At 39.2% G+C, this 133,036-nt stretch overlaps 2 protein-coding genes across 5 annotated transcripts; both read left to right on the top strand.

The window, feature by feature from the left end:
• Positions 1–46,315: 46,315 nt before the first annotated feature.
• On the top strand, positions 46,316–100,136 carry CFAP99 (cilia and flagella associated protein 99). The gene is made up of 16 exons (XM_062493329.1): positions 46,316–46,344; positions 48,991–49,118; positions 59,983–60,127; positions 62,204–62,298; positions 68,895–69,007; positions 71,093–71,273; positions 75,824–75,904; positions 78,911–78,976; positions 79,936–79,995; positions 83,883–83,971; positions 86,250–86,454; positions 88,154–88,295; positions 89,079–89,230; positions 92,421–92,626; positions 99,183–99,342; positions 99,969–100,136. Exons 2-16 carry the CDS (start codon positions 48,999–49,001, stop codon positions 100,134–100,136), a joined length of 1,983 nt encoding a protein of 660 aa, XP_062349313.1. The 5' UTR covers positions 46,316–46,344; positions 48,991–48,998.
• Positions 100,137–104,688: 4,552 nt separating this feature from the next.
• RNF4 (ring finger protein 4) lies at positions 104,689–121,460 on the top strand. 4 transcript variants are annotated; one of them, XM_062492632.1, is made up of 9 exons: positions 105,481–105,687; positions 108,567–108,608; positions 111,664–111,827; positions 112,293–112,413; positions 113,115–113,194; positions 114,494–114,503; positions 115,613–115,778; positions 118,360–118,408; positions 118,748–121,460. In XM_062492632.1, exons 3-9 carry the CDS (start codon positions 111,819–111,821, stop codon positions 118,895–118,897), a joined length of 585 nt encoding a protein of 194 aa, XP_062348616.1. In that variant the 5' UTR covers positions 105,481–105,687; positions 108,567–108,608; positions 111,664–111,818; the 3' UTR covers positions 118,898–121,460. The 4 variants fall into 4 exon arrangements, with proteins under 4 accessions (XP_062348619.1, XP_062348618.1, XP_062348616.1 ...); XM_062492635.1 differs by lacking the exons at positions 105,481–105,687; positions 108,567–108,608 and adding an exon at positions 104,689–104,707; XM_062492634.1 differs by lacking the exons at positions 105,481–105,687; positions 108,567–108,608 and adding an exon at positions 104,770–104,809.
• The last annotated feature ends 11,576 nt before the right edge of the window (positions 121,461–133,036 follow it).

The following is a 133,036-nucleotide window of genomic DNA, read 5'->3' on the forward strand; positions in this document are numbered from 1 at the left end:
TTGTGAGCATCTGTTCACCAGATTTTTCTCATCATCTGGCACTTTTATTACTTGTGAGTCAAATCAAAAAAGCCCAGAAAGCTATGCTGAAATAATTTTTCATGTATACAGAAATCATTTCATACAACAGAAGAGCTATATTTCACTTCTTAAAGCCCACTACATCTGAAACTCTCCACACACACACTGTAATGGTCTCTACACTGAAAGTAAAAAGGTTTTAAGGCAGCATTGACAGCAACAATTTATTGCACAGCTACCCACATGCATATTATCTTTTGTCCTAAAAAGACACAACTCCAAAATGAGACTTGGCATTACTGAACATGGGGAGGACAGCAATAACCATAAAAATAAAAGTTACACACACCAGCTGTTGTGTAATTTGGAAGCATCAAAAGTTATCCCTTATTTGCTTTTATCATTCAAAGAAGTGTCTGGGAAAAAAGCAACTAGAGTCAGTTCACTGAAGACCTCACAGGCAAGTGAAACGGGGAAGTTGATCTTTGACACTTTTACTAGAATTACAGAGTGGTTTGGGTAGGAAGTGGCCTTTAAAGGTCATCTAGCCTAATCCCTTGCAATAAGGGAGGAATATCTTCACCTAGATCAGATCACACAGACCCCATCCAACCTGGCCGACAATATTTCCATTGTAAAATGGAATGGGATGGGGGCATCCACAACATCCCTGGACAAACTGCTCTGCTATTTCACCACACTCACAGTATCTATTTGATGCCTCACACACCACCTATATCAAAGCTCTTTTAGCTTAAAGCCATTACCCCTTGTCCTATCACAACAGGCCCTGTTAAAGTCTGTCCCAGTCATTCCTTAAGCCTCCCTTCTGTTCTGAAAAGTTACAATGAAGTGTCCCTGGAGCCTTCTCTTCTCCAGACTGAACAACCCCAGCTTTCTCAGCCTGTCACCACATCAGAGAATGCTCCAGCCCTCTGAGCATCTTTGTGGCCTCCTCTGGACTTGGTCCAACAGGTTCCTGGCCTCCCTGCGTTGGAGCCACCAGAGCTGCACACATCTCTCATCATAAGAGTAGAGCAGAAGCTCAAAGCCAGAGCAATGACTTGCAAACCTAGGAAGCAACAGCTACATGTGTCACACATTAAGTAACTCCACTGGACACCCTGTTATGAAGCATCCCTTCAACAGTGGCAAGTGTTCATAAAAACATGTTAGACAAGGGCAGTCTAGATGCCAAAAATCAGAGAATTCACCCAAGACAGAAGATGATGATTTACATCAGTTAGCTGGTAAGACTTCATTATATAAAACTGCAGCAGTTCTAACCAGCCCTTTTCCCCCCCTGCTAGTAGTGAACATCCAAAACTTGCCGAACAAGCTCCAGCTTTTACACCGTCAGGTTTTGGGCAGACAGTCTCCCTTCTCTCTTTTTTGGTTAGGCAAAACAGGAGAACTGCCTGTCTTTATAATCTCCATTGACAAGAGAAACCTACCCCGGAAAAAGCTAAAACATTCCTTCCCAATAGCCTTCTAAATGTTGCATACAACAGGCAGAGTAAGCTGTTGTTCTGAATACAGAACTAAAAAAACCCCAATCAAACCCATATATGTCTTTTACAATTACACAACATTACATTCTGTCTAAAAAAACCCCAAAAACCACAGACAACAAACAAACAAAACACTTCACATAAAAACCTGGCAGATTATACAAATATTATCTCTCTCCCTTTATTATCTAAAGAGGAAAGACAAGTAGTAAAAAACAGCAATTGTTTCAGAACATGTATAATTTTGAACATATTAACACTTGACAATCACAAAACAAGCTGGGTTAGAAGGGATCTTTAAAGGACATCTGGTCCAACCCTCCTGCCGTGGGCAGGGACATCTTTCACTGGATCCAGTTGCTCAATAGATTTCCCTATTTTAAGCATTCAATTCTCTCCTAGCCCTGATTGAGTCTCTCATGCTTTTTCAGAGCGTATTATTGCTGCCGGTGGTTGCATAAGAGAATTACTGAGATTTTCAAAAATGCCAGCAGAAGTAAAAAATATAACCTTAGGAACAAAACAGAAATTCAGTTATCTGCAACTATTCCCACATACATTATTTCTCACAAGCAGTAACCTGGAAATATTTTTAAGACCCACCCTCTAAAGCAAAACTCCTTTTAAAATAGGAATTATGTATTTGTACAACTTCAAGGGTTTTTAAATATAGAACTCACTTCCTACAACATCTGGCAGATAAAAACCAGACAAGTAAGGGGCCTGGTGCATTTTTAAAGTTCCTTGCATCTTCTGCTAAAAAAAAAAAAAAAAAAGTAATCAGTAAGGCTCCAAACAGAGTGTTCTGCTGTGAGTCTAAGGCAGGCCCTCTAGCAGCAAGATTATGTGATTATTTCTGGATGCCGCAGTCATGTGGTTGCACAGCAAAGCTTTTGTCGGAAACATGACACAATCCCATCACACTCAAACTGCTGGCAGCAGCTCCATTGCATTTCCCTAAAACACACCCACAGCTACAGGAAAGAAATAACAGCTTTTCAGTGCTATGGCCTCAACTAATCAGGGAGTTTTTATTCCCTGCTGCAATAAATCTAGAGGCTTCTCTCTTATTTTTCACTGGGTATCACTTCATGACTATCTACCCCAAAAGGCATCTACCTGGGTACTGCATTTATTCAGTGTTAGCCTTTTGCCAGGCAGGTATGTTTTCCAAACACTGTCATATAATCTCTCATTGTACTTTTCAGAAAAGCACCAGACTTGCTAAAAAAATTTCACTGGATTACGCCTCAAAGACCAACTCATTTTTTAGCTTTATTTAACTAATTCTGCCTCTCAACCTGTCCTAAATTCAGAGTACTTCCACATTCAAGTGCAACAGCTGAAGCATATACAAAATACTAGTCCCTAGGCAGGACAATCCCCATAAAAACTGAGTACAAAATTAAGTATGTTACAAGTTAAGTAGCAAAATACTATTATAATAGAACAGACTGCAGAAATTCACTTATTTGCCTCCAATCACAAGAGTCATCACTAGTCTGCTTTCACCTATAAATATAACATACTCACTGCCAGGTACATGGAGTACTGAAAACACAATGTAATTAACTGACTTCAGGCACTTGACTATAAAAAAAAAATCAAATCTTGTAACTCAATACTTGCATGGGGTATTTTTGCAGCAGTTAAGTTCTCCTTCTAAAGGCACATACGAGTAACACTCAGCAACCAAAACAAATTCCTGTCTAACAAAAATTAGCAAAATGCTATTAAAGATAAAACCTCATGTCAAAAGTAACAGAAACATACAGCCACCAGAGAAGTATTCCAAAACACCTGGGAAAGAAACTCCTATTCCTATTCCCCCAACTTTTTACAGGCTTTTTTTCCCCTGATATTTATTAAAACCACAAGGTGTGTGATTTCATCCCACTACAGACAACACCCCCAGGACATCAAGGCTTTGCTGGTGTGCCTGGCTGAACTCAGTGCTCGTTTGCATGCAGAAGCTCAGAATAGCACAGGGGTTGAAGCAGAGTTTAATGCACACTCCACTACAGCTGAACACAGGAACAGCAATTCAGTTTTTTTTTCCTTGGGAACACACTAAATGAGCCACGCTGTAACATGCAATTCATTAATGACTTCAAAAGTTAAAATCTTTCAAGATAAAAATATGCAACAAAGAGCATCTTTTTATTTTGACCTGTTCACAATAAACCACAAAGTAATAAAAATATTTTAAAAACAGACTCATGCAGTTTGGAGAAGCACTTTTTTCCCAGTAAGTTACTGAATTTCAGTAAATTACTGAAACAGTAATTGAGAGGGAAAGAGAGAAAAACAGGTAGGATGAAAACCAAGACTGCTGTGTTTTCAGAGAAATGACCACATTTATTGATGCATCGTTAAATAAAAAGGTTCCCTTAACCTTTTTAGGATGGACTGTGTTCTTAAATCTAAAATTTTTCATATGCTTTGCCACTGATTCCCACATTATCTTAATTCTTACACCTCCTAAGATTTTTCTCCCACTATAATTACTTGAGCAAACTAAAGCTTCTTTATATCACTTCCTAACTGGCTGCTAGTACCTTCCTAAGGTGTCAAAAAGAGTTTAGGTAGTTACTGGGCATTTCAAAGGCTTTCAACAAAGAGTACAACATCCAAATCCACCGACATGACATTCTGTAAAACTCATTCTGAACTGAAATACAAATCTGAAGATATGGTCTCCCAAAGCAGGTCACTATGGAGTCCCAGGCAGAACTCTTCAAGAGAGGGAGAGCCAATGCTGACTGATGGCTTAAATACCATTCTGAGTGAGAAAGACAAAGAGCAGGTGGGACAATCTACTGGACACTCTAAGCTATTTTTCAGGCCTGGTCATTAATATTCTTCTCAGCATCCTAAGGTGCTCTCATTATACACACCTTGAAAAAAAATAATTACAGCATTAATAAATCTGCCAGAGATTACAGATTGTGATTTTTTTTTTTCATCAATATGCAAAAGGTATTGATAGTAAACAGCTGAAACAGATGAAAAATGTTCACGGTGGTGTTTAGCTATTATGGACTTATCTGATGAGCAGATCAGTTCTGAGTGACTCTCAGCCCTTCCCACAGCTCATCAGAGCCTCATAACTTCCCTGTTTGCCAGCCAGTAACAGACGGTTTAAAACTAAACTAAACAAGTTTATTTCAGACTTCCTTTTCTCACTTTCAGTGATTTCTCTTGACTTTGCTTCTGCCAGATTAATTCAGCTATTTAATTCCTGGACTTCATGGCTATAGAACTGCATTTACATCTTGTTAACACACAATTTTAACATCACTAAGTATTTCTAATTATGCTGACATGTAGCAATATGATATAAGTCTCCAAGTAAAAACAGATGAAGCCGCATCTGGTTCATTTAAAGGGAATTTTAACAGAACACTAAAATGCATCAAGTATCCTATTGATCTCAGGAGTCAAGATACTGAATGAATGAACCGCATTCTGCATTAAACATTTATCTGATGACCTAGCAATTTTATTTACTGTTGAACCTGCTCACCAACTTTTAATTTTTCCCATATTAAAGGAGAAGGTCTGATACATCTGTTTATAGCTTGATGTGTTTGCTTACCCATGCAGAAAACAAGCTCTACAGTCAGATTATATCAATTTGCTCACAAGACATAGTCTGTAATTAATAATCCCCTACACTGACAAGTCAATATAGCAATCTTTCATTCTCTCTCACTCTGTAAATAGATTACAAAGACACAGCATTCAGAAGAAATGGACTCCAAATCCTCAAGCACAGTCTCTTCAATAGTTTGTTTACTCCTTCAGCTGAGCACAAAACAGTGACAGCCACCAAGAGGCATCTGCTCACTACATCCAACCTTTGAAAAAGCAACAGCAAATAGCACTAGCATCAACTTCCTCTGAAGACACCAAAACAAGCTGAACAAACAAACAAGCCTCACTTTGTTGTTTTCTTTCCAGAGGATTTAGTTTAAAGGACTGTCTTAAACCTTCCACACCACCACCACCACCAAGATGAGGGCTAGAGAGCTCTAAACAAGTGGTCACCCATACTGGTTTCTATCCCATGCATCCTAACCAGCTACACCAACCCCCTTAAGCATCCTTGAACATCCTTTATCTTGCAACTCTCCTGGTAAATCCCTGCCTCTGAGCATCAGACTACATCATCTTACTTCATAGAAAAGGTCTGGCCTCACATTCATCCTCAATTTTCAGTGCCACTTATCCAGTGAGGGAGTTTGAAATTAGCGGGTTCCAGAGAGCTGCTGAACACACCAGGCATTAACCCACTACCTTCTCCCATGGAATGAAGTGAAAAAGAGAAGGAAGGTAAAAAGACCCATGGATCAAGATGATGACAGTTCAACAACAGCATAAAGGAATTCATTCACTATGCTGAAGATATGCCCAGAGCCTTCTTGGGAAAAGGAGCCTCAGCACAGCTAACACCTGATTGTGAAGACAAGTATCAGCCAGAAACATCCTCTCCCTTGCTCCTCTTTTCCCCGAGTTTTCACTGGCATGGTATGTAACATCCCTTGGGTCAATTGAGGTCAGTTGCCCTGGCTGTGTCTTCTCACAACATTGTGGCCAGCACTGTTTTAGCCATGAGTGTGACACCCCCGCAGCTGCAATACAGACAGAAAACCCCACCCAGACCCAGCACAGCATTATTACTAGATTTCTCTGAGATTCCAACTGTAAGACCTTTTTCTTCAGTCCCAGGATCCTAGCTACAAAATGACTTCCCATTACTATCCTGAAAAACAAAAAATAGGTTGGGGACCTTTGAAAGGGTCACTCCATCTTTACAGGCATTTTCAGACACTTTTTAACATGTTCAATATGCATAACTTTCTTAGCTAAAAGTCAGAGACAGATTCTTGATGCCACTTCATGTTCCACCCACCACAGACCAGAGGACCATGAATGACATAGGCAGGCATGAGACAAAAAGGCTCACAGAAGCAACCTGTGACTTGCAACATGTAAGGTTTGCTTGGGTGGAGGAGCTGTTGCTTAAAAAACCCTACAAAACTATACAGCAAATTCATCACAAGATATATAGGTATTACTAGGCAGAAAGCAGAAGAGGAAGAGAACGCATGCCTTTTTTTTTCTATTTTCCTTTTTTCTTTTAATTTTAAGGCTGCTTCTTTGGGCAGCAAGGGTACCCTAAATTCATATTACTCTGGTTGCCCTGGTGCTTGTAGGTGCTGCACTCAAAATGCGGAAAACAGTTTGCACAATCATTTCTTGGCTGGAGGAGATAAATATTTGACAGTCTGATATACAGTCAGTCTTACTTGGTTAAGCACAGGTTACTCAAAACCATTTTGTTATTCACATTCAATTACCCTGAATGCAGTTACTGTCTCTAAGGACCTGTTGAATAGCAGATATTCTAAACCCATATTCAGTACTGAAGCTTGTGTTAATGCTCACTTCATGAGAGAAGGAATGCAGAGAATCAACCATCTGTAGCAATTCAAATTGAGTTTTGCATACATTTCAGAGAGTCACCTCATTGTGACTATCCCCATAAGTTAATATAAAAAAATTAAAACCGAAACTTGGAAGCCTTTAGGCACCATCTAAGATCAGAAATAATGAACATCTTACTACAAATCTGGGAGAGATTCAAATTTCAAATCAATCACACTGTCTATTGTTAATATTCAAGTTAAACCACTACATTTACATTCAAGATTTTGCAATCAGTTGCCATATAGCTAATTCCCAGGATTTTTAATTGAAGTGAATTTGGAAGAGAATTCTTCAATGCAACCTGACAAGTACCTGCTACATAAACTAACCAATTTTAGGCAGGTTTCACTATGATGGACACTAAAGATGATGAACAAGCAGAGGATCCTGCTATTTTATAATGTACCGTTTCATCTTTTGTTTTCTCCCACAGAACTGTGAAACCCCAAAGAAGACAAACGATAAGATGATAGGACATCATTCTAAATAAACTGTCAGAACGCTTTTTCTTGGTTAAATTCTGCTTAGCTAATGACAACCTATTCCCCACCAGTTCTTCCTTGAGCCATTACCATAATAAAACTTGGTGACATTTAGCACCAAGGAAACCCATCTGCTAACACATGGACAGCTAGTATCTTTGACAGCCTAATTTTCATCAAGGACAGGAGAAGAAATGATCTCTTGCTAACACTACATCTATCACAAATGAGATCAGCCTGTGCTTTTCATTATTCAACATGGATTACATTTGGAAAGGAAAATGTACTGCTGCATTAATACAGCTCACTGTGCAAAACATGGTTTGCAATTGTACAAGTTTGAAGGCAGAGGGAAGTACGCAAGGGAAAGGGATTTCTTTAGGGAAATCAGGAAATGACTGAAGGATGACTCAAGCTGATGAACTCAGATTTGTAACTTTCTTATGTATAAATTAGATTTGTAACTTTCTTCTTACATATAAATTAGAATAGACAATTCAAATTTCAGTTGTATATTTAAATAGCTGGAAGAGATGAAGATACACATTGTAGTCTGTAATAACTGGTCATCATCCTAGCACTGCATGTTTACAAACTCCAAATGTACTATAAAGGTCACAGTAGAAGATAAAAGTCTTCACAGAAGAGATAGCAAAGCCCCAGAGCTGAGTTGATATATACAAAGGTAAGAGCTATGTAAATTCCACATGGTTCTATAGAGAGAAAAAAAAAAAAAAACATTAAGAAGTGAAAGAAAACAGACCTATTGCACATTCTGTCATACTGCTACCAGAGGAGGCTGAGCAGCCCATTCTGCTTCACCCAGCTCTGGGGTGGGGCAGTGCCAAGCTCCCCTTCACACCCACTGAGTATCCTGTGACTCCTACAAGAACATCACATGCATAAAAAAGAAAACAAAAAACCCCAAAAGAACACAATAAAAAAAAATTTTAAATGCCCTCATAAAACACCAGCAAATCTAGCAAACACAAAAGGATGACAAATTTCATATCTCCCTCCTCAGCTCCATGTATAGATCCCTGGGCATATCTACAAGGAACATGTTAACTCAATACATTTATTCATGTTACCATAGATTTTAGAATAGTTTTGATTTAGGAAGCAAGATTCTTTCCCCTCATGCATCAATATCATTATTACCATGCTTACAAAACTAGGTATATAGCATTCAGTATTTGAGAATACTGACCAAAGTCTTGGTTATATTGAAACAGGAACAAATAACTAAGTATGGCCATACAGAAAGAGACTATTTCGGTGCAAGTCGGTGATTAACAGCTTATTTTGTTTGCAGGCTACTGTATTCTGTGGTCTCTGCATAAGGTGCTGCTGAACTTCCAGATCACCCCTTAGTAAGTTTAACCTTGCATTTCAATGCACTGTGCCAGAACTCACAATGAGGCAAGAAAAATACTGTTCTGCTTTATAGATCAGTTCTTCATGGACAACAGTAGCAATAAAAGCCCACTAAGAAAACTGATGTTAGGATAAATGCATTTTAAAAAGCCCAAACACCTTTAAATTCCCTTTTAAGGGACCACAGACAACATAAATTCATATTACTCAGTTTAGTTCTACTTCAGGATCATCCTTCATGCCTATACACAAGAAAAAGTCTAAATAAAGAATGCTTGAGATCTCTTCTATCTTCTTTTCTTATGGCCTCAGTAGACACTAAAGAACACAAAGCACATTTACACAAAAGCCCTACACCTTTTTCATGGCAAAAATATAAGAGAAAGGAATAACTGCAGAAAATATAATACATTCAAGTAGCATACAGAAGGGAAAAAACAATACCAAGCTAACTTCTGATGAAAGTATTTTCTGTTCTCTTGGAGCCGCTGCACTTACATTTGCTTAAACACTCTGGTCCATTTTCAGTCTTGAAAAGAGAACTCACTTTAGTGAGTTATAAATAATAAATAAAGGAGATGTATCAGGATGGTAAAAGTAATTAAAGTAAAATAGAAGGATGAGAGATGAAACAGGAAAATATTTCTAGCCAATTTTGGTACTAAATTGTTCAAGTGAAATTTCCCATTCTTTAAGTCACTAACTGTTTCGAATTCCTCCTCACACATCTTATCCCTTCTCTCACACAACAGTTTCTCTTGAGTAGCAAAAGGTTAAGAAAAAATTTGGTATCCTTGGCATCCTGAAAAAAAATTTGACATAAAATTTGAAAAAGAAAAAACCAAAACAAAAAACATCCTGTCCTATTTGGAATTTCCTTTGGTCCAGTAATAACCATGAGTTCTTACTACCAATTCGAAATTACCTTTATGGCAGTATGGTACAGAACAGTAGACTTCAGCAATTTAAAAAAATACACTCTAGGCTTATGTTTCCAAAGTTATAATTACATGAAGCACTGACAATTTTTATGACTGACATCACTGTCAGACTTAATTTATATTCCAAAACTCTCCTAGTAGTTATGGACATGCAAATCATTTTACTTAGTCAAGTACGTACATGAATCTGGAAATATGTGAACTAGGCACAGGGAATATATGACAACCACTTGCAGGTTCAAAACAATAATATTCAACGTTGTTGCTCTACTTTGTGATGTCTGTAAAACACATGATCCTCACTGAAGAGTTAAATATTCTCCTGACTCATATTCTTATATAATTACCAGATAGTAATTACCAGAGTTTATCACAATTTGGGTTTTTCTCAAAACGTACTTTTAAACTAGAAAATGCGGACCCTGAATTTTTTGGGCATGTTCTCACTGAATAGCATGTCAAATGTGCCATTTGAGCTTTTAAATTTTTAGCCTCACAGTTTAAATTATTGGCGTTCAAAACCCTCCATGTGGATTTATAAGTGCTGTCTGAAGAATTCACTTGAGCAGTTTTAAAATACTCAGAAGGAGACAGCACATCTGTCCCTGACAAGCTGCTGAAAACCAGGCAGGATGCCAAGCAGTCTCCAAAGTTCCAGCCCAGCAAAATCAGGCAGTCCTGAACAGCTGCAAAGCAAGAACTGCTTTTAACATTAAATCAAAGAAACCAAAGCCTGTGATAAGCATGCAGCAGTTGTTCCTTGAAGTTAACCAAAGAAATGAGAGGCACAGTTTAACTCGCCCATCTCAATGTATTACAGCTTATTACTATTTTACTGATGAAGTTGTTTGCATCTTTTAAAATTACATTAGATTTTAAACACAGGGAAGGCTTCATTGCTTTGCAAAACTAAACAAATCCCCCTCTGAGGACTTTACAATGCACATTCACAGGAGAAAATAGAGGGAACCGAACAGTAGAAGAAGAAAGAACACCACAAATTAGACTTTGGATGCTTTTGTTCATTAGGTTCATGTCCTGAGCCTTCCCAGAGATTACAAGTGTCTTCTGGGGGGTTGTTTTGCTCTTAAGGAAACGAGAATAAAAATAGTTAACAATGAGAACTCCAGAACAGATAGAGTGAAAAAGGCTTATAAGGTCAAACGGAGATAAGCAGAGATCCGAAGAGGTGAAAAAAGAAAGGTGTTGGTAATTCTGGAAGTGGAATTCTAAAAGGAAGTTCTAAAAGATGTTTAACTCGTGGTGAAAACATAAAAATGAACAAACAAGAAAACCAGTCTTATTACTTACAAGAATGTCAGAATGTTTCAAGGAGAGAACAAAACTATCAACTCTTTCAAGATCAAACAGAAAACTCAAAAGGCTTTTCCTAGCAATATGCAACAAGTAACACGGGTTTGAACACGTTGCTTTAAAAAATAATCTTAAAGCATGAATTCCTGAGCTACAAAATAAACTGAGAAAAATTTCACCTAAACACATGCAGTCCCATGTTTTGAGTCACTCAGAAGTGTTCACTTACACACTTCTTCTGTGTAATAGATTTACCTACATTTTCCCTTTTTCTGCCTTCCTCCGTAACACTACTAAATCATGCAGGACTGAAGACAAGGAAAAAAAAAATACCAAGTCACAATCTTCAACTGCCTCCCGGTTTTATGCATGGTATCATATATTAGACTGCATGACAGTCAAGGGATGATGCACAGGAAAGGCTCAGGGTCACTGGGATTCCCTGGAGCTGGCACAATCCAGCTCAGCCTGTCCTGTGCTGCAGGTCAGATGCTCAGCTGGCACCACATGGGGTCAGTGAGAGCAGTGACCACAGCCCATCCAAAGAGCAGAGCAAAGCAGAAGCCACATGAGTGACCATGATATTCAAAGTGCAGGACATGGGAAGTCTGCAAATATTCAAACCTGAGTCTGTGGAAGAAGCTCACTCTGGGAAGAGCAGAGGGAGGAACTGAAGGAGACCCCTGCGAGGCTGGGCTGTTGACAAGAGCAGCAAACAGGTCTGGCAACTTTAATTGCTAGAGCCATACAATAAAGTACTTTTCAGACACACATCCCGACTTCCTATTTACTTCCTGGTGCTCTCCAAGCACTGACACGGCCCTGCCCCATTACTTGTCTGTGCTGCAGTAATAGGGTGAAGTGAGATTTTGAAACTGGTGCTTCCAAAATGCAAATGGCCTAGTGACAGGCAGCATGCTCAGAAAGAACCTGTATGCAGTAATTACCTTCCCCATCAGTCTAAAACAAGTCAAGAATCACCCTTCAAAAATCATACAAGCCCACCAACTTCTGTTGCTCTTTTTCGTTCTTGTTACCTTTTAATTTTTTAAGATTATATAACACTTAAAAGGCTGCTCCATTGTTGTTCTGAATATACTTCCTTGGTTTTACTTTCATCATGAAAGTTTGTGATTGAAAATGTCATACCTGCTCTTGCCTGGATATTTGAGTAAATGAAAACTAACTAAATTTTACTTATATCATTTAAAATATAAAAGGAGAGTCTCGTCCAAGCTTACTGACAGATTGAAGAAAAGTAGAATTACTAGATAATCAGAGTGACACAGGAGTGATTTCACATTAAATATAAGAAGCATCTAATTTAACTTGTGTCTGCCATGCCATGGTATCCTGGAGAGTAAATCTCTGAACATCATTCACCTTCAAGTCAAATGATTTGTCTTAGAGTGCCATGGGAAACAACACAGCCTTGAAGTGCCACAGTGAAAATAAAAATAGCATCCATAGGTTTCCCTATAATATAGCAGATATTGACAAACTCATTTTTCCATTATTCTTCACAAGTTTGCACCAAATCTATTTTTTTAACTTCAGTTGCTCTAGGAACCAGGTCTATGCTAATGCTGAGAAAGAACTGAAATCACAACAGGCAGCCTTCAATCCTGCTTAGAGAAAGCACAAGCTAAAATGCTCTTTTAAAAATGGCAGAATTCATACCAGAAGCTTCTGTGGTAAAGTAAGATTTAATGGCACATATTCCTGAAATGGCAGCTACATACAACGTGATACTCCAACAGTACATACAATGTACAAGTTATTTTTTTATTTAGCTCTAAAATTACAATAAACATGATTTTATAAGATGCTTTAGAAAGTTACAACTAGATTATTCAAACACTATATTAAAGCAACATAACTAAAATATTAAACTCCACAAAACTAGTAAATTTCACAAATAATAACTTATCCAAGATTAGAAAAGGGGACTCTTTCTCCAGCCCATCTTGCTGCTGGTTTTAGAAATTCTGAATTAGATTTTCAGGGACTGGTGGAAGGAGTGGCTGAGTGAGTAAACAGAAACCAAAAAGAAATATTTGGAAGACATTTTTCATGTAAAAACCACAGGAGTGGCACCAGGGATAAAGACATTTGGGGGATCAATGGTCTGCAATGCAAACAAAGCTGCCGTGCTTTGCTACCTTTAGGTTTAAGGTTTATGAGTAAAATGCTGATGGGAACTCAAGATTTGTGCATTTATCCATCAGAAGACTCAAACTCTTGTCCATGCACTAAACACTATGATTAACTATCATCATCTTAAGCCTCCAAAACTTGGTACAAATCAACATATTGGTAGAACTGCAAAGCAGGGTGTCTGGTTCTTTTGAAACAGCATTAAACAAAATTACTTGGACTTGGAAAAGAGTGTGGCTTCTACGAACTACATTATGGTGGTATCTGAAAACCAGTATTACCAGTATGATACAAGATGCTACAGAATCTCACTGCTCCAAAGGGAAAAAAAAAAAAAACCACAAACACAAAACTTCATAAATATTTGTAGCTAGACCAGGCAAGATGAAAAGGGCTAAAATAAAGTTCCCACTCAGACAACTGGGCTCCACAAGTGTTTTATGTTTATTTGTTTAAGGAAAAGGAAATAAGCAAAATAAGCAAGGTCGGCCCTTACTCCAGAGATCTGCCAGCAGCTGCAGCATTCCCTTTGCCCTGAGCTTACTCAGGTGATGTTTCATAACTCTGGCTATGAAAACATGGAATAAAAATTCCCTCTCCCAGCCAACAGCATGTGTTCTCACCTCTCCAGGATGTCCTTTTCTCTCCCAACTTACCATCCACATCAATACTGCTGTGCATTGATCTGAACTTTCTGAATATTTGGAGGGAGAAACAGCTTTAGGATTTTCACATACAAACTGGGGAACAAAATATGCCTAGCATGCTAATTAATCCCAGAAGCAGTTTAGCTACAGCCCAGGTTTTTATGATTACACTGCAGGAGAAGAAAAACCAACAAGGAGTTCTTGTCAGGGAGCAGCAGGGAGGAAAGCAAAGAACACAAGCTGGGTATTACTGTCCAGCTGCAGAGCTGACCTTTCAATATTAAACAAAACCTCCTACATATGCTGGAATTAGGTGGGGTAGGTGGCTCAGGCAGGAAAACAAAGAAAATTAAGGAAATAACTTATGTGCCTGGTATATTAGGGAAGAGGGAGACATTGGAAAGCAGCTCCATTTAAGTATACACAGCCACAGTAAAAAATCCAGGTGCTTACACATTAATCTAAATGGAAAATGAAAAAATGTTTTAAGAAGCCAATGAAATGAATGGTAAATAAATTAAGAGACAAATATGGCAGTAGTCTGCCCAACATGTACAGGAACACTGTATCATACTGATCCTAAGTCAAAAGCATTTGGAAAAAAGGACACACAGATTAGAGTCAAAGTCTGTGCAGGGTCTGAAATGGCACAGCCAAGAGAACTGGGGGAAAATCAGGATGGATGGGGAGGTCTATCCAAAGAAAGATCACAAAACACGGCAGGCAAGAACTAAGGTAGGAAAACACTGGCATGTACTGGGCACATGTTGAACTTGAACTGAAATGCTCAAGAAGGTTTTTTTAGTGTATTGAGTTTATGCACTCATCCTCCACCCAGTACAGGGAACAAACAATGAAAGCAAGGACACCATCTTCCTTTCTAGGTCACCCCCACCATTCCCATCCAGCACGGTGTCATCATGTCACAGCTACACTTTGAGACATCTCCCAAATCTGAGCTCTAGATCTCTGAAGGTGGCACAGCTGCCCGTCGCCTCTTTGTTACTGGGACTCTCACCTGCAAAAGCTACCAGCAAATCCTGCATCCTCCCTGGGCCAGCCAGACTCTGGCATGGGCAGGGACCTCCTCTGGTATCTCTCCCAGCAGCGCAGGGCTCAGGACAAGAGTGTCAGCACCACGTTCTCCTGTAAAACAGGCTCTCTCCAGCATTTCACCTACATTTAAATATCAAGTGATTTTAACTGCATCTTTTCAGTGACTTGAACTGTTAAACAAATAGAAGAGTATAACAAAAAAAGCTGTAAGCCAGGGTTTTCTAATACAGTGAAATTTCCTCTTTATAGCTGGGTGTAGTGTGCCAAGTTTATTTTTAAAATGCCTTCAGGGGCTAAACTGCAGATAATAGAGCTTTGCAGATAAGAATACCACTAGTTCTTTAAAGCTGAATACGAGAAGCTATGTACTAGCAGGAACCACATACAGAAAAATCCAAGACAATCATTTTATCATTAGAGAAATTGTACTGTTCAAAAAGACTAACTGCCTTACACTATAGAGTACCTACCACACTATCTGCCAGCACTAAGGAAATTTCAGGAATATTTCTATTATAACAGTGATATTTCAATTTATCACAACTCTCCAGAGCAAGCTTACAAATCAACATTTTTCAAAGATTATCATTCACATAAACAATATTCCTCACCCCTGAAAAAGAAAAGGTTTAAACTGAAGTTATGTTAAAGCTAGTGGGAAAGGGAAAAAAAAAAACATTTTCTCGCAAAGAAAAAACTTGAAGTGTAACACAATTACAAGCAGCTCTAGTCAGTCATAATTCTGAACTGTGAAAGATCAAGTTTGGCATGTTAATATCTACCTCTGGGAAAGCCAAGAGACAAGCAAATTGCTCCACAAACATCTTGATCTTATTGCTGGCTATGATGATTTTATGACAACTTATTGTAATTGTGTACTTCAAAAAAGCACAGAAGATATTGTGAAGCTGTAATATTCACAGTAACAGTCACAATATTCTTGAACTTTTATAGCCACATTGCACCTGCAAGAAAAAGCCTGCCTTGGGCATTTGGACTTTACCAAATCCACCACATTTCAAGGTTCACTTTTAGGGTCTTGTTTCTGTTCAACATTTCAGTTTTCTTACAGATATTCCTATGAAATTTAAACCCTTTAAACAGTAACTAGCAGAAGATTTCTGTCACAAAATTAAAAAAAAATAGGCATATATCAGAATTAGAATGAATTCCTCAATACTTTAGAGAGCTATGTTTAATTGATTAAAAAATGAAGAAAAGTGTAAGCCTTAACACATCGAGCAAAGGTTTTCAGCAGAGATAATTCAGGAAACCTGTACTACATACAGTCAACGTCTGACATCTTTAAGAAGGCTTTATTTCATATGAAGGTTAGCACTCACATTAGAGAATATGATCTTTAAGAGAAAGTCAGACATATGACATTAATATACCAGGATTTTGACAATCCTTTTTAATCTCCTCACCTATTCACTGGACCAGCAGTTTTCTTTTCAGATCCTCTCACACTTATTTATAAACAAAAGCAAAGTCAAAAGCAAGCATTGAGAAATCTTCACATTTCCTCATAAAAGTGACCAGTACATTTTTCAGGAAAACAAGGAAGGAAAAGTACTTCCAAGCCATTCTGTATAATGTCTCAGAATAATTAAAAATGCTGTTTTATTGAATACTTGCAATGGAACCATAATTCTGTTTTTCTTTATTCCTATTGTCAAGACCTTAAAAAAATATTTTGAATCTGCCAAATTTTACCAACCTTCTTCCTAAAAGGAGGGTCAAGTTTTGGTATTAACCTCTTATCCAATGCACAAAACATTGCATTAAAAAGGTAACCATAAAAATGGGCTCACTCAGACATAACGTAAAAAGATCATATGGTATAACATTATTGCAAAGAGATTTCTAGAATAATTCCAATGTGTATGTTCCACAATAAGCCGAATGTTCTTCACAGCACTCCCCAGGAGAAAAAATTCCAAGAAAAACAGCTTTTCTTATCGAAGAGCTTTTTCTTATCAAGCAACACACAATATTTTAGCCAAACAAAATTCTTTCATCAGTCAACCCACAGAGGAGGTGAGATTTTAGTCAAGGTAGAACAGTAACTAGTGTGTCAGGCTGAGTTAAGGGATGCAGGTTACAATCTCAGCTCAGCCTCAGCAAGCTTTATCCCCCCATTTCAATTTTCCACTGGAGATTAGGTTCAGCTACACCTACAGTTATGAAAGCCTTTCAAAGGAGATACTGCCTTGGTTTTAATCAATAAGATGCAATTTAAAACTTAATTTCTCTGAAGTACATCCAGAAAGCACAAGAAAGGGGATTCAGTTCTTCAAATCTAATTGCATGCATTTGTACTCCAAACTCAAATCTCAATACACAAAATAGAATTTCCCAAAAAGATTGCAGACTTGTCTCTTACTTCAGCAGAGCCTATTAAATCAGACCACTAAGGAAGGTGAAGAATAAAAAAACTATTTCCTTCCTTCTTGAAACTTGCACAAAAACAATAAAAACAGCTGAATAATACTGAATCAGTGCTGAAAAAAATAATGGAATTTCAGGTATTTTTATTCCTCCTTATTTCTATTGCAGGTTCATCTTTTAAAATGAAGGAGTTTATATATTAATTTCTCTGGAAACATACATTTTCCTTTAAAAAAACTTACGTTTATAAGCAATGTACATGAATATTTCTTTAACTCTCTTAATCCTAAGGCAGCAAAGGCTTCAACTGGTGACATGGAAGCCAAAACCAGAACAAGACACAGAAGGTGTAAATGGCACTAAACCACACCTCACTTTCCCGAGACCTAAAATGCAAAGAAAAGCATGAGATAACACCTTGAATGATCTTCTCCCAAACATCAGAATTCAAAGAGTTCCTAAGAGTAAAGGTAGAAAGTCAGAAAAGTATTTGAACAAGCACAGGAAATAAAGTATCTGACTTCTTCAAACAGATTTAAATCATATTACAGCTACAATGAAATCCATATTTACTTCAGAGATTTCTCCTGTGAGTCCTTATAAATAATCATTTACTGTAGATGAGTGACAGTTAGGAAAAACACGGGTATAAACATTATAGGAATGCATAAATTGCCATTCAGGCAATAAAATTCCTGTCCTACACCTCCTTGAAACTGGACAAGTTTCTTTACGAACTTCCTGAACACATCCAATAGACAGCTTCAGAACTCCAAAAAGTGTTGGCTTCATTTACTCTGTTGTGTTTACTTGTCTTACAGCACAAAAGTATTAGGTATCTTCCCAAAATGATTCAGATTGGGGTGGTTTTTTTGTTGTTGTTTTTGGGTTGTTTTTTTTTTTTTTAATTTGAGGCTGGATACTTTAGATTTATTTGGTCACAGTTATATTGTTAACTAATAATAGAAAAAAATATACAAAAAGCTACATTGAGAATGAATAAAAAACCCAACCTTCTGATAATGCAGTATATGGATGATATACAAATAAACTTATTTCCAAAACAGCTCCAGGTGATCAAGTTTTATGCTATTCATGCTAAACAAAAACCTAAGGAAAATGTGATCACCATATCAGTCATGGTAAGTCCAATATAGACCCTGATATAAATAATATCACAGACCATCATTTTGTACTTAAACCAGTCCAAAATTATAATAATCATGGAAGTACAAACTGCTTATAACAGCTAAAGCTAGAATAAATACAAGAAATTCTCAGTTGCCCTGCTGTAAAGCTGCTTATTCAAGTTACTTGTGCATCACTCAAACTTCCAGCTTGGTATTTCTTCAAACATCACATTCACTATTTCTAAATGTAGTCTACTTGTCTGAAATTTTTCACCAAGATACAAAAATCAATGTTATATAAAGCACTCTTTGCTGATACTGATGATGCACAATATGAGTCACCACTTCTAAGCCTCCAACACACCACCACAAGCCATATTCTTTTAAGTCACGAATAAACCCTAAAGTGGTTTCTTCTGTCTTGCTTCTAATGAACCATCCTTGCTTCCCAACAGCAAATTGAAACTCTGACAGTCAAGAGATTATGAGCCACATAAGCAGAAATTAAAACTTCTTAGCAATACATACATCTCCTTGAACTCAATATTTGCTAGATGCTTTATTTTTCTTTTCTAAAAAGGCTAGAAAAACACAATCACCAGTGAAATGTTAATGTTGTTAATCTTTGTTCATTTCTTTTCCAGGCTCCTTAGAGTAGATTTGCAGTATGGTTCCATGATCTGTAACTGAAGGGGGTGCAGGGGAAGCCAGGGTTTGAAAGTTTAGTGTACACTGCCAGAGACAAGAGCCAGGCCAAAGGTGAGAATTCACTCAATACAAGACTAAGCTAAACTTCACTGTTACAAGAAATACTAGACATTTTTTTGATGTGCAATAACCTGTTGATATTACTTGGCCCTGAAAAATTAGACAGGAAACACTTTTATATAAACTGAAAAAAAAAAATCTGTAAATTATTCTTGCTGAGGAAATGATCATTCTGTCCTGGCTGTGATGGCTTCATCCCTAAAAAAGCTCTTATTCAAGCACTTGCACACTCTGCCCACACCTGCACATGATGTGCATGAGTGTCCATCCAGACATCTCCTTCAGCCCAGGCAACAAATGCTGCAGGTGTGGGCCACAAAGAGCCCAGCAATAAGAAGCCACTGCTGCAATGGCCCAGTTAGGTGTGAAATAACTCCCAAGTAGACAGTCCAACCTCAAGCATATACTGCAACTCCCGAGCACCACTTCATTATCATAAAACTCTAATGATACAGTCAACATATGGGTATAGATAAATATACATGTGTACATAAATGCACACAAGTTCACAAGACAGTACACCCAAGGAAGTCACAAGAGAAAGGCAGTAATGTGGGCTCTTTCCAAACAACAAACTGAAAGGATGCCCAGACGAACTGGAACAGCCCTGCCAGTGGAAAGCACACAATACCAGGGATCACCCCAAATCCGCAGAATTGGATGAGGCAGCATGATATATACTGCTCCATGAAGAAATCGCAAAAAAAAAAAAAAAAAAGAATTTCCTAGGAAACTATTTTTGTTGTCTTTTGCCATGAGAGGGGTGAGTATCCACAAAGAACATCACTACAAGCAATGACCCAGAACAGAGAAGCAGCACTAGTGAAATGCTTACAACTACTTGAATTTATTCACCACTGGGAATCATTTTAAAAGTATTCATAGCAGTTGTGCTGGTTTTACCTTGAAAGCACCTGAGGGGAGGGGATACCACTTAAGTTTCTCTCCATGAGAACTTCCTCTGTGAATTGATGGGACCAATTGGAGGCTGCTTTAGTTGTTGACAGCCTGAGAAACCAATTGGAAAAGTCGGTTCGCTCCGCATTTGAAGCAAGTAAACCCCGATAAAGCTCTCTCGTATTTCCGACCTCTCACAGGGTGACACTGACCTGGCCCGGGCCGGGCAGGGCTGGGCTCGGGAGCTGCCGGGCCCCGTTTGTAACCAGGGCCCCGATAACCCCAAAAGCAGCAGAGCCCATTGCTGGGATCCTCGCCTTGTCCCGCTGTGGCCGTGGCTCGGGGGGCCCTGCCCTGCCCCGGCTCGGAGCAGCCCTGGGGTGGCCGAGCCCGCCCGGCCGCCCTCACGGGCTGGGGGGAGGCAGCCGGGCCCGGTTCGGGAGAGCCCCCAGGGCTTTGTGTGCTGGGCAGGGCAGAGGGAGAACCCCCGGGCTGCGGCTGGAGCTGGGGGCGGGCAGCGCCGGGGGAAAGCCATGGACACACGGCCTTGGCACCCATTTCTCCTCTGCGTGGACTCTGCGGTTTTCGTCCTGCCCCTGAGATCCTGACACAGCTCCAGCATGGCCTGGCCCAGCCCCTGCGACTTCTGTGTGAGGGTTTAACTTTTCCAATGCTCAGATAAGACTTACAGACTTTCCATCCTTCCTTGGGTGAGAGGGAGAAGAACAGGAAGGATACACTAAAGTCAGTGAAGTAAAAGCTAAGTTTCTAGATGAAAGGAAAATGAGGAGATGCTATGAAGGTTGGCTGAAATATCTTTTTGTAAGTTATAGGGGTGGACTGTACTACACAAAAGAATTCCTTTAAACCATGAAGAAAGACATGGGAGGGTGGGGTGAGATGTAAAGGGTTTGGAGGATCCTTTGCCCCGAGGGAAAAAAGGGGGATCTCTGTTCCTAGAAATGGAGTATAAACAGAGAGAAGTGAGCTGAAGAAAACTTTTGCCTTTAAGTAGTTCATCCTTAAAAGTAATATCCCGTGACTTTAACATGGCCCACAAACACAGATCTAAAAAGGCTGTAAAAGTGAAAGAAGTTTCATAATAGCAAATCCCGGGCAGCTGTTACTCATAAAAAAAAGTGAAGTCAGAAGAGAAATGGTTATTTCCCCTCTTGAAAAAGATCCTTATAACTGAACAAGAAAAAACTCCTCTCCCTGAAGTGAACTGAAAAAGATTATTTAAGTAAGGAACTGACTGAAGTGTCTCTGTATCTTAAGCTGTGACAAAGGAAAAGGAGAGGGCAGTCTGAAGATCTATTCTAATATTTTTTTTTGTGTTGTTAATAAAGTTTTTCTTTATTGCCTTTTAAGTTTTGGGCCTGCTTTGCTTTTGCTCCTAATTGTATTTCACAACAAAGGGTGAATATACAGCAATTGGCAAACCCAAACTATACCAGCAGTACAACCATTCCATCAAAATACATTCTACCACATTTTCATCTTTTTCTTTCTTTAAGAGGAATACATCCAATTGGCAGAAGGTCACTATTCCTCTCATGATTCCCAAGATCCCAATCTAAAAAGGTCTTGCCTTTTATTACTGAACCGAATCTAAAAAGGTTATTGAGGTACCTCAGATCATCTCAGATAAATAGTGATGGTGCTTTACACTGTAAATGCAGCTTGATTCTTTTTTCTGCTTAGTCTGTTTTGAAAAGGAAGCAATTACATTTCCTCAGCTGTTTTCACATGATTTCTGGTAAGGCCATCATGAATGCCATGTGAAATTTTAGGCTACAGAAAAGATTGCTTTTCTAAGAATGCAATGTTTTGTGATGAAATACAGCACTGCAAACTATCATCAATAATTATATTTGTAATTCATAAGTATAATGTGGAAATGTGGTCAAATAATAGTTTTTCACATCCAAGTTTCTACTGCAATTTAGCCAGAACAGCAAGAACTAACACAGATCAGAGTTGAGCTCTGACAATATTAGCATATTTTGAATAAAGCACACTATCAGCTCTGCAAAAGTAGTTCCATCAAAAATAACAAGCTATGAATATATATAAAATTTTACAAGGAAATCCCTAGATTTCTAGTCATAGAATAGGGTTTTGGTTGGGTTTTTTTGTGTTCTGTTTAACTAAGACTTAAGCACACACTATCATCTCTTATAATTAGAGTACAGGTAAAAGCTAGCTGAGATACTTAACATGCTTCTCTAATGCATATTTGTAATTTCAAAATCAGCAACAGGTTAAGGAACATTCCTGCTCACTCTTCTTACTTGGCTTCTTTCTTAACCCTCTCCCTCCTCTTTTTGCTCTGCAGCTTCAGTTCCAGCACAGTACAATTGCAACATCACTAGAGAGATGCAAGGTACAGGGAAGATAAAAATGCAAAAAGGTTAAATAGATGTGAATAAGTTAGGATACCAAACTGCCTTAAGAACAGAAATGCTTAATTGTCTGGGAAAAAACCCTCCCAACACTTTTCCATATAGCAGAAAGCCCAACTCATGCCACTATCCTGAACAATCATGTAAGCATTAGCCAAAATCGTGCTAAAGTGGAATTTGCTGACCCAGGAGTTCAGCTTCCTTGCACTGGGACACAGGTGAACCAAGGGGCAGCTGGCTGGGATGATGTGACCCAGCTCTGGACTGCACTCAGCCAGACACGCAATTGTCGAGACAGACACAACTGGCATCATCACCAGTCCCTTATTAAAAATTTTTCATGCCTTTTGTCAGTGGACTTCTCCCAACTCCTTTCCTCACAGGCAGCTCCATACAGAACTGACTCCTTCCCTCCTTCTCTCTGCAAGTTTCCTTCTCTCTTCTGCATGACTGGCTAAGCCCAACCTGTCCCTTACCCAGCCACCTAACCCCATCTGTCCATCACACAGCATCTTACCTTGTCTGTCTCTTCCTCCTCACAGCACAGCCAGCAGACTCAGGGTCTCAAGCTCCAACTCCAATTAACTGAGGACCACCTGACCCACTCTTTTATAACACCCAACCACATTAGACAGGCAAGGCTGTCTCCACTTCTCAGCAATCAGTACAGCTGTAATTCACTGAGGCAAACTGCCTTCTGCACTACCCTTACGAACTATCTTCCCATAAGGCACTCCTCATTTCAGTGCAGCAATGCAGTAATGTCACCTCTGTTCACCTAAAATGACCAGCATCATGCACAGCACTGAATTCAAGGTCCTTGGTACACAATCAGAAATCTGAGAGGTGGCTAACTAACAGAGCTGTAACAGCATCTGCTGAAGATCAAGAGATGAAGCTCTGCAAGGGCCAGACCTCGCTCTGTAGTCCATCAGAACCTGGTAGTTCTACACATGGCTTTTTCAGTTCTCATTTAAATAAACTACAGACAGATAGCATATTATGGATTAAAAATTACATATTAAAAAAACTTCTGCAAAAGTTACACTGTATCAGAAAACCTTCAGCAGAACTGTGTTGTGCTACTAATTTAATTTATAACTTGTTAAGTATGTACTGAAATTCTCCCTGAATGCTGGCTGGCATTGGCTCTGCTGGATAGCAAAGAAGCTTCCGGCAGCTTCTCACAGAAGACACCCCTGTAGCCCCCCCCACTACCAAAACTGTGCTATGCAAACCCAAACCAAGCCCTAAAACCACCGCTGAACAAAGCTAAATATTCTCTTCACACCATGAAAATGGCAGGTGATAGTTATTGCAAATGCATGATTGCGTCTTCCTGCAAGGCTTGGGTCTAATCATTCAGTCACATTATTGCAGTGTGTCACTGGTGACAGCTCAAAGTTAGCATTAGTGCTGTTCAAAAAGGACAGAGAATACTGAAAAGAACAAAGACAAAAAAGCATAAAGAAAAATAAAAATGTGCTCACATACCTCAACAAAGCACATACATACTTTTTTCCTGTTGAAACCTATTCTATGAAAAATGTTCGTATCAGTTTTACTCAGAGGTAGGATTTTCCCCTATTCACTAGTACATATTTTGGAAAAGTAGATCATAATTTCTGGAGTTAACTTCTAAAAGTCTCTGCTCAATGTAAGCCCAAACAACTCATCCTGATTGAGGTGTTAGAAACTACCTTCCAAAGTGCCTGATCATCACCCCCATACACTAGTTAGTGACTTTATGTGACTTGTCTACAACAAGCCAAATCTGTTGTGAAACCAAACACCAGTGTTCAAGAACCTCTGGCTTTTGGACCCCTGTAAAAACTGAGTCGTTTTCAACCTCCTACAACATCAGCTTGAGCTCTTTGTTAAAGAAAACAAAAGAGCACCAAAGACTTGATGTTGAAAAACATACTCTACCCTTTAAAAAGAAGCTACAAATCCTTCCAATCCATAAACACCTTATTGTAAACTGATGTGGTGACTCTAATAGTCACATTTTATGAAGAAAAGCTGCATTGTTTCAGGTAGTTTTCAGGTGCATTGCCCACAGGTAGGTACCAACAACAAACACAGACCATTCAGTAAGCAGCATAAAACTGCATATTTCAACAGTAGATGTTCTGTCTCAACAACACAAGAGAGCCATTTTCCCAGCAAAAAGCATGGTCAATCAGTGGACAGAATCAAGTATTAGGAAGTTTTGCGCACTCCATGTACTTCACATGAACTGTGAGCAAATCACCTCCACTACATTATCTATTATCACATTTGCCCCATGTTCCACAGTGTCTGCGTGCTTGAAAATTCCCAGGAATACTGTTCCTGAAATATGAGAAAATAAGGTGCAACTGCAGTCCTTTGACATCTTGTGTATCTACCTGTAGACAGTGGCAAGATTTTTTTGGGTTTGGAGGCTGAGTCAGACCTATGACGAAGCTTTGAAGATCTTGGTTTGAAGACTCAGGAGGTATCAACAAGCTTCAAATTATTTCTTCAAAGAAAAAGAGTGAGAAAGAAAATGGATTCCAACTACAGGATTAAGGGCAATGGAGTGTTGATGTTATGGTTTCTGTAATTTAATTACAAAAGTCACCAGGCAAGATGAGAAAGTAGCACAAATATACATTTGCCATAGATTGACCTAATCAACTGGTGGCCTCTAACACTGCCCATGTATCAAGACCATGCTCCTGAACAGCTATAAAAATATGTGCTGCTTATTAAAACAGACAAAAAGAAAACTAGAAAAAAAGACACAATTTATGATTTGTGTAAAAATACTCTTTATCTCCATCTGCTGCTCAGCTAAGCATTTCAGAGAATGAAGAACTTCAGGAGAAGCTAGCAGAAATCAGTTTCATAGGAAGTTTTAGACACTGAAACCTTAAATTATCGAATTCTACTGTACACTGTTTAAGCAATGCAGTATACAGATTAAAATTTGCTAGACTATGCTGTGTATTCAGTTCTCACCCATAATATTCTGATTACCTGGAAATGAACAGTATTAAAAACATATACCAAGAAATACAAAAAACCTCTTAAAACCTCAAAGGAAACAGAAGAAACCTGTACTCAATTCCCTGCAATCTTTGCTACAGGTACCAACCACCACCAAAAACAATTTCAAGCAAAGATTCACTTATCGAGTTGTTGCAAACACTTCAAATATAACAAAACCAATAAAAAGAACAACCTACCCAACACATCTCACTGATTTTCAGTCAGAAATTATTTTAAAACACTGTTGATTTATAATGCCTAATAAGAAACTTGTGCTATTAAAATACAAACAAGACATTCAGATTTCTTTCTACCTGCTGCAATTATACTCATTTTAAAACTCATCCCTAAAGCCCACTAAAATCTGCACTTAAAATGCTAAATGGTAAGACCAAAAAAAAGTGATTCAAGATTACATTTTCAGCTATGTTTCTAAAAAGTTACCCAGTTTCCTTGCATGAGTGCATGTTTGAAGGTGTATAACAACTTTCAATACAACTATTAAGTACAAATCCATGTTAAAGCTGACATGTTGCAACTAGAAAGCAGTTTTGCAATTTATATGTCACCCAACAGAACATACAAATTATGCAGGTAAACCCTTGTTAGACATTCAAATGTTTCAGTTTTACAAGTTATAAGAGTTTCTTTATGGTGAAATTTATTCAGACAATTGGTGATGGGCAACAGCGTTTTTCAGCTCAAATTGCATAGTACAGATAATAAAAGAACAAGAATATTTGATTAAAAGTATTGTTATTTGCTGAACTAGCTCAGACCTAATTCACATTCAGTTGTCAACAGTCACCCCTGCTTAAGATGTGCATTCAGTTTTTATACTAAGTGATTTTTATGAATTAATTACTGAATCTAATTTATAATTACTAATTACCTAAGGGGATTTACACGTGCAATTATTAGAAAACAGCTCTGAGAATAACTGAAGCTATTCAATCTCACTGCCATGGTCTGAAGAAGCAGTTTCTGCACATCACAGCAACTCTACTTGATGCTATGAAATTGATAAATTGCAAAATACTTCAATTGGCTGCACCAAATCTCCTATGAGCTGCATGAGGGAGGCCACAGGGACAGAAAAGATACCAAAAGCTCAGTTGAAGGGCAGGTAGATCACACAAATTTCTATTCTTTTTTTTTTTTTTTTTAAATAAATAAAACATTAACTAGGCAGGCCTAGCCTCAAAGCCTTAACCAGGTACTTTCCAAAAGCTGGGTATGAAATTTTACCTTCAAGTGAAGTGAATGACAAGAGCCCCCTTTGACTTTGAAGTGGACCAGGATATCACTCTAAATAAATATGTATTTTTTCAATTGTTTAGCACAATTTAACATTAATCTAATGCTAAATTAGGGCAAATCTAGTCTTGTGGGAAGAAAAGAATAGGTCATGACTCCCAAGAAACTGAATTCATTAAGAAGGGCTGATCTGGTTGCTTTAAAGCAGATCAGTAGAAAATTAAACTCATAAACAAGGTAGATAAAAGACATTCCCAAAGTATAAACAGAACTATATTTACACTAAATTTGTTGAAGGGAAAACCAGAAGCAAGCAGCACCCATAAGTATTCAAATATGGGATGATTACTCTATAATCAGATTAATTCCTATCCAAGAGGCAGTTCTGCATCTTTCATATGACCAAGCTGTAATTCCATTTTAGTGTCCCATTCTCACAAGCTATCGTGCTCGAGTTAAACTATTCTTTAGAAAAAGCTGCTAGAAATATCAGTTAAAACTCAAACATTGGTGATATTCAGAAGAGTGAGACAGTGGGATATAAGCGGAGCTAATCCAGACCTTCTGCATCACCTGAATTATTCCCCAGGGTGGTGTTTACTTTACCCTCAAGGTTTACACCTTAAAAACATGAATGCAAACTACCATAGAATATTGAAATCAATACAATTTCAGGTCACTCTGTTTTTGGAAAAGATCTAAATTGTGTAGGAGTCTTGACCAGGACATTTCTAAAAACACCTTTTATGCAACATTTATGTACCCAGACAATGATCAAAAAGACAATGATCAATGATGCAGCAACACAACCTTGCTGCCTTGAGCCAAATCTCCACAGGCAATGAAAATCAAGATATTGAGGACAAGAAACCTAAGGAGATGCCAAACAAAATCCTGGTAATTCTTTTAACCCACAGCAACTCAATATTCATGCCATAATATAAGCCCTACTAGAGCAATTGCTTTTCTCTGCTGAGGGATGACGAACAAGAACATGATAAATGTGGCCTGAAAACCCTAATTATCTTTCTCAAAAAAGCTATTCTGACTAGTGCTGGTATTAAGAAGTATCTGTCACAAACATTTTCAATTGAATTTAAGATGACAAAAGGACTGGAGCATCACTCCTATGAGAAAAGTGTGAGAGAGCTGGGACTGTTCATCCTGAAGAAGAGAACAAGGACTCATCAACATCTGCAAATATGTAAAGAGAGAGGGCATAAAGGATGGAGACAGGTTTTTCCAGAGGCTCCCAGTGTCAGGAGCAGAGGCAATGGGCACAAACAAACACAGGAGGCTCCCTCTAGAACAGCTGGAAACACTTTTTTATTGTGAGGGTGACTGAGCACTGGCACAGCTTGCCCAGAGACATGGTAGAATCTCCATCTTTGGATATACTCAAAAGCCATCTGGAGATGATTCCTGGGCAACTGGCTCTAGATGTGCCTGTTTGAGTAGTGGGATTGGACCATTTGACCTCCAGAGATCCCTTTTTACCTCAGCCCTTCTGTGATTCTGTAGTTCGGGTGAGGAAAAACAGTGCATAAAACCAGAAAACAAAGATAATGATCCTTTCTCAAATTTTCTCTGTAGAGATGGCAAAATTAACAAGAAAATTACACCTACTAGTAGAATATAATTTGGCATTTAATTTTGCAATTATTATTAAAACTGTAAAATACAATATTAAAATACAATATTGTAATCCTAGAAAGTTATTTTCTTTCAGCCATCCCAACTAAACCAAAAAGTTACCTTAAAATAGATGCAATATTTTCTAGTCCCTAAACAAAAAAATCAGCCCAAGTGTGAATTTTCTGAAACAGTAACTGAATTTCACCTTGAGGCAGTTATTGCCATTAAGAGCATTCTGGCACCAACAAGGACTCCATTTACAAAACCTGTATGAAAGCACCCAAACCAAGTTTTGGTCAATCTCACTAAAAAGCTTTTCTAACAATTCTTTTCTTTTTATTCTTGGAAGTCATTTTACCTTTAAAACAACAATCCAGGGTACCTGATGTTGTTCTCATGAGACAGAAGGACAAAGAAGAGAAAAACAGACTAAAACAACATGATCACTACTGGGAACATTCTCTATTGTCAGGTTTACTTAAGTTTTTTCTTACAGAAGAACAGGACTTCAGGAAAGGTCAGAAACTGGAGGAATCCTACATAGCCTATACAAACTCTTAAGTGATTGTTATGACATTTCCATTCTCTGATATCTCTAAAATTTTAAATATTTTTAAAAATAAAAACACAAAAGTACCTCTCCTAGAGAAAACACTACTACTGATGAAAGCAGATTTGCCAGCTCACTTCAGGAATTCCAAGAGGAACATCCACAGAAGCAAGATTTGCAGGAATGTGACTTATGCTAGCAGTTAGCAGAAAGAATAAGGGACAAGCTCTTCTAGGAGAAAAGTCACACTAAAAACTAGCTACAGATGCTCCAGACTGTCTCCTGCAGAAGTGTCTTTCACTTCCTCGATGTGGGAAGCAGACAAGCCTCACTAGGCTAAAGTTAGCCTTTGAATAGCTTGGCAATACTTCTTCCCTTAGAAAACGGAGGCAGTGTTCCTCCCTCTCTTCAACTCTTGTAGGCCTACATAACTGCAAATACGCTCAGACTATTTGCAAATGGAGAAGACAGAAAAAAATCAATGTAGCTTTATTTTAAAGCGCTATGGTTGTGGAAAAGGAGGCTGTTCGAGATGTGGTCTACAACAGCAGCACACAGACATTGAACAGGAGACTGGCAGAGGCAGCAGCAGCCCTGGCCCAGGCTCTCCCCACGTGCCAACATCTCCAAAGGAACCATCTGCAAAATTACTCAATTCTTCATTCCTTCATCAACACAGAGGTACCTTCTGTAAACCTCTATCACAATAAGTTATAAGAATAAACAGCTCCACTCTGGATTTCATTCTGGTTACTTTCATTATAGAGAGGACCACATAACCCTCTCTTCAGAGAAAACCTTCTTTAGAGGCTTCTCCAAAAATAGCCTAAAGCCTACCCAACCTCTCACGAAAAGGAAACTTTTCAGGGATGCCTCAAAATGACATTTTAGAAGCCAAAGCAGACCATAAACTAAATCAGCAAATGCAGCTATATTCTGAGTATCCAGAGTAAAAGCTTCTGTGCAAAAAAAGTTCTTTTCCCAGATGAATTTTCCCTACCAAAACTGATGATTCCTTATGCTTATCATAAAAAAAAAACACCCACGCCATGCACCCACATGTAAACCTGACAAGAAGACTTAGAATGAAACAGAATAAACACTTCTTCAAGGTGTATGGTCCAATAAGTATCACAGTCATTGAACATGAGAAGTTAACTGACAAAACCCATCCTTCCTCAGAAAAAGATTGGGGGAAAAGAAAAAACAATCAGCCTTTTTATTTTCTGACTTTTTTTAAAAATGAAAAGAAAATATATTATCTTCACTGCCTCATTCAATAGCTTTAGTCACGTCACATCACATGTATTTAGGTTCTCTCTCAGATCTTTGCTCATGTTCTGCTTTTGGCCTAAAGCAATCTCATTCAATTCAATACGGTTGAAAATGTGAGGTTTTTAAACACACTTTGTAAGAAGTTCATGAATCCACAGACTTGGAAATGTTCATGTCCCCAGTATTACAAAAGATTCAATTTCACTGATGAACTTTACTGAGTTGCTGTTGCCAAGAGTAATCCCACTCCTCTCAGTCCTCCATCCCCACCACTGCATACCTGGCTGGCTACCAATCAGTTCTTGGAAGACTACAGCTCATCTGGCTTTTCACTGTCAAATTGATTTAATCAACAAATGTGGGCATAGAAGCTTTCCAAAGGGCAGAAAGAAGAGTGGGAAAGAGTTCAGTTCTCCTTACAAATGTCCAAACTGCTTTCTTCTAGGCTGAGTCAGCTCACAAAGGTGCCAACAAATGCCATGGCCAAAGCTGGAGGAGCAGTGGGAAAGAGACCAGAACCAGTCACACTGCTGTCACACTGCTTTAGATTGGTATTGCGAATTGGAAGGGAACTGGTTATGAAGGCAGAGCAATAGGTTGTCCAAAGAAATGGTGGAAACAATTTTTGCCACATTGGAAGAATAGGTCAGCAACAGACCCTTGCACAACAGTGCAGGGAGAGAAAGGTAAGCCTGCCTTTCCAGTCAGGACTAGGGAAGCATCTGGAGGGTGGGGTCCAGCTCTGGACCCCCCAGTAAAGGAACACTATGGACATACTGAAGATAGTTTATCTAAGGCTGATGATTCTGGCCTAGAAACATCTGTCATGCTAGGACAGAAGTAGAACAGTTCAGCCTAGAAAAAGCTCAGAGTGGATCTTATCAAGGTATATAAATATCTGATGGGAAGGTGGAAATACTCATACAGACTTGGGGCGATACCTAGTGAGAGCAACAGAGCCAGTAGATAAAAACTGAAATATGAGAAGTTTCATTTAAACATCAGGAAATGCGTTTTTACTCTAAAGGTGACTGAGCATTGTCACAGGCTGCTCAGAGAGGTTGTGGAGTCTCCATCTTTAGAGGAATTGGAAACCTGACTAGACATGGTCCTGAGAAGCCAAGAAGCACGGACAACCTTAACAGGTCTCTTCCAACCTCACCCTCTGCTCAGTTCTGTGATTATCATAGCTACAAAGCACCTATCATGTACAAAAAGCTACGATAGTATCACACAAAGCCAGACATAAAGAATTCCTATATGTTTCATTAGTTATCATTACAATATCCTGAATGAATCCTTTAAACATATTGAAGAAACAGAAAGAAGGTTTGACATGATCCTGGTATAAATACTCTGAGAAAAATTTAGTAAGAAATTATAGACAAAAATTAAATCACTGTTGTACATTAAGAAGAGCATTCACCTACGAAAACAACTCACATGTTCATGGTTGAGCTGTGTAGCCTCTCATGCCTAACCACACTCTTGTGCAAACTACTGCAGCTCAAACTAAGGAGGGTCAGGTGGCTGAACAGCAATTTAGAAGAAACGCAAACATTTGTAAAAAGGCCACAGCATTGGAAATACATTTGGTTACACGCTTTCCCAACCTGCCCTGAACCAATATCCCAGCATGACACCAGCAATTAGCCAGCTGCTGAACACGGAGCTGTGATCTGACTCATAGGTCACCAAATCCTGGCAACTTGAGATCACAAGGCAGTAAACTGGCAGTTCAAAAGGGAACACTTCTTAAGCTTTTCTCCTCAATTTATTAAACAGCATTATAACTCGCCTGTCACACAGATCTAATTCTCACACCATTCCCACTGGACATGCTATTCTTTACTTTTCAGTCTGAACTTCAGTGAACCTACTGGAACTGCCAAGAGTTTTCTTTTCAGGAGAGGTGCAGTAGGGTAACAGACACAAAAGGTCTACAACATGCTAATTAATTATTTTCCCTACAGATCTACTATTGTACTTTGATAGGCCTAGAGAGCAGCATAAAGCACCTGGATAATCTTTTTTCCTTTTTGAATATTCATTCCATTAATCTATTTCCAGAAGTGTTCAAAGCTCATTTAAATATTATTATGAGGCTGCAGAGGGTGCTACAACACTGCTTAACAGACAGTTTCTATTCAATCCCCAAATTCCTCAGCAAGTCACTGAAACAATTAGGATTTCAAAATAATTTTGAAGGCTGGTTAAGAATAGACTTCCCTTAACACCTTGTTTCATCCAGAGGGAAAAGTGATCTGAATCACTAAAGAAATTCTCTTCCCCCCACAAACATAGGGTGTTATCAGTGGAAATAACATCAGGAATGCAGCCCTTCTCCATCACGTTGTCTTTTTCCTGCACCTAATTGCTCCACATGGATCTAATGGACTGGGGAACAGGGAAAGCAGGCACATAAGACATGGAAACACATTATGTAACATCATCCTCCATATTGCTTTTAAATTGCTCAAGCAAATAACCTCCCTAGAAGCAGCTTCTGCTGCTTTAAGAGTTGCTCCTCAAGAAGAGCAAAATTTTCAGCTTTCTGTGATCACTCAATGCCACTATGAAGTGGTGCAGTGCTACTCAGTGTAGAGTACAGTGACTTGTGCAGGTACTGTTTGGTTTACTGGACAGGTGGGGGCAGGAATCTACAAAGTAAGAGTACCTCTACTTGTGTGTCCCTGATCTTGCTTTTTATTATTTAGCTGTGCAGAAGTTTTATTTGCTACCTTTCAAGTAAACAAAGTGCAAGGGAAAAAAAAAAAAACAAACCTGCTTTTGGTTAAAATTAACAGAGACTTGTATTTTCATCTTTCTTACAGTTTTTTAAATCTCATTACAGTAAGCACACAGTGAAAAACATTACAATATCTGACAATACTGTCATTTCAATATATTAATTCTGAGCCAGCTGATGAAAATTAAATAGAGGAAACATTTCCAAAGCATTAAAAATTTTTCATGTTTAAATAGTCTAATTAGCTAATCTTTTTACCCTACTGGTTCCAAGCCCAAAATTAACAAGTTTTAGGTTTGACAATTCATATATGGAATCTGAAACAGAGAATAGATATGCCATTCACAGTAGAGCATCTATCAAATGCCTTCATAGCTCTTTTTGGTAAGAACAGCTAGCTCAAAGCACCAAACAGTTCAAGAATGGAAACCTGCACTTTGCATAGCTCACTGCCTTGGTCGCTACTTCTGCAGATGTTTGCTTCCAACACGTGCTATCTGTGCCTCTGCCACTCCAAGATTAATTGCATTAACATTTTATACAAGGTCTGCACCTTAATGTCACCTAAAAATAACTCTGGGTGAGCCTATTTTATGCTAAAGAATTGAAACAGAAGTCCAACCCTCACATGACTTCACCTGGGTTTCAGACCAGCCCCTGCATTACAGAAATTAACACCTTTCATACAAAACAAGAGCAGTAGAACTGGTGCAATTTGGATTTGGGTTCCATTTTACCAGTATTTATAGTACAAGCAGAACATAAGGCACGAGCCCTAAAGACACTGAAGATGCAACTCCATAGCTAGTGCAAGGTAATATAAAGACCATCCCACCACCAAAAGAGGAGTTCATGCTGCCCCTCTCCCCCGTTAAGCTGGTAACTGAGCCTGTAAAACTATATAAACAAAGCAAGGAGCTTTCCACCTGCACTAGAAAGATGATCCAGTGCAAGACACAGCTACACAATTTCCAATACCAACATCAGGGAGGTAAGTCAGGAGAAAATGGCTGCAAGCTGAAAAAACAGCTGAGCAGCAGCAGCATATCTACATTTTTGTTACTGTCCTGGATGAGTTAAAATTCACAAGGGGCACAAAAGTTCTCGATGAGAGTCAGGTATCCTGGGCACTGGAGACAGGTGAATATGTCTCTCTCTGCTCTGAAGCACTAATACACCTGACCATATCTTATTTCACAGAAGATCGCAGTCATGGCAATAGAAAAGCTGCCTAATAAGCAGTAAAAGAAGGGAGTAATAAATAGTATATAATAACAGGGTTCAAATAACCAGACTGCAACTGAGTAACTAAAACCCACATCCTATCATGAGTTTCCAATGAACAGGTTCAAAGGTTAAGATCAGTCATTACTGATAAAATTTTCATCCAACACTGTAAAGCCTATTTACATGAGAGGTACTAGCACCTAACATCTAATTCCTGTTTTACTATGCAGCAGTACATCAGCAACTTGATTTCACAGAAAGCAAACAGAATATAAAATCTGGAAGTAAAAGGCCCCACCTCAGCACAGGACTCATACCCTCCAAATTACAGAAGCCTTTTAGTGGAAGGAAACTTTTTCTTTTCCCCCTCAGAAGTTTTCCAGGTCTATATACATCACAACATGCTACCAGGAGGGGGAGATAAGAAAGACAGAACTAACTGGAGGGATAGTTAGCAAGGCATCATTTTAACCATGACTAATTAACAGTTGAAAATCACCATTACCTATCTCCCATATGTTCTCATTTGTAAGCAAGAGTTGGACACTAAATCTAAGCATATGGCAACAGTAAGTTGCACTCCAGTCTTTGAATAGCAAAGTACATACAATCTGGTCTATTGCTTCAGCTGTAAAATGATATTGCAGGGTAACCTAAAAGGAAAAATCATCTCATAAAAAGCACTGAATACAAAAGTGGCAAATGAGGGATAAAATGATTGAGAAACCCCCAAATTGAGCTTTTCTGGCTACTTTGGCTAATGACCGACATTTAGGGCACCAAATAACCTCTTCTCACCTTCATGCCTCAGTCCCCCATTTCAGAGATAGGAAGCATGACTATTTGTATTTGAAAGATGCACAGATGATACACAAGTTTTGGACCACACACAACACGCAGGCACATGTGGATATATATAGACAGAGAATTAACTATAAAAAGAGCTGGAACCAACCTCACAACATTTCACTGCTTATCTGACTGATAACAAATTACTCTAGGCTTAAGCAAAAATTGTGCCTATCCTTCCTACAGTAAAACTAATGTTTCCAGGAGAAAGGTTGCCACCTACTAACTCTTCAGGATTACTCATGAATTATTCTTCATGAGTCTTACAGAGCATATGATTTCTCACAAACCATGAATTTCCACCAGGCACCTTTTTTTTCTAAATTAATCAAAAAGCTAATCAAGCTGTACAAATACACTGAAAAAGTCAGATGACATTATACAACAGACAACCTCATTGTTTCATACAGGAAATAAACATGAGGCACCTACAATTCACCAACACTGATTTGTTAACATCAGAACAGTAGATTATATATCCATGAAGACAGATATACATATATTACACCAAGAAATTAACAGAACATTTCTAATACAGAGAAAAAGATGGTTTTAATGTTTTAGTACTGAAAAGCATGTTGTCTTCTTAAAGATTCATTCATTTTTGGAAAAAAAATGTATAGCAATTCCATCCGTAATAACACTTCAAAATTCAGAAGCATTATTTTAACATTAACACACTGTTTTATTCTATCAGTTATACACAGGATTGTCTACTAGGAAAATGCAAAATAGTACATCTCAAATTTCAATAGAAAAAGAAATAAACTGAAAAACAGTTATAACCTAAGACTAAGGCTTCCTGAAATAAACACTGTCAAAGGAAATTGTGTGGCCAATTGAGAAAACATAACTTTAAAAATAACTGGACAAAATAATTAAATTGTCAACAGAATACAGAGTCTAAAATAAAGATAAACACCTAAATGCCCAATAAGAAGCCTTGCTTCCTTGTCTCTTCTAGCGAGAGAAGAGAAAAAAAACTACTGCCTTTCTACTTCAGTCCCCATCTTCCTACTGTCACCACTACTATCAGGTCTAGTATTTGTCAAGTATTCTGACTGAAACCAAGAAGGAAAAAAAATTATAGCAGGTATGCAATTATGCACAAAACCCCACCAAAGAATCTAGGTGGAAGTAACGTTAACGTTTACTTGCAAGCAGTAAATAAAACTTTTGGACACAAGGGTATGATATAGCCTAGGGGAAAAAATTAAAAAGAAGCCAACAAAAATTAAAAATTAAAAATTAAAAAAAATAAAAAATAAAAAGAGCAAAGCAGCAAAACAGCCACAAAGACCAGTCTTACTGAAAATGAGAATACTTGCTGTGAATATAATATTCTCTTCAAATATACTTAGCTGCTTCAACAAAACCATTAACAAAGGAATTATCAACCAGATTCTCCAACATGAACACATCATTTCTCAACCACTTCAATATAAAGAAAATATGTTATGCCAAATGTTAGCCAAAAATGTTAGCCAAATTAACTATCAACACCAGAGAGCACCTTTCAGTGCACTGTAAGCACTTTTTAATATAAGGCCTCTTCTAATTATTTCCTGCTGATCATGACATAACTTCCTTATGCTCAACTTTACACAAAAAAATAAAGATAGCTGTACAGTGCACAGGAAGATCATTCCTCACAAGAACACAGTGCTACCTATGGTCTTCAAAAAAAACCTTTAGATCCAGCCAAACTCACCCCATGAACATCCATATCAAAGAGAAATAGACGTAAAGAAAAATCACTGCAAAACTAATGCACCTTTACAGCCACACAAACAAGGCCTGTGTGTACACTTGCAATGAACACCCATGTCCTCACAGGACCTCATGTAACCACACATCCACCACTCATCACCAAGGGACACAGAAAAACCCAGCTGCCATTCCCACCTCATCTCCCATCCCTCTGTGAGGACCTGCAAGATTCCTTAAAATACATTGCAAAATAAATAATGGGTTCAGACGAGATCTGAAGGCCCTTTGCATTTTTGCCTGTTCCTTACATTGTATTAACTCCTTATTCTATGAGGGCTTCCATCCATCTTGCACCATAAAATGACATCAATTCCATCAAGATATTTCTGCTGTTGACTAGACCAGATGTACTGGTCCAGCTTTACAAAAAATACTCCGAAAAAAACATCAAATGTTTAGCAATGCAGACATCCACTCCCTATATATGCATCTTGAAAATAAAGTAAAAAGCAGACAGCACTTTGAGAGGATTTGGAGGGTTTTATAGGAAGAATGCTGGTATGTTCTCATTTGTATATTAAGAGCACACAGACTTCAACAACTGGACCAAGACAGTAAGGTAAAACTTCTGCCTGGAGATTGGTGCTTACACAAGGAGAATTAGACAGAGACATTACTATGAGAGCCCACACCATTCATAAAAAAAAAGTTTATTAGATTACAAAAATCCAAAAGCCATTTATAGACAAACACTCTCGACCTCTTTCAAGCTCAGCTCCTTTCTTGGGAGGAAACAATAACCTGAAAAAAACTGTGGTTTTGAACATCTGATAAACTTCAGAATGTCAGGAAACATTTCCTGCATTAAAAGGCTACAAATGAAGGTGAGAATTAGAAGAATGCAAAGCAGAAATGCAGAACACCCTGAGTATCCGGTTAGTTTAGCTTCAGCCACCTATAATTCTCAGAGATCAAAGAGCCACTTGATGACAGGAATTAACACATTCCAGCATAAACATCACCCTAATTTAAATTAACCTGTGTTCCATTTCAAAATAAAGGGCAGACATTTTGAAAGAATAGGAGAGTCATCCTCCCTTTTTCCTTTCTCAAACTATTTTTTTAACATTTCTATGTCAAGTCTTTTCTTCAACCCCATCTTCTTCACCTGTCTCCTCCAGTTTATTTTTCCCCATTTGCTTCCCTTTCATTCACCCAGAATGGTGTACCCAGTACTGATGTGATGCCCACTCTTACATTATTCATTCTGAATGACTATCAAGTATGAGCAAAGACTGTACAAGAGAAGAAAAACAAGCTGATGGCCTTTGAGATTGAGCAAAGTAGGGGCACAATTCAGCTCCTGTTCATCAACTTTTTGGGACACTTATTCCTAAACAGTCCCAAAAGCAGTAACACTAAGGGAGGAGAGGGTGGTGAATGCAGAGAGACCAGAGGAAGAAGCATCATCTATGGTATCAGGAAGGTCAAGAGGAATTGTCAGGCTAGAGGCCTAAATAGCAATGCAAAAAAGACACTTGACTACTGGAGTGACAAGCAGGAAAACCCCACAGGCTGCAGAGTAGAACAGACAGGATATAGTAAGTTTGACCCACATCATCAAAATAAGTAAATAAGAGCAAGACCATGTAGTCACACCAGCAAGGTATATTGAGCCAGGAATGCTTAATATTTAAGTTTTCCAAACATTCTATCTCCTAAAAATCCTCATTCTTTGCTATACCCTCAATCTCGACTTCTAGAAAATGCATTACAACTTTTGTCACCGACCTATTTCAAGTAGCAGGCAGCTGCCACTGCCTCAAAGGAAAATTCTATCCTATTACAATGAGCTGTCCACCAGACCCGGGCTAACTGCTTTGCTTTAGCTGACTTATGGACAGCTCCAGTTTATAGGATTCAAGAGCCTCAACTAGCATGGAATGCAGGAGTTCACTTCCTGAATGCAAGCAGGGGGCATATGGCCATTACACCAGTGATCCCAGCTTGTCATTCGAGATACTAAAAATTGTTGGAATATTGTGTGCTTTCAAGATGAAAACAAAGACTCAGCTGAGAACAGGTAAGACAGACTCGAATTTAGCATCATCCTCCAGTAAAACAACTTAGAGAAACTTGCTCTTTCACATGCATTATGAAGGTAGGTCAGTCTTCAAATGTGAGCCAAATAAACATACACAGCCTTCAATTAATTTATTTTTAACGCCAATACTTAAAAATAGTGTTACTGAATTAATTTGAGTCAATGTTGCCAGTATAACTGCCAGGAAAGTAGATCATCATAACTATTAAAGCAGTTAAATGAAGCACATCAACAGCATTTGCACTGTTTATTTTTCAGTTAGTGTAGTAAGAAAATGCTCTAATGTGATCCAGTGCTGAGGACATTCTTATTGGGAGTTTTTTGTCATTCCCCTAAAAAAAAAAAAAAACTAGGACAAATGTATTGTGACTTCTAAGGAGTAGATTTTTTTTCTAAATTCTGTTAAGTACCATCCCATTGTGGGAGGAAAGCAACAGAATCTAAACATCCAAATCAGGTTTCCTAGAGAAACACCAGAAGATGAGTCTGCAGGACAAGGAACACATTAGGTCACACCACTGGCTGTTTGAAAAAGCTTCAAAAGAAAATGTTTACTTCACTGGAATCAAACTCGGCTTTAAGCACTCAGAAGCTAGCAGTCATTATGGAGACCAGAAATGTGAATGAATTAAAAAAATTTAACTAATTTAAAAGAAACAACTTCATGAGCTTTTGAATTATAAGAGTACAACCTATACAGCTCAACAAACTCCTATGCTGCAGACTATGAATTTTTTAAAAAGAGTCCAGAGCAAATACCAGTTTCTATTCATCTCTTCTTTGTCCCTAGGCATCTGTTATAGGACAGAGAAAGAGATAAACACCAGACATCACATCAGGCTAGATGGACTTTGATCTGATATATTATGATTCTACTCACAGCAATCCACATCAAAAAATAATTTCATAAGGTACAAATACATTTAACATCAGAGTAACTAAAAACAAACAAGCAATTATCTTCAACAATTGCAATGGTGGCCTCCTCCCCCTTGTCAGCTACAGGTAAACCAAGGCTAAGAAACAATATGACTGCAGTTAATTGTCTTGATTTAGCTGCACTGGTACAATACATCAGCAAAGAATTATTAGCTCCCACACTTGTGTTCAAACCACTAGATGGTGCTTCTAAAATTAAGCAATTCAATATGCAAAACTCTGAATAATGCATGATGATTTATAAGTTGCCTTCCTCAGGATTGTTATCAATAACACTGATTAATGTAGTTAAAGAGCTGCAGCCTCTGATCAGAGAGGGGCAACAAGAATAATTACACAGATAAGTGAGATCAAAGAGCTGATCATTAGAACAGTGACTTTCCAAAAAACCCAGTAACAGCTGTTTTCTCAAGCAAGAAAAAACTCTTCAATCTTCTGTCCTGGAAAGTCATTAGTCGCTAATATAAATATTACACTAAATATTTATATATCAATTCTGTTCACAAACTGCTGTTCCCAAAGGTTTTGAATACTGTAGGGCACCAGTCAAATGAAAATAAGTTATATAACTTATATAAGTTATAAATAGCATTTACCTGCTCTTTCACTGTTCCTTGTAAGAATTTTTCCTGAGAATAAACTCATTCTAATTTTCTTCTGTGAAAAGCAAACATTTCACTTTTAAGATATAGAAATCGTAGCTAAAATAAGATGCTAACTTCTTTCCATCTATCACTGGGAAACCATCCTTCCTTTTTCATTCAGTCCCCCAAAACTAGTATCAATAGTTGCTTGGCAATTCCAGCAGCTTTGTCGTTTTTCATTTCTTACCATTTCCATCCATTTAAGTGCTGCTCAAAATAATACTCTCTTCCCACATCTCATTCTACTGACCCAGTTTTAAGAATGCTTTTTGCATTAAGCAGTTAACTATGTACTTTTTTTACTACCTTCCATTCTTCTAACAAACTTTTATTCATATTTAAAATCTCTCTTTCTCCTTACAATTATTTTTCCTACAAAAAATCCTGCAAACATGTTTCTTCTCTTACCGTTAAAAAAAACAAATCAGCTATTTCCTATTGCATTTCCCATCTTTTACTTTTTGGAGTCAGCTCTGCCACCGAGCAGCCCTGAAATGGCAACTGAGAAAGACAACTCTTTGTGAAGTTCTAGATGTTGAACATTCACCTAGGACCTTTTTATCTTTTTTTTTTTTTTAACATTTCTCCTTGTGCAAAGTAATACAAACCTCCTAGAGGTTATTTGGCTGTTTTTGAGTTTTGCCACTGGCTCTCACTTTTCTACTTGGGTGATTGCCCTAGATTTGCTAGGCATACTCTCTTCATCTTTCTTGCTTGTTCCAAGACACCCTTTTGCTATCTATTGAGCCTTTTTTTTAATTAGCACACATATCTGCTTCTCTAAGTCCTTTAACAACTAATAGTAGCAACAGTTATTATTAGCTATGCCTTACTTTTATAGAAATACAGCTAAAAAGATCCTTTAAAAAGTAAGAAAATGGCACTATGTACAAACATAGAAACAAGCCTTCTCCAAGTACCCACCATTCCACTTATCCCTAAATGCTATTTCTGATCACAGAGCACCACTGCACATTAACAGGCAGCAAGAACCTCTTGAAGAAACCCATGAACAGTATTTCAGAACACAGGGGAAGAAAGTAACTACAACTCTCAGCATCTCAAGCACTCCCGGGGGAGAAGATGCACAGCCTCTGAAGGGTGTGAAAGAGCTGTGCTGAGTACCCACTTGTCAGCGAGTGTTCACTCCCAGCTACAAGTTGGGGCCATTTCCATAAACCCACCTTCACATCCCCATGCGAGTTAGACAGTGTTTTATTTAGAGCAAGCACTGAGGGCACAGCTTCCCTTCGGTAAGTCTTAGAGGAGAGTGGTGGTAAAAAACACACCTACAAAACCTCTAGACTATGCACATTTTGTGAGAATCCTTTAACTGTGGCAAGGCATTCACAAAGCAATAGCTTTACTACCAACGACTATGAATTTTGACTAAATTACAGGAACATAAGAAATTCTTTACCTTAACTGCTGGAGGTCCATATTTACTATGTGAAAAGAAACTAGGAGCAAAAAAAGCAGATATATAAACACAAAATAAGCAGTATTTTTTCAATGAAAATACAAAAAATAAACACACACTGAAGATGTTTCAGTCTGCTATGCTAAACAGATTAAAAACATACTCAAGCTGTGGTTAGAGACAGACCTTTTCTCCCCATCATATGAAACAGCTCTTTCAAAATATCAATAAACGAGTCCAATTCAAAGCAGGTACCCCTGTGAGCTAGTTACCCACGCATTTCTCAATGTCTTCAGATTTAAGCAGCAGAATTCGCAGAAATTATTCCGAATTCATTTGATATCAAATGCATTTCAAATCTCTGCAAAACCAGTCCAGGTTTATATTTTTTGGTGGACACTCAGATCTGCCTGGGAGCAGGTTCTGACCAGACACCTGTGGAACGCTCCAGCAGCAGATGGTGCAAGATAAGAAATTCCCTGAAGTGGCAGGGAACATTTCTATTTTACCTATGCATACAGACAAGTATCTTGATTTAAGCTAAACCATTCTTTTGTCTCAGGAAGGTGGCGATGCCTGGGAAGCCTTCGGTGTCCTGAGGAGGTCAAAGAGAGTAACTATTGTTCCACCAATATGCTGCAATTCAAGAATTACTGCTTCAAATCACCACTCTGCAAAAGTAGTCAAAAGCAAACACCATCCTCCCTCCAAACACTTAAAAATGCATTGAATCCACAGTCCAAAAAGCAAAATATATCACAGACAACACTTTAAAAATTAAACAACAATCAATGTGGCACAGGAGGCTGGAAACAAAATCTTGTCTCTGCTCTGTCTCCAATACATCAGTTAAAAGTCTGCCTCCTAGCAGCTCTACAGATCACATCACTGCTATTTATTTCATTCTCTGGTTACCTCTACCAATGGCATTTGATCCGGTTTACTGAAATCCGGCATATCAGCATACCTGAGAACAGAGCTGGGCAGGAAGAGCACTGACTGAACAAGGATCTAGGGAAGTCGTTCTCGTGACATCCTCCCAACATTAGTCAAGACTTCCCACTTCCTACACTCACATCTCTCCCATTCTTGCTATGTTCAAACACACGCAGCAGTTACCCAGTAAATATTCTTGCCTCAATGCAGGTCCTGCATCTTGCAGTAACTGATGATTACCCTAGAATTTTTGTGATTCCACCTTGTCATGCACTCTGTTCTATTACATTTCCTTGTCTCCACCATTTAAAAAGATGAAGCTGAATTAATGAACGTATTTTGGGGCTGTGTTTTTTCAGGGATGAATTATGAAATAGTTCCCCTAGGATTAAGCTAAACCATACATTCAGGCTTCTGAGCAGGTTGTACTATGAATTTGCTGCACTCTGATGTCATCCTACCCCTCGCCTCCAAAAGTACCTCTGAATGGCCATCAAAGCTCTGGGCCAAATATCCAGTGGTATCAAAATCTGCTGCCATGCAGAACTCCTATCACATGGCAGTAGGACATGGAATACTTCAGAAGAAGCATTCTCCATCACTGGGTGTAGCAAAACCTAACTGATAAAATGCACCTGGCACCCACAGTACATAAAAGAGGGTTATAAGCAACTTAAGTCCTGAGAGCTGAAAGCCCCCACCAGAATAAGTATTCAGGGAAGTCCTCTTCAAAGTGCATTATATTCAAAACAAGCCCTGGAACCCACTGACCTTATGGGAAGGAATCCTTCCAATTCCTTTAAATAGAAAAGCATGCAGTACAACCAGAAAAGGTACAGTCTCTGTATGTGAGATCCTGTCTCACTTCCATAGAAGTGCTATTCAAACTTCTGTGCATTTAATGACACTATCCACACCCACTCAACAGGCACACCAGAAAAAATGCCTTTTTCTGAAGGTCTTACAATTTGCCAGCAACCCATTCTGAATACCAGAACAAAAATGATGTAAGCTACTGAAAATAAGAAAAACTGTTGGCAAAGAAGGTATAAATATAGAACAAAAAGCAGTGGTGCTGGTTTTAAGCCAACAGCAGCAATAGGTGTTCCTGATTTATGAGGCCCAGCATCATGCAACAGGCTTGAAAATTCCTTCACCCCAAGGAAGTCCCAGAGAACTTAAAGTATACATTGTTTGATACGGACCCTGAACGACAAACACACACTTTACAACAAAGAGATAGTATATTAAAAAACAAGTTTTATCATAAAAGATCAAATCTCCATTTGAAAGAAAAACAATGTAAAGTCTAATAAGTTTTGTTTAAAAATAGTTACAAAAGCTATATTCACAGTCATTTCTTCTGGATTTGAGATTAACAGTATTTCTTTTTGGTCATTAACTATTCTTCCCTTAGTTTTTCCCTGTATGCAAAAACAAGATAATTCAGTGAAAGTTAGAGATAACTTGCTACTGTATTTTCAGTTACTAAATCTATATACATTATCTCCCTTGCAGCTATTAGCAATATCTGACAGGTATGTGTTCTTCAGCAGTACTCAGAGTTATGACGACACGTAAAATCCATAAAGCCAGCATAATATGAACTTTTATTTTGCAGCATCACCTCGGCCTTTTTTTTTTTTTATTTTTCCCACTGCAACACACTGGCTATAATTCAGCTAAAAGAACTGAGCACATGGAACGTTTACAAACTGAGACTCCACAATATTACTGAAAGAAAAGCATAGGAAAAAAGACTAATAGTGACCAACAGGAAGCAAAATTAAATCAAATACTTCAGAAAGTGAATAACTATACTGACTGCTGTGATGCCTGCACAAGAGAAAGATGCTAGAGGTGTTCAAAACCAGCAACGTCCTTGATTTACGATCCGAACATCACATGCCAGACACGATCACTCTCTAGACAGTTGTTACTTAACTCGTGCCAGAAGATAATTTCATCGCAAAGCAAACTGCGATTCTTGGATTCCTTCCAAGAATCCCAAAGCGAGAAGGGCACAAAACGCACACCTACAGAGCACCTTCTAATAAATCTCTTAACTTGAGAAGTTTCCAGGCGTACACACACAGCGTTAACAGCACAACAGGAGCGCTCGAACATCTCCCCGGGTCCGGGCTCCGCTCAGCCCGCAGCGCGCCCGGGAGCGCTGCCCGGACGCGGCTGGGCACAGCCGCCAGCTCCGCAGCCCCTCCGCGGGCTCCGCGGTGCCGGGCAGAGCCCCGAGCCCGCCCCGGGCCGCGCTCCCCCGGCTCGGAGCAGCCCCGCGGCTCCCGCTCTGCTTTGTCATCCCCCGCCGCAGCGGGCGCCGCGCTCCGCGCCGCCGGAGCCGCTCCCGCGCCCGCGCTTCGACCGCGTCCGCCGGGACCGCGCGAGCGCCCGCGGGCTCCGCTCGCCCCTCACGGCGCCTCCCGGCCGCGGAGCGACCCGCGGCTGCGCGCCGGGATCCGCCGGGATCCGCCGGCAACCGCGTCCCGACTTCCACCCGCGGGGCGACGGTGACCGCGGGCAGCGGCGGCTCCTCGGGACTTGCCTTGGGTTTGTACAGCCACTTTCTGAACCTGTTCATCATCACCGCGGCCGCTGACACCCCGCCGCCGCCGCTGCCACGGGGGCTGCCGGCTTCCCACCCGTGCCGCTCAGAGGACCGAGGCGAGCCGTGCCCCTCGCTGGGGAGCCGTGCCCCTCTCCGGGATGTATTCTCCTCCCGCGGAGCGGCCGCCGGGCGCTCCCGTCAGCGCAGGGACCGTCCGGCGGCTCCGCGCGCTCCGCGCCGCCCCGACCGCCCCCAAAACATTGCGCGGCCGGCGGCAGCGCCACACAACCCCGCATGCGCGAAACCGCCCCCGCGCCCTCCCCTCCCCACCCAATCGGGTGGCGGCCCGGGGCGGGCCCGCGCACTCGCCCCGCCCACCCGGCTGCTCATTTGCGTAACATGCGGAGGGGCGGGGAGACAGCGTGCCGCGCAGGCCACGCCCCGGCGAACGCCTTGTTACAGTGAATGCCGGGAGTTATAGCTTTTCGCGGGCGCGCTGCGCGCGTCCGCTGGGGATCGTAGGCTCTACCTGCGCCGGCCAGCGCTGTCCGCGTCCCGGAAACCGGCGGATCACCGACCGCTGGCTGCTTGTAAGTGGAAACACCGGGCGGGCGAGGAACTAGCTCCTTGCCAACGGCAATAAACAACCTCCGCCATCTTGTTTCCCCGCTCGTGTAGTTCCGGGTCTCCCGTCGCGCCGTTTCTCAACACTGAGGCGGGCCCGCAGGAGGACTACAGCTCCCAGCAGCCCTCGCGCTCCTTGGCAACGGCGCGGTCCCAGCGGCTGGGGCTCCGCGTTGGGACACGGGCGGCACGAGCGCCGGGAAGAGCCGGGACCGGGAGCGGAGCGGGTGCGGGAGCGGCGGTACAAGGCAGATGCGAACGTACGTGACACCTCCAGAAAGAAAGCCGGGTGCAATTCCCGATGCGTGAAAGTGGCGGGTGCCCTGGGCAGACTCGTGACTCCTTCGTTCCTGTACTTTCATACAGTCATGGAATCACAGTCGGGTTTGGGTCGGGAGGAACCTTAAAGTTCATCTATTTCCGACAACCCAGCCATGGGCAGGGCAATTCCACTATCCCAGGTTTCTCAGAGCCCTATCCAGCCTTGAGCGCTGCCAAGGATGGGGTATCCACAACTCTGGGAAACTTGTGCCGGTGTCTCACCCTCACAGGGAAGAATTTCTCCCTAATATCTAATCTAAACCTGCCCTCTTTCAGCGTTCGTATTTATTAGGTGTTTGTAAGTACAGTATAAAACACCAAGGGGCCTGTGTTACACTGTGGACATGGTTTATGGGCTTTGCTCCCTGACATTTTGGGCAAGTAGCCAGCTTTGGTGTCCATTTGCTAACCCACCTCATAAACATAATACAACTTACTTGCAGAAGGTTTTGTACAGTAAGTATTTAATTGTAAAGTTCTACAAGATAAGAGATAAAAAATACCGTGTCGTGTACACTTGTAGTAGGTATGCAAAACATTGAAATACATGAAAATTAAAATTAAGATCCTCAGAGTGAACATTTTCCATCTGATCTGTGTGAATTTTGCAGGGAGGATTAGTTCAGCTCTTTTTAAGAAGGACACCTTTCATTAGAGGAAATGCAATCACAGTCTTTCTGGGCCAGGAACGTAGGAGAAGACGTAAAGCCTGAAAGAACCTTTCAGGTCATTGAAACCAATTCCTACAATTGTGGCCATTCTTATCCTATGTAATTGCTTTCCAAATATCTCCAAGCTCCACTGTAAAATAAGGTTAATTCAGATTCTCACCTCCTTTAACTGAAATCTACAGCTGATAATGGAAGAAAAATTTTGCCCTGTTTTGCACAGTATAAATTTATATCATTTTATACCTAATAATTGAAGTAGTTTTCTAATCGACTTTGTGGAAACAAGGGTGCATGTCATACCAAAAGCATTTTATTCCTGATGTGTATGTTTTAAAACATTGACAATAATAACAGCAGCTTCTTTAATTAGAAGTGGGGTTCTTTCTATTAAGAAATCCTTTATGTTCAGAGATCTGAATGCATTTCTTCACATCTTCGTTTTCTCATTTCAGTTTTTGGGTTTAATGATTGTTATTTGGAGGGAGGGGTGGTTATTGGAGCATGAGAGCTCAAATTTCTTACTGGTATGCCAGAAGAAAAATCATTTGTTACTGGTTACAGCTGTTGGAGCCTGAATTATGATTCAGTCTGAAGTACAGTGATATTTATCCCTCACTTATCCAAAATCCCTTGTCAGTGTAAGAATCTAGGCATATTCTTACCTGACAAACAAATGATTCTCAGAGTGGAGTAACAGTGATTCCCTTGTACAGTGGTGCCTCTTTCTGTATTTGCCATCCCTTGTCATGATCCAACCCTGTTTAGCTGGACCTTTTTTCTTTTTTTTAATTTGGACACTTTTGCCTTGATCATAAAAGGTACCTAAAAGGCTATATTGAACTTAATCACAGACAAACTATTTTTTTTTGGTGCTTTGAGATTAGAAATGAAAAGTGCTATTTAGGAAATTATTGAGTAAGATGGTGTTGAAAGGCAGAGTACAATACCACAGTGTCTGGGAATGTAATCATAATATTTAAAAGCAAGAAATGAATTATCTTTACCACAGTGGGAATGAATCATCTGGATCAGGCATTCTTTTCTGACATCAAAATATGACGATATATAAAACAAAAGAACTATTTTCAAAAATACATTTTAATTTTCACCATGGAAAATTACTTTTGTGCTCATTTTTTTCCCATTGCTAAAACTGATTAATGACTTTCAGGCCTGATAATTGCTGTCATTGGTCTTTCATACACAATATGTGTGTGTAGGAACAAATGCATTAGAGTTCTTGTCATCTGAACATTAAAATCAAGGAAACAAGTCCTGCACATTCTCAGACATATGGGCAAGACTTCATTTGAGATAGACAAAATCCAGTCATTTCACAAGCAAAGCATCAAACATAAATGTTCAACTGCTGTGCCTTCAGAAATCTTGGCAGTGGCCCAGACCACTGAAGTGCTGTGATCATGGCCCAGCCTGCTGACCAACAGTCATTGCTTCCTTATAATTCCTCTCTGTTCCTCTTCTTTTGTTGCTTTTGAAAAAAAAGTCTGTTTACAGCAACATGTGATGAGATTTAAAACTAAAATTTTGCTTTCTGATGCATCTCACTGGGAAGAGCAGTGTGTTACATAGGACCTGTATGCACACAGGCAAAAATCCATGCTTTTCTCTTTATTATCTGTAAATATATTTTGTCAAATAACCTGGTGCAGCAACCATTTTTTCCTAAGGTATTTTGAGATGTTTACAATATGTAGTTATGTCTTCTATTTTCTTAATGTTTGTACTGTATTTTCATTTCTCCTGCCAGCTGTTCTGAGCAATTGTGATTTTGAAAGCTTGACCTAAATGTTCTCTTCTACTTCACTGCAGTGCAACTTCTGTATGAGCCTATCACCATGCATTATGCCACAACTGAAGGAGGCATGAAAAAGTAATGATTTTCTGTATTTATAGGATTCTCCATGGTGAAGATGGTCAGCCATAGAGAACTTATTGCACTAATAGTACAACTGCTTAACAAGTTTAACCCTGAAAATCAGAGCGTGGAGGATTTCTTGAATGAATCAGATATGATGTTGCAGGTATATTAAGTTTTGGTTGATCTTACACAGTTTACTTTGTTACTGTGTGATTTTTAATGCAAAGATATCTGTTTTCTAACATGTTTTTGTACCTTTCATTGATTTCCCTTACAGTGCCTTTTTCATTTATGGTTAAAAATTTTTTATGGTTATCACCAGAAAACAATGCAGTAAAGATCAGAGGGGTTGAAAAACTGTTTGGATAAAAAGAAGGGGCGGGGGGGGAGGAAAAAAGCAACACCTTCTAAAATTTGATGAGCCTGTGATAGGGGAGACTTCTGTTCCACTTCTGACTAAGCTGTTTTGTAGATTCTTATTCTTTTCTTCCTTCCAAGTAGAAGCTTCTGACAGCACCACCCATTTGTATGTACAAATGCAGTTCAGAAGCTGAGTCACAGGTTCAGGTATTCTTGCTTTGAGGACATAAGTGTCCACCAGAACAGTGGTATAGAAGGACAGTGACAATAAATCAGCCAGCAGATTCTAATTTAATATTGCAAGTAACCAGACCATGATTTTCCAATTTGTATCTGTTCTGGCTCAAGCAGTTTCCATTCTTTCCTCTGCATAGTCTGTCACCTCTTCCCATCTCTTTGTCCTCAGTGTCACCCTGACTTGTGCTGAGGCAGCTATTGGCTTGAATCAGCTTTAGCAAATCACTAAGGGAAGACAGTAATACTGTTTAGACTGCTATTGTCTGTGTGTACCATGTGTTATCAAATGGCATTGTTGGAGCCCTGATTCCACACTGCCATGTGGCTCCAGTGCTCATTTCCCCTTCTGACAATAAGGTATAAACCACTGCTATTCCAGTCAGATAGTCTTTTGCATTGATTTTTCATAAATATAAATGAATAAAATAATATAAAACCATGGAGGTGTGATAAGAAAGCCAGAGGCTGAGCAGTGGCCTCACACCCATTCCTTGGGTTCTTGCCTTCTCAAATAGTTGCCATTCAGGCCCCTTCTTTCCAACCCTGCTCTCCTGCCTTGTAGTACTGGCCTAACTCTTTGTGTATTCATATCCTGAATTACATCAGGCAACGGATCCAGTTTCAAAATAATAATTTTTCACTGGCCAGAGAGCAGGTAAATTCAGTTACCACTGCTGCCAAAATAAATACTTATAAAAGTGAGTCTTCAGATCATTGTTCTTCTCAGCCCAGGAAAGGTGATATAAAGAAAAATGAAGTAGTAACTCCATTAGAGAAATATAAATCTAAAGTTTCATAATAAACCCTTTCAGAAGAGGAAGGACAAGGAGGATAGCTAAGGCAAAAATCTTTCTCTGGGCTACTTTCCAGTCACCTACTACATAGGATATCAAAGAAAGTAAAAAGTAAGAGCTGTGTTTATATAAAATTCAGCTTTGTTTCAGTACCAAATGGGTGATTAAAATTAATAATGAAAAATTCATTTACTTCCTTCTATTTCTGTTTGATAAGAGGCATATGATCCTAAAAATATTGTAACATTTTTGTACACATGATTTCCAGGCTTGGTAACTTACCAGTTAGCTAATATTAACTAACCCATCAGTTTGTATCCTGATTTAACACCCTGGCTCTAAATCACAGACTAGGTTCATACCTGTTTGTCTCATGCCATCAGCATGACAAATAGCAAACCTCATGTTGTCTACTGACCAGAAAAAAAATCAGGAGAGTCAGATTCCAAGAAACCAAATCTAAATAATTACAAGACTATATTTATTTATTTGCTGACTTAGGTGTGCAGTATATCACACTTGACTTCTCTACAAGTCTTCTGTTCTTTTAAACTCTTGTAATAGTTTTCCATCCCCTTATAGTGCATTCAGATGTCAACACTGTATTTTTTGTTCATAATGTATATCTTTATTGTATTTGGATGTTTAGAGTCTTTATGTCTTCTGAGGTGTCTTGTTTAGTTCTTTGATAACTTGTTGATGACGTCCATTAAATATCATCCTTACCCTATTGTTCATCTGTCTGGGGATGTTCCTGGTGAAACCAACAATTTTGGGCTAGATTATTTCTCTCAAAATAAAAGCACAGTACACACAGGTCATTCCAGAACATACTTGAGGGAGTTCAGTACCCCACTGGCAGGGGCTGCAGAAGTCACTGTGATGCCAGTCTTGTCAAGTGCCAGATCTTCAAAATAAGTACCTCAGACAGCCACACATTGTCACCTGAACTGCCAGGAGCCAAGCACATTTTGCAGAGCAAAACCTCTGTCAGAATAAAGACGATTTTAAGAGCAATATATGAAGAAGTATATGTAGGAACTGATTGAAATTAAACAAAATTACTTATTTGGAAATCTAATAAAGGAAATGAAGAGATGGGCATCCTTGGCTGATCAGAAATGGGGAAGACATCAGTAAAGAGTAAGAAATGAAATGCAGAATGGAACTGAGGTGTGAAGCATCTTGACAGGCAGCTTTAGTTTTATGTGCTAGAATCAACTGTGAGATGGTAGGTGGAGTAAGTGGGTCAAATCAATGGACTAGCAGGATGAACTTAACAGTAGCATTCCAGATGGTTGGTTTACTGAGATGGGGTTGGTTAAACCCACAAAAGAGACACTTATTTCAATAAAATAGAAAATTCTGAGACACTACCTTAGAATTTTAGCTAGGAAGTGATAGGAAAATATTATTTGGAATGTACTGTTCAAAAAGAGTGAAGAAGATGTGCACATAAACTGGTGATGATATACTGGGGAGTAATCTGCATGAAAAATGACCTCTGGAGTTGTGGGCTTGACTGACAGGCAGGGTGGCAATAAAACCAATAACTGAGGAAAGAAATAGCATGAGCTCTGAAACTTTGTCTTTGCACTGTTGAAATTAAACTGACAACAAGAAGAAGGAAATGTCACAGAGACAGGTCAACATCCTAGACTGAGGTTCATGGTTCTTATTTGTGTACATGATAAATGGGAGTATGTTATGAAAGGAAGCTGGATGCAGTGCTACAAGAGGGAGTCTGGAAGGCACAATCTGTCTTGATCCAGATATCCCTGTCAACCATTTACCAGAGGCATGAGACTGTTCTTGTGGGAATCCTTGCAAATTAAAGCAGTAAAAATAGCTGGTGAACTGAGGCACAGGAAAAGAAGTGAAAGTGGGCAAACAATTATATTTTTAAATGAAGGACTTTAAAATATGAATGTATATAAACCAGAAAGAGGCAAGAAATAAATCGGGTTGAAGCCACCTGGTTGAAAATATACTTGCTTTGCAAATAATAGTAAGATGGAATTCATAGATTTCCATATTGTATTTTTCAGTAAGTATACAATCAGTCGTTGTTGAATATTCTGATCAAAATCCAACAGGTTTCTTTTGGTTTCACTCTGCTGCTGCAAAGGTGACAACAGTCCAGAGCATAGTCAATCTTCAGCAAGTTTTTATTTTTAATTTCTAGATGCACATAAGGTTACATAAATAATTAAAACAAAAGTCAAAATAAATGATTATGTGAAATAGTATATTTTGGTCTTTCATAAAGACTGTGTAGAAATTTTTCTATTTTGACAGTGCACAATGGCTGTACACTGTCAAATACAGCACAATGCACTGTAGAGGTTTGGAATACTCTGCTAGCCAAATATTGAGTGGATGGCAGAAAAGGATAAACTGAGTTCTGTTCTATGCTCCATCATTTTTCTGTCCCTGTCCTTTCTCTTGCCCTCAAGTTTACTTGCCCAGGTCTCTTTATTTAACCTGTCCCAGTTCCATCTCTTCAAGTGATTGATTCCAGTACTCTTGTCATTGTGCAGCCAGTCCTGCTCACCTCTTTGGTATTGTTCTGCTCACCTCAAAGTTCTTGCACATTCAGTTCCACTCTCTGCTGTACCTAAAAAAATTTGTCTCTCTCTCTTCAAACTGAAGCCCACCAGAGGCAGATGCCACAGAGAAGATAGGTGAAACAGGCTCTCTTCTATCAGTTTGAGCTCCCAGACTGACCCAGCAGGGCTTGTCCCAGGCTCACCCTGTATTGTAGTGAAAGGTCTGTTTGCCCTGGACTGAGCGTGGTGAGGACACATAGAATCTGCAGGGGAGTTCACTGCTACAGTTGAAATTCACACAAAACATATGGAAATGGCTATTTTTCACTTGCTGACCCCTGTGTGTCACTTTGAAAATACATCCCCAGTTGTTTCCTTGCATTTAGTTTGAAACTACTTAGTATTTCCAAATAGGAAAATAGGTTAAAACCTGAAAAATTGACAGCTTCCTGTCAAAAATCAGTTACATGTATGAGGCCACATGAGCTGCCTTCAACTCTTCCTCTCAAATAACATGGGAGGTTATGTATTAACTCCAGCAGAAGCAGAATCAACCTCTTGATTATTATTATTTTAACATCTTAATGCATCTTTATAATATCATTCAAATATCAGTGTTACATATCTGAGCATATCCTCTCAGTGCAGGAAATCTTGTTTCAAGCTTTGAGACAGAAATCCTTTTGGAAAACATTTGGCTGTGCAGTCTGCTTCTGAGCATATTCCAGAGGAGCTGCCCAAAGCCAGAAGCACTACCCTGTACATACCTTGGTGTACACGAGAAAAGTAATTTATTTGTAGGAAATGGTGGCATTAGATTCTGCTCTCCAGAGGTATGTTTTTTTCCTAGCTGTATGTGGGATTTAGCTTTACACAGCCCATTTACAGCAGCAATGGCTACACTCCTAATCCCTGTGTGCTGCTTTGAAAAAGCACCATCTTTCCCTGCATTTTTGTAATTGCAGTAGATAAGCAGGTACTACATCAAATAACCACTGAGATACATTTTTCACTCATTGCACTTTGCATCCAATCAGTGTTTCAATATACAAACAGGAAAACAGAAAATTAGTTCTAAAAAAATGAAAGTGAGGTTAAGGAAAGGTAAACTATTACTGGGACAGTAGTTCAGGTCTGTCTGAACCACTTTATGTATAAAGATGGAATGTTCTTTTGGTGTGATGGAAATGTATAAACAAATTGCTGAGTGCCAGGTACTTGTCAGTGTTTAAAACTAAGGTGTCTAGAGAGAACATGATCTCTACAAGGCCACTCAGGAAGCATGAAAGACACATTCAAATCTCAGTTCCTATCTTCCAACTCCTAGTTCAGGTTTCTCTATAAAAGTGGAGTTAGGAAAACTTAATTATTATTAGCCTCTTGTTTTAGAGAGGTAAAATACGGAAGGATTTTAAATTATTGAATAATGGGAGATGATAACACAGTTTCCTCTAATTAGAATGTTATGATCAAAATCCATCTAGAGGTGTTAAACTCCATATATTTTATTTCTGCTACATGTAAACTTTACATCATAAAAGGAATTTCTGCTTATTGTTCTCAGTGAGTGATCAGACTTTATGTTCTTCCAGGAATTTTGAGTTGTAATTTATTTACAGTCTTCATGTTTATTGTACTGTAATTTACAATGCTTATAACATAATATTTATGACTTGTTTTTCACTGCAAATATTTTCAATAAAACCACAGATTCAGTAGAAATATGATAGATGATTCCTAACTGGAACAAACAAACCCTCACCTTCAATCACAAAGAATCATATTATTCCCTCCAACCTCCTAAAAACAAGTAAGTCCAGTTAAGCATTTTTGCTTCAATGTTGTAACCTTGTTGCTATTAAAACAGAATTCTATTTGAATTATCCTGAATAACACATTAACTTAAAATAATTCCTAAGTCTGTCACAGATCTTAAAATTATTATATATTCATATTCAAATTTACATGTGTTCCTGTTGTTCTTCATTTGAATGGTCAGGTTACTTCTCCTTGTTTATCTTCCTAAATGCTTTTTAATAATCCTTTTATCAGACTGATGCCATCCAGATAATATTTTCATTCTTGTGTACTAAACCATATCCAAAGGTGATCTTTCATCCAGTGCACATTGTGCATAACAATATCATTTCATCAGACCTTTTACAGAAATGGACTGCATCTTTTCATTTTGAAAAATAATTAAATTTTATACCTAACTGAAGCATCCCAGGTATTGTTCTTCCTTGTGACTGTTAGAATCAAGCTTTGGCTACGATAACAAGAGACAGATTTTAACACAGGAGTTAGCATGCAATGTTTGTGCCTTTCTCTATGCAAATAACTCACTTCATTTTCACTGGAATTATCTGCTTCAATCAGAGTTGCAGGATCAGACCCATCATATTGACCTTCCTACATACATCCCAGCTAGAGAAAAGCTTATTTCTGTAAAACCAGAACTGCCACTCCAAATTCACTGTTCTGCTCCTTTATCCCTCTCATGCTGATAGCAAGATAAGCCTGTTTATGAGCTCTCCATTTCACAAGAACATGGTGTGATTTGGCACAACTCTTCATAGTTCTCATTTGTTCTGGTTCAGCTGTGTCTCACACATGCCCACTCAACTGATTTTACTCAATTGGGAGTAAAATCCCCAAATGTCAAAAGTCATGGATTTAGTTTTAAATATGAAGACAATGTAATGCAAGAATGATAGATTTGGTGAAAAAAAAATGCTACTAAATTATAGCAGTCTAATTTGTATTTTTAGTTACTGACATAAATACAGATTAGGATCTTTCAAAAAAAAATGGAATCTGAGTTTTCTGCAATGTTCTGGGATTTAATGTTAAGTACAAGGGAAAATAATGTTCACTGTACCTCTTAGTACAGCATTGGTCAGCACTGTCTGCTGAAGATGAAAAATACTAGCTTGTGACTGCAACACAGATTGTGAATAATAGAAGCAGGATATTTTCCAGCTTGTATCTGAAGATCCCAGGAGTTTTTTCTCACTGACTTCAGAGAGAAAGAAGACTGGATTCTGTGACGTCAGTAGGAATATTTTCTTTCATTTTCACAGCATTTTGATTAGACCCTTGGAGAGGACTAGCAGTGATAACTGAAGGACTCTAAACTAATCAGATTGTATCTGCAAAATGTGCACGTTCTTACTAGAAGAAAAGTTCACCACATACTATTGCACAGTTCTCTCAGGAGGTGAAAGCTATTTTATCTTTTCATCAAATATTTTCTTCTTTCTAAAATGTTTGTTTCACCTAAATTATATCCTTAGCCTGAGAAGTCTCAAACAGAGCACAGCTGATCTTTCTTTCCTTTTTTCTCTCCAGAGGAAAGCTTTTATTTCTCTCCTTTTTTGATCTCTCTGGCCTCTTCAAACAGGTCCCACTGTAACCAGCCTTATTATGACACACCTACGGTGGCAAAGCTTCCCTTTTGCAGATATTTCTCCATTTAATTCATACTATTTCTTGTTCTAACCCATGCTGAAGTTGTTTGTGTTCAAAGCCCTTCTTACTCAGTCTCTTCTCTCTTTGAGGAAACTTGACTGATTCCCAGCTACAGCTGTGTGTCAGAGAGAAGGAAAAATATGTCCATGGAAGCAGGCTACAGGTATTAGGGTTTTCCCAAAAGGGGGAGGTAATGCCAATCAGCACATAATTAGATGAGAATCACATATTTTTTTCCCCAGGACCATTCAGGATAAATTCAGACAAAATCAGATTGTTTTTTTATAACTTAAACACTTAGTAAGCAGAAAAAGAATTGAATGCCATAGAGAGAATACTGCCAGATATTTGTATCTGTTCAGGATTTGTTTTGTATTCTGATTTTTTTATATTCAATGAACAGAAGATGATCCCTGTACTACCATGTTACTTTCACCCATAAATTATGTGGCCTTGCTTATGCTGAAGGGCTCACACGTACTTGCAAACTTAGCTGACTGCTAGTTGTTTCAGTGAAATATGTGACTAAAGTGTACTTAAAAAGGTAAGAAGTTGCTTTGAGGGACAGTTAAATGCTCAAACAAATTAGCATTTATTAATTCTTGTTGGCACCAATGGCTTAAAGTGTTGCCGGGGGCAAATCTCTTACCTGCTCCATGCCATAATTCCTGCATGTACAAAATTATATTAGCCAAAAGCAATCTCACTAAGTACAATTAATTTAAATTAATTTAAAACACTAAAGTGTTTTGAAAACCGTATACAGAAGATTCTATAAACATACAATCTATCATGCTGTACCATTTCAGCATCACTTGACCCACTCTGAAATACATCCCACTGACATAAAGCATAGCACAAAGCCCCACAGAAAGAATGCATTTAGGAATTACTGCTAGAAATTACACCTACCCAACACATTACTTTCCCAAAGCCATTATTATTTCAGATATACAGATAAACTGTAAATATTCTTGATGAAATTTGTAGAGGACACAATGCACTTTCTATAGAGAGAGATTATTCTAACTGGTTTAAAGCACTGGCTTGGGTTTTGATTGACTAGATTATCTGCAAAGCTCACCTTTGGGCTCTCCTATCCAAGTACTCCTCCTGCCCAGCTTTCATTAGTTGATTGAGTAGTGATGAGATCACTTCCTGAGGTGACACAGCTGTGGGCTGCTCAACTATTCTCGATTTTTACAGGTAGAAACAGAACATTTAGTACCTTCTGTGGCTGAAAGCACATTCAACTGATTATGTCTCATGACAAGATGTTTTGTCCTGTGGTCCCCAAATTGCCAGTCAGTACTTATGTTGTGGGGCACAGCTGTCCCCAGGCTGCACTTCTGTCACCTTGTTGCTTGTCTCAAGACCTTGTTGTGGTTATGTACATTCTTGATCAAGGTGTAAGCAAGAATAAGAACTGTGTTCATCCTAACACTTCTGACTGAGTTGTTAACTCACAGCAGTAAAAGCAGAGTAAATGTAGAAAGGCAACTGCATTTTTATGCTGTAGTCTCCACTGTATAGGAGATAATTTGGGCACAAGTGGTGTCCTGTTGTTACCTGTTTGTCTACTTGTCTCCAAAGTGCATTTGAAAAGCACAGGTTTGCCACTTTATATGAAGTTACACAGAACACGAATGCAAAGATTCTGATCTAAGACCTTGAAAACAACAAATTTTAGATTCCTAGCAGAGTTTAGAAGTTAATTAGTAAGAGTTAGTTAGTTTAGAGTTAGTTAGAAAGAGTTTCTGTTGGGCTTGTTTCCAACAGGATTGACCAGTTTTATGATGGACTTTCTGTTTATTAACAGAGTTACAATTTTCTACAGTTTCCTCATAAATACCACCCTTTGCTCAAGGGGAGCAATTGTTTTAGATTCAAAATGTCACAATCCTGCTTTCACTGGAACTACGTCCCCTCTGACTTTGCCATTCAGTTATTAGGTTTGCTTTTGCCTTTTGTAGTAAATTCTTAGAGATCTCATATCAAATATTATATATACATATATGCATATATATATATATATAGTATATATGTATGTATATATATATTTAATCATTTAGTGGGGGCTTAGATTTATGGGTTTTTGTTTTGTTAGTTTCATGAAAGAACTTACATAAATCTTCATCCATAAAAGGTGTATTTAGAATGAACTGTGTGCCTCACAAGAATCCTCAGTGCTTAGCAAGATGGAATCCATACTTTCCATTTTTAAATTTTTTTTTGCATATTTTAAGATTTTTTTTCAATCTCTTTACTCATTTTTTCCTGGTGGTGATGCAAAAATTAAAAGGAACAAAATCTGGGTTTTGAGCAGGAGTAGTGAAAAAGATTTATGCTTGCTCTGGATGACAACCTGAGAAAATGCACTTTGAATTCTTCTGCATAATTTTTTACCTTTAAATACTAGAATGGTAATTTTTAAATTCTGCCATATATTTACTAAATCTCAAAGCCCTATATAGTGACACTCATCAGAAAACTCACAGAGTTGCATCCAGCAGCCTTTAATAATACCAACAAACTAGAAATTATTCACATTAGGGAAATAAAGCAATCAAGAGGATAGCAGACAACCTACCAGGCAAGGTGAGCATCATCTCATCTGATATATTATTGCAGTTCAGTTGTTCCCACACCTCAGAGCTCTGGGAGAGATCATACATCAAATGTGGATGACACATTTTCGGAAGATGCACTTAGCCTTTTTCTTGGCTCCTTGTCTAACCTCCTTAAATGGAAGGATCATTATTGTTTGTCATTTTGTCATAGCTCAGCTGGCCATTTTCAATTGTTGTAATAACAAACTGTTCTGGGCCTCAGATTTTATTGCCATGTTTAAAGGTGGCTCATACCAGAAGTTCATCTCATATAGTAGCAGACATTGCATAGGTTATTTATTGTGATTGAAACTCTTTAAAGTTGAGGAGCATCCAGACTTTTTAAAAGGATTACGGGGTAGGATCCAGAAGGCAGTGAGCACCCTGCTCTCCTGTTCTCTTGGGATACTGCATGAACATTACAAGTGACCAGGAGCATTAGCTGGATAAGAAACAGTCTGCATTAAAAAGAACCCTGGGACTCCCTGGTTTATCTTAACTTAGTCATGTTTTACAAAGTTGGGTTTCAGTAGCAGTTAAGAGTCTTTTCCATAATCTCTGTCTGGCTTCTCCCCTCAGTTTAGTCTCCCTAAGTAGCACAGACTTCAAGAAAGAAGAGGTTTCCTGAGGGAAAACAAAATCTTACTGAAAATTTCTCATACTGTTGACTAAGTTAATAATTGCTCAATAGCTCAGAGACTTCAGATTTTCTTTGCATCAACTGCTGACATTCACACATGAAGGTCTTTTAACTCAATGCTTATGTCAGCAGGTAAAATGAACACTTAACATTGGAGAAAGTTACATTTTACTTAACAAGGGCCATTAGTTTGCTAGGATGGCCCCTATTTGAATCAATAGCATTAATTACAAGGGCAGCAGCCCAACCAAAGGCACTGCTGTTCATTGTTCATGTTTCCCAGTTACTTCAAAATGATTGTACTTTTTGTACACAACTATTTTCTTTCCAGAATATATTAACCATTATTAAATTTGTATCTCTATAGACTCTTAATGTGACAGAAGAAAAATTTGTATTGGATACACTAGCAGGTTGCACAGAATATAAATCCATATTGGATGTGGTCGTCAATGCCTTTTATGTTCAGGATGGGAGATACTGCCCAATTTCTGAGCATAATCTCTATATAGGTAAGTTGTCTTTACATTATCAAATGTTTTTCAAAAAATATAATTTTACTAGTGTAGGTCTTGGTATTATATTACATTGGAAACCCTGTCATTGTGTCTAGTGCAGTGTGAAGTACAGGACCTTTTCCAATGTCCTAATGAATGTGAAGTCCAAAACCTGAAATTGTTATTTAGTCTGAAATCTTACAGGTGTTAACGGGATTTTACATTAAAAAGGTAAGATGAAGTTGGAAAATAGCATCAGTGGCTGGAAAAAGCATCTTGGAAGTTTAAGCATCCCTTTCAAAAACGTTCTTCAGTGATTTCCCTCTGTTCTCTTCTGTGCAACCCAGTACCTCTGCCATTCAGATAAAAAATGTGTAACAAAGCTGTGTGTGCTGAGGAACAGAGCACATCTCAGCATGCAGACACAATTGTCTCTATCCATGCATGGGTTTCTTCATTACTGACCACCACAATGACAAGTAAACTTCCATCTTTCTCCAGGAGTGAGGTCAATTATTTTCAATTTTAGTTACTTGTTCAGAATCAATTCTGATACAACTATATTTAATAGTGTGAGCCAGTTAATTAGGGTAGTTACTACTTCCACAGTTATTTCAGATATTGAGAAATATTATGAAATAATAATAAATGAAAAATAATATAAATATTATAAATTTATTTATTTTTATTTATTAATATTTATATTTATTTAATATACACATGCTGAGGTTGATCTATTAAGTCCTTAAATAAGTTGGAATCACAAATACCCCTGTCACTGGTTCTCTTAGTCAGATAAGTTCTGAACCTTTGTGGGTATATTTAAAAGTCAATTTAATTCAAAGTGGTTGAAAAATACAAAGAAACTTATCTAATATAAATGTACATTATATATATACTTTTTGTGTATTAAAAGCTACTTAATTTTTATTATAATTCTGGAAGCTTCTGTCACAATCTGGAAAAGCACAGAAATATAAATCAAACAACAAACAAAAGGGAATCTAAACTGTCAAGGATGAAATTATTAGTGTATCAAGTTTATTCTAAATGGTAATGCTTCATTGTCTCCATTTCTCCAGAACCATGTTTTTCATTGTCTGAGGCACATAAATTATAACTTTAAGCTGAGTGTTGCCATAATTGGATTGTCAGGACCAGTCCACTCAAAAGCCTCCATTAATCATAGGCAGAGGATAGGAACAGAAAATTTTCCTTTATCAACAAGTTGAGAGTCTAAGGTCATTGGCTTACATTTTTTAAGCTGCTTTTGATTCCCTTTGCCAAGCTGCATTGACACTTAAATGATCAAAGCTGCTTATAAAGGCTGTTGCTATGTGTGAGCAGATTTGAATTTAATAAAGCTTGTAGGAGATAAATGTATATTCTGCTAAGACTGATTAAATACATTGCTGTACTAAAGCACATGAGATTGAAGCATAAAGATACACTGAGTTGGCTGCAGCACATTGGTCAGAATTTCCTGATTTTACCATTACAATTTGGTGGCAGCTAAAACACTGTGCTCGAAGTGAAGCCTGATTGATCAAAGTGAGTGGGAACAAATGAAAGCTGATACTGGGGCCCATGAACTTTACAGGTCTACTAAAATTTCACAGTACTGACTGTGCCTCTTTCTGTATCATAGAATAGAATCATAAATCATTTAGGTTGGAAAAGACCTCCGAGATCATTGAACTGTGTATTTGCCATACAGGGTGCAAGATTCAGGTTTGAAATTTCACAATTTGAAAACTTTATTTTATTCCAGTTCAGAATAAAAGCAAAGGTTACAACATGTTAGGCAATATGATCACTTGGAAAATAAAAGCAAAATAAATACTAGAAATATTAAGTTCTATGTTTAAAATTTTTGTTATCTATGTTTTTATTTATAATAAACTGCAAATTTGTAACAGAAGAGTAAGAGCTATCATCTCTGAAAACATTAAAACCAGAGTATGTTGAAAAATTCACTATCCAAACTGTTTAAAATTAAGGTAACAGTCTAAATCCCAGAGTATGTTGAGTATAGGTTGTAGGTTTCTTAGGATTGCATGCTGTATTTTGAATGTATGTATCTTTTGGTAGTTATCTCCTATCTAGCTACTTTTCAACTACAAGAGATTGGTCTTCAGCACTTCAGTAGAATTGTGAAATCCTTGGACACTGCAAAAATGCAACAGGTAATCAAAGTACAGAATTTTTTTAACAATAATTATCTGTTCATTGTGTTTGATTAATCAAATTACTTTTCTCAACTCTGAGAATAAATTAAATGGAGAAATTACTGTTATTTTCTGTTAAAATTCATAATTAAATTAGTATTTTGTTATCAAAAACCCCTTCAACTTCTTTACTTGCAGGGTGATTCTTATATTCAGTCAAAGATCAATTTAAAATGTATTTTATATAACCTGAGGTTAAATGATCACCTAATTTATAGTTTATATCATTTATAATTGTCCCTTTAAGTCGCACATTTACTCTTGCCTCTGCTCACATTGTTTCTTTGACTTAAGACAGATATTTTTTCCATATGCAATTATCTATTGAAACTTGCAGTTCCTAATTTTTAGTGTTTTTCTTTCCCCTGAACAATCCACTTCCACTTTCACTGTCAAGCTTATTGTGCTTCCATCACTTTTTCTCCTTCCCAAAAAACACTGGCTGGCTTGGAGCTACGCATGTACCAATTGCCCCAGTACAACATGCAACTGACCAAACCACTGTTGCCAAACAAAAAGTGGGACAACAAAATTCTTCTTCCCTGTCCTTTTCTGGAGTCATGAGTTTGGGGGCTGCTCCACTATTTCCACTATTATTTGTTTGCTATTTTTCATTATAACTGTAGAAATATAATTATTTTCTGCTTATCTTTCAAAGTGGAAGTGCTAATTATCTTAAAGGCTATGTTGTATAGAGGAGCAGAGGGATAAACTGAGCAGCAGTGCTTTCTCATAAGCCCTGTTTTCTCAGAAAAATGGGCTAAAATTTAAATCACTGGTGACACAGCATCTGTAACCTTTGATTATCCAGGTGTTTCAAAACATAGTCCAAAGATGCTGTTTGAATAACAAAGATGGAACTTAAAAGATTGGCAAATTTTAATAATTAATACTCGAAAGGCTAAGGTTTATGCTTATAGTGATTACTTTGAATGTTCATCTGGTTGCCAGTGTGTCTTTAATGAGTAGAGTCGCTTTACAATATGTAGGGATAGAGTAGGTTAAGGTGTCTGTTTTTAGATGGACTTACTATGGAATCCTTATTATTAATTCCATTCAGAGACAAAAATTATGTATTTCATTAACAGAAAGAACAGAGGAGTGGCTGGAAGAATTATCATAATCTGGTAGACAGACAAATCACTGTCTAAAATGCTCTCCCAGCCCCTTCTTTGGTAAACATCTTAAGACACGAGCTACTGGATTGGATGCATCTTGAACTCATTCAGCTAGCAACACAATTTTTCCACATCATGCTAATTACCTCTTGTTGATTCCATTCATCTAGCTTTATACATCTTAAGCCTCAGTGCCCTGATGTTCTGGTTTAGATAATTTCTCCTTCCTTATCTGGAATAACTATTTTCTAATAGGAAAGTGCTGCATATTCCAGTGTTGTGCACCTGCTATCATTGTAGCAGATGTGACTTTAAGTCTTGCTTAAAGTTAGGTAAGATACTCATCTTAACTATGAGATCCTACCAGATCCTCATCACCATGGTACCTAGTTTTGCTTCTCTTGCATTAGAACAGTTTCTTTGTCTCCAAAGTGATGCTAGATTAAATTAATGCACCTGCAGCAGAGGATTTAGAAGCAGCATTTTGTCCCCCCAGCAACAGAGAGAAAAGAGCAGAAGGCAGATCTGCAGCCTTAGCAACAAAAGTTATTTGGGATCCTCCTTCAGGATGCTGACCTCTGGATTTTGCCTGATGTGTCTGAGTTTAGTTAAGACACTGAAAAAAATATTCACATATATTTACATAGGACAGATTTACTTTAATTAAAAAATAAATTTCACACATTACAGGCTGAGTGGAATTTTCTTCATGCAGACTATTCAAATGAATAGTCTTCAGGTGAATGATGTCAACCTGTGGGAGATTTAATATCTTTCTCTTAAAGACCTGTATTATGGAATCCATTCAACTCAAAGTCACAGTGTTTCCTTACATTTGATGAATGTTTCAATATTTTCATTAAGGCCAGGCAGAATAACTATGCTTCCTCACTTACACGTTTATTTGCTTGAACAGAAAATCACAAGCTTTCATTCTGTTATATTAAGAATACATGCAAAAAAAAAATTACGGTGGTATAAATATAGAACCATAGGATAAAACCCATTCTTGTAACTTTAGTGTGATTATCCTTTTAAGAAATTACCCATCCACTGCTGGCTCAAATCTGGTTTTGGATTCTATTATTCTACATGCTATTCTTCTGTATTTATTTTAAAATTTAAGGGTTTGTGTGTTAGAGAAAATACACTGTTGAAATAAAAAGTTGAAATAAATAGCTTTGTAATTTCTGAATTGTCTTGTAAAAAATACAAAATACATAGTGTTTTCTTTCTAGCAGTTAAGGACCTGTTTCTTCTGTTTCAAGTTCTGATTGCTTCTAAAAGCAGTTCTAAAGAACTTCTGAGATCATCTAAGCAATATCATTACATAAGAACTGGGCATTGTAATAGAATTTAAGATGAGATAGGAATAGCAGGGCGTGGTGGTAGCCTCATGGTGGATGGTGGGTAAAACCACTCCAAGTTGGGTCAATAATGTTTTCAGGCAGGGGCTGATCTGTATGCAGAAACAGAACGTGCTGTTTCCTGCAGTTGCTTCATTAACTCCAGAGACAAAAGCTTATATTGTGAATGTAAGCATTGCAGCTCTGCAAGTGCCTACGTTGATGTAAAGATAATACCAGATGAGGAAAGTTCCCATTTTTTTAATTTGTTTTCTAGAAATCTGTATGATCCCACTGTGTAAAAGAGTGTTAAGAATATTAAGTTCAAATTCTCAAAAATAAGGTATTAATTCAGCCCACCTGTAAGAATGCATTACAGAAGAGTCTTTAATTATACACACTTGTGTTACCACAGCCAGAGTATACATTAAAATACAAACACAGGTACAGTTCATTGCTGGTGTAATTCCATCACTTCCAGAAGGGAGATGGATCTTCATTATCATGCTGTCTAAGTAGTGAAAGTTGTGGAATGTTCAAGACAGAGAAGTAAGCAGAATGATACTGTTACCAAAATGACTACCAGTGACTTTGCTAAGGAGACAGAACCTGGTATCATCCAAACAGAAATCTGAGAGAAGCCCCATTCTGCTGCTGTAAAAGCAATGACTGCTGATTTTGGGCTTTCCACCTGTGTCACATGTGACCAAAGGCAAAACAAAAATATTAGGGACTTTTCCTGGCAATTCAGTTCACAAAACACAAAAGTTTTGTTGTCTTATCACCATCTGTAATAGGGATTATGACAACTAAGATTGTGATCTTTGGCTCAGGCACACTTTGGTCAGAAATGACGTCCAGTCATCCTGCATTGCCATTTGCAATCCCTGCAGTGCCTGGATGACCATTCCAGGGCTGTGTTCCAAGAATTCTCTAGTATGCATTTCGTGGCATATCTAGTATGTGCACAGTATGTGCATATTGTGAAACTTCTCTGGAGATTGTGACTAAAACTCTACAAAAATATACATCACAGTGTTGATATCTGATTACACAGTTAACCATTCTCTGTACCTCAGAAGTACAAAATAGCATTTATCAATCACATAATTACCTGTTTGTTTTAATATAGGGGGAAATGTTAGTAACCAGTACAGGACTGGTGCTGCTACAGGAAGCCTCAAGCTGTATCAGCCAGCTGTTAAATCACTGCATGCCTTTATAGTTTCATCTGCCTTGAAGACTTAGTTGAGTTGCTTTGTGAAAGATAGTTACAGCAAATATTCAGGAGACAGAGAGGCAATGAGAGCTGAAACAACAATTCAGAGGTGTAGTTTCACGTGGCACTGTAGCAGATAACTGACTGAAGCCTATGAGGATTGACTAGGCTCTGAGGATGTAGAAGAGGACACAGAGAGGGAGGAGTTCAGCTTAATGGTAGCTAGTGAAAAAAAAAACAAACTGGAATATTTACAAGTCACCACCTGCAGTTTTTCTATTTCTGTGAGCTCTCTGAATACCTAGAAATTTGAAACCAGCTCAGACCTCAGGGTCTGTCTTAAGTGTTACCAGCTCATGATCAATATTGTATTGTAATCCCTGTACACATATTTGTCTACATGGGCTTTTATAAACTTCATGTATAGTCAGGGTTTCCCATAAGACCAGTGCTGTGGTAGGGGATATGTTCACTGTAATCACATTGCTGGGATAACTGGATGTACAATTTTGTTACAATAGCTGGTAGAAATAGTGTCTACACTATGCATCCTTTCTGGTGGAAGGTATGAATTCAGTCTAGACTTTTGCCATTGTATTTACACATTGCAGAAGTACAGTTACTGTTAGGTGACAAATTTAATCAAATATGCATGTGCTACAAAGGAAGATCTTCTGCAAGGACAATGAATGACTTTCTAGGCCAATGGGATGAAATGCATCCCTCACCATATGCTTATTAAATACCGCAGAATCTGGAAGCATCAAAACCCTCAACTTCTTCACAATTCAACACTTAGTTCATAATCAAGCTTTTAGGGATGAAAGAATTTCTTTTGGATGATGTGTTGATAAGCTGCAAATTTAGGGAGCAGCAGTAGTTTCTAGACAAAAATGGAAATCCAAGGGGATAATATTTATTTAGTCCTGCAGTGCAGATCAGTCTTTTGACTACCAAAAGCACAACAGATTAAAGTACAATACATTTAAAGGTTAATTCCTTAGGAATGGTCACATCAAGACTATGGATTTCAAGTAGCAGGTTTTCTAGACCTGTTGAACATCTGCAGCAAACACTTTGAGTGTCTCAGTTTGAAAGACAGGTGCCTGCTAAGGAAGGCAGGAACCACTTTTGAGATGGAAAATGTAAACCCCCTCCAACTTATTATAATTCTGCAGTTAAGGAGCTCTCAGGCAAAGATATGGGAATAGGAATAACAGTTCTTTATTAAAATAAACATACAGTAATACAAAAAACTAAACACTTACAGAGCCAGAATACAACCTGACACCCTGTCAGTCAGGGTATTGGTAGCAGTCCCATTAAATGGTGCCTGTAGTCCTGGAGTGACAGATGTGGTTTTGTTGAAGCAGTGGTCCTGTAGAAGGGGGCAGTTTTCCTCCAAAGGTCTAGTGGTGATAAAGATGAGCCTGGTCTTCCTCTGGGAATCCAATGGGAAAAGGCTGCTCTGATATTCTAAATCTCAGATTTTATCTAGGTAGGAAATGCTTAGCTCTTCCCCCTGGGTAGGGCATCTCCCCATGGGATGATGTAATTTTATCAGTCATGCAGTGGGACTCAATGGCCCATTAACAGAAGATATCTCTCTGAACAAAGCATGGGTCATGTAAGAGATAAAGAAAACTGCCCCACCTGGTTTCAACAGATGGTCATAGAATACACACTGCTGGTTACATCTTGCATTGCAGCCTAAGACACTGAGTGAAATCTGAATTGTTTGTCACTGAATTACTCACAAAGTTCTGAGGCACCTTGGGTCTGGCACCATATTTGAATTAAGAAGCTACTCAGTAGTTCTGAAGAACTAAAAACTCAATACAAAGAATTCTATGGCTCTGTATAAAACACCTTAAGATGGGGCTGATGCAAAGTCTAATAAGATCTGCAAGTCTCCATTTGAAGCTTCTCAAAGTGACAGTACACTGCTTCCCAGTATGTCTCATAATGTCAAAATTATTTAGTGGACCTTTTCACTTTTAGTGTAATTATTTCAGCATCATGCTTGTACTTTCATTTCCAAGAATTTTAATGGAAGAGCTAAGGTTCAAGTTTGGAATTTATATTGCTGTAACTGATACAGGCTGAATCTGAGTGCCATTTTTCAAGAGCGTTTCAAAAGGCCATTTGAATACTCCAAGATTTAAAGAAAGGCTTTTTGACCTTCTGGTGAACTTGAGTGGCAAACAAAAGTTCAAATGTTAATTGTTATTTCTCTAGCATGTAGACCCCTACAGTCTATAAGTGTGCCAAATTTCAGTCTTTTCTTTTAATGGGAATATGGCAATTAATTATATTTCCATAAAAGAAAAAGCCACACTGTATAGCATTTACTACAGTTTTCAGCAATTCTCTCTGCCCAGTTCCCAGGGAGCTAAAAAGAATTTAAGTCATTCAGCTGCAGTGCCAGGCCTGATATATTTCAGGGCTTCATGGGTGTTCCAGTTACAGATAATCAGAAGTCTGCCTCGGGTCTATTAGAGTCTGACACTCTATTGTAAAATTATACTAAAATCAGTGTATTCCAGTTGTAATTAATTTTGAATAAAATCTTTGAAGCACATTGAAGATGAATCAACACATCTTTATGTTGTAGCCTCTAGTTATTTTTTTTGTTTTGCCACAAAACAATTTTTAGTATCTATTAGTGTTTCACAAAATACAGCTAAAAGACATAGGACTGTCCACCAGCTAATAAGAACCTAAAAATACCAAGCATCTATGTTTATAATTACAAGGTCAAATACAAGCAAGTTCCTCAGTGGTGTTCATAGTAAAAGCAACTATCTTTTTGTAATCCTATATACACCATGTCTCCAACATTCATATTTTTAAAAAAACACTTATTATTAGTTTCTTAGATTCTTCTTCAATGAATTGTATCTGAACACATGGATAAAAGACGAATGGAGTCACTTTTACGATTCAGTGTATGTAAAAGAGAACTGGATTGATCCACTGCTAAGGTAAGTAGTATTTAAGTGGCCTCTGGCCACCTCAAAGTTTAAAAGCTGGGCAAAGCTTCCCCTCAAAGCTCACATTTCTGTTGAAGTGTTTCTCCTATTGAAGTCATTCAGAACCCTTCTTGTCTACACAAGTCTTTAGCAATCCCTTTCACTTACCCAGAGGCAAGGTTCTCCCTCTGAAAAGTCTTTCCACAGCTGTACATTTGCTCCATGATGCCCCTGAATAGATAAAACATCATACTCTGAAAAAAAGTAAAATAGAAGGTTCAAATTATCTCACAGTCGTACCTCATCAGTCACTTCAACATCTGTATGACATTAAGAATTTGAAAAAATATTTGACTTCCCTGATTTTGGCTTTATGCACAGACTTGTTTATTCTGATGGTCATAAAATGCCTTCTGAGCAAATCAGACGAGCATATAAGCAAGTTTTTTTAAGTTATTATTTATTTACACAGTTGCAGCACCATTTAACAACTTAAATGCTCTGAGGTGCATCCACTCATTGGTTAGGTGGTGATATGGCAGCAACTGTACCCTTTGCCAAACTGGAACATTTTCAGGTGGAGAAATAGTAGCTCTGCAGCCTACTGGGTCACTTTTTACTCACATTTTTTACCCAGAACAGATAAATTACACCAATGTAGCTGCAGTCACACATCCTTCTCAATGCAGTATAGATTAACCCAGATGATGGTAAACAATATTAAACAAAAACGTGCTATAAATTACATGAGCTGAAAAGGAGTTTTGCATCTGGTTCTGTCATATCAAAGTCCCTAGAATTAATCCTTTCACATTGTGTAGTTTATTAGCTCTTTAGCAAATAAATAACATAGATTTGGCTTGCACTACTCTGAATTCCACTGAGTTCTACAGGGACCACAGGGATATTTTTAAAGTCAGAATTTGACTCTAAATATTTCATTGTAGTGATTCGAGTTAAAACAAATGCTTAGAATGGTATAAAAATAGAGATAGAGAGGCATGGAGGTATACATCCATACCCACACAATTCTTGCACATACACATTCATACAGGCTGAAGTTTAGGCTACTGCTTGTTTCATCAGCACCAAGTTTATTGGAGCTGTCCTTTACAGTCAGCTACACTCAGTGTAATGAACCCACATTTTGCCTGGAAGTGGCAAATGTAAATTATACAAGAATGTTAAAGACCAGATTTAGTTACTGGGTTTGAAACATCCTTCAGGGGTCTGAGGATGCAGCTATTAATTTAGTCAGTTCAGTAGCTGAAATTCTTTTAAATGTGTCTTTGTGTTCCTCTTTTTTAATATCCGTGAGATTAATATAAAGAGTCTTATTTATTTTAGTGGAGCTTCATTACTTGCATAAATTACTTGCAAGCCTCACCCTGTAATGACAGTACTACCTAAGGTAACAGTCTTATAAACAACTCACTGCAAGTTTACACTGTCATCTGCTTTTTAAGTTCTGGGAAAGTTCCACTGCATGTGTAATATACAAGGATATAACATATATAGAGGAAGAATAACTGGCATGAAGCTCTCACTGTAATTAGACTGTGATACCCTGTTTGTGTTTTACATTTAATCTGCATCTTCCTGTCAATCCTTAGAAGTCTGAACCTTGATACAAGCCCAAAGCTACAGAAATTGAAATCTTCTTGGCTGCCCCCACGGCTCTCTGAGGGTTCATTGGCTAATTTACCAAACTCCTTGGATCTTTCTATTTTTTCTATTAGAACTTGCCTGTGCAAGTGCCTATTGCCTATGCTTTAAGGTTGATCTGCATGTCCTCTGTTGGTACATGTGGCAACACAGACCACTGTTCATAGTCTCTTCATCTAAGTATAGTAAGTGTGTAATTAGCCTATGACAGCTGCTTTTTCACCACTAGTAATCTGGGTGGATAGCATCTATCAAGAGGTGAAATAGCACAGTGTAGCTAAATCCTGAGTACAGATTCATAGGTCAGTTTTATTAAAATTGAATGGCAGAAATCATTACAGAATGTGCACCAGTGCCAACCTCACATACTGTTTTTAAGTTTGTATCAAAGAGGAAAACAAAATAAAATTGAAAAATCTGGGTTTTTTGAAGGTGGCAGCCAAAAGTGCAGAAACTGATTGAAAAGCTCACAGATAAATTACATAATCGTACCACCACTGTCAAGACTTTGAGAGTCACTCAGCCAAAGGAATTTAATTTGACTGTACCCAAGCCACGTGCCATTGCTCCACCCTCACCAGCACCTCTGCCAGTACCACCAAAAAGAAAACCTGTAAGTTGGTTTATTTTTTTGGAAGACACTAAATTTCATGTATGTTTGTGCACAAAATCTTGGTGGGGAGTTAATAATCTCCTTAAAGCAATTATAGAAAATGTACAGCCTTTGACAGATTGAAAAATACTCTGGCAATTATCTATACTATTAAATGTCAGATTTCTTAAAATAACAACAAACTAATTATTTTCATTTTGGTGAGTGTTCTGTGAGGGATTTATAAGCCAGCCAGAGAAATGGGAAAAGTTTGGTTCCTGAAAGTAATTTTTTGACTTTTAGAAGTAGAACTACAAAATGAGTATAAATTGATGACAGCATTGATATGAGTGTTTCTGATTGCCCTTGACTTTGTAGGATGTTTTCTTTGGATAATGCACTGAAGGAGGTAAGAAAAGGACAATCAAATGAAAATGTTTCATAAACTTAGATTTTTTTTGTAAATGAATTCTCATTAAAATAAATGGAGAAGCAGTTTCACTGGAAATGAGATGGACTCTAGGTTTGCAGCTCCTCCTTGAAGGTGGAATTTTATTTGTCTTAATGCTGAATCTCTAAAATTAAGGCTTTCTGTTTAAATTCATTGCTCATGCAAAAATGAGACTAGATTTGTCTTTGAAATGCTAAGTTATTTTACTTATTGTCTCAGATTGTGACTTAGTTACACTGGTACAAATCAGAGACCCACAGTTGATGTTATCTCACTGAGGTAAAGCAAATAGCCCTCACTGGGGTAAAGCCCTCCCCTGGGAAGTGAGCTTAGAAGTCATAGATTTGGGCATTATCTGCTACCTTGTATTAGCACTTCAGGTTTTAAATAATACATGTGTTGAATGCTCTTAGAAACCATTTACATCTTAGGATGGCAGAGCAATTTAATGGTAGTGTGTTATACAGTTAATGGGATTTTACATTGGAACAGTTTAATACCAGGCTCTGAAAAAACTGCATTTAATAGCTACTTAATCAGTATAGGAATTAATCATGTTGCTATCATCTCAGAACTTTATGCTGTGCAGCCCCTCTTAGAATAAATTTGCTTTAATGCAGATGCATTTAGTGAAGTTCATTTGTGTTGTTTGGATTATACATTTATAATGTAAATTTGGTTTACATTCTGGCCAGGTTTGAAAATTTAAAGCTTGTGTGAATCTAGCCATTAGTGTAGTAGTCACAAATCTACTCCTTTCTGTACCTCTTTCAGCAAATTAAGCTTCACTTTACTTTGCCACATTGTTACCAGTATGACCAATTTACATCCTGAAATGAACAGAGACTGAAAACACAGCTCACATGGCAGGAAAGGGTCAGTAAGGTGAGAGCCAGCCATAGGTGTACCTCCTGTATGATGGAGGGTTGGCTGTAATTCAGGGGAACACAAAGAAATAAAGCTCTTGCACATTACAGCCCATAATCTGCTGCAGAAATGTTCTCATCCATTTTCTCACAAAAGTGTTCATTTTATGAGATGCCCATTTTTTACTCATGGTTCTCATGCACCTGTCAAAGAACTTGTGGCATGGTTTATCAGCAGGGACTGTTGTAGTCACTACCCACAGTTCCTGCTCCATATTGGAACAGCTGTACAGAACTGTATGGAGGCATCTGGAATTTGAGCTATAGGTTATTGCATCCCTGTGGTGTAATTAGTTCATTCTGATTAACAGGATTATTGTTTTATGTATTGCCTTCTAGCATTATTTTATTCAATGCATTTCTTTCCAGGTAAGATGATATGTGTCCCATGGAGTGGGTCAGGAGCTCGGATGGCTCTGCCATCTTGTGTGCTGAGCACACGCTCCCTTCCCAGGGGAGGGCTGGGCTGTGGGTTACTGCAGAAGGCAGGGCAGTTGTCTTAGTGACCTAGAATGAGATGGGACTCCTCGTGGCCTTGGAAAGTAACTGGCCTTGGAGTAGCATAAACCTAGAAGCTCAGGATAATCATTCACCATCATAAACGTTCAACAAAAATGGGGGTCACCAAGTAAAAAGGAAAAACATTTTCATTTTTGAGATTTTAACGATAAAACAATTCACTCCAAATATTTGGTCTATAAATTCATATAACCACTGGCCTTGGCACACATGCACATAAATGCAGACACAAGTATGCCCATATGCATGCACGCATTCATAAATACAATTCTACAAAGAAAAATGAGTTCTTTACCTTGAGGTTTGCAAAGGAAACAAATGGAGACAGGTATATAAACCTTGTAACATGCAAAATTATTTAGACACATTCAACTTTCTTGGATATCTTGGCCTAGAGTAACAAAATCCATTCAATTAAGATCAGCACTATACTAAAATAATAAGGTTATGCAATTATTTTCTTTATAAATTTTCTGTAAACCAGTCATATATTAGTAAAAAGAAAAAAAAATTACTGCACTGGCATACTATTGTAACACCATTCCACCAAATTTAATGTATTTTTTAGATTTTTTTTCTATTATTTCAGCTGTGCTTCATGAGTTAAGTTGCTAGTTGTTTAAAATAATTAAATGGGTGAAATCATTTAGCCAGTACAGAGGATTTTGTTTGCAAATATACAGATCCACCAATATATTAGTGATCTTATCTACAAAAATAGAAACCTGTATCACAATAACATTGCATTAGCTTCCCCTTGTCCATCTTATGACAGTAATTTTAAAAAATAGAAAAGTGATGAGTACCAAAGTTCAGTGATTATTCTTTTTCTTTCATCCTTAAACTTCTTGTGGTACCTACTCCCTAAATAACCTTTTGGTTAAGGGATGTCACACAGACTATGTGAGGCTGAACACTGCCTGGGGAGGGAAAGCAAAGTTGGTGTCTCTTATTCCCAAATCCCCTTTTCACATTTGGATTAAGTAAGTATGATTTAAACTTTTTTGATCTCTCTGTTGCTGTAATTTACAATTTATTTATAATTACTTTTTATCCTCTTCCAACCATTGGGTAATTACTATATTGTCTGTCTGTCAATCTGCTTGGTACTCATCCTCATGGGCTAAATCACAAAGAAAGAATGTTTTTGAAACAACTGATTGAAAAGGCTCCTCTTTCAATTACTTGGAATAAGCATAGCAGTTTCTGAGGAGAGATTTTCAGCTTCCTCTGGCAGATGAGTGCAGTTTGCAGGTAAAGCACATGAGTAGGAAGAAGAGTGAAATAAACTGATACTCACTGCCTGTGGAACCCTTTGCAAATCCCCTGGGCTTTCATTTCTCCATCCATAAAAGCATAATAGAAATTCTTAGATACTTCTGGGAAATACTTGCACTGCTACTTCACTTTAAAAGCTCACAAAAATACTTGAACAGACTCACCAGTGCATTTAATTGCTAGCTTCTTCTGTTTGTGCATTTGTTCTACCTATAGATAAAGTTGTCACATAGCAAAGGCAGTGTAAAGTGCATCATGATTTTTTGAAAGTGTTGTTCATCATATAGTCCAATAAAGCTAGATGGGATTCCACGTTCCCTGAACTGACCTCCAATACAAGACAGAATATATATTCTGCCCATTAATTCTTGCATTAATTCTGTAGCTTCTAATTAATCTAGCACATTTTTAGCAAGATAAATATTTAGGCAGATGTCCAGTAAACTGTCAGACTATCTCACCCACATAGGAAGGAGACATCCTGTCTTTTTTCAGGGTTTACTCTGGGATAAATTCATTGCTCAAGCAAATACAGAAATCAACCTGAAGTCCCTAGTGTCCTGCTGATCCAATTGACAGCCAGTCATGTCCTGGTCATTTTAGATGACATGTGATTGCTTTCCCAGATCTTTGACTAATGCTAGGAGTCTGGCACTCTGAGTCCTTTACCTCCCAAACATTTAATCCACACCTGCAGTGGTGTTCCCTTACAAGGACATTGGGGCAGCCATGGTAAATCAGAGCAAAGGCCCATTTTGCCCAGTGTGTTTTTCCAGCAGTGCTTAAACACTGAAGTCTGGGAAGACCAGAGGGATGGGACATCTGCTGCTTTTCTCCAGCTTCCTTCTCAGGGTCCCACCATTTCCACTCAAAGACCTCCTCGGTTACAATGAAGTTCCTGGGTATTTATTAAACCTCAAAGGATTTCTCTTCCCTGAACTTCTTTGGAGTTTGTAACTTGTTCCTACTACCTCACACAGCACCACAGCTTAACTTTATTCTGCTGCCCTATTTGGCTGTTGTTGCTGTGAAAGTGAAGTTTATGAAATGCCAAACAGAACTGTTTCCATTCGGGAAACGTTTTTCTTCCTTTGATAGGGTCTATAGGATTTATTATTGTCTCAGCCTCTCTTGTACTAGTTCCAAATTTGTCTTTCTTTCTGGTCTTTCAACTAGGGGTTATGTTATATTGAACAGAACTGAAAAGCTGGGTAGTTCCACCAAATTGGAATCCGTCTCTGTCTTCTAGAGTGGCACTAATAGAAAAGAATCAATATTTTTAAAAAATAACTCTATTCTGTGGTAAAAGTGAACGAGGGTTTTTTTTTGTCTTCAAGAGTGTGTCACTTGGAATGTTTTATATACCATATTCTAGAGATTTTTGTCTTTTAATATAGGTTCCTCCAAGCATCTATAAGCCTCCAAAGGAAAGAAAGCAACTAGAGGAAATCAAAGCAAAAAATATCCAAAAAGCAAAAGTAAGTGTAGTTTGTTCTTCTTCTAGCCTTTTCTTTCTTCTAAACTGGTTCTCCTGTATTGTTTCACCTTCACAAATCTTAGAACTTTATCTGAAACATATCTGCTTTTGCAACTAAATAGCTCATGGCTTTTTCTCTAGAGTCATGAAGTCTGTATCCTCTACTCTGTATCCTCTACTCTGTTTTAGCACCCTTTTCCCACCTTCTTTATTTTATTACCGATTGCCCAGGACAAGGTCCACTTTTTACTTACTGTATAAGTACCATACAAGAAATTTTGCAAGCAGCCAGTAAAGTAGCAGAAACAGATTACTTTCTTTACTTCACAAAGGTTCTTCTAATCCCATGGACATGTGGATATATAAGGTATTCACTTACTTATTGAGGTTTCAAATTACAAAATAAGTTTAATATTTTGGGTCCTTTTTCTGTAGTAACTGAAAAATAACTACATGTTATTCATTGTTTTAAAATATCAACAGATTCTGACTTTTTTTTTATGCAGACTTCATACTCTTACATATTCTTCATGCATTCCCTTCAGCAGACTGAGAGTGTGAAGTCATCTGGTTTGTAAACAGACAGAGTACATGGTCTATGTGTTAAGACAGCAGGAGAAGGGAGAATACAAACATATATAGCTATTTGACCCAAACTTTGACATTAATCTTGTTCAATGAGGTAGCTTGTACTTAAAGCAGATTGTTGTTGTCTTCTACTTGAAAAGGAATTAATTAAATGTCCATTTCCACTTTCTTTCCAATTCCCAGACTACAGTCACCATATTCAATCAAATAATAATATAAACTTGATAAATGGTATGTCATATGACTCCTTTTTATCAGCATTCTCCCACCCTCATTCTGAAAATGCCTGACTCTAGTTTTCATGAGCCAGTACAAGTCCATTCATTACTGTTCTGGGTTGTCTTTATGACCATGTGAAAGGGGCATTAGATTCTGTTCCTAAACTATAGTGAAAGCTTTAATGCATGACAGATTCTACAGGGATAAACTCTGCATTCCTTTTGCTGGTCTATCACATTACCTATGCTTGATATTTCAGTATAAAACAACACAACATTATTTTTTTTATCCTTTTATAGTTTCCATATTGTTCCATATACCATCAAAAATCTATGACAACCGTAAAATCACTTAACAACCAGCCACATTCTTCAGCAAAGAAAATGCATTCATACAAGAAACAAAGATAAACCACCACAGAAATTATAGCTGCAATAACAGCATTTTTTGTCACTTCTGGAATGTTATTAAAGGCATCCAAAGCATTCACAAAAGTCAATTCCCTAGACTGACTGCTAAGCAAGCTGAAATGATGGGTCCTAGCAGAAATATGTATGAAAAATGCCTTTGGTTTCATAGCATTTTTGCAGAAGCTGTAGCTGTAACTGTTAGAACCACATCTTAGCATCTGTTAGGAATAAGAACACTGGAAGCCACACTCTAGGCAGTTACAGAAACAGTGATGTTATCAGCTGCTGCCTAGAAAACCATTAGAAAATCTAGTCTGTGTTTCACAGCTTTGATTAAAGATTTGGTTTACAACCAAAATAAATATCCAAAAACTAGAAATGTGGTTTCCTGTACTTCCCTATATAATCACTGGGTCATTAATGCCAGAGGTGTGCCTATTGAATGTACCTCTGGTGCAGTGATCCCCTGATCATAATTCTCTAATGTAACTCAGAACCAAAGCCATTGTGTCAGCTGTCTGGAAACAGTTACTACCAATGGTACTGAAGTGCCATGGATAATTATGATACTTTTAAGCTGTTATCTGGACAACCAACATGTTTCATATGGGCAGGCCTATCAAAGGCCTGATGTCCTGTGCAAAGGATACATTCAGGCAGAACTGTGTATAAAATCAATACTTGCCTCCTTCGGGTCTTTAATCAGGTGTGAAAATTTACATAAATACAAAATGAAGCTTTTGAAATCCATCTTGGAACCAGTGTTGTTTCACATCTTCATTAATGACAGATGAAGGGACTGAGTGCACTCTCAGAAGATTTGCTGATGACACCAAGCTGGGTGGTGCAGTCGACACACCTGAGGGACAGGACCCCATCCAGAGGGACCTGGACAAGCTCGAGAAGTGTCCCATGGGAATCTCATGAGCTGCAACAAGACCAAGAGCTTGTGCTGCAGCTGGGTCAGGGCAGCTCCCAGTACCAACATAGGCTGGGGATGAACAGAACCAGAGCAGTCCCAAGAAGGACCTGGGGGTGCTGTGGGTGAGAGGCTGGACACGAGCCAGCCATGGGCACTCCAGCCCAGAAACCTCCCTGTCCTGGGATCATCCAGAGCCCCGTGGGCAGCAGGTGAGGGAGGGGAATCTGCCCCTCTGCCCTGCTTTGGTGAGACCCCACCTGCAGAGCTGCATTCAGCTCTGGGACCCATCACAGGAAGGACATGGAACTGTTGGAGCAAGTCCAGAGACAGCACCAAGACAATCAGAGGGATGGATGGAGCACCTTTCTTCTGAGGAAAGGCTGAAAGAATTGGGATTGTTCAGCCTGGATAAGAGAAGGCTTCAGGGTGACCTAATTGTGGTCAACAAGTACCAGAAGAGAGTCCACAAGAAGGATGGAGACAGACTTTTTACAGGAGCAGGTAGTGACAGGATGAGGAGGGATGGCTTCAAACTGAAGGAGGGTAGGTTTTGATTAGATATTAGGATGAAATTCTTAACTGTGAGGATGGTGAGGCACAGAATGCTTACAAAAGCTGCAGATGCCCCATCCCTGTAAGTGTTTAAGGCCAGGTGGGATGGAACTCTGAGCAATCTGTTCTACTGGGAGGTGTCCCTGCCTATGGCAAAGGCCTTGGAACAAGATGACCTTTAAGGTCCCTTCCAACCCAAGCCATTCTATGATTCTGTGAATATAGTGGTTGGGGCTAGAAGACTTTTTGAGACATAAAATTATTCTTAGATAATTCAAATGTACCACACTCTTTAAGATAATTGTTTTAATTTTAGGATCTGCTCCTGAAAGCAAATACTAACCAATTCAGGTGTGCAACCATCAAGCCTGAAAAGAGAGAGGTATGGTGCAAAATACATGCTGTATTTTTTTTTCCCAGTAGGGAGATGAAAAATTACTGAAGTATTTAAAGATATCTTGAAAAGTTATTAAATATAGCTTTAAAATTATGTTTATTTGGGCTTAAGAATTATGTGCTATGATATATAGCTATAGTGTAATTACATCCCTGTACCAACATTTGCCTCTTTGTATGCATAATGCACAATTCCCTTTTCTTATACTTCTGGTGCTGCTTTATTTTCCTAATTTTGAGACAAGCAACCTTTCTGTGAAACTGCTCCAACAAATCTCCAAACTGGCAATATCTGTCTAAATCCACATATTATTTTTCCATTAACTTTGATGCCACAGAGCAGCCAAGCTGAGGGAATAATGGTCCCATTCATACAGGATCCTTGCTTTGGTTGATTCCCAGTTCACAGTTATGTCACCAAATTATGTATGTAATATATTCATTTCAGCATCACTGCTGCATATTCTATGCACTGTGTTTATCCCCATGATACCAGACAGTTTCACATCAGTATCTATAGCTAACATCATTAAATTAATAAGCATCAGTAGAATTCTACCACTAATTAATAATTTCATGATGCGTGTTTTGACATCCTATTTTGCCCTCTCAGTATTTATTTCATTTAAAAGATGAATATATTATTATATATATGTAAGTAATATTTCATAGTCAAATAAAGAATCACTGTTACTTCTTAGCATTTATTTTAGTAAGCATTTGGACCTACTTCTGTATGGTTGTATCCCTACTATATTGGGTGTACATAGCAAGTTTTTGTGTATATTACAATTCCAAAATATGTTCCCTGTGTATTTGTTACTCGCCAAAACAAAATTTGATGAGTATTCAAATGTTAGTATTGATAAATGCCTAAGATATTTTGCTGAATAATTGAAAATTTGTTTCTGAAATGAAATAATGTATTTTTGGTTTGAACTGGAGAATATACAGGACAGTATGGAGAGTAAACCAGCATTCAAGGCTCAACAGATCCAAACCAAGGTGAGCAACCTTTAAGGAGCTGTTGTCAAATGTAGTTGAAGCTTTGACACACATGCAAATCTTGTGATGATGGAAATTCAACTTGAATCCATGTTTTTACACTAAGGTCTTTGGTCAGGAGCATGGAATGGATTGGATCTATGGTTCATAGATTTTGTCCTATGCACCATTAATAATCCACAAAGAAATGGTCAGGGAGTGAGAAGAGCAGGGCTACTGGAAGAGAAATCAGTAGCCAAAGGTGACAAAAGCACAGGCAGTGCCCTCACCAAGCAGGACACAGTATCTTAATGTGAGGAGGCTGGTGGCAGTGATGGGTTCTGCTGACAGCAAGTACCCTTGGACAAAACAAGGCAACAAGTCAGGTCTGGGGTCCACCCAAAAGTCCAGTCAGGAGACAAAGCTACAACAGCAACCCGTGTCTATGACAGCAGGAGACAGAAATGGAGAGACAACCAGGAGTGGAAGAATTCCCAGCACAATGGAAACTGAAACCCATTTCTGAGTCTAACTAGGGCTCCCAGGCCAGTGAGCAGATGGTGTGAGTGGAGGTCCTGGCTGAGACTGGTCAGGTAATCAAAACCTTTTGGTGCCCCAGGTAAACTGTGTACAGTTGCACAATGTAACCATATTGCCTCAACAGTGTTCCCGGTTACAAAAGGAGAAGATTTTATGTAAAACAGTATCAAATGAGAATTGTCCCCAGCAAAAAAAGAATTGTGAAACCTTGGTTTAAGAACTCAGCCTAAGGACAAAAGAATCTTGCATCAGTACATCACTGTTTCAAAATGAGATCCTGAAGAATGCTGAGCAATCATTCCAGCTAATGACTGTCTGATATACAATATACAATCAGGCTGGATGTTTGCCTTGTTTCCTTCAGACACACACTGAGGTCATGAAATCCACTATCCTGATTGCTTCTCTTGTGGAATTTTCAAGGGTCAGAGAATTGTAAACATGGGAAAAGAGCTGTTCAGCCTTAACAGTGGAACACATGAAAACTCACATTGCTGTTTCTGCAGTAACTGCACTAGAGATAATTTTCAGTCTTACATTGTGCAATCTGGCACCTTTCATTTGTTTCAAGTTCTTATGCAGAATAATTTCAGCTGTGCTTGTATTGTGGTCTCAAATATCGTGTGAGCAGTTCTGACTACTCTTTAAAACTACCTATTTAGTTACAGCTCATGAACACTGTGAAAAGATTGATTCTCTACTTGGGGGACTGGGCATCTGGCAAGTATTTCCAAAGCCTGTCTGGCGCTTATCACACACTGAAGTTATCTTTAGAAACAGTATCAGCTACTCAGTCTGCTTGCTTACAGTCCAGCAGCATTTAAATAACAGTAAGGTAATAAGATCATAGTTCATGCACAAAAAGAAAAAATACCCAAACCAGGAAACATTTACATAGTTAAAACAAATACATGTGACCTGTAATTACATGGGCTCAGTTCAAAACTCTGTATGTTCTATTGCCCTTTCTGATAATATAAAATAATAAAACTTGAGTGCAGACTAACAAGAGTCAAGCCATATGCCTAAATTGCATCAAGAAAAATATGGATCTGGCACCCTCTGGAATTGATTAGGGCCACTTTTAAAACTTGCTAGTATCTCCTCTAGATGCATAAACAGTTTTATCTTGTCTAAACACATTTGCCTTAAGGTTGGTTAGGGGATATTCAAGATGCTGTTGTAACTTTCAAGCAGAGATAGGCATACTGTTATTGACTTTTAAAATACTTTATATTCCTGCTGCCTTCCTGCCTGTGCAACTCTCTGAGTAGACAAATCCTAAGAGGATGGTTTATCCAAGATATATAAATATACATATAAAATTTTAATCTATCTTCAAATTCACAACATTATATAACATTTTAACCAACTAGTATTCTGCTTCCCTTTTCTTAGAACACCCACAGTATAAGAAACATATCTTTTAATATATTTTAGAGACATATATTTACGTGCAGAAGCAATTATTTGTCTTGCTGCTCCAAAGTAGCTATTCATCCTTTTCACTGGGAGAATGAGACAGTACAAATGCATCATCACTTTGTCTCAGTCTGCCTCTTGCTCATATCATATTTGCTCTTTGCCTATTTATTGGTTTTGGTGAGCTGTTGCACGTTCATTAGGTGGCAATAGTGAATATGATATTTTTCCACAAGAATTAGTGTTCTGTAACTTTCCCACTTCCATTTTCTCATCTTGAAAAAAGGGAAGATATCTCATGACAGGAAGAGAATGAGTAAAATTCAGAAATTCCTTGATATTATATGACATAGAAGAATCTATTTAGTTATTTTACTTATATCTGCCTGCAGATGTCTTGGGAGTCCTAGTTATTTTTGACTATATTGCTGTATTTCTGTTTCATTGACAGTTAGATTTGTGGTCAATAAACTGTGAAACTGAAGTTTAAGGTATTTCCATAATTGTTCTTAGTTCAGTTCTCTATCCAAATTATAGTTGGTAAATACATGAAATCTGTATACACAGAAAACTGTCAAAAGTATGGAAACATCTACATGTGTCAGAGAAAATGTCTATTCTAAGGAAACATTTTATACACAGTACAGGCATAAAATAAAAACTATTCATATAATGCAGAAGGCATGTGAGATGTGTTGAGATGCAGATCAAAAGGTAGAAAATTATTGGGCATTAAAAAGTCATAGTAAGTCAGACAAAAGAAATAAAATACATTGGTTTGGATTCTTTTCCTAAATTCTTCAAGTTGTCATCATTTTGTCAAGAAACTGACAGGTAATTAATTTTTTTGCATTAAAATATGCTATCTGTGTAATAACAGTAATTTTACTTAGTGAATTCTAGGTGATGGAATGCATTTGCTATCCTCAACCTACCTAATTAATATAATTTATAACACATGCTTTTTCCAGTTATGTATTTTAGAAGACTTCGTATTTCTGCATACAATATTTGCAGTATGTAGCTTGGGTGATTCTGTGCCTCTGTTTCTCAGCTACTCATTAAGTTCTTCATTTGGAATTTAAATCCATTTGAGTTCTGAACACAGAACTTGTCTGGATTTAAGTTAAATGTGTTATGATTAGGCTTTGTTTTCTGCCAGAATGATCCAAGCTCTTATTTCAGCAGCACTGCTTTGCCTTGGTTCACATCAGTTCTCTTACATGTGTCTGCAAAGGTGACCCATTTTCTCTGAATACCCTACCTGTGCAGGGAACAATTTTAACTAGCAGAGAAATTGATCCTTTCCTCCCTCAGTATTTAGAAGTTGTATGGGAGTCAGTCTTAACACAATACTTTGAAGAGTTAAAAAAGCAGCCACAGGATCTAGTTCAAGTCACACCTTGAGGCCTGAAAGTGACTGAGAACTGTTCTCCACTTCTATTATCTAGAAAATGGATATGGCAATGGATGATTCCAGTTGTCTTGGAAATACTTCTACATTGTAACAGTGATTATTTGTAAAATGCTTCTAAGATCTTTCTGTGAAAGGTGCTGCTTTTGTTTTACTTCACTGTTTTGAATGACCTCCTTTCAGAGAGGCAGTTTATTGTCTTTGTCCAAAACAGACCAAATCCTTTCACACAGTGTATATGAGCACAGGAAAATATGAAAGGAAGTGAAGACATTCTATGGGATTTGACATGGTCCAGGAGTGATTACAAATTTATAATCCACTTGGGGGACTTTGCTGATTTCTTAAGCAGCTTGAGTGGTTTATGAACAGCATGCAATTTCATTGTGAATGTCAGATTAATGCTAGATGAATGATTTAAGCAAAATTTATGATGTCTTGGGTCAATTTATTTAACCCACTGAGATGTTTTCATACTCTGTTTTATGGTTTACATTACTAACTATGGAATATACATTCCCTTTCTTGACAGATTGACAATATACCCATTAAATTAAACACAGCAGCTATTTTGAGGGAGGGTGCCCTCTATCAGCGGAAATTGGAAGAGGAGCTCAAAAGGTATGACCACGCTCCACCTAGGATTGCTTTTCACATCCCTGAATATAGGATAATGAACCACATCAAAAATAATTGACTTCCAGGTAAACTAAACTAATGGATTCGTTCTGGGGTATTCTATTTTATAAAAACATTTGACAAATGAAGAGAGAAGCGGATTGAAGGGGACTGAAGAAAAAGTCTACAGTAAAGTAATTATTTTTGTGTAGATGCTGTTTAGTATTACTGTGTTCTGATTTAGCACTTTGGCTAGTGTCCACTTGCAAAGTCCAACAGAGATCACTTTTATATTTATTCCAATTCTCCAGACCAAATAATGACCTGAATACACAACTGTGTCCTTTGTACAAGATGCATCTATATTAAGCCAAATAATTTCATCTATCTCTATTTTCTTCAATGGTTGTGGTCAACTACATGCCAAGTTTGATACTTGAACTTGTTTGTATGTAGATAAAAATACCTGTCTATTTCTATCACAGTAAGATATAGCACACTAAGAATGTGCTGTTCCTTAAAGATAAGAGCTGAGAGTGACAGCAGGACATGTAGGGACAGTGTCCTCACTGACAGCAGCTCCACGGTACCCTGGCAGGCAGCAGGACAGATCCAGGGACAGACAGCAGGGTCAGCCAAGGTTGCTACTGGAGTCCAAAGGGACAAGTCTGATCTGAGGTCCAGCCAGGAAGCCAAGTCAAGAAGGCAGGGTCAACTTGGCCCCTGGCTGGGTACAAGCTGATCTGTGGAGTAATTTAGGCAAGGACCAAGGCTGTTAACCTGGGCTTAAATGTGTCTCCTGGGAAGAAACTACACACACACCAATCAGGATTTTTCATAGCTCTTCTTCACACAGTTTTCTTTTCACTCCAGTCCCATCCAGTGTTAAACAGTCACATTGCAGCAGAGCTGTCTTTGAACACGAGCACTGAATCCAGGATGGTGGATAGAAGGATGGTAATAAGAGGTTGCAGGTCCTTTTGTGCATTTAGCACTCTTAAGAAATCCTGACATAAGGATTCCTCCTTATTCAGCAACACAGGTTTTCAGAGGATGTTTACTAGGGAGAGGGTGACTCCTGTATGACCACTGAAGGTTGTATTCTGCAGGTAGAATCACATAACATTTCACTAAAAAACTTGACAAAGATAAAACTCATATCATGTCATCCTGCTTTAGTATTGCTTTTAATCCACCTGGCTTAGCAGGCTAAGCACTAAATACTGATAGCATTTTAAGTCCTGGAAAGACCATGTAAGTTTGGATTTGATCTTTGGACCTAGCAGGTTTTGGTTCATGCATCAGGATATTAGCAGGTAGATATCAAACATCACTCAGGTTCTGTTATCAGCTTCTCACATATACTGAGATTCTTCCATATTACATATTCTACTGTTCACCCTAGCTGGCAGAATTTGTTCCACTCAGCAAAGGAATAGTTCCCTGTAACTTTGCACTATTTTATCTTAATGAGTTTTAATCTTCAGCCGCATTTAACACAAAACAGATATAGATAGATAAATAGATAGATAGATAGATAGATAGATAGATGATAGATAGATAGATAGATAGATAGATAGATAGATAGATAGATAGATAGATAGATGCATCACATGTATAAGCATTGGGGAGCAGCAGTAGGAGGCAATTCACTTCATGTTTGTGTCTCTGCCCTAGTTTTTTGGCTCATTCCCTCCTCTGCTGCAGGACTTTGATGGGCTTGCCCCAGGGTTTTGCTGTTTTTCTCTCTCAGCTGAGCACAAAAAATAGTAGGCATGTGACTTTGCTTAACAGCTGAATACTTCTTTGCCTCATTACAGCAATATTATTTAATTGACAAAATACAAAACAGAAGTTTTTTGTTCTCTGTGTTCAAGTGGACAAAAAGATTGCCAAAGAGAAAAGTTATTTGTTTTTTCTACCTCTAAGCAAAGCAGTCCTCTGAGAAAATGTACATCCCTTTACCCTGATTCTCTCTGCTCCATACAAGAATACATACACAGCTGAAGTTTGCCCTCTCTTGGGGCTTTGTTTTACTGAAAACTTTCAGGTCCATGCTCTCATGCACTTTCTTCCAGTCTGGCTTTCTCAGGTTTTACACATAGTTGGAACACCTCTTAGACTGGAATTAAAATATATCTGTCAAACTACTTTGTGATGCCTTTTTTCTCTGCAGAGACCAAACACTTTCTTATCAAAGGCTACTGGAAATGTTTTACAAACAACCAAGGCAAGGCTACGAAGCCAGATCCCTAGAATAGTATACTCTTCTGTCTTGCAGAATTGAAGATTTGCAGCAAGGGGCTGGAGACTCATCCAAATTCTTGGAATGGCAGAAACAGATGCGTGGAAAAGATTTGGAAGAACAGCTGGCTGAAATAGAGTGTAGGAGGCTTCAAGGAAAACTGAGTTATGAAGAGGCAGTTATAGCCCATCAGAATGTAATCCAAGAAAATAAGAAGAAAGCTGATCTATTGAGAGAGGAGGTAATACATACAGGGATGCTCAAATTTTGCTGACTTCCAATCTGTGCAAATCATAGCACAGATGATACCTACTATTAGAGGTGTAAAATTCTATGCAGTGTCCTTACTCACTGGAATATGCAAACAAAGGAAAAGGAGGGCTATAACTTCCAGATACAGCAATGCTTATACATCAAAGTACTTTTTACAAGTTTTTTTAATTTGATTAGCACTTATGAAGTAAATTGAATAAAAGCAGGTCAAAGCATGCCCCCTATATTCAGTCATTATACAAATCCTTTTTGAACAGATACTGAGCTGCTAAGCACCATTAGCATTAAAATCAACAATATATAAGAGATTTCTTTATCATGCTAAAATGAAAGCCACAAATATGAAAGTATTTGTTTTCTTAAACTGATACAATTCAATTTACTTCATATTATCTGACACACCTAGATCTCTCTTAGGTGAAAATTTAGAGAGACAACCCTCTTTGGATCCGTCTATATGGAAAACTGAATATTTATGCCAAGAAATATTTTCACACTGTTTTCAATCTGGCAAATCGCAGCAAAGTCGTTGCTAGATCTTTTTGCTACTTTCAAAACTCACATTACATTTTCCCAGTGCTTGCTTTTCTTATAAACTAAACAGATGATCAAGAATCACCAAATATTATAGATTTGAAACTTTTCACAGCCGCCATCACATCCTTTGCTATTTGTCCAGTTTGTTGCTATGCTCTGTAGGCCAGTACCTGTCTCTTGACCACAAATGTACAAAATTTTCATAAAGACCATGCTACAAAAGGAAAAATTGCTTAATGAGTTCCTTTTCTGTCCGATAATACTTTTCAATCTTTTTTTTGGCATTGAGTCGTCATGTTTGTTTAGAAAGACTAGAGAAAGAACTTAAAGTGAACCCTAGTGTGTACAACTGAGCATAGTATGAGTGCTCATACTCATTCCAAAATTACTGCAATTGCTATATTCACTTCAACTTCAGATCATATGTGTTTTATTTGTTAGCAGAAATGTCCCAAAATGAATAGATTTGGGGATATGCAAATAAGACTTGCTCTAACCCAACCAATTCCACGTAGGTCCCTTTGCTTGCCAACAAGCAGGGCATGTTATCCATATGCAGATCTCCAGATGTACTGGGCACCAACTGCCCATTCACCAATATTCAGCTGTTGTGCTGACCCACTTCCTTCTTTTAAAACTCTGATCTTCCATCTAAAACAGGAAGAACAGCAAGGAATCTAGTCTGAGAAAATCAATTTTCCTGCTTCTTGTTCCTTTCCTCTGACAAAGAAAGGAACATCGTACCCAAAAGTGAACTTGACATTACAGAGCTATGACTTGGGCCCAAGGAGTTCCTGCAGGCACACAACTAGCAGTATATTAGATTAGCATATTTCTTGCTCTATCACAACCAGATCCAGAAATTACTCTTTCTGTCTGCTTTTGGAAACATGTAGGAGGAAATTGTGGAAAATAGCAATACAAATGTCATGCAGGGTAGTTGTGTGTAAATATAATAGAGAGGGGAGATTAAATCTGGGTCTTTTTCTTGTCCCCAGCCATTGTCCTTTACTACTTTTGTGGATGACGTAATAGTTTGAATCCAATTGTCCTTGCCCTGTTTTAATGATTTGAAGCACTCAGATCACCACTTAGCAGGAGTTGTATTCACCTGTTTGTTTCTGATTTAGAAAGCAGAGCTGATGCACCTGTATGCAGAGAAACGTCTGCAGGAACAGAAAGAAATGAAACAGCTGGTGGAACAGGTCATGGAAGGACACAAGAATGTAAAGCAAGTAAAAGCAAAGATCCAGGAATACAAACAACAAATAGGTATATATATTGCCAGAAATTGATAGGGGATGCTAAATATCCCTAAATTTCTTAATCTTTCTTTCAGTCGGCCAATTACAGTTTTTACAGAAAGGAAAGTGAAATTGAGGGAAAGATCCAGGCTATACATTCCCATGAATGTATGAATATTAATTCAAGAATCAGCTGGTAATGGGTAGATCAAAATTTCTAAGCTACTAATCATGAGAATTACTCTTTGTTTAAATGGGAGAAATACATCACTAATGTTCTGCAACCAGTTTCCCTTCCATCTAAAAGTAGCACATGTAAATGACTCTACTTTTTGTCATATGCAGACTTCTCTGCTTGTTTATCTCCATACTTGTATTCATAAGGATTGAGGCAACCAAAGAGTGTTAGTCACTCCAAAATGGACTAGCAGAGCCTACCTGCCTTTGCAATTCAGTCATTTCTAGGATATACATAGCTTGGAAGGCTATGAATATTTTCTATTTTATAATATCCTTTTATTAAGTAATGAAACAGTATGTACAAATGAGAACAGAAATTAGAAAGCATTAATTCAAAGTGTCTGTGTATGTATATAGTACGTTTATGTGCTGAATAGGAGGATAGATGGTGGAGGTGGGAAGTACTCATTTCATTCTTTAATAATTCCTCCCACCAATACCAGACTGTTCCCTCAAGTACCTTTAGATCAGCATTATTATCATTATTTATTAATGCATGTGAATTTTCCTCCAGATGGACTACTTGTTAAAATAGGCAAACAGCTAACTGAGATGAGTTCTTATCTTTCAGTTCAGCAGGTTTGTGAAGAAAGTGGAGAACTTCTCCGGCAAGCTTTAGAAGAAAAGGAGGACCAGAACAGGAAAAGATATGAACTAATTCAACAAATACGAGCTATTGAGTCAGTACCTAGCATCAGACACAAGTTTGTTGATTTAACAGAGGTAAGCTCAAAAGAATAAACTTCCATCTTTACCTAAATGTGTACCGTATATGTTTCACACATTCAGAGGGACTGTGTACTGCAGATATATCACAGTCTGGATGGATAAAGTACAAAGTGACCCCATACATGTCATATTTTGTCATATTGCATGACAAAAGTTAGATCTGAAATGAAACATTGACAAAGTCTATAAAATGAAAATTTTATCAAGAAGAATATTCTAATGGCAAGTGAAATTTTAGTCCTCTTGAACCTTCTTTGAATTTTGCCAATAGGATCTGGGTTTCCCAATATCTTCCAAAAAAGAGACTGGACAGTGGTTACAAGATTCTCTATGCATCTTCACAAATTCAAAGATTTGTCAGTCAGGGTAAGAACTGAATCAACACAAAGTTTGGACTGATGTATACTTAGTCGTATTGCAGTGGTGACGGCTATGGTAATTAGCAAGATTTATTTCCATTGCTTTCAAAACTGTCAACATTCAGGTATATGAAAGAGATTGTCAGGAGAACCCAAAAACTTCTGAGCTGTCACAGTTCTGTGTAAATGACTTGTGTGTGTAAGTCTCTAGTTTATAGTGACTGAATTAACTTTATCTCAAATTTCTTGGACTTGCTGTTGATGCACAACCACTCATATGCCTGAGATTGAGCTCTGCAATGTCCAGACTTAGGCAGCATCCAGAAATCTGTTACCTTATTTAAAATGTTAAACTTAATCAGAAGCAGATCAACAGATTGGACATAAGGAATACATTTTTTACAATGAGTGTAATCACTCTGTGGTTCTGTATCACAGCTTCACTGTTCCATTATACTTACTATTACAGTAGCACTCTAGTGAATTGGCACACCTTTGGTGATAGCTTGCCCTGTTTTTCTTTCTACAAAAGGCTTTCAGGCTTAGTACAATTAAGTATTTGTCCATAAAATTTCCATTCATTCTCCTAATTTTTGAAGTACCAGTTCTTCCCTTCATGGTACTTTAGTTGCTTGAACACCAGCAGTATCTACTGCATGAGTATAGAACTTTTCTTATTTTAGGAACTACTTCACTGGCTTCACTGAGGATTTTTGAAATGCAGACACTCAAAACATTCAGCTTCTACCACTCTATGCCTCAAGCAAATTCTCTTTCCTAGATGTGTTTGATGTCTGCTTGTCATGTTCAAACACTACCATTGATATATCTAGATAGATAGATAGATAGATAGATCTAGATATACAGATATATCTACACTGTTAAAAAACATTTCCCTTTCACTTCGTGTGAATACAATTCAATGGTCATGGACTAGTTTAATCTAGAAGCAAAGTATTGTGGCACTTGCTATTTGAAAATCACTCTAAAGTGAAAGCTGAGAAGATCACAGAATCAGCAAGACTGGAAGAGACCTTCAAGATCATCCAGTCCAACTGTCAACCCAGAACAACCACAATACCATTTCATTAACCGATGGTAGTCCATCTTTTTCAAAAGTACATATTTTTGTAAAAATAAGGACTGCATAACACTGAACTATTTTACCAATTGTCTACTGATGCTACTGGTGACCACTGTTTAGGTGATTGGCAGACATGTGGAGCATGGAAGCAGAAACCACTGAGACAATATTGCACAACCAGCCTTTAAATGAAAAACCAATGATGATCTCTTTTTACTAACTCAACTTTTGGAGCTTTAGGAAAAGAAGCTATGGAGACCAAAACTGCTGAAAATATTATAGCAATAGAAAGCCAAGCCTGGTTGTTTGCCATATTCTATTTTCTGTTGTTACTGCCCCTGGCCACTTACTCCCCTTTCTGTCTTCTTCATCTCTCTTGGATTTCCATCTGTTTCATAGTTGGAAGACCCAGAGAATGATCACTGGAGGACAAGCACCTGACTAGACTGCTTAGATGGCATCCCAGATCAGGGAAGAGGGACTGAATTGCAGTCAATTCTTGAAGGCAAAGTGAATGTCTGAGCGTGTATCTATGATAGAGTATCCTTCTCTTTTCCAGTTTCTTTCCCTTCCACTTCATGTTCAGTTTTGTGAGAAGCTCACAAGCAGAAAGGTCACTACTATTCTGTCAGCAGCTCACTCAGTGTTCAATAAAGGGGGATCTACGTGCTGTGGTACAAGATATGCACCAAAGCTGTGTACCAAAACTGTGTTGAGATAGACAAAAGAGTATTAGTTGAAGTGAAATGGATTAAATTTTGCAAAGAAAGCTACACAGGATCTCACTATTTGTGTGGGTTTATGCAAGTTTTCCATGCATGCAGCCTAACTGAGATTGTAACAAGGTGAACACTGCTTTTTACGCCCAAGTAAGAAGTGATAGGACAAGATGAAATGGCCTCAGATTGTACCAGGGGAGGTTTATATTGAGCACTGGGAAAAATTTCTTCCCAGAAAATGTTGTCATGCATTGGAACAGACTGTCCAGGCCAGTGGTTGAGTTGCAGTCCCTGGAGATGAGAAGTGGTACCTAAGGACATGGTTTAATGGTAGACTTGGAAGAAAGGAAAAGTATATATAAAAGCAAGGGCCTAAAACTTAAAGCTTTTGTAAAGCTGTTTGGAAATGATCCGTCTTTGTTTGCAAACTAAAGTGCAGAAGTCTCTCTTTAGATCTCTGGATCTCATTATTATTCACATTGCAAAGTGGATATTAAAAAGCCTCCATTAAACATTCAGGTTTCAATATTTTAAATTTGGGTATTATGGTTTGAATTTTCTGGGTACAAAGCATTGTTTTGTCCTAGTCATTTCAGATAAAAATAGTAGATACCATTATAGGTCAAATGCACACTTTGGAAATAGATAAATACAAAAAAAAAAATGTGCATTTTTAGTGTAAAGTTGTTTTCACACATAATAAAAAAAAGAAGTAGTTTTGCACATCTTAAAAATTCAAAAGTCTGATTAAAACTAAAAGTCAAGTAGTATTTTTTGAGAGTAAATATACTGTACTTATGATTAATCTTATATATATTTTTCAAAGCTTTTTCTTTAAATGTTCTATGAAAGATTTTTAAAACCGTTTTTAAATACCAGTTAGTTTGGGACCATCCCTATATTTCTGGAAATCAGAATAGATTCAGTGTGAATTGGAACACAATCAAAATATTCTGGTTTTACTCATTTTACTCCCCTTGGTATTTACAGTGTTATTTAAACATATATTTCGTGTTCTCTAGACTGGTGGCCATGGTTTATTTGGTGAAATGTCAATAGTGGAGCTACGTGAACGCCTCGCCCTACTCAAGGAAGCACAGAAGGCAGCAGAGGAAGAGAAGAGAGACCAAATAATTCATGACAAACAAGCTAAGGAACAACTTATTCTAGACAAACTGGACCAGATTTCCCAATTCAGAGCAGAACTTGGACGAGCAGCTGCTTCAAAGTCAGTATAAAACAGCCTGTGACATTTAAGACATTGCAACTTTGTTAATATTTTGCCAGCCCTTGAGAAGAACATGTAGAGATCAAAATACAGCCCTTTTATAAATCAGTATGGCTTTTGTCAAGGATTAAACTGGAACCAGGATTTCCTTTTAATTCCTGAAAATATTTTTCATCAGATTTAGCAAATCATTTTCATCGTTTATAGTTGAAGACACTCCATAGTGTTGACAGTATTGCCCCAGGATTCAGAGCCAATAATATATATTTAGAAAGAAGTTTTGCCTTTCTTCTGTTCAGCTTTCTTTCTTTCTTTCTTTCTTTCTTTCTTTCTTTCTTTCTTTCTTTCTTTCTTTCTTCTGTTTTCAGCTAATCAGAACTTATTTGATATTATTAGAATCACTCTAGCTTGCCATTTAAAGTTGTTTCTCATTCTCATCTAACCAATCTATAGTTTTCTTCATTGAATTTCATCTGTAATGTGAAAAGGAAGATCTTATTCTAGAAGTTAAAAATTAAAAGGATGAAGATTTTATTATATCAATAATAAGTTATAAATTAAATAAATTATAGCATTAGATTAAAAAATTATTTGCTTACAGACTGTCCAATCAAATTCTTCATTCATTATTAAGATCTATTGTTAATTATAATATGTATTAATAAATGTCATAAAGGATTCGTAACCATCATAGATGCTTCAGATATGCAGAAGACAGGTTCCACACAGGTTAAGTTAAAGCTATTTACAAATAAAGCTGAGAAGGAGAAAGCCTGTGTAAAAGCATACAACATGGCACACCGCTTGATCTTATACCATTTTTACTGCATCTTAAATATTTGCCACTTATTTCTTTCAAATTGTCTTTCATCTTTTCCCTTTTGTGGCTTTGAGATATAAGTCTTGTCTTGCCATATTTATTTTGCAAACTGATGTTCAGGCTGACATTCAGAAGACATATTCTATCAGGCTACAAATACATGTTTTTTAGACATGTCTTAGATTCATGTTTATTGCTGAAGGTGGCTTCTCAGAGTTCAATTCATGTTATTCATTTATCATCCAGTTCTACACCTCAGTTACAGAAGGCAGTATTGATATATTCCTTAAGTTTTCACTTGTCTCAGCTCTAATTTGGTTTGTTACTGATAGTTAATCTCCAAAGACTGGTGTTTTACTATGTTAGTACTTAAGAAGATAGTTTAATGTACTTAATGAATCGATAACTGCAGCTGCAGTGGATTGACTGCACAGATCAGTGACCTTCTTTTCTATGTCATGTATCAAGAAAACATTTTAAGACTTAAGAACCTGAAATGGAGTTGGAGCTGTCAATGTACTCTCATTACCAAACACTCAGTATTGTGAAAGCAATAGTGGGAACAACTCAAGCCACTGCTTTCCACTGGAGATGCAAACTAAGCATTAAGAAGTTGTGTACTACACAAAACGTGTTTCACAGCACCTGAGTAAAGAATCATCTGTTTTGCTAGATGTGCAGTCTGTGAATTTTGTATAGGGCTGGGTTCCTTTAAACAAGACTCTTTGGCTTAATTCAGAACTAAAATTGTTCTGATCCCAAAATAAGCTGTGCTTGAATGAGAAGCTTTGATTCACTTTTTGTTCTGTCATTTGAAATGTTTTTTAGAATAGAGCAGCATGCAAAAGATAGTAGAATCCAAATTAAATTGTATATTAAATTTCAAGCCTCTGAATCAGTCAATCTGGTCAGATTCTTGATAAGTTATACAGTAATTCCAATGAAGCCCTGTTTGCTTTCTAAATAAAGAAATAAAATTTTTCATTCTAGAAGTTAGAAGATATTTTCCTTTCATGGTTCCTAGGCAATTTATGTATTTAACTTGGAAGCAACTCCTATAAAAAAGGCATCATTATAGTATAGCAAGAATGTTTTTCTTTGGGAGTGTATTTCATGCATTTTCATACAGAATCCAAATCTCTGGTGCTATTTCTGTTAATATAGAAATATGGCATGCTGGCCATGGCATTTACAAATGCTAGATATTTTAATGCAGTTTTTATTTCTCTCTATAGAAGCTATGGGCTTTGTGTGTTAAACCTTATTTGCAGATCTTGAATCCTGAAATACCTCTCAAATCAATGTGAGTGTTTGGGTTCTATTCTTGATATATTGCACAGATGTAAAGAGCTAATTTTTATGTTTACAGAATTGATTCATCATTATAGGGATAGAAAAGCAAATCTTACCAATGGTCCTCATAAGTTAGTCTTATGCATCAATATAAAATTATGTGTTATACCCTAAATTGCATTATGTTGAAGGCTACTGCTAATCAGCTAAAGTATGGCAGCTAAACTCTCCTAAACAAACCTGCTTTAGTGACAGCTGGAGTTTAATCGGGTCCCTACCAAGCAGGTTCCTTTCAATATCATTCACAAACATACATCAACACGAAGGAAGCACATTGTGCAAGCATCTAATGAGCTATATTAAACAAAATAGGAAATGGAACATGAAAAATTACAGAGACATTGGCCTTTAATAGACTGCAAGCTGTGACATCTATCACAGCAGTGGCTTTTTGAGTGCTTTCAGGATGGTACATACACAGGATATCCCTTTAATTGCTAGAGTTCCACACAGTTTGAAAATCAGCACTGTCATTTGAAGTGGATCAGCAATTCTGTTCTCAGCTTTCAAACTCAAGCACCAGCAGATCTGTGTGTGCTTGCATACATGTTAATGTACTCAAGTTAAATGCCTTGTACTTGAGATACAACTCCTTTTCATTCCAGTGAGGGACATCTATTACTGCAATCAATCTGATGCCGTAAGAATCAAACCATAGTTCAAACCAGTTGGTTTGAGGCTCCGTCCATCCACATTATCTGTGGTTTGGGAGACAGTTACTTTGTGTTGGACTCAAAGTCTGGGACTGCAAGCTCTCACCATTCACGTGGTTTTAAGCTGTCAGAAGAGAGCAGCACTAACTCTCCTTGACTTACTTGTATGTGAGGAAAATGTACAGACTCCCACCAACTCAAAAGTTCCCTACATCCCCATTTCACACTGTGGTACTCATGTAGCATGCTGGGCTCCCAGCACTGGATTACAAATTATGGTGTGTTTGCCAAGATGAAGAGCACTCCTTTCTCTCTGCCACTGCCAGTACTCAAATCCCTCCCTGACAAGGGGCACTGACCACACACACCGAGAGAAGGGGAACCCCTCTCTCTTGATATAGGCCTGAGGTGGGGAAGGGTGGGCATAGTGTGAATGCAGGAAATGCATACTATGGGCAGCCAGAGCAGGAAAAGGAGGAGAAAGAGAAGAAGGAGGAGGTAATGAGTTCTTCACTATCATTGAAATAGAAAAGGGGCATTTATCAGCAATGATGGATCAGAAATATGAAGATGTGAAGAAAAACTGTAAAAAAAAACAAAGCCAGGTTTTTCTTAATGGTGGCCACTGAGAGGACAAGAGGAGTATCAGGAAACACCTTTTACTGTGAAGATGACCAAGCTTTAGTACAGGTTGTCCAGAGAGGTTGTGGAGTCTCCATCCTTGGAGGTGTTCAAAAGCCATCTGGACACAGAGCTGGGCAAGCACCTCAAGGTGGCTCTGCTTAAGCTGATGGGATGGTGAAGATGACCCCCAGAGGTCCCTTCCAGACTCAGCCATTTTGTGATTCAGTGACTGAATTTTGCTTATGCAGCTTCAAAATTTTCACTTCAAATGAGCAAAACACTGTTTTGAATAACAATCACTTCCCCATCTAAAATTAGGTGCTTCATAAGTTAATTGTTTTGGAGGGGAGTCAGATTTTGAGTGCTCAAAACACTCACATTAGTAAAAAACAGTAATCAGTCTAATACTGTAGTGTTCTTAAATGTCAAAATAGTGACTGCCTTAATAGTGAACTGTTAACAGATACCTTCACTGCCAACTGCTGTAACTTAGAATTCTGTGGTGCAGGACAGAAAGAGGCAAGGTACTGTGGAGTACAGACAGCCTTACTCACTGAAGCTATGAGAATTTTTTTTTTAATATTGTTATTTGCACCATAAGCAATTCTGCTTTAAAAAAAAAATAGTGTTTTTGCACAAGACTCCATTTTGTAAGGTGAGCTTATAAATACAGTCCCAGCTGCTTGGTATTTTGGTGCCTAGAATGGTCAAGTGATCAATTTTATTCAACCTCCTATAAGTATTGAGTCAGTTAAGAGCTGTCATACATCTATCTCTTTATACTTTTCATGCAAAGCTCGAGTTTGAAAATGTAAATGAAGAGGCAAATATAGATTATAGGAAGAAACCTCTGTGCAAATCTTCAAATTCCCCATTTATTAAATATAGCTGAGAAGAATTTTCATAAATTATCACACAATTTTCTATTGATCTGGAGAGGATTTTTCTGTGTACTAGCCCATTCTGATTAGCTGTTAACTTACTTCCTTAGGAAATATGTGATATGAGGTGACAGAGATCATAAGAAGTTTTTCTATCCTGAGCCCTCAAAATTCTCAGCTGACGACAGAAAACCAGAATTTTAAAATTTCTTTTTTCATTCCTTCCTCTCTTGGAGTTTCTGTTATGCTGTGGCATCTGAAAATCTATGGGATTGGCAGCTTTTTGAAATAGTGTAGATGACTGGCACAAGACTACATGCAGAAGAGAAATAAATATTACTCTGGAAATAAGCAACTATTTACAGTGTTAATATAGAAGCAGCTGCTGCTGCTTCCTGATGTTAAACCTCTTGCTGTATTTCCTTTAATTGTATTTACAAGAATCTGGATTTGCATGTAAGGAAAGGTTTTGTTGTTTATTCTCACTGACAAGATTTAATCATCAAGTATTTACTTCAAACCTTACTGTTATATTCTCCTATATCAATACCTTGATACAGTGCAGATAGAAATAAACCACGTCCTCAATTACATTAAGTGATAGTACACAATTTTTAGATTTACAATATAGTGTTAAAAATTAATCTCAGTGTTTATTATTAATTATTAATTAGTAAAATTAATACAAGTCTTAAAAGAGGATAAGGAGATGTTATCCTAACCAGACAGCATGACACACAGAGCAGAGGGGCTCAGGGAATGTCTCAGGAAAGCAACTGGAAATGAGAAGCCAAGTTAACTGTGTGCCTTACTTAGAGTTCACAGTCACATTTCAGAATGTAATACAGGTCATATCTCCCATTCATCCAGTTCCTAAGGATTTGGGGACCTCTACTCTGGAATGGCTGCACTGAAGAAAACTTGCTGTCACAGAGCTTCCTATAATCAGAGATAACATTAACAAGGCAGGCAAAAGCCATCTGTCCCAAGATGAAAGAAGTGTTTGGATCCTTGGATTCTTGATACAGACTTTTTAAAGGCAAATTGGTGGGTTTAGAAGGAACTTCCTTCTTCCACACCTCCCAGCTTCTTGAGAAGTGTGTCTTATACTGAAAACACTCAAGATACAAGGAAAGAGTTCAGTTGTAAAACATTTCTTTTCAAAAAGCAACTTGTCTGTGAAACTAGTCCTGCCACTGACAGAATGACAGCAACACATTCAGCTGGATAGTGCTCCTGTGCACTTTGCTCTGGGTCATTTGGAGTCTTTATTTGTTTTCCAATAAAAGCAATTGTAACATTGTACAAGTGCTATATAAAAAGACATTTTATAAAACTATCCTTTGCCAGCTGCACTTAGCAGATCTACCATGGCTATACGATTGTGTACATTCCTTGGAAGATCTGACACTTCCTTTAGCTCCAAATTTAGCCAGAGAATCACAGCTGCTTATGACATAATATTAACTCTACGATTTGATATTACTAAACTAAATTAATTACGTTGAATAAAAAAGAAAGTTGGATATTAAGTGAGTCACTTTGTCACGTGGTGTAACCTACATGGAGAAGTTGCAAGTAAACTGGGCCAGTTGGGTGAAAGTATGTAAAACCAGATAAAATGTAAATTCCAAGGGACAGAAGAGGGGGGGAGGGGGGAGGGGGGGAAGGAAGACTATCCAATAACATCTCTGGCATGCCTTACTTTTATGCTGCACATGCTGCTATTAATTAATTTATGCTCACACAGAGCAACTAACCTTAATTAGTACATCACCCTCCCATTGAATCTGTATCTGGGATAACACAGAAAAAATATCTTTTATTTGCCAAAGAATATAGCAATCAAGATGAGTACTAATGATCTTATAAGGCAAACTCCATTGTTCACACAAGCAAAGAGCTGCAGTATTATCCCAGGTTTTGCACGTTTTTTTTCTAAAAAATGTCATGTCAGGCTTGAAATACTTCAGATATTGTCACCATGGCATCCTGTGGGAAAAAAATTATTCTATGTGGTTTAGTAATACTGTTCTGTAAACAACAAGAGGCAAATTGCAAGTTATATGATTTAATTCTCTTTTTAGTCTAACTGGTTCTCAGAAGTAAGAGCAAATTCATTATTACCAAGGTAATACATGCTCAGATGGACTTATTCTGTCCATGGACTTATTCTGTCTGATGATATTATTTTACCTTCTCATTGTTTCTTTTTGACTTTTCAGGCAAGAAGAAAAGAAAAAGTCCCAGTCTGGTGAAAGGTCAATGAAAGATGAACGCATTTTAAACCTGCAGAAGAAGATTGAAGAAAAAACAATGGAGCGTAAAAAGCAAGCAGGACTCCTGAAGATTATCCCCCAGAAAACCAGAATCATGTCAAGCAAGGTCTGGTTATTACATAAGGAGAAAAGCTTTGCAATAGACCTGCTGTTCACAGACCTTTGCTCAACTGCCAGCACTGGCAAGGGGGCAGAGGCAGATGGTGCCATACATGGCTGGCAATAGCAACACCCTGCCTCCTGCCTAGGCACAATTTCTCCAGCCGTGGCCTTGACCTCACCTTCTTTTCACACATTCTGCTATCACAGAGCAGGGCTCATCCATTCAAGACCTGCCCTCCCACTCCTACCATCACACACTCATCCCATCAAGACAGCAGCATCTTACCCTGACTCCAACTCTTGTCTTTCCAGGCTTCCTGTCACACATATCCCATCACACCATACTGGGATGCTCACCCCTCTCCCACTCAAGGCATTTACAGTTTATCATTCCCATGGTTTTGTGGAGAGTTGCAGCAGTGTTTTAAGTCATCTTAAACTGGGCAACCCACTCTGCTTACTTTTCCGTTTGTTCAAACACACCAAGTTTGATCTAAAAAGTTTCCCAATCATGTTAGCAAACAGACCATGTTGCCAGCCAGCAGGACTATCAAATACAAGATCGGTGTATTTTCTAAAGAGAACCACTGTATCACCTGCAGTCTGATCACCGCTGTGTCTTCCCTGCAGGATTCTTTTCAATGGAACCATTGGAAAGAACTGGAAGAGGGCCGGGAAAGACAGTTCAGAATCCTTCAGCATGGCCTCATGGACAGAGAAGCAGCTCAGAAAAGGGAGCTCATTGTGGCATCAAGAAGTGGAGCCAAAGCATTTGTACTGCGCTCTGATCTAAAATAAAATACATTTGGAACAAATTCAGGCCTGCTGGAAATATCTCAGTGTACTTATTTACTACAAGGTTGAGTTGTATTCTTTATTTCACCTTTGTAGTGTGATTAGAAAAATGTGGGTCTTATAGGCACAATAGAACAAAAATACGTGGGGAGGTTGTAATATAATTTATTTTTTATGTTCTTTTACAATGATATAATAATTAATTATATAATAATTTTTTTCTGCTGGAATCAAAAGCTTTAAGAAACTGAAACTTTATCATCAGAGCTCCTACAGCATAACTGCAAAACAAATATCTGTGTAAGAATGTTGAGACCTGTATTTCTGGTTTTGTATACTATGCCATGGTTTCCTCCACTCATTTTTCCAAAAGAATGAAAATGAGGGCAAACCCCAAGGAATAGCTATTTACATTATGCACCTTCTCAGAAGGCATGGTCAGCCCAAGTTCCTAACACCTCTTCTTACATGACAGTAACTATGTAAGGGGATTGCCAGTTTCAACACTGTCTCAGAGGATGAGCAAAAAACTATTTACAGTGTTTAGACGATGTGAGAGCCTCCAGAAGTCTGATTCAGTGACCCAGGCAGTCCCTCTATCTGCAGGCAGACATAAATTTCAGTCTTTAAACAGTAAAAGGAGAACATAACACTGATCTCTTTAGGGAACTGCTTCCGGAAAAAGTAAAAATTGTTACTCACCTAGAAGATAATTTGCCTTCTGACAATTTCTGTACTGTGTAAAACAGACTTTAAATCACAAAACTTATCCAGGCATAAAGCCAAGGGGATATAAATCAAAATTAAAATTTGCCCAGCAATAAGACTATGTAATGTATTTCTATTTTAACGCAATGCCAGTAACTAAGTGTTTAATTATGTCTATTGCAAATATTTAAATTGAAGGAGACTCTCACTGACATTAGAGTCAGGCAGCTGCTTCTAATGCTCTCACAACATTGCATTTCTCACTTTTTATTGAAGGAGGTCTAACAGAATTCTTTTATTGCCATCTAGCTGTGAAGATAATCCACAACCTGCAAGCTGATAAAATGTGCTGTATTTTTCACCCCAAGTAAATGCTCTAGTAGCCCACAAAGGCAATACAGGTAGAGCTCATGCTCCATAGCAGGAGTTAAAGAACACAGGGGAGTGAAAAGAAGGAATCATAAAATTGGAACTACATAGAAAAGGGAACTATGATACCATGTCCAAACAGTATTGTATATCTTTAAATGATAAACCCTTGGTGGCAGGGAGTTTGTTTGTGGTTGTTCAGCATTCTTTTGCACTGTATTTCAGAGTAACAAAGCTAATTGGTGACTCTAACACCTCGATTTTCCAGAAGCCAGCAATTAACAGCTGACATTCATGGTCTAGGATATTGCATGGCTGAACAGCTCTCAAACTTTTTCATAAAAATTTTAAAAAGAAAAAAAAAAAAAGCATCACTAATGAGATATTGAGGTTATGGAAATTTCAAAACCCCATCACAGCACAGGCTTCTTCCCCTGTGATTTTGGACCAAGTTTTCAAAATTCTTCTTGAATTGCAATCAAGCTGATTCAGAATTATTTCCTTCTCCATATTTTCTTTGTTCTCAAATGAAAGAACGGAAGAATAGAGGAATCTCAATAATCCAGCTGTGGAATTTTTGCCTTCAGAGTCACAAGGAGCCCTGTTGCTACTCTGGGATCTGATGCATAAAGTCATCTTCAGAATCAACATTTTGAGGAATGTAGAATAATGCGTTTTGAAGAAAATACCAATATACTCCTATATTGGTATTTTTGTACCTATATAGCTTATTGATTTTTCAGTGATGGTAGGCCTTGCAACAAAATACACAGAAAAGCATAAAAATACCACCTTGCTCCTGACAAATGGGTATAACTTGATATCCAGAACCACTCTGCCCCTGGCTTCTAAAGCACATTCCCTCATATTCCTGTATGGTACATGGAAACCTGAGGTGAGCAATGCAGAGCCATCAAAAGTCTGGTGGGACCTGTTAGCCTTGTATTACAAAAGCAGCTGCAATACCACTGGAGCCAGATGAGCTGTGGAGTCACACAGTTCCCTGAGACTTGCTGCCTCAGCTGATGCCTGTGGCAGGGACCATCCACCACCTGGTGCAGCCACAAACAGATAACTGAGTGAGCAGTGCCTCTACACGTGCTTCACAGAAACACAGGTGGATGAGTAATTCATTATTCATTCATTTACAGATTTGTTACACCATTTGCAGCCAAGAAGAGGAGCCTGAGTGAACAAGGCTGACTCTGAAATCATCCATCAAAACAGAGTAACAAAATCAGAGGTTGCACTTGTCTTTTCACAGTGATGGACTCACAAGGAAACATTTATAATGCTGGAAGCCGCACATTCCAGAGATCTCTCATTTCAGCACAAACAGCCAGACCACAGAAGCCTTCACATGCCAGTACAGTGTAAGAAGGTGCAACAAAGCCCAGATTACCTGAGGAAGACCAAGGGGTTTTGCCACATGATAGGCACTGGACACGGGGTGCTCCCCACTCAGGTAACACAGTCACTCCTGGTGGCATTTGGCTCCCTCTTCTACAACAGCCTCAGGAACGGGAAAAGCTCACGCCCAGTGTCTGCCATGCCAGGTAATCCAACCTGTCCTAGGGAACACAGCTATTTTATTATTTAAATGAAATTAAAGACACAGAGATGGTTATGTTGGGATGGCAAGGAAAAAAATACCTAGTACAAATCTCCAGCACTCCTCAACCAGACGAGGAGAAGGGAAGGCAAGTCACTAGGGGAAGCTACCAGTTCATCTACAAACAGCCCAATTGCCAGGCACGGGGCTGTAAGAATCCAGAGAAGGACAGCTGCTTATGGCACTAAGGTAAAACTGTTGGGGAAAACCTTCTTGGTAGTGAGGTGAGGGCCTTGAAACACCTCTGCAAGTGTTTTTGAGTTAGACATTGGATCTGGAGTAATTATTCCATGGGTAAGAGGTAACCATCTCCCACACTGTTGGCTCTGATGAATTTAGCTCAGTCTTTTGGAAACACACTGAGAAAAATAATTTCTTCACAGAAAGGGTAATTAGATATTGGAATGGACTGCCTAGGAAGGTGGTGGAGTCACATCCCTGGGAGTCTTTAAGGAAAGACTGGACATGGCCATGGTCTTGTGAGAAAAAATTGAGAATAAAACTCCTTAACACAAATACAGTGTTAAGAAGCAAGCGTTACTTTATTACAGTGCAGGATGCACAGGGGGTAACTTGGCCTAATGTGCATGCCTGGCTGAAGATGATATATGTGTTTGTTTGCCAGGGATCACAGAATCACAGAATATTCTGAGTTGGAAGGGATGCACAAGGATCATTGAGCCCACCTCCCGGCCCTGCAGAGCACCATCCCCAAGAATCACATCATGTGATGACTGTCCTGAGAGCATTGTCCAAACTCTCCTTCAACTCTGTCAGGCTTGGGGCTGTGACTGGGGAGCCTGTTCCACTGCCCATCCACCCCCTGGATGAAGAACCTGTCTCCAATATTCAAGCAGAACTTCCCCTGACACAACTTCAGGCCATTTCCTTGGCTCCTGTCACACACCAAAGAGCAGAGATCAGTGTCTGTCCCTTCTCTTCCCCTCTCAAGGAAGTTGTGACTGCAGTGAGGTCTCTGTCTTCTCAGGCTCCTCTTCTCCGGGCTGGACAGACCAAGAGCCCTCAGCTGCTCCTCAGACAGCTTCCCCTCAAGGCAATTCACTATCTTTGTTGTCTTCCTTTGGATGCCCTCTTTTAGTTTAACATTTCCCTTATATTGTGGTGTACATATTAGAGAAGTGTTACATATGAAGTTGCCTGGGTTTGCCCAGTGAGCCTCAGAGGGGCCTCTTGAGGGTCTTTAGGAACCCCTGGTGGTCTGCCACACATGATGTAGTTTTTTGTCCTTGGTATAAAAAATGCACAGTGTTTCTGAACGGACTGGATTGGGCTGCCTTGGCTTGTTACAGGGTGCAGTAACCACCACACAGGTCCAATAACTGCTCCTTCTGCATAAGCAGTTTAGAACACTCTGGTTGACGTGGTGGTGTTCACTCATCAGTTGGGCTTGATGACCTCAAAACTTTTCCCCGACCTAATTGATTCTACGATTCCGACATTCTGGGAAACGCTTCCAGAAGACCGCGGGGAAAAGCGGGGGGAAGAGTGGAAAACACCACCCCAAAGCTTACACATACTCCACCTCCAGATACAACAGCTCCGGAGAACACAGCAAAAACACGGTCTGGCTTCGGCCGCCACTTTCAGGGTCTGTCAGGGCCGAATTAACCCGAGGACCGGGAGACGTTTCCCGAGGGCTGGCGAGAGAACTCAGCGGGGCCCGACAACCCCGCATAGGCCCCACGCACGCGCGGAACTACAACTCCCAGCATGCCCCTCGGCAGCAGAGGAGGTGGAGCCGCCCTTCACCCGCTGTGTGATTGACGAGCGCATTGTCCACTCCGCGAGCGCAGGGCCGCAGCTCCGCCAATGGTGAGCGCGCGGGGGCGGGCGCTGCCGTGCGCCGCTGCCGGCCGGCTCTGAGGTGAGTGCGGCGGGCCGCGGGCTCGGCTGGGGTGGGGGGGCGGGAGGGAAGCGCTGCTACTGGGTCCGTCCCTCCCGCTTGCCCGAGGGTCCGGGGCGGCAGGTGAGGGAAGGGAACGGGAAGGGAAGGAGAAAGGGAAGGGGAAGCAGCCGTTCCCGGCCGTAGTGGGGGGAGCGGAGGATATGTGGCCGTTCCTGTCGGCTGGGCCGGCGCCGCCCGCGCTCCGGCCTGAGGACGGTGCCCCAGCCCCTTCCCCGCGTGCGGCCCTGTCCGAGGGGCACCCCCACAGCCCCCGCCGAGAGCCGTGTGACGGGTCCGCGCTCCTGGGCCCGGCCGGGTGCTCCTGGGCTGGCTCCGCCGCCGCCCGGTTCACGGGGCGGCCCCGCCGCTCCTGCCCTGCCCTGACCGGCGGGCGGCCGCAGCGCCGAGGTGCGGGCACGGCTGGGGCTACCGCCGGTTCTGCCCCGGCTTCCAGGGAGGCTGGCTCTGTTCTTCTGCGGAGGAACAGCCGGGACTCGGTGGATGTAGCTGCATGAAGTTGTCGCTCTGCTCTCCCATTTTGTGTGACAGCAGGAGTGGGGGGAATATTCCTCGCCTACCTCAGCCCGCACCTGCACTTCATTACAAGATGTGGAAACACTGCTTGTTTGTTTGTTTTTTTGTTGTTGTTTTTTTTTTTTTTTTTTGCTTTCGTCTGTATTTGGGACTATTGGAAGTGAGCTGTGGCGTCTCTCAGAGAAACTTGTGCAAGTAAGAGCAATGAGTTTTTCTTCTGGCCAGTATCAATTTTTCTTTGCTGTGTCTGGAATAGGACATACGGCCGATGAAAAGGTTTAGTGTGTTTTGTTCTGTGAGTGGGTTTGAGGGATTTCTTGGTTGTTTTAGGAGCTGTTTCTGTTTTTTTAGGTTATTCATGAACATGTCATATTTGTCTGTCGATGTAGCTGCCTGCTTGGAGCAGGCAGACAGGTGTATCTCTGGTAAGCTTGTTATCTGTACTCTTTTTATGGTGCCTCTCACCAAGGTCTTTTGGTTATGGGAAGGTTTTTACCTAATTTGGGTAACAGAGACTCAGTTTCTTTTTTCACTGAAATTGGTGTAGTGCATTTGAAAAAATGAGAGCATCTTTAAAAGTACTGGAAATACTGGGTAGGAAGCTTTAAAAAAGTGGAAGTTTAGTGTTCTCCATGATATAAAAAAAATTGAGACTAGCACTTTGTGCCTGGTATGTGTATATGAGGACAAAAATCTTGTTATGCAGATGCATCTTTGATTCAGTGTTTCCTGTTGTTAGCGGTACAAAGAGACATCTGGAGTAGAAATGAGAAGCAGAGGCTTAAAGGCATGGTGATGGCTTGAACTGCCTATCTGGAACAGAGGCTAGACAAATTTAGAGAATAAAGTGGCCTATATAAGTTTGGTCTATTTGCATATCAGGGGTTAATTGTCCAATTACAGCTTCAGGTAGTGAAGTCACATTCTCCCAGTTTGCTCCCGCGCAATTTACTGTTGTTTATGCTTTTTGGGCCTGAGGCAAAGGCAAATCCGACATTCCTCTCACTGTGATGGTGGGACCTTGGTTTTTAGGACTGGAAGGATTGTTTTGTCTGACCAAACTGTGATGAGAGCTTGCTAACACTCTATGTAAAGTTCAGAGTTATACACTAATCCAGTATAGGATCTGACAAATATGAAACTAAAACTTAAAGCATCGTTCAGATACCCCATTTCGACAGATTCAACATATAGTGGTGTTTGTTAGCTGTGCCTTGCACATTCCAAATTTTTGGATTGGTTTCTTCAAGTAGGTACTTCAGTGTATTTGTTGTGATGAATTAGCTTAAGTCTTGTTTGCATTAGTGAGACAGGGAAAATGTCTGTCTATTGCTTCAGAGAATTTGCCTCCATTCATGTGGGAGACCAGGATTCATTTTGAGAGTGGTAGAAGAAAAGTTTTCAGTATTCTGAAGAGTCAGTTGTTTTTGAGTGGTAATTCAAACATGTTTAATTAGCTCAGCTTGAACTCGGTGAAAATATTGACTTTTTTGTAGAGGAGAAAACAAGAGACTTAAATGATGAATAGCAGTAGTTACCCTTGTGAAACTGTACACATTCTTAATTAAAATTGCTTTGCCTTCTTTTTTATCAAGTACAGAGAAAAGTTGGTACTTGTAGTCTTTGAAATACAAATAGTATTTGTTCTGAGATCAGCAGTGCTTGGGAACAATAACTGTATGTGCAGAACTCTGCATATGACAGGAAGGGGAGTGGCCTTTTCTGGTACTGTACCATCCTGCAGTGAAGCAATAGAAAGTCTGTAAAAGTTAGAAGTATTGGCTTATTAAGTTGATCTGCTAAGTTTTTACACAAAGAAAAGTATTTGTACTTTTTAAAAAGTCATAATTTTAGAATTTCTAATTGATGCCTGCATGCATCTTGCTATAAGTCTCACAGATAAGTGCAGCTAAAGCTGTGAGTGAGGTCACTGGATGTCTATGGGTTGAGTGGGGGAGCTTGCTGCAGTAATTCCTTGTATTATCAACTCCTGGGAGACTTGGTGGTGGGTGGTTTCATATTGACTGCTGGAGGAAGAATGTTATAGGCCTTATCATTAGCTTGGGCTGTCCAGTCCTGTGTGGAAAACTTTGTTATTAAATTAAGTGGTCCTACAGTTTTAAAGATTTTTAAGGAATTCTTCCAGATGATAAAGTGCAATGTGTATACCCTGTTGCTGTACGTTACTAAACTTGATCTGTGGTGTATTTATTTAAGAAAGTAAAATCTACTTTGTTTTCAGACTGTTTGGGCAGTTGATGTTCAATGAGGTTTCCCAAATAAGCCAATAATGTGGGAATTTATAGCTCCACAGGAAAGGCTTGTTTTTACAAAACAAAAGTGTTACTGGAACATAAGACTCCTTCCATAGTCTTAATAAATTCCAGGAGTTGGATTTTCTTAGTAAGCAGGACTCTCCTGAGATGAGCCATGTTGATATTGATGAACCTACCTGTGATGATTTGAGGTGGTTTTACAGTGATGGCTTCCCTGTGGATATCTATTCTCAACTTAATTCTTCAGAAGCAGCTTCTGAAGGGATTTTGAGCTATTGGCAGCTGGAACATTTGTGCCTTATATATACTCTCTGCATTAATTATAGAGAAACCCAATTGTCAGTGTTCTAAGATTTTGAAAATTAAACCATCTAAATAACAGCGGTGTGCTCTGTCACTTAAGTCAAAAAGTGAGGTTCTGTCCTCCACTGCAACTGTGGATTGACACAAGATCCTCTGAGACATTTCACAGTAATCCTATGTTCACAGACATTGCAGTAATCCTGTAAATAATTTGGTTTTTCGTGTATGGATAAAGAAGTGTGTGAGTATTGAAAGTGGATAGGATGGTCTTAATATGTCTTCTATTGAGTGTTACTTCAGTTTTCAGCATATCTTTAAAGTTTGAGTTTGTTGGTTGTTTTGATCCATTTTTTTTTCTGTTACAGCTCTCCTTTGGCATTTAAGTCACTCATAGTCAAAGAGCATCTGTGCAAGTTTTTGTTTGGAGTCATCACAGGTGTTCCCCACAATGTTTTTAATCCTTTCTAAAGATACTTGGTTAAAAAAACATTGCACTGTGTTGTATTCAGTGTTAAGTCTGAAAACCACCAGGTCTTGTGAAACCACCTGGGTATTTTACAGTTGAACCCATGGTGCCTGATGAATACAATAGGCTTACTTTTTGCTGTTTTTCAGCTGTGCAGATATGTCAGTGTTGTTGTTCTGAAACAGTTTATTTAAAAACAGTTCTGACAAGTGTAATTTAAAATGAGCTTATATAAAGATCATTTCTTTGTATTTCTCAGGTGTGTGCACCAACTAACATTCCCCAACTTCTTGATGTCCAGGTATTTTTTCCAATTTGATATCTGAGGAGAATGGAGGAAAATGTATCTTGGCTTTCTTGATGAAATAATACTTAAAAATAATCTAACAGCATAACTTCTTAATACACTTCATGTGTTGCTCACACTTGTTCATCCTCTTGCTGTGTGCAGAAAACTAGTTTACCTAAGTAATTTTTCATTTAATTTCTTGCTGGTCAATGAAGATAGTAACTTGTCTTGAATCAATTATTTTGCAAGAGCAGATACATAAAGCTTAGGGATGGTTCTCTCCCTTGCCTCCCTTGTGCTGCATCTCCTCCTTCCCCTCCCTCTTCTGTTGCCAGTGATGCGACTTGAACCAGACCAGCCATGGTGGCAAATGAAATAGGGATGGGAAAGATCAAGTAAGCCTGGAAAATAATTTAATAATAACAAGACAGCAAAAGAAAGTGATCTGAGCACAGTGTGGGGCAACCTCAGAAGACCCCCCAGAGGGGTAAACATGACAATATAGAACCTTTGTGCAGTGAATCAATGAACATTAACATTACCTTATATGCAAAATGTGACTAACCAATCAACAAGAACTCAGAACATTACCTTACATGGAACCAATATATTAACATACCTATTCCCATAATCCCATCCTTCTCTCCATGACCAGACCAGGTGTTTATCTTCCTAGCATCTCATTTCCCATGGTCTTAGCTTGATGCTCACTTAATGGTTGGCCAAGGCCAACTCACTGTCAGACCCCACCAGTTCAATTCTCACACTCTTCCCCCATCTCCTAAAATCTCCAAATGCATGAATAGACATATGGAACTAGGAGCTTGTATAGCACCTGGAAAATGTGCTCACAGAATAGTCTCTATGTTCTTTTGGTTTTTTGTTTGGTTGGTTTTGTGGAGGATTGCAGCATTAGGCGTGGTCTGGTTTTAAAAGTTCTTGTCTCCTATCCCAGAAACTCAATAAAGTGACTAAAATAGGATCTTCCCAAGAATGTTGATAAGGCTTACAGAGAAGCTTTGTTTCTTAACAAGTGAAATGAAATCTAGACCTTAAGAACAGTGGGATGAAATGTTAAAAGAGAATTCTCATTACCCGGATGCAAAATGTTACGGAAATGATTGCATAGGGAAGTCCTGCATTGAGGAAGCAAGAGACTGAAGTCGGTGTGCCTTCTCTGGTAGTCTGAGTCTTCAACATCCCAGGTGACAGCATGAGACTATTTCTTATCTACCAGAAAAACTGAACATGTCAGTTTAGATTTCTAAAAAAAAAAAAGTGGGAGAGGGTGTTACACATAATCGTTCTGAAAATGAGGTGTGTTGTGCCCATGGACTCACTACGCATTAAGTCTGGCATATGTGGTTCAACGGGGGGGGGGGGGGGGGGAGTGGAGAAAGGCATATTGACTTTAATTTTGGCTTTTGTGCCACTTTTAAAATGAAGAACTGTGAGAAAACTGAATGGTGTATTGTGTTGCTTAAAACTATACATAAATATATCTTTGGGCTTCATAATAAGAACCAAATTGAGTGTAAGCATTTTTCTCAAATATGTTTTGTTTTAATAATGTCACAGTTCAGTGTTAGTGGGTCTCTTAAGAAAGTGATTTAAGAAATGGACTAAGTTGAAGCAGAAAAGGATCCATCAGGTTTCCTTTAATTGAAGGCTAGGATTGACTACCAATGCTGTTCAATCCCACTGCATGTTCTCATGATTCCCCATCTGGGAGTGGACTATACAGCGTGTGCTGGTCTTTATGGCAAAAAATCAGTCAGCTCTGGAGACAGTTCAGTTCTCCTTTAACATAGTGTCCCAGTTTTGGGCAAATTTAGGAGGAAATGTGTTTCCTCTAATAGAAGGCTGGCTTTGCCAACCCCTCCCCCATGGGTTCCCACTGATTCAAAAGGAATCCCCTTGGAGAAAGTGAAAAAAAAAAATCCCTGTTAATTCAACAATCAGATTGCTCACAGGCATGAAAAAAATGAATAATGTTAAATAATGAAACCTCTGGCTGCTCTGAAGAGAAGGTAGATTCAGAATCCTTTCTGTAGGTGTGACTCAGTTTTCTCTGGAGATAGGGTGCAGTGTGGGGGGCCCCTGGGTGATGTTCTGGTGTTTCAGGCAGGAGAAAAGCTAAATAGTTCCAGAAGAAGCCATGTCCCAGGGAAAAAAAAGACTTCACTGTCTCAGCTAACAAACGAGGATCTAGCTAAAAAACAAAGAAAGGCGCTCGCTCTCTCTCTCTCTCTGGAGAAAGAAAGCCGAGAGCTGGGAGTAACTGGGAGTAACTTAGCTCTGTGTTTTTGATCACAGGCACCAAAATAATTCCACTATTTCCCCCCTCCCCAATCTAACTTGAAGCTACAAAGACTCATATCTGAGGACAGAGCTGACAATAGGGTATACCAGACCATACAGTCACCCCAAGACACATAGTTGGTATTTTCCTGGTCGCTTCACTGTGTCCACTCGTTCCCAGCTCCATACTGTGTGTTGGTCAGGTGGTAACTGTACCACAGCCGGGCTCCAAGATGGACCTTCAGTATCCTGTCTGTTACTCAGAGCTCCCTTTATCCTTTTCACCTCTCCCCTTGGCAGGTAGCTGAATTCATATTCTCCTGCACATCAGCAAGTATTTTGAAACTGAAATTTGTCTGCTTCACTTGCTTTAAATTCCTCTCAAGATGTTTGGCTCCCACCTGTTGGAATCTGGAGTTTAGGTTCTCTGAAAATGACTGTTCGTGACAATATTCCCACTGATTCCTGCCCACAGACATTGCCTTGAGTATCGTTCAGTTGCTTTTCAGTTCAATGTCATTGGGATTTCGTATTATTCTTCTAGAGCTGTCAAACTCACTTTTTCAGGTGTTTAGTTCACAGGTGAGAATAATTGAGGTTTTAGGCCCAGGTGCAGGTGTCTGAGGTTCACATTGTGAACCTGGGGACTTCCCTTCCCTCTGGCTTCGGTGAGAAACTGGTCTCTCAGGAATGGAAATCTTGGAACAGGGGGTATTGGAGAGTACAGGCATTGCAGACAGGTAACCTTCTCTCTTCTCGTTGATAGGTTTGGAAGAACATCGTCCTCTGACCTTCAGAAACCTGGAGATTTTATCAGTGAGCTACCTAAAGGGATCTAAGGAAATTATAGCTGTAGCTTCCTTGCCATTACTTTTTTGGTTTTTGTACCTCTTTTTCAGTGGTTTTAGATCAAGAAACACTATGAGCACAGTAAGTATTTTCCTAGTCAATGCAAACCTGATTCTTGAAACACGTTTTCGATTGTATTTCTGCAAACTGTTTTAAGAGTTTGTAGCTAATACACAGGAACATAAATATATTGGATCTTCCTGTAAGTTCAGTAAAGATTTTTAATCACTCTAGGTGCTAGCAGTAGTACAGAAGTGCTCCCAGTATTGGCAAAACCTGATAAATTGTGAACTAGTTTCTCATTTGCAAACTGTCATGATGGCCTTTTCTTGGTGAGGCAGCTGGTAAGAGATCTGCATCTGGGGTGATGCTTTTTCCTTGTTGAAATCGATTCAGGTGAGAATAACCCATACCACCCTTTGATGACTATTACAGCCATTCCAGGAGTGTTTTCTGTACCCTTGTGTGCATTCACTGGTGTTGTGAAATTGAGGGCTACGTTAATAGTGCTTGCACAGAAAATGCTAAGTCTTTGTTCTCTCTTAGACCCAACGGAAGCGCCGTGGAGGAACAGTTAGTTCTAGGCAAACTCAAAAAAGAAACAGGCTCATGACTTCTACTGCTGAAATGGCTTCAGAAGCGGAGCCAATAGAACTTGAAGAAAGTGGTAAGCTTTCCTTTGAAATGATAAGAACATAAAGTGCTTCTGGAGGGTTTGGGTCCAACTGAACATGTTTTTTTGCCAGTTTCTAAGCCATTGACTGGAGAAGAAGGGAAACATGATTTTAGGAAGTGCCTAGCATGGCATCGTTAAACAAGCCTACTAAAAACTGGTTTGGTTTGTTACTGAGCTACAATGCATTTGGCACTAGTGACAGATTAGTTGCACAGGAAGGGTCCTCAAGAGCTGCTCAAACATCTGTATGTCTATTCAGATTAGATGGGAGTTACAGCAACTGCCAATATGCAGAGCAGCAAACTAAACTTGGGAACTCCCAAGTTTAAAAAAGATAAGGAAATCCCAATCCCTCAAGGGAACATGCACAGCACAGTATTATTATATCCTATATGATTCTATATATTATATTTCTATGTGATGAACATTCTCCTGTCAGATAAATTGTCTGTTGCTGTTGTCATCCTACAGAATTGTGTGAGTAGCTTAGCTGCTCTTTTGCATTTCAGCTTGCTGAAAGCAAGGCTGGCAAAGCTCTCTGTGGATTGCTGAGGGCAAAGCTTGAGTGAAATGTTGGATTCATTCCTGAAGAGAAGATGGACAGGAGATGGTTGAATCTCCGGCTGTTACGCAGTGGCAGGCAATATTCCTCCTTTGCAATCTCTGAACTTGATTCTAACTTTGTTTTTCAGCTGGTGAAGAAGTAGTAGATCTCACATGTGAATCTTCTGATCCTGTAGTTGTTGATCTAACTCACAATGATTCTGTTGTGGTAAGTAGTGAATAGCACACTTGCTTAAATATTGTAGTCAAACTTGTTTTCTCATGTGTTGCCTGATAGAATCTGACTTTAAGGGTAAGTTCTAAGTTCAGAATTGGGTCGTCAGGGCATGAAGGTCCTGTGTTACAGATAACAAAGAAGCTCCTCTGGAGGTGCATTTGCAGTTAGTGATAGGGTAGTATAAAATAACTTTTTGGTCCAGAACATGAAGTTTGTATAGATCAGTCATAAGCAGTGTAACATAAAAAGATGCAGTTGATAGTGGAAGTTTATATCTAGAAAAACTTCTAGATATATCAAAGATAGAATCATAGAATTGTTTGGGTTTGAAAGGACCTCTGAGATCATTAAGTCCAACCATTCATCCAGCACCACCAAGTCCACAACTAAGCCGTGTCTGTAGGCAACACATCTTCAAGTCTTGGAAATACCTACAGGGATGGTGACTTCAAGCCAATGCCACTGGGCTGCCCTGGGCAGCCCCTTCCATTGCTTGATAACTCGTGGTGAAGGATTTGTTTCTAATACCTCTATAGGCCAGTGATTTAAAGAAAAAGCCAAGGGAAAGAAGAGTAAGTAAAATAAGTTCAGGTTAATGCTCCAAGAAGTCTTTAAAAAATCTAAAAATCTTTTTTTTTTTTCCTGCTCTTTTGAAAGCTAGAGTAGTCTTTCTTCCAGCTAGCAGTTTTGTTTATCCCCTCAGTTCTGGGATGCCACTGCTGCTAAGCCAAGCAGAAACAAACAATAGGAATAGCACAGGGAGTATTTCTTGCTGGGGTTATTCCTGAGCCTTTGCAAGGGAAAGGCCTCAAACTTAACAACAGAATCTGAGCTTACCTTGTTCCAGTTCCACCAAGAGCAGGTTGGGGATTGGGTTTCTTTTCTTCAGCAGCTGCCATAATATGAAGTGTTTATGAACATCAGTGCTGAACTGGCCTGTTTGTGGAGAAAAAGGGAAAGAATCACCTGAAACCCTGAAGCATGGAACTGAAATGGGGGAGCAGGTAGGAGTGGGTTCAGGTGATTCATAAGTTGCCTCTATTTCTACCCCATTGGAGCAGTGGGAGCAGAACCATCAGCATAGTTGCTTACAAAACAGTTGTTTACAGTGAACCATTTAATATACTACTTTTAATATTCCTGATCAAAATAAGAGTAATAGCCTACTGTTCTTAGCTTGTTTTGTTGGAACTGCTGTGCCTAGCTGGTGTTTGTATGTAACACCAGGGGTGCACAACAAAGTCTAATTGTATTTTCTTTTCTCTCCTTTCCCATGTGTATTGATGCAAGATTGTTGAAGGTGAGTTAACATTTTAAAGTCAATAATAGAATTCTCCTCAATGTAAGAATTACTTTTTGTTTGCCTTTTCCAATAAATTTGAGCAGCATTTATTGAAACTGCAAAAGGCCAAGGACATCGCTAAAGCATCTGCCCGGTGCCTTAGGGAATGAATCCTGTCTCTGTTTGTTAGTCAGTATCAGAACCTGTAGAAACTATCTGAAATAAAATGTATCAAAAGCTGCTCTAAGTACTTCTTATTATTTTCTAAAGACAGAATTTCTTTAAGCCCCAAGGTGACCGTAATTTTAATTAGCTCTAGAATATTGATTGTGAATGAAAAAAAAAAATGTCAGAAGTTTTGTTTAACCTGTATTTCAGTGAAGGAACTAAAGAAAGTAATTTGTGCTCATAGTATTCACTAGTCTAACATGCCTCAAATTTTGTTCTTCTACTTTAGATGTTAAAATAGTTACAGGTCTAAAGAAGTTCATCTTTTGCAACTTTCAGGCATGGTTCTGATTACATTATTGAAGATGTATTAGTGTGTTGTCAGCTACTTATCTAGAATGTTATCTGTTCTGTACTCTGAATGAAGCAAGAATAAGTGCAAAATGCCTACACTAAAAGTTGTAGTTGAACACTTAGGCAGGAAGTGGTTTTAATTTTGTGACTTTTTATGTAGTTTTACCTATTAGTAGCTTGATTATTTCCACATGAATACTGGAGTTGCAGCAATAAACTTGAGTTCAGTCCTCTCTCTTCCAGAGCACAGCAATTGTTGCAGTTCCTCAACAGGACTGTAGCACTTTCTGCCAATAAGAACTGGGAGAATTATCTTCCCTTTATAGGGGAGATTAATTCACAGGTAGTGCAACTACATGGAATGTGTGACACTGAGGATCATCAAGATTAAGTTTTAGCTGTTTGTGGGGTGAAGAGAGCAAATGTTTTGTGTCAGTATGTAGCAGAAAATTCACAATGTCTGGACATGTTCAGCCTTAATATTTGGAAACTAGTTTGTTTAAGATTGCTTTTAACCCAGCTGAATCTAGTGTAATCTTGCATTTCAAGGATAATTCCAGGGAGAGAGATAAAGGTATAGCTAACTTAACAAAATTAAATCACAGAGAACCAACGACAAAGGAGAAATCTGAGACTAAGAGGCCAGCGACAGTCAGACAGCTGTGTACTGAGCAGTGATGATGATGATGAAACAAGAGATAACGACGTGTATGTGGCTGATAAAGCATCTCGAGAACTGGGACCGCTGGAAGAGGAAACTGCAAGTTCAAAGTACGTATGCCTCATGACCTACCAAAGTACAACTGAGTTGTGCTTCTTTTGAACAGATAAGACTAAACTGTATTTGTTATCACCTGACTTCCTTTGAAGCCTTCACTTACTCACTTCCCTCTTTCAATGAGTATGACATCCCATGTTGCATCATAGTCAAATGATACTATTTTCACTGTAGGATGAAAAGCCAGCCCAAAAGAGATCTACAGCTTTGTATACAGCCTTAAAGATGAGTGTGGGGTATGGCAAGGATGGGGGAATTAGTCACAGGCCAGAGCTCATAATGTATTGCATTTCCTTTTCCTACAAAGCTCTAGTAGTTATGTTAGATAAAAAATACTTCTGTTGGTGTCCATGAGGTTTGGTGTCACAAGACTGCCAGGCAGCACACTGGCAGATTCCAGTAAAAACACTTATGCATTCCCTGCTTTTTTTTGCATACTGTGCCAGTTGCTACTTTTCTCCAAGCAGCCACTGTCCTTCCCAAGGTATACATACCTGCAAGGTGATCCTGGAGGTCATGCTGTTTTGGTCAATTCTTGTTCTGTCTCATGGATGTTACAGAGTCCTGATATGTTTGCATGTGGGATAGGAATCTTGCTGTCTGAGTCAGTAAAGACCCCATTCTGCAGAGGAAGAGTAAATCTTGCTGCAGTGTGTTAGACTAAGGAAATGAAATCCGGTATCTGTGTGACTAGGCAAGTTGAAGTGAAGCCTTAAGTTTTTAGCTTTTGTATTTTTCAGATTCTGTACTGCATTAGAGTGTAACTCTGGACTCTATATAGAATGATAGTTAGCTTTCTTTTCATTTTGATCAGACTAAACAATCCTTCTGGGCCTGGGAACCAAGGTCGCACCATTTGCATCAGGCCCCGGAAAGTGTAAACAAAAATTAACTGGGGGGGGAAAGCAACCCAGGGGAATGTGACTTCATTACCTGTAACTATAATTGGACAATTAACCTCTGATATGCAAATAGACCAAACTTATCTCCGAGAAACTTGTGACTGTTGTCCATCTTGAGTGTGGGCTCTGCAAGGCTGCCCAAGGTATATCAGTTGAAGGCCTTTTAATAAATACCTATTTTATTCTTTTGTCTAGCCTGTCTTCTAGGTAGCCTCTCCAAGGCATCAGAAGGGCATAAGAATTGTAGTATAAACTTCTTTTAAAGTGCTTTTTTGTTTTTGTTTTTTTTCTCTGAGGAGCAGGGGAAATACAGGGTTAAATGAAGCTGATGTGCTTTGAGCCTTTTGGATTACTGAAAGGCAGTGTAGGAGAGAACTTGAGTATGTAGCTTTTGGGTGCCAGGTCATAAATATGCCACCAAGAAGTCCTATGCTATTTTAATCCATAATGTGTTTTGCCAGTGGAGTTTTAGATATTTAGATTTTGGTTGTTAAGTACTTCAGAGAACAAATTCACTTATTGGATAATACGAGAAAGTAATTGTTTGTTCCTTCAGCCTCCTCTGTTAAAGACTGCACCTTTCTGCTCTGTGTAGGTAAGGGTGAAAGAAAGAACTCAGTGCCTGCAACATTTAACCTGGTGCTGGGGATTGCCAGACCCATCTGTAGTGTTGGACTCTTCATCCCTATTAGATTATCATCAATTGTAATTCATTACTGAAGTGTTATAGCTGGTGCCTCAAGAATTTGAGGAGTAAAAATGGCAGAATTAGTGGAGTTAAATTCTGTAGGTGAAACTAGGGGCAGATATTAGTAGTGCTCCCTGCTTGAATTGAAGATAACAGGATAAAGGCTATCTCATGCTTTCTATGCCCGTTTAATTAATAAATTAAAAACTGTCATTCAGCATAGGTGGTGACATAAAAAAACCCAAGCGTTTAGGGTAAAGAGTTCTGAAGGTTTGAAGTAGAGATTACTTTGTAATGAAAAGTGTCCGGAAGCTCTTTTTGTTTCTGCTAGCTGATACTATTCAGCACTTGGCTAGGACATGTTCCCTAGGCAGCCAAGCTGTATATTACTAAGTGTATGTGCAGTACTGCTGTCCTGGAGGCTGAAGGCAGCAGAGGCACATCAGTAACCACAGCTCAGGAACAGACACTGAGGCAGTCTTTCCACCTTGAAGCTAGAAATATGGGGTTGAGTGTTTCCTCGCATTAGTGTGTTCCTGACCTACATTTTATAAAGAGGAGTTCTTGGAATGTGTATGTTACTGGGCTGTTGCTAAATGACAGCAGGGGAATTTTGAACTTCTGACAGCCTCCTCGCTTTCTAGAATGACTCCTTTCCAAGGCACAGTTCAGTGCTTTTGTTACACAGCTGTCATTGATGGCCTGTTGGAGATTAGTGCTGAACAGAGCGAGACACTGCTGTGAGTTCTTGTGCTAGACCGGGGTGACCGAGTGCATCTTCCCCCTAGGGAAAACCTTTCCTTTAGGAACAGGGAGACCTAATCTTGTTATTACATGCCACAAACTGAGGAGATGAAAGGAAATGCATCATGGCTAGTCGGTACACTCAGATGGTTATGTGACATTTTGTGTGTGGGTAACCCTTGATGTGCAGTGAAATTAATGGCTGCATGTTCTTTCTTGTTCTGTTCTCTGTACCACAAGGCCGTCTGGTACTGTTAGCTGTCCAATTTGCATGGATGTCTACTCAGAGGTAAGGATCCACATGCTGTCATCCTTTGTATTCTATGTGAGAGGGAAAGGGGCAGAGGGGGAGTGCACAACTCACTTGGCCAGTATGGGATGTTGCAGAGAGCCGGCTTGAAGCACAGAGTTTGCCTTGAGGCTCATAATAACTAGTCAAAGTCACTTCTTGGTGATGGGGGTAGAGGGAGGAACCCTTGGTCGGATGGCACTGAAAGATCTTCAGGTTCCTTGCTATTCTGAGTAAAGGACAATTCCAGATACTATAAGTCCTGTTTGTGTGATAGCAGTAGACCAGCAAAGTTGAATTCTTTACTTCCAATGCCTCTTGTGGTTTCTTTTCTTTCAGATTGTACAAAGTGGACGACTGATTGTGTCAACAAAATGTGGCCATGTCTTCTGCAGTCAGTGCCTCCGTGATTCCCTTAGAAATGCCAATTCTTGCCCAACCTGCAGGAAGAAACTCACTCACAGACAATATCATCCCATTTATATATGAGTACTTTTATTTCTCAGGACAGACTCAACTGGATTTTGGGGGAAATGTTATATTTTCAGTGCTCTGAAGATTTAAAGAGCAGCAGGTTGTGCACAAATCCAAATAAAACTGGTTTTTTTGGAGACCAGCTTGAACGTATCTAGACAGCTTTTTTATGGTCTAAGTTGCTTCTTGTTATGTTCCTGGTTATGCTACATTGATGACTGTGTCTGAACTAGACCAGCAACCTACACCAGGAAGGAAGCAGTTAATCCATTCCCTTCTACTTTTTTTAATGCTTAAATGAGCGAGTGTGAATATTTTGTTCTTTCTTACTCTATCAATTATTCCTACCTTCACATGTATGGAATAGTTTCCTTTCAGAAGACAGATTAGCAATTTACAATTTCATTACACCTTTTTTTTCATCCTGTAAAAAGCTCATGACTCTTGCTTTCTTGCATATCATCTTTGCCCGAGTACAGTGATTTGTGTACTGATGGATTGTTTTCTCATAAATCGGTCTTAAATTGACAACAAAGGTTATGCAATAAAGTAACCTGCTGTTAACCAGCAATCAAGTGTTCTGAGCAGTAGATTTGAACATGTAGCTGATGTTATGAGCTCCATGAGATCCCAAGTACACAGACACATTGCATCATGTACAACTTGAAAATAATTCATCTGTTGTTTCAACTGCCAAGAATTCCTGTGTTTTAATCCCAACACTGAATTTATTTTCTAACATGAGAGATGGTTTCTTGGGTTTACTTGTGCTGTAACACTCTCCTAATAACTGTCAAGAATAGAGTCTTCTCTAGGCTTCCTAGTGATGAACAAGAAACAAATTCATCTGTATGCTGAATACCAAACTACCTACAGATCTTCTTACTGTATCAGCTATTCCCAGTATAATGCTTTAAGTTCAGTGTGTTCACTTTGCTGGTTGTTACACTGACACCTGACTGGATGTAGCTTGGTGAATAGGATTGAAGATTTAAAAAACTCTACTGCCATTACTGAGTGGAGGCTTTAAAAAGTGGTAGCAATGTTGACAGCTTGTTAGAGAAAAGTTTAATCTCCCTTTGCCCTGAGAGTGGTCCAGTTTTCTTTAAATGCAATTTTAAAAAAAGAAGTCAGATGCATCTCCTAGGAAGGACAATTTCTCCAGTTGAGAAGGCAGGAATACACCAGTTTATGCACTCTTACCCAGTCAGTTTTCCCCAGGACTGAGTTCCAAATGTGTATTTTGAACTTATAGCTAAAATGTCTGAGCTGTTCTGGAATCCAGGGTGAGCTGATACAAACAGGTTCATGTAGACAAGATGATTAAAATCAGTGCTTTATGATCCACAGGTATGGTAGGTGCATTTCTGAGAACTTCCAGAATTAAAGTTGGCCACCTCTTGGCAGTTGGTTGCCTATAGAAACAACGATAAGAATAATTCTGTACACTGGTACAGCACAACTGAAGGATGTGTTTACTTAATATTGGTGTCACAGATGTTTTTGCTGACCTGTCCTTGGGATCTGTAGGAAGCCTTTAATTAAAGAAGCTCTTCTAAATTAGCTGTCACAAGTTGCCTTGCAACCCAAAGTAAAGTTGACTTTTTTTTTTTTTTTTAATTATGATGTTTCTGGATATAGTAAAAGGGAGTTTTATTACATAAAGGCTGCCTCAAGAAATGCAGTACCTTCCTCACCCTGGTTTGGACTGGGTTTGGTTCAGTGTTAGCAGGAATATGCTGTGTCTGTGTTGTGGAAATAGGGTGACTCCTACAAAGTTACACACAGGTAGTTCCTGTGTGCTCCCATGGGTAAGATGAACAAGCAAGGATTACGGCTGTCTCAGGATACTGCAGTGGCTGTGATGGCTGCATTTGTGTCCCAACAAGCAGAGAGTTGATGCTTAAAGTATTAATTGTGTGAAGAGAAGCAGCCCAACATTAAAAACTGTAGAGACCCATAGAGATTGCAGAAATTACTTTGTCCCAGTAGCTTAACAAAGAAACAATAACTTATGGCTGGTTTTCCTGGGATGGCTGCTGTGTGAAAAGAATTATCAGAAGAGGATTTAAGGGATTACTACTGAGGATGAGGGTGAGTTACTTAACCATGCATCTTTCACAGTCTACTAGCTATAGCCTAAATGATTTTGCACAACTTCCTCCATGTAAATACCACTTTAGAGTTAGTGTCTCAGTAAATAGATCTAATTGAAACTTAGATATCATAAACTATAACAAAAAGTTTTTAGCTTTTGTGTACCCTGTGAAGTGCCACAAATTTTGTGCATCTCAAAACAGATGTTGTCTCAGTACATGGGGAAAGAAATGGAAATTCATTACATTTTTTTTTCTTCAAGGGAAAAAAAGTCTGATATGTTTCAGTTCCAGCAATATTTCACATTGGCAAGAACTCATAGAAAATGAAAAAATCTTTATATTATGTAGATGTCTGTCTTGTTGTATATAGTTAAATTTTTCCTGTATTTAATTGTATTCAAGTCTGTCTGCCCATCTATGTTGAACTCTGCTGGTAGGCATAGGGTTCTCTAAACAGGTGAAAATAAAACAACTGGATTGATCAATCACAAATGTTTCTTCTTTTCATCACACTGGAGTCACTGATCTGGGAGGAAATAATCCTGAAGGCCAAAACCTTTCAGATGCTGGGACCAGTGTGGGTTGTGTGGGGCAAAGGGGAAAGGGCCTGGCCAGGGCAGGAGGGATGAGAGGGTGATATCCTGCTCGGGGCAGGAGCAATGGGGCAATGCAGAGGTGGGCTTGTGAGTGGATGAGCCTGGGAGCCAGTGCCAGAGAGAGCAGTGAAGAGGGTGGGAGGGTGTTGGGCTCTCTCTCTGGGGGTCCCTTTGCCTGCTGGGTGTGAAGCAGCCACTGGAGAGAGGGCAAAGAGGAATGCTGAGGAGAGAACTGGCCACGGGGTAGTTTCAAAGTCGCAGTAAAGCTCACTTGATTTTTTCCTCCAAAGAAACTAAAGAGATGATGTTTCCTGAAGGTTCCTTGGCTTATCCCTCTTAGTTGCTTTTACTGTATTTTGCTCTTTTTTACTCTTTATATCATACATATATAGAGTAGCTGCCTTTCCAAATGCTGATGAGTAATTTCTATTTCATTATACTTTTGTTTTCATCCTAAAGCAAGCTTATAACTTTTTTTGATTTCTGCTGTACTATCTTTGCCTTATTGTAGTACATTCTGCAATAATGGATCTTTTTTTACAAGTCAGGATTAAAGTGACAGCCTCCAATCATGCAATAATGTGATCTGCTGTTCAACAGCTGTCAGATATTTTAAACAGAGGGCTGTGTGGACAGGAAGACTGTTGTTATGGGGAGTCCTTGCTGCTTCAGTTAAGCCCTTGATCTGCTTCTTGTGGAATATTGGATCCATCACATCCACTCTCTGATTTGCTGACAGATTTGGCACTTTGGTTGAAGATGCAGCAACTGCAGAAAGCTGTTCTGACTTGGGGTTTGATTCGGTATCCACACAGTTTTGGAAAGCAGAAGGCGTGGACATGAAAGATGAAGCAGATAGAAAACCAGGTCCAGGGCAGACCAGCCCTGGTATAAGGAGCTAGGTATGAACCATGGTCCAGTGGCTGGGCTGCACGTGTGATCTGGGGAATGTTTGCAGTGCTGCAGTGTCCGAAGTGAAGGCTGAGATTGGTGGGAGGATGGTCCTGGGGGCTAGAATGGAGACCATGGCTATGGACTGGGGACCAGAGCAGGAACACTGTGAGCTAGAAATTGGAACTACAGAGGAAAACGTACAGAGATGTTTGCAGCTTTTTTGTGTCTGAGCAGACAGTTGGTAAAGGGGAATTGCCAAGGATAAATGTTGGTGTATGGCAGGTGAAACGGATTAGCAGGGCCATAGCTGCATTCTGGTTGCAGAGCTGAAACCTCAATTTGCCTGGATTAAGATGGTGACAGAGGTCTGGGGCAATGCTGACAGATGACACAATGCCATCTATGAAATTTTTGTTAACTGTGGAGATGTTTCCTTGCATTGTGTCTGATCTACACTTGATGGCAGTGAATGCTGATTTTGTATGTTCTGTTAAAATCTATGTCATATGTTCTGTTATTTATTCTCCAGGTTAAGAGCATGCAGTTGAGCCTTTGGGCTTCTGAGGTTGAACCTCCAAATACTTAATGTCTTTTTATGTCAATGTTGCTTGATGATGTAAAATCCAGCTTGGTTGTTTGGGTTTCATCTAAATACATTGTGGTTTCTAGAGCTGACTTAGGGCCTGCAAACAATGAGATGGTTTAGAGCTGCTACACATTCTATCTGTAATCCTAAATCCTCCTACAGTTTTTCTTTGAGGTTTCTGGGAAGGTAAAAGGAACAGGAATATCTGGTCTGGGACTTCCCAGAGGAGAAGATTGCCATCTCTGTCAAGGAGAGTTGTTGCTGCTGTGCCCAAGTGCAGTCCAAGAGGCTGACATGTCCCTTCAGAGAGGGTCCCACCCATGTCAGTGCAGGATGAATGCAGAGGTCATGTGATATATTCTGGCTTCGTTAGGAATGAGGTGGAGGTCTCAAAGACCATTTCAAAAATATTTTGAATGGTTGTCACATCTTTCACTCAGTAAAGCCCTTGATTACACCAGCAATGTAAACCTCAAGGCCTTCCTTCCCCCTAGTACTCCGCTACTCAGTGGCTGTAGATTCAGACTTCATGTATTTTTATTTTCCATAGTAGATGTTACCTTGAGGTTTTAGATAAGCAGTTAAAAGCAGATCCTTTAGGTATGGAAAAGGGAATGGAGAACTGCTTATTTATAATCCTGTGTACTCTCTCTTATTCCATGAAGAAGATATTAGCATTAAAAGTCTTACACAGAAAAATAACAGGTTATGATATTGATTTAATGCAGAGGTTACAGAGGTGTGTCTGTGATTTTTTTTCACAGGAAGTACACCAAATGTATTCATACATAGTGAGGGATTTTTCTTGCTTCCTGGGGAAAGGGAAGGGCCTCTAGCAGTAGTTCATCCCACTTAGTGCCTTATGGAATGGGAAAGATAGAGCAGCATTATTTTTTAATGTCAACTTCTGTGTTGCAAATCTTGATTTGCAACATCATCACAAGCGTGCAATTCATAATTAGTGTGATAAAAAGCACATATATTGCAGTGGAAGGGAGCATGAAAGTTAGTCATTAAAACTCTGCTGCAAGGAGGTGGTGTGCTATGGCTTCTTTTCTTTCCCATAAATTCCTCCTTAAATCTAATTTCAAGCTTTGCTCAGTAGAGGAAGGGTATGAAACTGTGGCTATTTCTGTGACCAGTATTACAACACCATTTCCCCGAATCATTTATTAGTTGCCACAAAGATTGAAGTGTATTTCTAACTAATTCAGAATTCAAAATTTTAGAGATGGATCATGCATATATTTGCGCCTTCCTCCTTGCTGGAGTGCAGACAAATAAATTTTAAAAATAGCCTGGGGTGAATGTTTAAGTCGTTGGTTTTACAAGGCTCTTTAAAAGCTTCTTTTCTAACCTGCCAAATGATAGAATGGCTATAATTTGTTTAAGTCTTTCAACAGTTAAGAAAATGCCTGCTGCACGTTGAAGCATTAAAACCCCTGAGCTGAGCAAATTGAGCGCAGGAGCAGCCAGGACTCCGCTGGGAAGGGAGCTGTCTGCTCAACGCCAGGTCTCATGAATTGCAAAGAGCTAATTGGGAGAAATGCTCACAAAAGACTGATTTTCTGACAACACTTCTGTCTAAAAAATATTTGAAGTGCTTTGGGCATTCCGAGGGTTCTCTGTCTGTAGAGACAGTTTATTAGACTTGCCATCAATGTTCCTTTTATTTTTATCTTCTCCCACTCTCACATCTGAAGGCAGAGAGCATTGCATGGAACAAAGTGCTGCTCAGCCACTGTCACTGTCATTCAGAAAGAAATGGGGCTTCCAGTTGGACGTGCTTGGACCCTAAAATCGGGGTTTTTTATTATTAATTTTATTTGATCAGCAAAAATCAGCCAGTTTCATAAAATTCTGCAGCCATCTGCAGGAGCTGCAAATTTTCCCCCAAAGCTGTTTTTGGAGGGGAGCAGAGACAAGCAATTCAAGCAGTGCTGGAGGCTGGGGATTTAATAAATACCACTGAGTTCCTAGGCATGAAGTCAGGCAGAGCCTTCATTTTGGAGCCTTTCCCTGAGAAAGCAGGGCTGTTGTTTGCCATGTGTTCAGGGATGCCAGGGGAAAATGCTGATGCCCAGTTTGCTGGATCTGCTGTGAACCTACCACTCCCTCTGGCAGCAATGGGGTGTCACTGGGCCACAGCAGGGCAGTACCTATTCATCTGAAGAGATGAATGAAATAATTGTGTCGTGTGCACAGCAACTCCTTGGAAATGCAAGGGAAGTAGAAAGGGTTTCCTACTAAAAAATGGACAGGAAAGTTGTGTATACTCTTGTCGTAGCTCAACATTGCTACCTAGGTATTTTATAGTATTTTATTTGTTTTAGTATTGTTTTGTATCTGTTAGGATGCCTGGAAAAAGCTTTTTGCATATTATATTGAAAAGAAATGTTTATGTATTTATCTATCCCACACACTGATTTTACAGCTGGACTTGCAATGCTTGGATATTCTGGACAGGAGTGAGACTGTCAGCTCTGTCCTCACTCATCCCTCTGGGATTCCACATCTGAAATTGCAAATATCCAGAAGACTGCACCCTTGATATCTGAAACATCCCTTGGATAAGGTGGTGTGTTTGTAGGCTGGGAAATACCTTGTGGTCCTAGGCTTGTGTCTTGCATCCCCCATTCCCTGCCACAGTGATGCCCAGACAGAATCATGGCAAGCCAGACTAGGACATGAGGCAGTTCACTAGGATGTGAACGCTTTGTGTCTGATTTAGGGTTGGTCCAACACATAGGAAGAGTTTGAGGCTGTTGCTAGCACACACCTGGAGTTTGACAGCACAAACTTTGGCTGGCTCCTGGACAGGCAGGAGCTCACCTCCCCAAACTGAGTTATGTTGCTCCTACCTTGTGCTGTAGCCAAGATCCCATGGGAGAGACCATCCAGCACTGACATGCCTGGAGTGACTTGGGAAGCTGTCCCCTGCTTCCAGATTTCTTCAGGAAAAGTTTTTTGTCCCAGGTGGGAACTTGTGGGAAATGTCTTCTTGGATGCACTGACCTCAGAGACAGGAGGAAGTGACAGTGCACAGGAGATTTGGATTTAGTCAATCCTTTATGTGGGCTTGTGTGCCGTGTCTCCCTGATTTCTGGTTGTGGGATTAGTCAAAATTTACAAATAGGATAAAACCAAGGTGAGGAAATACACTCTTGGCTGGTACTCACCGTCTTGGTCTGGGCACACACCCTGACAGAGGTCTGGGATAAGTGTTTCTAGCCAAGTCCAAAGCATATGTTCATGTAGGTCACCATTATCTTTATTCTTCTTATGGTATTGTGCCAGCTTGGAAGAAGCCCTGATCCAATCTTTCTTGGCAAAAGCATAGTCTAGACAAGATGGCCTAGCACCCTGTCCAGCTCTTAAAAATGTCAAATTTTGGGGAGTCTACCACATCCCTGGGGAATTTATCCCCATGACTGACTGTTCTCAGTGTGAAAAAATTTTCCTCTTTTGTCCAGTCTCACCAGGAGTAACTCATACCTTTTGCCTCCCCTCTTTTCCAACTGTCTCTTTGTAAAAAGGGAGTCTCCATCTTCTTTCCAGCCATCCTTTAAATACTGGGACATGGCAATAAAGTCTCCCCTAAGCCTTCTTTTCCCAAGGCCATACAAACCCTGTTCTCCCAGCCTTTTCTGTTATGGCTGGCTTCCCAATCCTCTGATCACCTTTCTGATCCTTCTCTGGACCCTCTCCAGCCTGTCCACACCTTTTTTGCAAAGTGGGGAGCAAAACTGAACCTTGTATTCCAGGTGTGGCCTGACAAGTGGGATAATGACATATTTATCTTTGCTGGTGATGCCTTTGTTGATGTAACCCAGAATCCTGCTGGCTTTCTTTTTATATTTTGTTGGAATATTGTTGGAACACTGAGTTGCAGATTTTGTTCATTAAACAACAGTAATGAAAATTATTAAAAATTAATGCCTTTCTAACTAGTCTATTTTTGCTTAATGCTTTCACTAATTTGAAGAAATTAGTGGTGAAGAGCAAATTTTGTCAGTGCTGTGAATAATTATACCTGCAATTATACACTTATTACTAAAGTTGATGAGGAAGTTGGCAGTTCCTGTTTAAACTGCATACTGTTAATACTAAGGAAGCCAAGAGAAAAACAATGGAGATGATTAGGGATCTTGGTGGGATATATGGAAGAAATCTGACTTATTCATCCTAACAAGGGAACTATTAGAGAGGATTTAACACAAGTATTTAGTATATTGAAATTTATTGCAGTGACAGGCCCAGTAAGAGGGAAGCAATTATTAAAGGTTAAGGGCAAACATTAAAACGTGTAGTTGTGGTTCTCCCCTTCAGCACTAAGCTGTGAGCCAGGCATCTCACCAATATCTTACCTTAGGTTTCACACATGACACAAGAGGAGAAACCTCTGACCAACACAGGGGTGGACAGATGAACAGGAAAAGATAGAGCTCACAGAAGGGCAGTTTGGATTCAGCAGTGCAGCTCTGCTGGGACCCTGTCAGGAGCTTCCCAACCCTTGGAAGAGTCAGATGCTGGAAAGGGGGAGTTGCTGCAGTGAACGAGTAAAGTAAGCAGTGTATCTCTGTTGTCTCTTTGAAAATTGAGGTTTGAAAGTTAAAGCATTGAACTGCTTCATTTTGGGAAATGAGGCACGCTGTGAGAAGACCATTTAAAGGCCTTGTAGTTGATACTTCAGGCAAACAAACAAGCAAGGAACACTTTGAGACATCAGGTGAACTTTGCCTGGATACCAACCAGCAGTCAATGAACTATGAGGGAGTAAAGAACTTCTCCACTGATGCACTGTTGCTACGAGGGGGATGTGAGGCTGCCACTCTCAAAACCCTCCACAGCCAAGTGCCCAACCTGCCACCGAGGCTCCTGCAAAATCTACCAAGTGTTGGAGTCCTTGCTGTCCATGCTGCTGGTACCAGGCTGCCTTGCCTCCCTGCTGGGCTGCCTGCCTGGGAGCACACCTGACACAGATCTTCCCTCCTGCACTCCATGAGCTGGGACCACGGGGGTGCTAATTCCCTTCCTGTGCTTCTCAGAATTACTCTTGGCGTTTTCCCACATTACTATTTTCTCTTTCCTTCCCTTCTATAAAAAAAATAAAGTTGAGTTATCTCTTAGAATACCAACGTTTAACCTTGTTTGCATTTTAATCTCGCTTCCGGGTATGTTTAGAACCTTATTCTTTTCTGCAGCTGCGGACAGAGGCAAAACTTGCCTCTCTTCATCTTAAGCAGATTGGAACAAATGCAGCCTTGTGCAAGCCCTGAAGGGACATTTGGGGTAGGCAACCTCATATCACTGTGGTGGTCACTTGTGCACTTGATGCTGCCCCTCTTGGTTGGACACCCTGCTCACCAACAAGGGAAAGAACTTCCTACCTCTTGCTGAAGAAAAAAATCTTGAAAGTATTTCTATGGAAAGTAAATAAGGCCTTTCTCAAGGTTTTCAGAGCAGCCTAGAATTTAAGAATTACACAGAATCATCAAAACCAGAAAATTTATTTTTTCAAGAGCTAAGTATTTTCTTGGAAAAACTTTTATTTATGACTGTGGTCGTAAGTCAGTGCAGGAAAATGATACAGAGCACACAGCTCTTGCTGACTTCCCCACACCAAAGTACATGGACCTTTGTGAGCTCCTGTGCTAAGCCAAGAGAGGAATCCCTCCCCCCCCAGCTCAAATTTGTTTCAATTCATGCTGATTTTAATTAATATTAATTTTGTTGTCATAGTAATTTCTCTGTCAAGGACTTGAACACCCTTCTAGGTGGTGACTGGTGAAGCAGCGTCTGCCTCTGGGGCTGCTCTCCTGCCGTGGTGTGCCAGCAGCTTGGCCACTTTAGAGCTAATTGTGACTTTGCCAGGTGCACTTCAGTGTGGACCGGTCCAGGAGCAAAGGCCAGATGAGCCATTTTTCTCCTTCTCTGGCTGGAGACAGGACAAGAGCGTGCCAACAGCATAAAATACTGGCACTGCTTCTTGGGGATGCAAAGAACAGATTCTATTCAGAACAGAGGACCACCTCCAAAGCTATTTTTTCCAGGAACCTTGACAACTGCTAGCACATTTGGTTGGTACAAGGCCAGCTGGTATTGTAAAAGGGTCAAAAGGTGGGAAATATTGATTTGCCTGACACAGAAGGTGGTCACTGGTGCTGTGGTGCATGCCGCCTCATTGGTTACATATGGGCCAGCAAGGAGTTGAGGATCCCTGTGTTATAAATTCACATTGTATTTTTTCCCTGGAGGAAAGGTGCCCCATGTGCTAAAACAATGATCATCTCTGTCTGTTCCACAGTCTGTGAGGAAAAAGAAATTATGCCTCGGATTAGAGAGGTGAACAAAGTAAATACTCATATTTTTTAAATTACCTCAGCTCCAGAGGAGAGATTAACAGGCAGCATTGGGATACCTCCATTAAACAGATCTCCACCTAATGGCTTCATCTAGACAGAAATATTTTTTTTCCTACTGCTGTAGAGCAGATGAAACTACTAGAGGAAAATAATGGATATTAACTTTAAAAAGCATGGTGATTTGGACTGAAATAAAATTTCTGTGGTTGACACTATGTGCTTGATTTGTAAGATCAAGTAGTGATTTACTTATGAAATTGCTACCAGGAGGTCTTTGAAGTGGTGAATTGGGTTAAAGCATGCCATAATATATTTAGCAACAGATAATGCAAATTGCAGAAGAAGAGAAGAGGAGAGGAAAATAAATTAACTCTTTAAAATGTTGTTGAGTATTTATGGAGAGGTAATAGGTTTCATGTGATTCAGATCATTAATCCTGGGGTCCTGGAGAAATGCCAGATCCAGTAATTGCATTTTGCCAGCCCAAGTCACATCCTCAGCAAGGTGCTGCTGGCTTGCACCTACTCCAAGCTCCTCCACCACCCAGGGAAATTCTTCCACCTCTCTTGTGCCCTCCTCAGGACTCCCAAGCCCCCTCTGAGGTTATCTTGGTGTTTCAAAACCCTTAAAGATGAAAAGCTAAATGTTTGTTGTTCTCACAGGAAATATGTCGGTGTTGCTACCACACTCCCTGCCAGCAGTGGCAGTCTGTGCCTGTGCACATCTGGAACCTGGTGATGGCCACAGAGGAGATGTCAGGTTCCTTCACTGGCCTGGCTTGTCCAGTCAAGTGATGGGCTGAACAGCCCCAGTGCCAACAGTTGCTCCTTACAGGACTTGTGCTCCAGACCCGTCTCCAACTTTATTGCCCTTCTCTGGGCACACTTCAGCACCTCAGTGTCTTTCTTGTCATGATGGGCCCAAAACTGAGTGCAGGATTTGAGGTCTCATGCTTCCCAGGGGTACAGGTGCACTCCCACCCCTGACTGGGCAGACAGGTTCCCAAGGGAGATTGGCAAGAGCTCCCCAGGAACAGGGCAGGGTATCATCTCATCCCCAGAGCTGCTGCATGAGCACAGCCCAGGGCATTATGTGATGTACCCCAAGCTGAGGACAGTGACTGCTTCCAGCCAGGGGACTGCAGCCCTTGCTTGAAGCAGCCTCTTTGCCCTCATCTGCCTTGTTGGACCTTTTTGTGAGCCCTGAATGCACTTGTAAGAACCGTAAATCAATAACAAGGAGCACGTTGCAGAAGTTCAGTATGTCAGAGACAGATTAAAAGACCATAACTGTCATGAGGAGACGTAAGTGTTAAGAGAGATTTATTTTGAAACAGCTTTCGAGCTCTTTGGTTCTCCCTGTGCCAGTTAGAAGAAATGTCTAGTAATATAATCTGCCAGTAACTATATACACAAAATGCACTGAACTGATGCTTGTAGCCTAATTGAGAGACCTATTGTGCTCTCTGGATGTACCAGTGCTGCCTGGAGCTCAACACAGTAAATAGATATGCTGTTTTTACACAGATAGAAAGCAGAGCTGCTGTATGCCAAGGATTTGCAAAGCATAGGTGTCAGTGTGCTTTTGATTTTCCATGTGGGTTTCATAATTTTCCACGGAAAATAAACTTTCACTATTTCCCTACCACACCCTAGCCCAATTCCACTGGGTACAAATAACAAATACATGACCTAATGCAGTGCTGTGCTGCTAGATGTGGAGGCAGAGGATTTGCAGCATCCCATGCTGATGCTTAGGCACCATTCCACAGTTGCCAGCAACTCTTGCATGGTTGCCATCCTGCTGTTGGGAGAGCCAGGATGGGGACAGCCCTGAGCTGGAGAAGGGCAGTCAAGCCCCACCACACTGTCTGTGCTCTGTGCCACGCTGAGCAGTGCTAGCACAGTTAAACCTGAACTGCTAAACTGGCCCCGGGGTGTCTCTCTTGCAATAGAGATCATTCACCTGCATCTTGCCTACAAAGCAGGTGAATTCTCCTGGTCTCTCTGCAAAGCAAATCCTGCTGTGAGGATGGTGGTGCCCCTGTGAGATTGTGGCTGAGAAGGAGGGGAAGAAACCACCCACCTCACACAGACACCAGTACATTTGTAGTCTATCACATGTTAACCTCCAAAGAAAGTGCTTCTGTGATGGATGATTTGCATATTCCTTTTGCTTCCACAGACACCAGTCCAGTCTCCACAGGTCTCCATTGCATCAGAAGCCATGGCTGAAAAGATTTCCAGCTCAGTGAGCGCTTGTTTGCATGACCACAGCTGTATTATGCTCCTGGTGAGGGAGGAGGGGAGATGACCAGGCTCTCTTCATCTCCATCCATCCTCCTCTTCCCCAGTTTTCTGGACTTGGGGAGTTTCTTGATCAGGCTGGAGCAGACCTTTCTTTGTTCTGACCCCCAACACGTTTCAGTGTGCTGACAACAGCGATTCAAGTGTCCATGATGGATTTATTTACTGCTCATCATCTCCTTGACTTCATTTCGTAGAATCATAGAATATCCTGAGTTGGAAGGGACCTGCAAGGATCACCAAGTCCAATGCCTGGCCCTGCACAAGACAGTCCCCCCAAAAAACTCACACCGTGGGCCTGAGAGCTTTGCCTGTGTTCCAGGTCTGGGACTGGCTGCAGAAGCAGTGGCCTGCAGCAGCCATCCTGGCCCAAAGGAGAGTCCTGTATACAAGAGCAACCTGTTACACTTAACTTTGATAAAGACTCTCTGTTCTCTTGGGAAAGGTGCACACCAGAGAAATGACTGCAGCGATAAACACCATGAGTGAATGGAGGCAGCGTGTGTGAATGAATGGCCAATAAGGGCAGAAACATCTGCTCTAATGAGTGCTTGGTGGTGTGGCTCTTTTGTCTTTCTTTCTGTGCCTTCCAAAGACTTTCTTTAAATTCGGCCACAGTAGAAACATAAATACTGGATTGTGTGTAATAAAGATGGATCCTGCTGGAAGAAGCAGTGGTTTCTGATTTTTTCCAAGCTTCTGCACTGGCTTTATCAATTATCATTTCAAATGTCTGGCATTGATTTCTCAGTGGCAGACAGCAGCCTGGATGAGATGTTGGTCTGGGCTTGCTGGACATTAGCACTGTCCTGCAAGAACAGATTTAACATTTGGAAGAAATGCCCATTATACCCAAGTGTGTATGGTATACAGTTCTGGTTTCCACATGGAGCTACTAGAAGGAAAACTAGAAAGGAAACAAGCATCTTCTGGAGTCAGCTTTTTGTTTTCTTAGCACACTGCCTGAAATGTATCTATTAAACTACTGCTTGCAAAACCACAGGGTATTGTGAAATTTTGAGCTGAAGGAGATCAGTAGAAAGACCCCAGGGAATGTAAATCAGGATTAAAATAATGGAATTTTTGGATTGTGGCAAAACTCTGGGAAGAAATTCCAGAAAGATATTTTGAAATTTAAAAAATGTTCCCCAAGATTTCAGGAGGTCCCAGGGCAGTGAGGGATGAAGTGCTGTACCCACAGCCAACCCTTCCTCTAAGCAGACCTCAGGAAGGAACACCTGCATTTTGATTTATAGTCAGTCTTCCTCAGGCAACCCAAGACTTAACACTAGGCATAAACAACATTTG

This window comes from Cinclus cinclus, chromosome 5 (genome assembly GCF_963662255.1).
Source record: "Cinclus cinclus chromosome 5, bCinCin1.1, whole genome shotgun sequence".
NCBI classification, from domain to species: domain Eukaryota; kingdom Metazoa; phylum Chordata; class Aves; order Passeriformes; family Cinclidae; genus Cinclus; species Cinclus cinclus.

What these genes read in the sequence shown, in the direction of transcription:
- RNF4 (XM_062492635.1), top strand. An exon ending in AATAGAACTTGAAGAAAGTG is followed by an intron (nt 112,414 to 113,114) that starts GTAAGCTTTCCT and finishes TTTGTTTTTCAG; the next exon opens with CTGGTGAAGAAGTAGTAGAT. An exon ending in GCATGGATGTCTACTCAGAG is followed by an intron (nt 118,409 to 118,747) that starts GTAAGGATCCAC and finishes CTTTTCTTTCAG; the next exon opens with ATTGTACAAAGTGGACGACT.
- CFAP99 (XM_062493329.1), top strand. Translation starts at nt 48,999, where the DNA reads ATGGTGAAGATGGTCAGCCATAGAGAACTTATTGCACTAATAGTACAA. An exon ending in CTCAACAGATCCAAACCAAG is followed by an intron (nt 79,996 to 83,882) that starts GTGAGCAACCTT and finishes CTTTCTTGACAG; the next exon opens with ATTGACAATATACCCATTAA. An exon ending in GGACGAGCAGCTGCTTCAAA is followed by an intron (nt 92,627 to 99,182) that starts GTCAGTATAAAA and finishes TTGACTTTTCAG; the next exon opens with GCAAGAAGAAAAGAAAAAGT.